Source organism: Aotus nancymaae, unplaced genomic scaffold, assembly GCF_030222135.1.
Source record: "Aotus nancymaae isolate 86718 unplaced genomic scaffold, 86718_ANA_hifiasm-v0.15.2.pri h1tg000139l, whole genome shotgun sequence".
NCBI lineage: Eukaryota > Metazoa > Chordata > Mammalia > Primates > Aotidae > Aotus > Aotus nancymaae.
In genome coordinates this window covers 25,068-137,268 of record NW_026988554.1, presented here as the reverse complement: position 1 = coordinate 137,268, position 112,201 = coordinate 25,068, and the positions used below count along the sequence as shown (strand labels likewise).

General features: G+C 57.7%; 1 protein-coding gene and 1 pseudogene across 5 annotated transcripts; both read right to left on the bottom strand.

Moving 5' to 3' along the window:
* Window positions 1–5,059: 5,059 nt before the first annotated feature.
* On the bottom strand, window positions 5,060–67,330 carry LOC135272860 (zonadhesin-like). Of its 5 annotated transcripts, none has more exons than XM_064371576.1 (7): window positions 67,267–67,330; window positions 51,287–51,370; window positions 50,238–50,358; window positions 6,922–7,098; window positions 5,400–5,502; window positions 5,236–5,288; window positions 5,060–5,152 (listed from the first exon to the last, which is right to left on the bottom strand). In XM_064371576.1, exons 3-7 carry the CDS (start codon window positions 50,302–50,304, stop codon window positions 5,127–5,129), a joined length of 426 nt encoding a protein of 141 aa, XP_064227646.1. In that variant the 5' UTR covers window positions 50,305–50,358; window positions 51,287–51,370; window positions 67,267–67,330; the 3' UTR covers window positions 5,060–5,126. The 5 variants fall into 5 exon arrangements, with proteins under 5 accessions (XP_064227646.1, XP_064227645.1, XP_064227643.1 ...); XM_064371575.1 differs by lacking the exon at window positions 67,267–67,330 and adding an exon at window positions 52,965–53,467; XM_064371573.1 differs by lacking the exon at window positions 67,267–67,330 and adding an exon at window positions 52,974–53,467.
* LOC135272861 (zonadhesin-like) lies at window positions 11,951–23,546 on the bottom strand (annotated as a pseudogene).
* Window positions 67,331–112,201: the final 44,871 nt, after the last annotated feature.

The window sequence follows — 112,201 nt, the reverse complement described above, 5'->3', positions numbered from 1 at the left end:
CCCCTGGAGAGGGAGGAGGTGGCAGGAGCTGGAGCACGGGGTCTGGTTGGATGAAGGAGACAGATGGGGGCCAGATGTTGACAGCTGAGGTAGATTTAGAGGCAATTTGGGGAGTGTGTCTGCATTGGCTGTGGGGGAAGGGAAGAAGGGACCCCCCCCCACTTGTGTACACAGGCACATGCATTCGAGTGCGCGTGCGTGCGCGCGCGCGCGCACACACACACACACACACGGCTGGACCGAGGACAATTCTCCCTTTCAAGATGCTGCCCAGGCAGGTTTTCCCAGCCTCTTGGGAAGGGGAGAGGGAACCTCGTGATTTTCCCCAGCTTCTTCCCAAATAGGAAGAGGACAGGGTCAATTCCCACTCTAAATACCTCGATTTTTCTTTCTCACCATTTTCTGTGTGCTTTCCTCTGGGGATCTTTCTGGCCTCCCCCACCGAGACCTGCAGCGGCAGGTCTTGGCAAGGATCAGGCTGGTTTAGCCTGGTCCGTTTTTCTTTTTTTTTTTAGACAGGGTCTCACTTTTGTCTCTCAGGCTGGAATGCAGTGGAATGACTTGAACTCCTGGGGCAAGGGTTCCTCCCATCTCAGCCTCCCTGGGCACTGGGATTACAGGCCCAATAGGCCTTTTCTATTTCTGCACTTCAGTCGCCCCCTGTTGACATGTATGGGTCAGTGCTGGATCCCAAATCAGCTTGGACCCTTCCCGGCCCAGGGAGGCTTGTCCTCAATTTCCCAACTCTACAACCCTCTTCTGGAGTTCCTCGGGCTCTTGAGTCCTCTGTCCCCACTTCCCTTGGTGACACATCACCCATGTTTTGTACCCTCAAGGAGGTGTGGGAGGGACTTGGGGTCCATCCAGAGGATGCTGCCCAGACGCACCCTCTTCCCTTCCCAACCAGACATCGGGGCTAGATAGCATGATCTAGAGAGCTGATAGCTGGAAGAAGAAAACTTAAGGGGCACTGCAGAGGCACAGCAGTGAGGCCAAGAGTGAAGACCCAGTGCAGGGAGCTGAGGTGAGGGCAGGGGACTGCGGGAACTCCCTGAGATCCAATCCAGCTCCAGGCTGCCCTGAGCCTTCCTGTCACATCCAGCTCTCCAGTGTGAGTGCTCTAACTGCTAGGGCAAGGGAGAGTCTCGTTGGGCAGGACTCTCCCTTCTTGGGGCCCTTTCCTTACCCAGGCTGGGTCTTGCTTCCTTCCATGAAGCTGGGACCCCAAGGGCTGGTCATCCCAGAGGATGATCATAGAGGATAATACATTTCTAAGCTGGGCGTGGTGGCTCACACCTGCAATCCCAGCACTTTAGGAGGCCAAGACAGAGGGAAGCACCTGGTTTGAGACCAGCCTGACCAACATGGTGAAACCCTGTCTCTACTAAAAATGCAAAGGAAAAAAATTAGCTGGGCATGGTGGTGCACACCTGAAATCCCAGCTACTCAGGAGGCTGAGGCAGGAGAATCACTTGAACCCAGGAGGAGGAGGTTGCAGTGAGCTGAGATCGCACCACTGCACTCCAGCCTGGGCGACAGAGCCAGACTCTATATTAAAAAAAAAAAAAAAACCATATTTCTAGAACTCAGAATCCTCCCTGGTTGGTTGGTTGGTTTTTTTAGAGACAGGGTCTCATTCTCTTGCCCAGGCTGGAGTGCACTCACTGCAGCTTAGAACTCCTGGGCTCAAGCAATCCTCCCGCCTCAAGCACCCAAGAATGTTTTATATATTTTTAGAGACAGAAGGGACTCGCTATGTTGCTCAAGCTGGTCTCCAGCTCCTGACCTCAAGTGATTCTCCTCCTCAGCCTCCCAAAGCACTGGGATTACAGGCATAAGCCACCACACCCAGCCTATCCTCCCTGTTTCGACATCCCCAAACCCAAATCCCCTTTGGGGTCCTACATCCCGATCCTCCTCCAGTCCAACTGGCAGCCTTTCTTTCTTTCTTCTTTTTTTTTAAACAGTCTTGCTCTGTTGCCCAGACTGGAGTGCAGTGGTGTGCTCTCGGCTCATTGCAACCCCCGCCTCCCAGGTTCAAGCGATCCCACCTCAGCCTCCTGAGTAGCTGGGACTACAGGCATGCACCACCACGCCTGGCTAGTTTTTGTATTTTTAGTAGAGACGGGGTTTCACCATGCCAGGCTGGTCTCGAACTCGGCCTCAAATGATCTGCCTGCCTTGGCTTCCCAAAGTGCTGGGATGACAGGTGTGAACCACTGGGCCTGGCAAGCCTTCCTTTCCTTTTTGGAGCCCAAGCTGGATGTCCCAGCCCTATCTTCCAAGCAAGGACCTGCCTCATGGGAGGCAGGAGTCCTGAGGGAGAGGGCAGGACATTTGCACCTTGGCCTCAGGCTGGGGTGAGTGGGTCACTCCTACTAAGATAGAGGTAGGAATTCTTCAGCAACCCAGACCACAGATCCCCTCCCCCTGTCCCCCCACCCGGCCCCCCATCCTCAGTTCCCATAGTAACCCCTATCCCCTTTTGGGAAATGGAAGAATGCTGAGGGTGGGGGCCTCCCCAGAGGGTCACAGGCTGATTTGCTTTTTTGGAAAAAGCCACATTTTTTTTTTTGCTTTTGTTTTTTGAGACGGAGTCTCAGTCTGTCACCCAGGCTGGAGTGCAGTGGCGCGACCTCAGCTGACTACAACCTATGCCTCCCGGGTTCAAGTGATTCTCCTGCCTCAGCCTCCCAAGCAGCTGGGATTACAGGTCGCAATCGTGACACTGGCTAATTTTTGTATTTTTATAGAGAAAGGGTTTCACCATGTTGGTCAGGCTGGTCTCAAACTCCTGACCTCAAGTGATCTGCCCGACTCGGCCTCCCAAAGTGCTAGGATTATAGATGTGAGCCACTGAGCCCAGCCAAAGGGTGACATGCACCTGTAGTCCTGGTTACTTGAGAGGCTGAGGCTTGAGGCCAGGAGTTTGAGCTCCTGTCTCAGCCTCCCGAGAACCTGGGAATCCTCCAAGCACATACCACCATATCCACTGATTTTTTATTTTTTGTAGAGACGGGGATCTCATAATGTTCCCCAGGCTGATCTCAAAGTCCTGGCCTCAAACAATCCTCCCACCTCAGCCTCCCAAGGCGCTGGGATTTCAGGCTTGAGCCACCGTGCCCAACCTGCTTTTTCCATTCCTGCACCTCAGACGCCCCCTGTTGTCATGTTTGGGTCAGTGCTGGACCCCAAATCACAGCTTGGGCCCTTCCCAGCCCAGGGAGTCTTGTCCTCAGTTTCTCACCTCCACAGCCCACTTCTGGAGTCCCTCGGGCTCTTGAGTCCTCTGTCCCCTCTTCCATTGGCAATACATCACCCATATATTGTACCCCCGAGGAGGTGTGGGAGGGACTTGGGGGATGAGCTATGATTGCACCACTGCACTCCAGCCTGGGTAACAGAGGAAGCACCTGTCTCTAAAAAAGGAAGGAAGGGAGGGAGGGAAGGAGGGAGGGAGGGGGAAAGAGGGAAAGAGAAAGGAAAGGAAGGAAGGAAAGAAAGAAAAAGAAGGGGGGAGTGAAGGAGGGAAAAGTAGAAGGGAAGAAGGAGTAAGACAGGGAGGGAGGGAGTTAAGGAGGGAGGAAGGCAGGAAGAGAGGGAAAAAGGAAGGAAGGGCCACATTTGGCTGGGTGTGGTGGCTCTCGTGTATTCCCAGTGCTTTGGGAGGTGGAGCCAGGATGATCTCTTTGAGCCCAGTTTAAGACCAGCCTGGGCAACATAGTGAGACCTCCTCTCTTCCAAAAAGATATGAAAATTATCCAGGTGTAGTGGTGCATTCCTGTAGTCCCAGCTAGTCAGGAGGCTGAGGTGGGAGGATCACTGGAGCCCCAGGGGTCAAGGCTGCCATGAGCTATGAGTGTACCACTGCACTCTAGCCTGGGCAACAGAGCAAGACCTTGAAAAGAAGGAAAACAAAGAAAAGAGGGAAGGAGGGAGGGAGGGAAGGAAGGAAGGAAGGAGGGAGGGAGGGAGGGAAGGAGGGAAGGAAGGAAGGAAGGAAGGAAGGAAGGAAGGAAGGAAGGAAGGAAGGAAGGAAGGAAAAAGAAAAGAAAGAGAAAGCCATATTCCCCAGCCTTAACTTGACATGTACAAGTTCTCAGAATCACCTTGGTGGAAGGCCAGAGGCCACGTTCTCTAAGAACTCAGATTCCTGGGGTGAAGTCTTCTCCTAAATCAGAAGCCAAGGGTCTGGGGCTGCTTCCCACCCTCCATTCCTCTGCCTCCCTGCTCCTTCTGTCTCCTCTAGTGATGTCCGCAGGACTGAACGGGCCACCCCCATGTGGCTTTCTCTAAGGGACAACACCTTCACCTCAACCTATGCTCGTCTCCCATCATTTTGCACAGAACCCAGCCCTACCTAGGCCTCCACATGCCTTTCTCCCTCATTTTCCTCCCTCCAAGACCCAACCTCCTCCACCATGATCATGTAGACATTCACATCTCAAAAATAAATAAGTCTGGGCTGGGCATGGTGCCTCATGCCTATAATCCCAGCACTTTGGGAGGCCGAGGCGGGTGGATCACTTGAGGTCAGGAGTTTGAGACCAGCTTGGCCAACGTGGTGAAACCCTGTCTCTACTAAAACTACAAAAATTAGCTGGGTGAGGCGGTACATACCTGTAATCCCATCTCCTCGGGAGGCTGAGGCAGGAGAATTGCTTGAACCCAGGTGGCAGAGATTGCAGCGAGCAGCGATCACGCCACTGTATTCCAGCCTCGGTGGCAGAGCAAGACTCCGTCTCAACAAAAAACCAAAACAAAAATAAGTATTTTTGGCCAGATGCCCTGGCTCATGCTTGTAAACCCTAGTACTCTGGGAGGCCAAGGTGGGAGGATCGCTGGAGGCCAGGAGTTTGAGATCAGCCTGGGCAACATAGTGAGACCTCCCTTTGTCTCTACAAAAACAAAAAAAAATAAAATTTAGCTCTCATGGTGACATGTATCTGTAGTCCCAGCAACCAGGGAGGCTAGGGCAGGAGGTCCAGGAGGTCGAGGCTGCAGTGACCTCTGATCGCACCACTTCACTCCAGCCTGGGCAACAGAGCAAGACCCTGTCTCAAATAAACAAATATACATACATTTATTTAATCTTCTTGTTTGAAGACAACTCACAACTGAGCAATTTAAAAGACACAGTCCAGAGCAATATCTGAGGAGAAAGCAAGACAACCGTGTGTGAGAGGAGAGGAGACCCCAGGCCCCAGCGTTCTAGGCTGTGGGGTCGGTTCTCACCTGTGTCCACCAGCCTGGCCAGTCCGTCTCCCTCCTGGCTCTGCGTTTTCTCTCTAGAAGGAGGAGGGGAACAGACATGGTTCCCCGAGTTGCCCTTTACGGGCCCGGCTGCTCCCCCGTTTGCACACCCTACCCGCCTTTCCTCTCCCCTTCCCAGAACTCACCTCTTTCTCCTTGTTCTGCAAATGCACTCTCTGGTCACTGCTAGTACTACAACCACCACAGGCACCAGCAGTCCCAATAGGATGGTCACCAGGTTAGATGCTTCTGGGTGCAGGGATGTGAGACAGGAAGGGTGGGGACTCAGGGGCACTCCCTTTTGGACATCGCTTGCTATCCAAAGGGACCTCATCTCTCTAAATCGCTAGGTGTGTCCGCTTCTCCCTCCAGGAGGCTCTCACCTCCAGGGACTCCAAGGCCTTAGTGCCACCCCCACCTCTTGCAATGTTTTCTGTTTCCCATAAGCCTTTTTAGACAGGGTCTGGCTCCTTAGGTGATCTGCTCGCCTCAGCCTCCCAAAGTACTGGGATGAACAGGCGTGAGCCACCGCGCCCGGCCGACCATTTTTAAATGTACGCTTCAACAGCGCTAAGCACATTCACATTGCTGGGCAGCCATTACCATCATCCATTCACAACATTTTGTTTTGTTGTTTTTCACTCCTGTTTTTTTTTTTCATTCTTGTCACCCAGGCTGGAGTGCACTGATCTGATCTCGCCTGACTGCAACCTCTGCCTCTTGTTCAAGCAATTTCCCTGCCTCAGTCTCCTGATTAACTGGGATTACAATATAGGAACCTGCCACCATGCCCAGCTAATGTTTTGTATTTTTAGTAGAGATGGGGTTTCACCATGTTAGCCAGGATGATCTCCAACTCCTGACCTCAAGTGATCCGCCCACCTTGACCTCCCAAAGTGCTAGGATTAAAGGCGTGAACCACTACGCCTGGCCAAATTCCTTAATTTTGTTGTAGAGATGAGGATGTTGCTGTGTTTCTCAGACTGGTCTTGAACTCCTTGACTCAAGTGATCCTCCTGCCTCAGCCTCCCAAATTTGCCACAACTTTGAAGGAAAAAAAAGGAGTTCCTGGTTAAGAAAGGAAGGGAACGAGCCCAGCCCAGGTAAAAGCAGGAGGAGACATTAACCAAATAAAGGCAGAACTTTGGGGAAGGTGAGAATGCAATGGAGGGCCCTGGGAGATCCGTAGAAGATGGAGCTGGGCTTGCAGAGAGGCTGGAATGGGGATGGAGGAAGCAAAATGTGTCCACTGAGAGCCAGGCTGTGCAGAGAAGGGCAGAGGCACAGAATTTAGAGGAAGAAGCCAGGCACAGTGGCTCACGCCTATAATCCCAGCACCTTGGGAGGCCAAGGTGGCGGATCACGAAGTCAGGAGTTTGAGACCAGCCTGGCCAACATGGTGAAACCCTGTGTCCTCTAAAAATACAAGAATTAGCCAGGTGTGGTGGGGGATGCCTGTAATCCCAGCTACTCGGGAGGCTGAGGTGGGAGAATTGCTTAAACACAGGAGGTGGAAGTTGCAGTGAGCTAAGATTATGCCACTGTACTCTAGCCTGGGCAACAGAGCGAGACTCCATCTCAAAAAGAAAAAGAATTTAGAGGAAGAAAGGGAGGGCAGGGCTCTGGAGGGCTCCTGCGGGCTGTGGGAAGAGGTGCCAGCTCACTCACGGCAGAAGGTTCTGTTCCGCCAGGCAGGGGCCTGGCCAGCCTGGGCACACAGGGATGCGTAGGCCTGCAGGGAGTGGCACAGGGCCGTGGTGTCACCCTTGGTCCCACACTGGCCTTGCACACAACTGGCGAAGATGGACTGAGGGGGCACCACCTGATGACACTGAGAGAAGGGTCCTGCAGGAAAAGAGAAGGCAGGTGAGCCAGGGGAGGGGCCAGGAAGGAGCAGGGCCATGTGGCTTCCCTGGGGCTGACTGGACATCCACTTCAATCAAAACCCGGATTTTCCCACCAGGCACAGTGGCTCACACCTATAATGCCAGCACTTTGGGAGGCCAAGGTGGGCAGATCACTTGAGGTCAGGAGGTCGAGACTCACCTGACCAACATAAACCCAATCTCTACTAAAACTACAAAAATTAGGGGGGCATGGTGGTGTGTGCCTGCAGTTCAGGCTACTCGGGAGGTTGAGACAGGAGAAGTTCTTCAATCTGGGAGGCAAAGGTGGCAGTGAGCTGAGATGGCGCCACTGCACTCTAGCCTGGGCAACAAAGCGAGACTCCGTCTCAAAACAAACAAACAAAAAAACCCTGGATTTTCCAGCCTGGGCAACATGGTGAAACTCTGTCTCTACAAAAAATACGAAAATTAGCCAAGCATGGTGGCGCACACCTGTAGCCCCCTACTCGGGAGGCTGAGGCAGTAGAATGACCTATGATTGTGTCACTGCACTCCAACCTAGGCGACAGAGTAAGACCCTGTCTGAATAAAAACGAAACAAACAAAACCCAGATTTGTGTGGTGGCTCCTGCCTGTAACCTCAGCACTTTAGGAGGGCAACATGGGAGAATCACTTGAGCCCAGGAGTTCAAGACCAGCCTGGGCAGCATAGCACATCCCCATCTGTACAAAACATTAATAACTTAGTTCATTTCATGCACTTTGAAGAAAAAAAAATTAGGCCAGGCACAGTGGCTCACGTCTGTAATCCCAGCACTTTGGAAGGCCAAGGCAGGCAGATCATTTGAGGTCAGGCGTTCAAGACCAGCCTGGCCAACGTGGTGAAACCCTGTCTCTACTAAAAATACAAAAATTAGCTGGATGTGGTGGCACAGGCCTGTAATCCCAGCTACTCGGGAACCTCAGGTGGAAGAACAGCTTGAACCAAACAGGCAGAGGTTGCAGTGAGCCAAGATCGCGCCATTGCACTCCAGCCTGGGTAACAGAGCTAGACTCTTGTCTCAAAAAGAAAAAAAAAAAAAAAAAAAAAAAAAAACATTAGCTGGGCACGGTGGTGCATGCCTGTGTTCTCAGCTATTCCAAAGGCTGAGGCAGGAGGACTACTTGACCCAGGAGTTCAAACCTGCAGTAAGCTGTGATCATACCATTGCATTCCAACCTGGGCAACAGAGTGAGACCGTGTCTCTAAAAAACAAGAAAAAAGAAAAACAGCCAGGCGTGGTGGCTCATCATGCCTGTCATCCCAACTACCTGGGAGGCTGAGGTGGGAGGATCCCTTGAGGTCCATAGTTCCAGACCAGCCTGGGCTACATAGTGAGACTCCTCCATCTCTATTAAAACATTTTAAATACCAAAAAAAAAAAAAAAAAGGCAGGGTGTGGTGACTCACACCTGTAATCCCAGCACTTTGGGAGGCCAAGGTGGAAGATCATAAAGTCAGGAGTTCGAGACCAGCCTAGCCAATATGCTGAAACCCCATCTCTACTAAAAATATAAAAATTAGCCAGGCATGGTGGTGCACACCTGTAGTCTCAGCTACTCAGGAGGCTGAGGCAGAAGAGTGGCTTGAACCCGGGAGGCCGAGATTGCAGTGAGCCGAGATTGTGCCACTGCACTCCAGCCTGGGTGACAAAGCAAGACTCCATGTTAAAAAAAAAAAAAAAAAAAAAAAATATCCCAGATTTATCTACGGCCTGAGACACAAAGACAGACCAGCCAGTCACAGGTCCCAAGAAGGTGACTGCTGGTTGCCCATGTGTTCCCGTTTGCCTTCCTCGTGCCTTTCTATGTTTCTGGTCTTGTTTCTCCCTCCCTGACCAGACTCCCTCCCCAGCCTCCTGTCCTTCAGGGAGGAAAAAGGGCCAGCAGGGACATGTCTTACCCTGAGGGTTTATTAAGATCACACAGTTCTTGTTCCAGGCATCCGCCATGCTGTTCTCCTGGCAGCTAGAGGGCTTGCCACCCACAGGGAAGCAGCTGAATGAGGAGAGGATACAAACTGAGGGCCACAGGCTCATGCTTGTAATCCCAGCACTTCAGGAGGCCAAGGCAGGAGAATTGCTTGAGACCAGGAGTTCAAGACCAGCCTGAGCAACATCGTGAGATCCCATCTCTACACAAAAATTTTTTTTATTGTACTTTAAGTTCTAGGGTACGTGTGCAGAACATGCAAGTTTGCTACATAGGTATACACGTGCCATGGTGGCTGGCTGCATCCATCACCCGATCATCTACATTAGGTATTTCTCCTAATGCTATCCCTACCCTAGTCCCCCAGCCCCCGATCCCATCTATACACAAACTTTTTAAAAATTAGCCAAACTACAGCTGGGTGTGGTGGCTCACACCTGTAATCCCAGTACTTTGGGAGGCCAAGGTGGGTGAATCACGAGGTCACAAGTTTGAGACCAGCCAGACCAACATGATGAAACCCCCGTCTCTACTAAAAATTCAAAAATTAGCTGTGCATGGTGGCACATGCCTATAATTTCGGCTACCCAGGAGAATGAGGCAGGAGAATTGCTTGAACCCAGGAGGCAGAGGCTGTGGTGAGCCAAGATCTCACCACCGCACGCCAGCCTGGGCAACAGAGCAAGACTCTGTCTCAAAGAAAAAAAAAAATTAGCCGGGCGTGGCGGCATGTGCCTGTAGTCCCAGCTACTTGGGAGGCTGTGGTGGGAGGATGGCTTGAGCCCAGCAGTTGGAGGCTCCAGTGAGCTGTGACTGCACCACTGCCCTCTAGCCTGGGCGACAGAGCAAGACTCTGTCTCAAAGAAAAGACTGAGGGCCTGAGGAACTGTCTCCCAAACAAAAACAAAAGTGGACAGGGGCGGGGCACAGTTGTTCTCACCCGTAATCCCAGCACTTTGGGAGGCCAAGGCGGGCGGATCACCTGAGGTCAGGAGTTTGAGACCAGCCTGGCCAATATGGTGAACCCTCATCTCTACTAAAAATACAAAAATTAGCTGGGTGTGGTGGTGGGCGCCTGCAATCCCAGTTACTCAGGAGGCTGAGGCAGGAGCATCACTTGAATCTGGTCAGCTGAGATCGTATCACTGCACTCCAACCTGGGTGCCAGAGCAAGACTCTGCCTCAAACACAACAGAACAAAACAAAACAAAAAGTGGACAGGAACAGAGAGGGATGCGGGAGAAGAGGACAAAATGCTGCCCTCAAGTAGGAAGGCCAGGAGACGCAGCAGGAAGGAAAAAGGCTAGACCTCACGGTGGACTTCCCAAATGGGCCCTCCAAAGGGATCACTAAACATGAGAGAAATCAGCAGGCGTGGGTGTGGGACGTCAGAACTTCTTACCAACTCATAGCTCAGAGACACTAAACGGGAGAGAATGGCTGGTTTCTGCCAGTAGGGAGGTATAGCACGGAGGGAGAGGGGACACTTTCAAGCTGCCGCCCGAGGCCCTTCCCCAGGCTCAGTTCCTCCTGCCTGGCTCTCCCACCCCCAGCTCACCTAGGTTCAGAGGATTCGGGTAACTTCCAGGCCGCCCCCAGCCGCACAGAATCGCCTGCAAGCTTTCTATCGGGGAGCAGGCTGTCATCCAAGCTGTTGTTATTGTAGTTCCCTGGAGGAGGGAATCGTTAAGACAGGCAACAAAGGGCCCTCCAGCAGGCCAGGCCCCAAGGCCACCATCCTCCTAACCAGAAGAGGCATCCTCACTCTTCACTCTATAACAAGCTCAAGTCTCTTTATTTTTGAGACAGAGTCTCACTGTCACCAAGGCTGGAGTGCAATGGTGTGGTCTCAGCTCACTGCAACCTCTGCCTCCTGGGTTCAAGCGATTCTCCTGTCTCAGCCTCCCAAGTAAGCTGGGACTACAGGCACTTGCCACCACGCCCGGCTAATTTTTTTGGATTTTTCGTAGAGACGGGATTTCACCGTGTTGACCAGGATGGTCTTGATCTCTTGACCTCATGATCCGCCTGCCTCGGCCTCCCAAAGTGCTGGGATTACAGGCATGAGACACCTCGCCCGGCCCGATTTTGTGGGTTTTTTTTTTTTTTGAGACGGAGTCTTGCTCTGTCACCAGGCTGGAGTGCAGTGGCGCAATCTCGGCTCACTGCAACTTCTGCCTCCCGGGTTCAAGTGCTTCATGTGCCTCAGCCTCCCGAGTAGCTGGGACCACAGGCATGTGCCACCATGCCCGGCTAATTTTTTTGTATTTTTCATAGAGACGGGGTTTCACCATGTTGGCCAGGATGGTCTCGATCTCTTGACCTCGTGATCTGCCCGCCTCAGCCTCCCAAAGTGCTGGGATTACAGGCATGAGCCACGGTGCCCAGCCAATCTTGTGTTTTTTATAGAGACAGGGTTTCACTGTGTTGGCTAGGTTGGTCTTGAACTCCTGATCTCAGGTGATCCACCCACTTTGGCCCCCCAAAGTGCTGAGATTACAGGCATGAACCACTGCGCCCAGCATTTGAGACAGAGTCTCCCTCTGTTGCCAGGCTAGAGTGCAGTGGCGTGATGTCAGCTCACTGCAACCTCAGCCTCTGGGTTCAACCGATTCTCAGCCTTAGCCTCCTGAGTAGCTGGATCTACAGACACTCTCCGCCATACCCAGCTAAGTTGTTTTTGCACTTTTGGTACAAACAGGGTTTCACCGTGTTAGCCAGGATGGTCTCAATCTCCTGATCTTGTGATCCACCTACCTCGGCCTCCCAAAGTGCTGGGATTACAAGTGTGAGCCACCACGTCCGGCAAAAAAATTTACATCAATCAATAAATAATTAATTAAAAAACAGTCCTCGTCAAACAGTCAATGAGGGCTGAATCAGGAGGAAACGGGAAGGAGGGTGATGGAGTTCTCAGGGAAGCAGACAGGGAAATGGGGTTTGGGAGTGGTTTGGGGGTGACCGCGGGGCACACTCACGGCAGAAGCTGCTCTTTCTCCGGAGTGGGGGCTTGAGCCCCTGGCTCTGGCAGACGGCCCCGAAGGCTTGCAGAGCTTCGCAGAGGGCGTGGTGACCTCCGAACTCACAGAAGGTGTTCGTACAGCCCACCAGGAAGGGTGTGAGGTCTGTGCGGGAGGCGCACTGCGCCCACACGGGAGCCCGCAGCACTGCCTCACGCTTTTCCCGAGCCCTGCGGAGGTCGGCCGTCCTGCAGTTTCCACTTGGGTTCTCCTGCTGTTCCGCCGGGATCTGCTGCTCATCCACCAGGAGTTTCTGACAACTGAAGGAAAAAGAAAGGAATCAACCTAGGGACAGCTGTCCCCCTGCTACGACACGAATTTTTTTTTTTTTTTTTGAGAGGCAGTCTTGCTGTCACTGAGGCTAACTGGAGTGCAATGGCATGATCTCGGCTCACTGCAACCTCCACCTCCCCTCCCAGGTTCAAGCTATTCTGCCTCAGCCTTCTGAGTAGCTGGGACTACAGGCGCCCACCACCACGCCTGGCCAATGTTTTTGTTTTTGGTTTTTCTTGGAGACAGAAACTCACTCTGTGGCCCAGGCTGGAGTACAGTGGTGCAATCTTGGCTCACTGCAACCTCTACGTCTCAGGTTCAGGTGATTCTCATGCCTTAGCCTCCCGAATAGCTGGGATTATAGGCGCCCACCACCAAGCCAGGCTAATTTTTGTATTTCTAATAGAGATGGGGTTTCACCATGTTGGCCAGGCTGGTCTTGAACTCCTGACCTCAAGTGATTCACCCGCCTCAGCCTCCCAAAGTGCTGAGATTACAGGCCTGAGCTGCCACGCCTGGTCCTATGATAATGATCTGGTGCTCCCAAATGACCCAGAGAGAGCTCTCAGGGACTCCTCACCCTCCTAGTCCCTCTGGTGTTCACAGGGAAGCTGGTCTGAGCTTTGGCCAACTTCCATTGGCCTTGTCTCCTTCCAGGTTCCCTTTTCTTTTTTCCTTCTCGCTCTGTTGCCCAGGCTGGAGTATGGCGGCATGATCGAGGCTCATTGCAGTTTCAATCTCCCAGGCCCAGGGGATCCTCCTGCATCAGCCTCGTGAGTAGCTAGGACTAACCACACCTGATTATTTTTCTTTTCTTTTCTTTTTTTCTGTAGAGATGGGGTCTTGCTATGTTGCCCAGGCTAGTCTCAAACTCCGGGCCTCAAGTGGTCCTCCAGTCTTGGCCTCCCAAAGTGCTGGAATTACAGGCATGAGTCACTGCTCCTGCCCCTCCTCCAAGGTTTCTAAGTAAGGAAAAGAAGACTTTCATATTTCTCTAACCGGGTTCTAGCAGCCTTGAGATGGATTAATAACACACATCACCCCAAAACATCCAGAAGCCATCACCCTCAAATCAGACACACAAAGCAACATTCTGGCCTGTAATCCCAGCACTTTGGAAGGCCACTGCGGGTGGATCACTTGAGGTCAAGGAATTCGAGACCAGCCTGGCTAATATGGTGAAACCCCATCTCTACTAAAAATAAAAAAATTAGTCTGACGTACTGGCTTGTGCCTGTAATCCCAGCTACTCAGGAGCCTGAGGCAGGAGAATCGCTTGAACTCAAGAGGCAGAGGTTGCCGTGAGCTGAGATCATGCCATTGCACTGTAGCCTGGGTGGCAGAGCAAGACTCTGTCTGTCTCAAAACACACAAAAAAAATTGAAGAAGAAGAAAAAGTAAACATTCTGGTCTTCGTGCCCCAGGTGTACCCTATAGTCTAGCTCCCCATGTCACGTTGCTATGAAAGGCTAGAGGGGTGACCAGGTGAGGTGGCTCTAGCCTGTAATCCTAGCACTTTGGGAGGTTGAGGTGGGCACATCACTTGAGCTCAGGAGGTTGAGACCAGCCTGGACATGGTGAAACCCCTTCTCTACCTAAAATACAAAAATTAGCCGAGCCGAGTATGGGGCACAGTGACATGCACCTGTAATCCCAGCTACTCGGGAGGTAGAGGCACAAGAATTGCTTGAACCCAGGAAGTGGAGGTTGCAGTGAGCCAAGACTGTGGCACTGCACTCCAGCCTGGCTTATAGAGCAAGACTCCATCTCAAAAAAAAAAAAAGAAAGAATGAAAAAGAAAAGCTAGATGAGTTGGCTCATGTCTATAACCCCAGCACTTTCGGAGGCCGAGGCGGGCACACTGCCTTAGGTCAGGAGTTTGAGACCAGCCTGGCCAACATTGTGAAACCCCATCTCTACTATGAAATACAAAAATTAGCCAGGCATGGTGGCAGGTGCCTGCAATCCCAGCTACTCAGGAGGCTGAGGTAGGGGAATCGCTTGAACCCGGGAGGTAGAGGTTGCAGTGAGCTAAGATCATGCCACTGCACTCCAGCCTGGGTGACAGAGTGAAACCATCTCAATGAAAGAAGGAAGGGAGAAGGGGGAAGGGAGGGATGGAAAAGAGAAAAGCTGGAGGGTCTCAAGGGACCACTACCTTGGGTCAATGTCCTTATCTTTCCAACTGTTCACGAATTCGCTGTGACTCTGGGCTAGCTCATCGCTGGGCATCAGCAGTTCATCCTCTTCCTCATTGAAGTTCCCACACACGCCGCAGACCTGGGTGGGCAGAGTGGTTTTTCGGTGCTGGGGAAGCACGAGACCTGTTTTTCTTTCTTTCTTTTCCTTTCTTTTTTTTTTTTTGAGATGGAGTTTTGCTCTTGTCGCCCAGGCTGGAGTGCAGTGGCACAATCTTGGCTCACTTCAACGTCCACCTCTGGGGTTCAAGCGATTCTCCTGCCTCAGCCTCCCGAGTAGCTGGGATTGCAAGCGCGCACCACCATGCCTGGCTAATTTTTTAAAATTATTCTTTTTAGTAGAGAGAGCGTTTCACCATGTTGGCCAGGCTGGTCTTGAACTCCTGACCTCAGATGATCCACCTGCCTCAGCCTCCCAAAGTGCTGAGATTACACGCATGAGCCACCATGCCCAGCTGAGAGTGGTTTTTCCTGGGAACATCCTCATCCATCCTACACAGAAAGGCACACTCCTCTGCTGCCCTGCTCCACCCTGAGGAGTGGCCTCTTCGGGCAGGCAGGATGTGAACACTGCCTCCCACCCCTGCCGCCCACCAGTCTTCCTGGTGCTGCCTACCCTGTGAACAGAGCCAGATGTTTTCCTCACCTTTCCATAGTAGGTTGTGGGGATTGCAATCTCTAAGAGACGATTCCCATCAAACTTGACCTGCATGCCAATCCTGAAGTTAACAATCGTGTAGATGCTGCTGGACTTGACGCTGACTGCGGGGATCTGGGAGATCGCACGGAGGGTGACCTGTTTGCTGTTGATCTAAACAGAAGGGCAGTGACAGTCAGTAGGAGGAGGGACTGGAGTCCCCTCCCCAGCACTCCCTCCCAACCCCGGTCACCACACCCTCCTCACCAGCACATGGTGGCCCTTCTTCAGGGTGACCTAGGCACCGTAGATGTCAGTGTAGACCTCGTGAAGGCGGAAAGCCTCAGTCCCACCTTCCTCCTTCTCATGCTTTGCACTGATCTTGAAGAAGGGCAAGTCCACGGCGGGGTGGCACACTTTCACCAGGATGTGAATGCAGGCATCGGGAATAGAATGGTTACTGCCATCAAAGCTCACATAGTGGGACTCATTTGGGAGCTGACCCACTCCCATACCTGGGAGGACAGAGAGACAGCCAGGCTGTGGCCCTCCCTCTGGCAGGTACAGGGTCCCTGGGAAACTAGTCCTGGGTTCCCCTGCCTTCCAGAAAAGTGTCAAGACCCCAGGTCTGGCCATGCCCAGTGGCTCACGCCTGTAATCCCAGCACTTCGGGAGGCCCAGGAGGGCTGGTATGAGACCAGCTTGACCAACATGGTGAAACTCCATCTCTACTTTAAAAATGCAGAAAAACTACGGGTGTGGTGATGTGCACCTGTAATCCCAGCTACTTGGGAGGCTGAGGCAGGACAATCACTTGAACCAGGGAGATGGAGGTTGCAGTGAGCCGAGATTGTGCACTGCATCCAGCCTGAGCACCGGAGACTCTGTCTCAAAAAGAAAATTAAAAAAAAAAAAAAAAAGACCGTGGGGCCAAGGCTGGGAGGCATGAGGTTTATGGGTGGAGGGGAGCATGATTCTTCAGAGGAAGGATTATTTTTTTCTTTTTTGAGACACTGTCTCTCTCTGTCACCCAGGGTGGAATGCAGTGGCATGATCATAGCTCACTGTAGCCTCAAACTCCTGGGCTCAGGCAATCTTCCTACCTCAGCCTCCAGAGTAGCTGGGACTACAGACATGAAGTACCCTGTTCAACTAATTTTTTTAAAAACTTTTTTTTAAGACACAGGGTCTTCTTCTGTTACCCAGGCTGGAGTGTAGTGGCAAGATCATAGTGCACTGCAGACTCTAATTCCTGAGCTCAAGAGATCCTCCTACCTCAGCCTCCCACCTCAGCCTCCCAAGGAGCTGAGACTACAGGTGTGAGGTCTTTAATTTTTATTTTCAATTTTTTAGTTTTTATTTTTTGTAGAGATGGGGTCTTGCTATGTTGCCCAGGTTGGTCTTCAACTCTTGGCCTCAAGTGATCCCACCTCAGCTTCCCAAAGCACTGGGATTAAAGGTGTGAGCACCACGCCCAGCCTCCAGGGAAGGATTTTATTTATTTATTTATTTATTATTTATTTATTTAGAGATGGAGTTTTGTCGCTCAGGCTGGAGTTCAATGGTGCTATCTCCACTCACTACAACCTCCGCCTCCTGGTTTCAAGGATTCTCCTGCCTCAGCCTCTCAAGTAGCTGGGATTACAGGCACCCGCCATGGTGCTTGGCTAATTTTTGTATTTTTAGTAGAGATGGGGTTTAGCCACGTTGGCCATGTTGGCTAGGCTGGTCTCAAACTCCCAGTCTCAACTGATCCACCTGGCTTGTCCTTCCAAAGTGTGCAAAGATTACAAATGTGAGCCACCGTGTCCGGCCCCAGAAAGGATTTATAATACCCCATCTAAGTTGGTGGCCGCTACAGGGGAAGGTTGGGTGAGCCCCAAGGCCCCCTTCTCAGCAGTTGGAGGTCACCTTTCCCACCCGGAGCTCTTCATTAGTTCGTTCTCATTGCTAGATTTTGCCTTTTACAAGTGTCTCCAACCCGCAATAAACTTTCCCCTCTTGAGAAAAAGCAAAAAGGAAAAAAAAAAGCCAAAATCTGAATCCAAGTGCTACAGGCAGCAGGGAGTCTGTTGGGGAGTTGAGACAGCTGGCCTCGGGGCTGTGGGGTCCCCCCATCACCGTGGTCCTCTTACCTGAGGTCCGACAACGGAGCAGCCCATCCAGGGCCCGGCATATCCGGTTGGGTTTGCAGGTGCTTTGGACGCAGGTGATGTTGTTGTGGACGGAGCAGGTGCAGAGCCTGGTGCAGGTGTTCTCTGTGTACCAGCGCTCCCCAACCTGTGGGCCACAGGGATTGGCAGAGCCAACAGAAACTTGGAATCGGGAGATGGGCTGATGCCCCGGCCGAAGCTGGCTGCAGCATCTGGCCTTCCTCCTTGCCCCCAAGTATTGGCCAGCCCTGCCCCTCCCAGGTTCTGAGCCTTCCTCCTGCCTCTCCTGAGCCTGGGCAGGGCCCCTGCTAGCTGGCCTCTCACCGGGTAGTAGGAGCCCGCTGGGTCGGTGCAGCCACACTGGACGAGGCGCACGCATGAGGTTCTGCTCAAGATGTGGCCTTTCTGACATTCACAGTCCTCAGCACAGGGCAGTGCTTTGGGGCAGCCCCTTGGGGTGTTTATGCTGCTGCAGGTGGCTGGGCAGGGGCTGTAGCTGCTGCCAGGTGGGCACCTCATAGCTAAGGAAAATGAAAGCATTAGGAAGAGTGGGGGGGCATCTTCAGCTCCCAAACCTTAGGGTATCAAAAGCTCCTAGCAGCGGCCGGGCACGTGGCTCATGCCTGTAATACCAGCACTTTGGGAGGTCAAGGCAGGCGCATCACCTGAGGTCGGGAGTTTGAGACCAGGCTGGCCAATGTGGTAAAAAAAATCTCTACTAAAAATACAAAACTTAGGTGAGTGTCATACGCATGCCTGTAGTCCCCGCTATTCAGGTAGCTGACGCATGAGAATCGTTTGAACCTGGGAGACAGAAGTTACAGTGAGGCGAGCGAGGTCAGACCACTCCCCTCCAGCCTTGGGGACAGCAAGACTCTCAAAAATAAACAGCCGAGCGCGGTGGCTCACGCCCGTAATCCCAGCACTTTGGGAGGCTGAGGCGAGTGGATCAGGAGGTCAAGAGATAGAGACCATCCTGGTCAACATGGTGAAACCCCGTCTCTACTAAAAATACAAAAAATTAGCTGGGCATGGTGACGCATGCCTGTAATCCCAGCTACTCAGGAGGCTGAGGCAGGAGAATTGCCTGAACCCAGGAGGTGGAGGTTGCGGTGAGCCGAGATCGCCCCATTGCACTCCAGCCTGGGTAACAAGAGTGAAAGTCTGTCTCAAAATGAATAAATAAATAGATAAATAAATAGATAGATAAATAAATAAAAAAGAGGTTTCACCATGTTGGTCAGGCTGGTCTTGAACTCCCGACCTCACGTGATCCGCCTGCCTTGGCCTCCAAAGGGCTTGGATCACAGGCGTGAGACACTACGCCTGGCAATTTTCGTATTTTTATTAGAGACCAGGTTTCACCACGTTGGCCGGCTGGTCTTGAACTTCTGATCTCAGGTGATCCACCAGCCTCTGCCTCACAAACTGCTGAGATTATAGGGAAGAGCCTCCATGCCCAGCCCTGTAAATCATTTAATCTAAAAGCCTTCTGAAAAATTAAGATCATGGCCCAGCGCAGTGGGTCATGCTTGTAATCCCAACACTTTTGGAGGCAGAGACGGGCGGATGACGAGGTCAGCAGTTCAAGGCCAGCCTGACCAACATGGCAAAAGCCTGTCTGTACTAAAATACAAAAATTTGCCAGACACGGTGGTATGCGTCTGTAATCCCAGCTAATCGGGAGGGTGAGGCAGGAGGATCATTTGAACCCGGATGGTGGAGGTTGCAGTGAGCCGAGATCGCGCCACTGCACTCCAGTCTGGGTGACAGAGCAAGAGTCTGTCTCACTAAACAGCTTATATATATATATTTTTTTACATAAATGGTCTTGCTCTGTCCCTCAGGCTGGAGTGCAGTGGTGCAATCGTAGCTTACTGCAGCCTCCCACTTCTAGGTCTTAAGCAATCCTCCCACCTCAGCTTCCTGAGTAGCTAGGACTACAGGTGCACAGCACCACACCCAGCTAAATTTTTGTAGAGATGGGATCTTTTTCTGTCATCCTGGCTGGTTTCAAACTCCTACTCTCAAACGATCTTCCTTTCTCAGTCTCCCAAAATGCTGGGATTACAGGGGTGAGCCACTGTGCCCAGTATAAACTTTACTTAATTCTTTCTTTTTTTCTTTACTTCTGAGACACAGTTTTGTTCTTGTTGCATAGGCTGCAGTACGGCTTCAGGATCTTGGCTCACTGAAAACTCTGCCTCCCCGGTTCAAGCGATCTTCTTCCCTCAGCCTCCTGAGTAGCTGATATTATAGGTCCTCGCCACCATGCTCAACTAATTTTTTGTATTTTTAGAAGAGACCAGGTTTCATCATGTTGGCCAGGCTGCTTTCGAACTGCTCACCTCAGTCTCCCAAAGTCCATGTATTACGGGCCTGAGCCCTCACACCCAGCCTTAACTTTATTTTTTAATTAATTTATTATTATTTTTTAAAAGACGGGGTTTCACCGTGTTGGTCAGGCTGGTGTTGAACCCACAACCTCAGGTGATCCGCCCACCTTGGTCTCCGAAGTGCTTGGATTACAGGCATGAGCCTGCATGCCCGGCCAACTTTATTTTTAGAAATCAGACAGATTGGGCCGGGCGCTACGGCTAACGTCACTAATCATAGCACTTTGGGAGGCCGAAGTGGGTGGATCACCTGAGGTCAACAGTTAAAGATCGGCCTGGCCGTCATGGTGAAACCCCATCTTCTTAAAAAAAAAAAAAAAAAAAAAAAAAAAATCTGCTTGGAGCGGTGGCTCACGTCTGTAATCCCAGCAGTTTGGGAGGCTCAGGCAGGTGGATCACGAGGTCAAGAGATCGAGACCATCCTGGTCAACATGGTGAAAGCCAGTCTCTACTAAAAGTACAAAAAATTAGCTGGGCATGGTGGCGCGTGCCTGTAATCCCAGCTACTCAGAAGGCTGAGGCAGGAGAATTGCCCGAACCCACGAGGCAGAGGTTGCGATGAGCTGAGATCGCGCCATTGCACTCCAGCCAGGGTAACAAGAGCAAAATTCCGTCTCAAAACAAAAAAACTTCTGGGAGCGGTGGCTCACACCTGTAATTCCAGCTACTTGGGAGGCCGAGGCACGTGACCTACCCATGTCGAGTCCCAGGCCCCCAGGCACCTGTCCCTGTCCAGAGACCCAGGCCCCAGGCACCTACCCCCGTTGAGAGACCCAGGCCCCCAGCACCAGCCCCTGTCCAGAGACCCAGGCCCCCGGCACCTACCCCTGTTCAGAGACCCAGGCCCCACGGCACGTGCCCCTGTCGAGAGGCCCTGGACCCCGGCACCTGCCCCTGTCCAGAGGCCCAGGACCCCACACCTACCCTTGTCTAAAGACCCAGGTCCCCCAATACCTACCCCTGTCCAGAGACCAAAGACCCCCGGCACGTACCCGTGTCAAGAGACCCAGGCCCCCTGGCACCTGCCTCTGTCCAGAGACCCAGGTCCCCGGCACCTACCCTGTCCAGAGGATCTGTACTCCGGCACCTACCCCTGTCCGGAGACCCAGGCCCCCCGGTCCCTAACCTCCTTCAGAGACCCAGGCCCCCGGCACCTGCCCCTCCCGGAGACCCCGGTCCCCCGGCACCTACCCCTGTCCAGAGGCCCTGGACCGTGGCACCTACCCAGGCCCAGGCCCCCCAGCACCTATCCCTTTCTGGAGACACAGGCCCCTCGGCCCCTACCTCTGTCCAAACACCCAGGCCCCCCGGCACCTGCCACTGTCCAGAGGCCGTGGACCCCGGCACCTACCCCTGTCCAGAGACACAGGCCCCCGGAACCTACCTTGTCCAGAGATCCAGGAACCCTGGCACCTAACCTTCTCCAGAGACCCAGGCCACCGGCACCTACCCCTGTCCAGAGACCCAGGCCCCCGTCACCTGCCCCTGTCCAGAGATCCAGGCCCCCCGGCATCTGCCCCTGTCCAGAGACCCATGCCCCACGGCACCTACCCCTGTCCAGAGACCCAGGACCCCCGGCACCTACGTCTGTCCAGAGACTCAGGACCCCGGCACCTACACCTGTCCACAGATCCACGCCCCCGGCACCTACCCGGGTCCAGAGACCCAGGCCCCCCGGCACCTACCCCTGTCCAGAGACCCAGCCCCTGGCACCTACCCCTGTCCAGAGACCCAGGTCCCCAGCATCTGTCCGTGTCCAGAGACCCAGTTCCCCCTGCACCTACCCCTGTCCAGAGGCCCTGGACCCTGGCACCTACCAAGGCCCAGGCCCCCCGGCACTTACCCCCATCCAGAGACTCAGGACCCTTGGCACCTAACCCTGTCCAAAGACCCAGGCCCCCGGCACCTACCCTGTCCAGAGGATCTGGACTCCGGCACCTACCACTGTCCGGAGACCGAGGACCCCCGACACCTAACCCTGCCCAGAGACCCAGGCCCCCTGGCACCTACCCTTGTCCAGAGACACAGGCCCCCCGGCACCTTCCCCTGTCCAGAGGCCATGGACCCTGGGACCTATCCCAGTCCAGAGACCCAGGCCCTCCGGCACCTGCCCCTGTCCAGAGGACCTGGACCCCGGCACCTTCCCCTGTCCAGAGACCAAGGCCCCCCGGCACCTGCCCGTGTCCAGAGACCCAGGCCCTCCGGTACCTGCCCCTGTTGAGAGACCCAGGCTCCCCGGAACCTACCCTCTCCAGAGATCCAGGGCTCCCGGAACCTACCCCTGTCCGGAGTCCAAGGCCCCCTGGCACCTGCCCCTGTCCAGAGACCCAGGCCCCCGGCACCTACTCTGTCCAGAGGTCCAGGACCCCTGGCACCTACCACTGTCCAGAGACCCAGGCCCCCCAACACCTAACCCTGTCCAGAGCCCCATGATCCCCAGTATCTGATCCTGTCCAGAGACCCAGGCCCCCCGGCACCTGCCCTTGTCCAGAGGCCCTGGACCCCGGCACCTACCCTTGTCCAGAGACACAGGCCCCAGGCACCTTGCCCTGTCCAGAGGCCGTGGACCCCGGGACCTATCCCTGTCCAGATACCCAGGCCCGCCGGAACCTGCCCCCGTCCAGAGATCCTGGCCCCCTGGCTCCTAGCCCCGTCTACAGACCCAGGACCCCGGCACCTACTGCCGCCCAGAGGCCCTGGACACCGGAACCTACCCCCGTCCAGAGACCCAGGCCCTCTGGCACCTACCCCTGTCCAGAGACCCAGGACCCCGGCACCTGCCCCTGTCCAGAGGCCCCGGACGCCGGCACCTACCCAGGCCCAGGTCCCCTGGCTCCTACCCGTGTCCAGAGACCCAGGCCCCCGGAACCTACCCTGTCCAGAGGCCCTGGACCACGGCACCTACACCTGTCCAGAGACCCAGGCCCCCTGGCACCGACCCCTGTCAAGACACCCAGGCCACCTGGCACCTGACCCTGTCCAGAGGCCCTGGACCCTGGCACCTACCCTCGCCAAGGACCCCGGCACCTACCCCTGTCCAGAGACCCAAGACTTCGGGCAACTACCCCTCTCCAGAGACCCAGGCACCCCGGAAACTAGCCCTGTCCAGAGGCCCTGTGACCCCGGCACCTGTCTCTGTCCACAGACCCAGGTCCCCCGACACCTACCCCTGTCCAGAGACACAGGGCCCCAGCACTTACACCGTCCAGAGACCCAGGACCCCTGGCACCTACCCCTGTCCAGAGACCCAGGCCCCAGGCACCTAGCCCTGTTCAGAGACCCAGGCTTTCGGGCACCTACCCCTCTCCAGAGACCCAGGCCCCCCCGGAAACTAGCCCTGGCCAGAGGCCCTGGACCCCTGCACCTGCCTTTGTCCACAGACCCAGGCCCCCCGGCACCTACCCCTGTCCAGAGACACAGGGCCCCGGCACTTACCCCGTCCAGAGACCCAGGACCCCTGGCACCTACCCCTGTCCAGAGACCCAGGCCCCAGGCACCTAGCCCTGTCCAGAGGCCCCGGATCCCGGCGCCTATTTCTGTCCAAAGACCCAGGCCCCCGGCACCCACCCGCGTTCAGAGATCCAGGCCCCCGGCACCTGCCCCTGTCCAAAGAACCAGGCCCCCCGATGCATACCCCCGTTCAGTGATCCCGCCCAGAACCTGCCCCTCCCAGAGACTCAAGCCCCTCAGCACCTATCCCTATCCGGAGACCCAGGCCACCCGGCACCTACCGCTGTCTGGAGTCCCAGGCGCCCCGGGCCCCTGCCGCTGTCCGGGGTCCCGGGCAAACCGGCCCATGCCTCTGTCCGGAGACCCAGGCCCCCCGGCACCTGCCCCTGTCCGGAGGCCCAGACCCCCTGGCAACTGCCCCTGTTAGGAGGCCCAGGCCCCCGGCACCTACCCTGTCCGGAGACCCAGGACCCTGGCACCTACCCCCGTTCAGAGACCCAGGCCCCCGGCACCTACCCCTGTCCAGAGACCAAGGCCCCCCGGGTCCTGGCCCTATCCAGAGGCCCTGGGTCCCGACACCTACCCAGGCCCAGGTCCCCCGGTACCTACCCCCGTCCAGAGACCCAGGACCCCCGGCACCTACCCCTGTTCAGTGACCCAGGACCCCCAGAACCTACCCACGTTGAGAGACCCAGGCCTCCGGCACCTGCCCCTTCCACGGACCCAGACCCCACGGCACCTACCCCTCTCCTGAGACCCAGGCCCCTGGGAATCTAGCCTTGTCCAGGAGCCCTGGACCCCGGCACCTACCCCTGTCCAGACACCCAGACTCCAGGCACCTACACCTGTCCACAGACCCAGGCCCCCCTGTACCTACCCTTGTCCACAGACCCCGACCACCGGCAACTATCCTTTCCAGAGACCCAGGACCCCTGGCACATACCACTGCCCAGAGGCCCTTGACCCCGGCACCTGCCCTTGCCCAGAGACCCAGCACCGCGGCACCTACCCCTGTCCAGAGACCCAGGAACTCTGGCACCTACCCCTGTCGAGAGACCCAGGAACCCAGGCACCTACCTCGTACAGACGCCCTGGACCCCGGCACCTACCCCTGTCCAGAGACTCAGGCCCCCCGACACCTAACCCTGTCCAGAGACCGAGGCCCCCCGGCACCTGCCCCTGTCCAGAGACCCAGGCCCCCCGGCACCTGCCCCTGTCCAGAGGCCCTTGACCCCGGCACCTACCCCTGTCCAGAGACCCAGGCCCTGTGGCACCTGCCCCTGTCCAGAGACCCAGGCGCCCCGGCACCTGAAACTGTCCAGAGACCCAGGCCCCCCGGCACCTTCTCCTGTCCAGAGACCCAGGCGCCCGGGCACCTGCCCCTGTCCAGAGGCCCTGGACCCCCGGCAACTGCCCCTGTCCAAAGACCCATGCCCCCCGGCACCTGCCCCTGTCCAGAGACCCAAGCCCTCCGGCACCTTCCCCAGTCCAGAGACCCAGGATCCCAGCACCTACCCCTGTCCAGAGACAAAGGCCCCCGGCATCTACCCTGTCCAGAGAACCAGGACCACTGGCACCTACCCCAGTCAAGAGACCCAGATCCCCGGCACCTACCCCCGTCTAGATGCACTGGATGTTGGCACGTACCCCCGTCCAGAGACACAGGACCCCGGCACTTACCCCCGTCCACAGACCCAGGCCCCTGGCACCTACCCCCGTCCAGAGACCCAGGCCCCCGGCACCTATCCCCATCCACAGACACAGCCTGACGGCACCTACGCCCGCCCAGAGGCCCTGGACCCCGCCACCTACCCCTGTCCAGAGACCCAGGCCCCCGGCACCTACCCCTGTCCAAAGACCCAGGCCCCCCGGCACCTACTCCTGTCCAGAGACCTAGGTGCCCCGCCACCTGCCTCTGTCCAGAGGCCCTGGACCCCAGCACCTACCCAGGCACAATCTCCCCGGGACCTACCCCTGTCCAGAGACCCAGGCCGCCCGGCAACTTGCCCTGTCCAGAAACCCTGGACCCCGGTACCTACCCCTGTCCACAGACCCAGGCCCCCCGGCACCGACCCCTGTCCAGAGACACAGGCCCGCCGCATTTACCCCGTCCAGAGACCCAGGACCCCTTGCACCTATCCCTGTCCAGAGACCTAGGTCCTAGGCACCTACCCCTGTCCAGAGGCCCTGGACCCCGGCACGTAACACTGTCCAGAAACCCAGGCCGCCAGGCACCTACCCAAGCCCAGGCCCCCGACACCTATCCTTGTCCGGAGACCCAGGACCCCGACACCTACCTCTTTCCAGAGACACAGGCCCCGAGGCACCTGCCGCTGTCCAGAGGCGCTGGACCCTGGCACCTACCCCTATCCAGAGACCCAGGCCCCCCGCACCTACCCCTGTCCAGAGACCCAGGCCCCTCGGCACCTGTCCCTGTCCAGAGGCCCTGGACCCCAGCACCTACCCAGGCCCAGGCCCCCCAGCACCTACCCCTGTCCAGAGACCCAGGGCCCCCCGCACCTGCCCCTGTCCAGAGACCCAGGTCCCCCGGCACCTGCCCCTGTCGAGCGACCCAGGCCCCCCGGTACCTACCCTGTCCAGAGACCCAGGCCCCCGGCACCTACCCCTGTCCGGAGACCCAGGACCCCGGGCACCTGCCCCTGTCCGGAGGTCCTGGACCCCGGCACCTACCTAGGCTCAGCACCCCGGCACCTATCCCTGTCCAGAGACGCAGGCCCCCGGCACCTACCCCTGTCCGGAGACCCAGGACCCCAGCACCTACACCTGTCCAGAGACCCAGGACCCCGGCACCTGCCCCTGTCCAGAGACCCAGGCTCCCCGGCACCTATCCCTGTCCAGAGACCCAGTTCCTCCGGCACCTCTCCCTGTGAAGAGGCCCTGGACCCCAGCACCTTCCCCTGTCCAGAGACCCAGGCCCCTCGACACCTAACCCTGTCCAGAGACCCAGGTGCCCCAGAACCTGACCCTGTCCATGAGACCCAGGCCCCCCGGTACCTACCCTTGTCCAGAGACACAGGCCCCCCGGCACCTTGCCCTGTCCAGAGGCCCTGGACGCCGGCACCTATCCCTGTCCAGAGACCCAGGCCCTCCGGCACCTATCCTGTCCAGAGACCCAGGCCCCCCGGCACCTACCCCTGTCCGGAGACCCAGTCCCCCCGGCACATGCCCCGGTCCGGAGGCCCTGGACCCCGGCACCTACCCAGGCTCAGCCCCCCGGCACCTATCCCTGTCCAGAGACGGAGGCCCCTAGGCACCTACCCCTGTCCAGAGACCCAGGACCCTGGCTCCTACACCTGTTCAGAGACCCAGGACCCCGGCACCGACGCCTGTCCAGAAACCCAGGCCTCCGGCACCTTGCCCTATCCAGAGGCCCTGGACCCTGGCACCTACCCAGGCCCAGGCCTGGATAAATTGCAAAAATTTTCTCCCATTTTGTAGGCTACCTGTTCAGTTTGATGATAATGTTTTGTGAAAAGTTAGCAAAATAGATAGATCACGAAAAAAACTAATGAAGAAAAAAGAATCAAATAGACACACAGAAATGATAAAAGAGATATCACCACTGATCCCACAGAAATACAACTACCATCAGAGAATACTATAAACACCTCTACACAAATAAACCAGCAAATCTAGAAGAAATGGATAAATTCCTGGACACATACACCCTCCCAAGACTAAACCAGGAAGACATCGAATCCCTAAATACACCAATAAGAACTTCTGAAATTGAGGCAGTAATGAATAGCCCACTAACCAAAAAAAGCCCAGGACCAGATGGATTCACAGCCAAATTCTACCAGAGGTACAAAGAAGAGCTGGTACCATCCCTTCTAAACTATTCCAAACAATAGAAAAAGAGGGACTCCTCCCTAACTCGTTTTATGAGGCCAGCATCATCCTGATTTCAAAACCTGGCAGAGAGACAACAAAAAAAGAAAGTTTCAGGCCGATATTGCTGATGAACATTGATTTGAAAATCCTCAATAAAATACTGGCAAACCGAATCCAGCAGCACATCAAAAAGCTTATCCATTACAATCAAGTGGGCTTCATCCCTGGGATGCAAGGCTGGTTCAACACATGCAAATCAATAAACGTAATCCGTCACATAAACAGAACCAACAACCAAAAAAAAAAAAACACGATTATCTCAATAGATGCAGAAAAGGTCTTTGATAAAATTCAACACCCTTTCATGCTAAAAACTCTCAATAAACTAGGTGTTGACAGAACTGTCTCAAAATAGTAAGAGCTATTAATGACAAACCCATAGCCAGTACCATAATGAATGGGCAAAAGCTGGAATCATTCCCTTTGAAATCCAGCACAAGACAAGGATGCCCTCTTTCACCACTCCTATTCAACATAGTATTGGAAGTTCTGGCCAGAGAAATCAAGCCAAAAAAAAGAAACAAAGTGTATTCAAACAGGAAGAGAGGACATCAAATTGTCTCTGTTTGCAGACAACATGAGTGTGTATTTACAAAACCCCATCATCTCAGGCAAGCAGAGAGCCAAACCTTGAGTGAACTCCCATTCACAATCGTTACAAAGAAAATAAAATACCTAGGAATGCAACTTACAAGGGAAGTGAAAGACCTCTTCAAGGAGAACTACAAACCACTGCTCAAAGACATAAGAGAGGACACAAACAAATGGGAAAACATTCCATGCTCGTGGGTCGAAGGAATCATTATCGTGAAAATGGCCATACTGCCCAAAGTGATTTATAAATTCGGTGCTATTCCCCTCAAGCTACCACTGATTTTCTTCACAAAACCAGAAACAACTACTTCAAATTTCATAGGAAACCAAAAAAGAGCCCGTATAGCCAAGACAATCCTAAGTCAAAAGAACAAAGCTGGAGGGATCACTACCTGACTTCAGACTGTTCTAAAGAGATACACTAACCCAAACAGCATGGTACTGGTACGAACTAAATATGGAGACCAAAGGAACAGAACAGAGACCTCAGAAATAACACCACGCGACCACAACCATCTGATCTTCCACAAACCTGTCAAAAACAAGCAATGGGGAAAGGGTTCCCAATTTAATAAATGGTGCTGGGAAAACTGGCTAGCCATATGCAGAAAACAGAAACTAGACCCATTCCTTACATCTTATACAAAAATTAAGATGGATTAAAGACGCAGACATAAAAACTAAAACTATAAATACCCTAGAAGAAAACCTAAGCAATCTCATCCAGGACATAGGCAAGGGCAAAGACTTCATGACTAAAACAGCAAAAGCCATTGCAACAAAAGTCAAAATTGATAAATGGGATCTAACGAAAGAGCTTCTGCTCAGCCAGTCTCTGCCCCTGTCCAGAGACCCAAACCCCCGGCACCTGCACCTGTCAAGAGGCCCAGGCCCTCCGGCACCTACCCAGTCTCAGGCCCCTTGGCACCTACCCCTGTCCATAGACACAGGCCCTCCGTCACCTACCCCTGTCCAGAGACCGAGGCCCCCCGGCACCTGCCCCTGTCCAGAGACCCAGGCCCCCCGGAAACTACCCTTGTCCACAGACGCAGGATCCCGGCACCTACCCCTGTCCAGAGACACAGCCCCCCCGACCCCGGCACCTACCCCTGTCCAGAGGCCCTGGACCCTGGCACGTACCCCTGTCCAGAGATCCAGGCCCCGACACCTGCCCCTGTCCAGAGGCCCTGAACCCCAGCACCTACCCAGTCCCAGGACCCCCAGAATCTAACCCCATTCAGTGACCCAGGCTCCCGGCACCTGCCCCTTCCAGAGACCCAGGCCCCCCCACACCTACCCCTGTTCAGAGACCCAGGCCCCCAGCACCTACCCCTGTCCAGAGACCCAGGCCCCCCGGCACCTACTCCTGTCCAGAGACCCAGGCGCCCGGCAACTGCCCCTGTCCAGAGACCCAGGACCCCGGCACCTACCTCTGTCCAGAGACCCAGGCCCCCAGCATCTACCCTGTCCAGAGGCCCTGGATCCCGGCACCTATCCACATCCAGAGACCCAGGCCTCCCGGCACCTACCCCCGTTCAGAGTCCCAGGCCCCCGGCACCTGCCCCTGTCCAGAGACCCACTCCCCTCGGCATGTGCCCCGGTCCAGAGGCCCTGGACCCCAGCACCTTCCCAGGCCCAGGTCCCCCGGCATCTACCCCTGTCCAGAGGCCCTGGACCCCTGGCACCTAGGCCTGTCCAGAGACCCTGGACCCCTGGCACCTACGCCTGTCCAGAGACCCAGGCCCCCGACACCTACCCTGTCCAGAGGCCCTGGACCCCGGTACCTACCCCTGTCCAGAGACCCATGCCCCGCGGCACCTACCCCTGTCCAGACACCCAGGCCCCCCGGCACCTACCCCTGTCCAGAGACTCAGGACCCCGGAACCTACCCCTATCCACAGACCCAGGTCCCCGGCATCTGTCCGTGTCCAGAGACCCAGGTCCCCCTGCACCTAGCCCTGTCCAGAGGCCCTGGACCCTGGCACCTACCCAGGCCCAGGCCCCACGGCACTTACCCCCGTCCAGAGACTCAGGACCCCTGGCACCTAACCCTGTCCAGAGACCCAGGCCGCCGGCACCTACCCTGTCCAGAGGATCTGTACTCCGGCACCTACACCTGTCCGGAGACCGAGGCCCCCCGACACCTAACCCTGCCCAGAGACCCAGGCCCCCTGGCACCTACCCTTGTCCAGAGACACAGGCCCCGCGGCACCTTGCCCTGTCCAGAGGCCATCGACCCTGGGACCTATCCCTGTCCAGAGACCCAGGCCCTCCGGCACCTGCCCCTGTCCAGAGGACCTGGACCCCGGCACCTTCCCCTGTCCAGAGACCAAGGACCCCCGGCACCTGCCCGTGTCCAGAGACCCAGGCCCTCCGGTACCTGCCCCTGTTGAGAGACCCAGGCTCCCCGGAACCTACCCTCTCCAGAGACCCAGGGCCCCTGGAACCTACCCCTGTCCGGAGTCCAAGGCCCCCTGGCACCTGCCCCTGTCCAGAGACCCAGGCCCCCGGCACCTACTCTGTCCAGAGGTCCAGGACCCCTGGCACCTACCCCTGTCCAGAGACCCAGGCCCCCCAACACCTAACCCTGTCCAGAGCCCCATGATCCCCAGTATCTGATCCTGTCCAGAGACCCAGGCCCTCCAGCACCTGCCCTTGTCCAGAGGCCCTGGACCCCGGCACCTACCCAGGACCAGGCCCCCCGGCTCCTACCCTTGTCCAGAGACACAGGCCCCCCCGGCACCTTGCCCTGTCCAGAGGCCGTGGACCCCGGGACCTATCCCTGTCCAGATACCCAGGCCCGCCGGAACCTGCCCCGGTCCAGAGATCCTGGCCCCCTGGCTCCTACCCCCGTCTACAGACCCAGGACCCCGGCACCTACTGCCGCCCAGAGGCCCTGAACACCGGAACCTACCCCCGTCCAGAGACCCAGGCCCTCTGGCACCTACCCCTGTTCGGAGACCCAGGCCCCCCGGTCCCTATCCTCCTTCAGAGCCCCAGACCCCCGGCACCTGCCCCTCCCGGAGACCCCGGTCACCCGGCACCTACCCCTGTCCAGAGACCCTGGACCGTGGCACCTACCCAGGCCCAGGCCCCCCGGCACCTGCCCTTGTCCAGAGGCCCTGGACCTCGGCACCTACCCAGGCCCAGGCCCCCCGGCACCTACCCTTGTCCAGAGACACAGGCCCCCCGGCACCTTGCCCTGTCCAGAGGCCGTGGACCCCGGGACCTATCCCTGTCCAGATACCCAGGCCCGCCGGAACCTGCCCCCGTCCAGAGATCCTGGCCCCCTGGCTCCTAGCCCCGTCTACAGACCCAGGACCCCGGCACCTAATGCCGCCCAGAGGCCCTGGACACCGGAACCTACCCCCGTCCAGAGACCCAGGCCCTCTGACACCTACCCCTGTCCAGAGACCCAGGACCCCGGCACCTGCCCCTGTCCAGAGGCCCCGGACGCCGGCACCTACCCAGGCCCAGGTCCCCTGGCTCCTACCCGTGTCCAGAGACCCAGGCCCCCGGAACCTACCCTGTCCAGAGGCCCTGGACCACGGCACCTACACCTGTCCAGAGACCCAGGCCCCCTGGCACCGACCCCTGTCCAGACACCCAGGCCACCTGGCAACTGACCCTGTCCAGAGGCCCTGGACCCTGGCACCTACCCACGCCAAGGCCCCCCGGCACCTACCCCTGTCCAGAGACCCAAGACTTCGGGCAACTACCCCTCTCCAGAGACCCAGGCCCCCCGGAAACTAGCCCTGTCCAGAGGCCCTGGACCCCGGCACCTGTCTCTGTCCACAGACCCAGGCCCCCCGATACCTACCCCTGTCCAGAGACACAGGGCCCCAGCACTTACACTGTCCAGAGACCCAGGATCCATGGCACCTACCCCTGTCCAGAGACCCAGGCCCCAGGCACCTAGCCCTGTCCAGAGACCCAGGCTTTCGGGCACCTACCCCTCTCCAGAGACCCAGTCACCCCGGAAACTACTCCTGGCCAGAGGCCCTGGACTCCTGCACCTGCCTTTGTCCACAGACCCAGGCCCCCCAGCACCTACCCCTGTCCAGAGACACAGGGACCCGGCACTTACCCCGTCCAGAGACCCAGGACCCCTGGCACCTACCCCTGTCCAGAGACCCAGGCCCCAGGCACCTAGCCCTTTCCAGAGGCCCCGGACCCCGGCGCCTACTTCTGTCCAAAGACCCAGGCCCCCAGCACCTACCCGCGTTCAGAGATCCAGGCCCCCGGCACCTGCCCCTGTCCAAAGAACCAGGCCCCCCGACGCATACCCCCGTTCAGTGACCCCGCCCAGAACCTCCCCCTCCCAGAGACTTGAACAAGGAGAACACATGGACACGGGGAGGGGAGCACTATACACGGGGGTCTGCTGCGGGAGAGTGGGGGGGACAGTGCGGGGGGGGAGTTGGGGAGGGATAGCATGGGGAGAAATGCCAGATATGGGTGAGGGGGAGGGAGGCAGCAAATCACACTGCCATGAATGCACCTATGCAACAACTTTGCATGTTTTTCACATGTACCCCAAAACCTAAAATGCAATTAAAAAAAAAAAAAAGTTTTATAGGTAATACATAACAAAACCTATAGGAGAATTGCTATGTCGTTTCCTAGGTGAGAAACTGAAGCTCACACTTCTTTTGTTTTGTTGTTTTTTTGTTTTTGAGGTGGAGTTTCACTTTTATTGCCCAGGCTGGAGTGCAATGGTGCAATCTTGGTTCAGTGCAACCTCTGCCTCCTGGGTTCAAGCAATTCTCCTGCCTCAGCTTCCTAAGTAGCCACGATTACAGGCATGTACCATCATGCTCGGCTAATTTTGCATTTTTAGTAGAGATGGGGTTTCTCCATGTTGGTCAGGCTGGTCTCGAACTCCTGACCTCAGGTGATCTGCCCACCTCGGCCTCCCAAAGTACTGGGATTACAGGTGTGAGCCGCTGCGTCCGGCGAAGCCCTCACTTCTTAATCAACTTGCCCATATCACATAACTAATAGATGACAGAACAAAACTTCAGAGCCTTGAGTATCTTTTGAATTCTGGCTGTGAGTTAAAAATCACTTACGAGCTTAAAAAACAGCTGTTATCAATGACAGCGACAGCAGTAAAGACCTATTGAATCACCTTTGGAGTAGGAACTATCCAGAGACCCAGGCCTCCCGGCACCTACCCCCGTTCAGAGTCCCAGGCCCCCCGGCACCTACCCTGTCCTCAGCACCTATCCCTTTCCGGAGACCCAGGCCACCCGGCACCTACCGCTGTCTGGAGTCCCAGGCCCCCTGGGCCCCTGCCGCTGTCCGGGGTCCCGGGCAAACCGGCCCATGCCTCTGTCCGGAGACCCAGGCCCCCCGGCACCTGCCCCTGTCCGGAGGCCCAGACCCCCTGGCAACTGCCCCTGTTAGGAGGCCCAGGCCCCCGGCACCTACCCTGTCCGGAGACCCAGGACCCTGGCACCTACCCCCGTTCAGAGACCCAGGCCCCCGGCACCTGCCCCTGTCCAGAGACCAAGGCCCCCCGGGTCCTGGCCCTATCCAGAGGCCCTGGACCCCGACACCTAGCCAGGCCCAGGTCCCCCGGTACCTACCCCCGTCCAGAGACCCAGGACCCCCGGCACCTACCCCTGTTCAGTGACCCAGGACCCCCAGAACCTACCCACGTTGAGAGACCCAGGCCTCCGGCACCTGCCCCTTCCACGGACCCAGGCCCCACGGCACCTACCCCTCTCCTGAGACCCAGGCCCCTGGGAACCTAGCCTTGTCCAGGAGTCCTGGACCCCGGCACCTACCCCTGTCCAGAGACCCAGACTCCAGGCACCTACACCTGTCCACAGACCCAGGCCCCCCTGTACCTACCCTTGTCCACAGACCCCGACCACCGGCAACTATCCTTTCCAGAGACCCAGGACCCCTGGCACATACCACTGCCCAGAGGCCCTTGACCCCGGCACCTGCCCTTGCCCAGAGACCCAGGACCGCGGCACCTACCCCTGTCCAGAGACCCAGGAACTCTGGCACCTACCCCTGTCGAGAGACCCAGGAACCCAGGCACCTACCTCGTACAGACGCCCTGGACCCCGGCACCTACCCCTGTCCAGAGACTCAGGCCCCCCGACACCTAACCCTGTCCAGAGACCGAGGCCCCCCGGCACCTGCCCCTGTCCAGAGACCCAGGCCCCCCGGAAACTACCCCTGTCCACAGACGCAGGACCCCGGCACCTACCCCTGTCCAGAGACCCAGGCCCCCCGGCACCTACCACTATCCAGACACCCAGCCCCTCCGACACCTACCACTGTCCAGACACCCAGCCCCCCCGGCACCTTCCCCTGTCCACAGACCCAGGCCCCCAGCACCTGCCCCTGTACAGAGACCTAAACCCCGGCACCTGCCCCTGTTCAGAGGCCCTGGACTCCGGCACCTACCAAGGCCTAGGCCCCTCGGCATCTGCCCCTGTCGAAAGACCCCAACCCCCGGCAGCTGCCTCTGTCCAGAAGCCCAGGACTCCGCACCTACCCTTGTCCAGAGACCAAGGTCCCCCAACACCTACCCCTGTACAGAGGCCGAGGTCCCCCAACACCAACCCCTGTCCAGCACCCCGCACCTACCCATGTCCAGAGACCCAGGCCCCCAGGCACCTACCCCTGTCCAGAGACCCAGGCCCCCGGCACCTACCCTGTCCAGAGACCCAGGGCCCCCGGCACCTAGCCCTGTGCAGAGGCCCTGGACCCCGGCACGTACCCCTGTCCAGAGACCCGGGCCCCCCGGGAACCTACCCCTGTCCCCAGACCCAGGCCAGCCAGCACTTCTCCCTGTCCAGAGACCCAGGCGCCCCTGCATTTGCCCCTGTCAAGAGACCCAGGACCCCCGGAACCTGCCCGTATCCAGAGGCCCTGGATCCCGGGACCTACCCATGTCGAGTCCCAGGCCCCCAGGCACCTGTCCCTGTCCAGAGACCCAGGCCCCAGGCACCTACCCCCGTTGAGAGACCCAGGCCCCCGGCACCAGCCCCTGTCCAGAGACCCAGGCCCCCGGCACCTACCCCTGTTCAGAGACCCAGGCCCCACGGCACGTGACCCTGTCGAGAGGCCCTGGACCCCGGCACCTGCCCCTGTCCAGAGGCCCAGGACCCCACACCTACCCTTGTCTAAAGACCCAGGTCCCCCAATACCTACCCCTGTCCAGAGGCACAGGACCGCAACACCTACCCCTGTTCAGGACCCCGCACCTACCCCTGTTCAGCGACCCAGGACCCCGACACCTAACCCTTTCCAGAGAACCAGGCCCCCAGCCCCTACCCTGTCCGGAGACCCAGGCCCCCGTCACCTACCTCTGTCCAGAGGCCCTGGATCCCGGCACCTATCCCCGTTCAGAGACCCAGGCCCCCGGCACCAGCCCCTGTCCAGAGACCCAGTCCCCCCAGCACCTTTCCCTGTCCAGAGGCCCTGGAACCCGGCACCTACCGAGGCCCAGGCCCCCTGGCACCTGCCCCCGTCCAGAGACCAAGGACCCCTGGCACCTACCCGTCCGGAGACCCAGGCCCCCTGGCACCAACCACCTTTCAGAGACCTAGGCCCCCGGCACCTGCCCCTTCCAGAGACCCAGGCCCCCCAGCACCTACCCCTATAAAGAGACCAAGGCACCTGCCCCTTCCAGAGACCCAGGCCCCGCAGCACCTACCCCTATCCAAAGACCAAGGCCTCCCGGCACCTACACCTGTCCAGAGACCCAGGCCTCCGGCACTTACCCCTGTCCAGAGACTCAGGATCCCGGCACCTATCCCTGTCCTGAGACCCGGACCCCCGGCACCTCCCCTGTCCAGAGACTCAGGACCCCTGGCACCTACACCTGCCCAGAGACACCCGCCCCCATCAGCTTCCCCTGTCCAGAGACTCAGGCACCCCGGCACCTAGCCCTGTCCAGAGGCCCTGGACCCCGGCATCTACCGCTGTCCACAGACACAGGCCCCCCGGCACCTACCCCTGTCCAGAGACCCAGGCTCCGGGCACCTACCCCTGTCCAGAGATTCAGGACCCCCGGCACCTACACCTGTCCAGAGACCCAGGCCCGCCGGCATCTACCCCTGTCCAGAGACCCAGGCCCTCCGGCACCTACCTCTGTCCAGAGACACAGGCGCCCCCGCATCTGCCCGTGTGAAAAGACCCATGCCCGCGGCACCTGAACATGTCCAGATGCCCTGGACCCGGGCCAAGGTAACCCTGTCCAGATACCCAGGCCCCCCGGCCCCTGTACCTGACAAGAGACCCGGGACCCCGGCACCTACCCCTGTGCAGAGACCCAGGCCCCCCGGCACCTACCCCTGTTCAGCGACCCAGGACCCCGACACCTAACCCTTTCCAGAGAACCAGGCCCCCAGCCCCTACCCTGTCCGGAGACTCAGGCCCCCGTCACCTACCCCTGTCCAGAGGTCCAGGCTCCCGGCACCTACGCCTGTCCAGAGACCCAGGCTCCGGGCACCTACCCTTGTCCAGAGATTCAGGACCCCCGGCACCTACACCTGTCCAGAGACCCAGGCCCGCCGGCATCTACCCCTGTCCAGAGACCCAGGCCCTCCGGCACCTACCTCTGTCCAGAGACACAGGCGCCCCCGCATCTGCCCGTGTGAAAAGACCCATGACCGCGGCACCTGAACATGTCCAGATGCCCTGGACCCTGGCCAGGGTACCCCTGTCCAGATACCCAGGCTCCCCGGCCCCTGTACCTGTCCAGAGACCCAGGCCACCGGCACCTACCCTGTACAGAGGACCTGGACCCCAGCACCTACCAAGGCACAGGCCCCCCAGAACCTACCTCCATCCAGAGACCCAGGCCCGCCGGCACCTAGCCCTGTCCAGAGGCCCTAGACCCTGGCACCTACCCCTGACCACAGACCCAGGCCCCCGGCACCTACCCCTGTTCAGAGACCCAGGCCCCCCGGCACCTAGCCCGGTCCAGAGACCCAGGCCCCCCGGCACCTACCCCTGTACAGAGACCCAGACCCCCGGCACCTACCCATGTCCAGAGACTCAGGACCCCTGGCACCTACCCCTGTCCAGAGACCCAGGACCCCGGCAGCTAACCCTGTCCAGAGACCCAGGCCCCCCGGCACCTATCCCTGTCCAGAGACCAAGGCGCCCGCCGCATCTGCCCCTGTCAAGAGACCCAGGCCCCCGAGCACCTGCACCTTTCCGGAGGCCCTGGACCCTGGCACCTGTCCCTGTCCAGAGACCCAGGCCCCCTGGCACCTACCCCTGTCCACAGACCCAGGCCCCCAGCACCTACCCCTCTCCAGAGACACAGCCCCCCGGCACCTACCCCTCTCCAGAGACACAGGCCCCCCGGCACCTACCCTGTCCAGAGACACAGGCCCCCTGACACCTACCCCGTCTAGAGACCCAAGACCCGTGGCACCTACCCCCGTTCAGAGAACCACATCCCGGCACCTGCCCCTTTCAGAGACACAGCCCCCACAGGACCTACCCTTGTCCAGAGACCCAGGCCCCCCGGCACCTACTCCTGTGCAGAGATCTAGGCGCCCCCACATCTGCCCGTCAATAAACCTTGGGCCCCCAGGACCTGCCCCTGTCCAGAGGCCGAAGACCCTGCACCTACCCCTGTCCAGAGACCCAGGTCCTCCAATACCTATCCCTGTCCAGAGGCCCAGGTCCAGCAACTCCTACCCCTGTCCAGAGATCAAGGCACCCCGGCACCTACCCCGTCCAGAGACCCAAGACCCGTGGCACTTACCCCCGTTCAGAGAACCATGCCCCGGCACCTGCCCCTTCCAGAAACCCAGGCCCCCGGGCACCTACCCCTGTCCAGAGACTCAGGCCCGCCGGCACCTAACGCTATCCAGAGACCCAGGCCACACGCCACCTACCACTGTCCAGAGGCCCTGGACCCCGGCACCTACCTAGGCCCAGGCCCCCGGTACCTATCCCTGTCCAGAGACCCAGGCCCCCGTCACCTGCACCTGTCCAGAGACCCAGGTTCCCCATCACCTGCCTCTTCCAGAGACCCAGGCCCCCCGACACCTACACCTGTCCAGAGACCCATGCCCCTCAGCACCAGCCCGTGTCCAGAGACCCTGACTCCGGCACGTACCCAGGCTCGGGCCTCCCGGCACCTTTACCTGTCCAGAGACCCAGGACCACTGGAACCTACAACTGTCCAGACACCCAGGCCCCCAGCACCTACCCCTGTCCAGAGGCCTTGGACATTGGCACCTATAACTGTCCAGAGACCCAGGCCCCCCGGCACCTACCCCTGCCCAGAGACTCAGGCACCCGCACTTACCCCGTCCAGAAGCCCAGGATCCCTGGCACCTACCCCTGTCCAGAGACCCAGGCCCCCCGGCACCTACACCTGTCCAGAGACTCAGGCACCCCGGCACCTAGCCCTGTCCAGAGGCCCTGGACCCCGGCATCTACCCCTGTCCACAGACCCAGGCCCCCCGGCACCTACCCCTATCCAGAGACCCAGGCTCCGGGCACCTACCCCTGTCCAGAGATTCAGGACCCCCGGCACCTACACCTGTCCAGAGACCCAGGCCCGCCGGCATCTACCCCTGTCCAGAGACCCAGGCCCTCCGGCACCTACCTCTGTCCAGAGACACAGACGCCCCCGCATCTACCCGTGTGAAAAGACCCATGCCCACGGCACCTGAACATGTCCAGATGCCCTGGACCCGGGCCAGGGTACCCCTGTCCAGATACCCAGGCCCCCCGGCCCCTGTACCTGTCAAGAGACCCAGGCCCTCCGGCACCTACCCCTGTGCAGAGACCAAGGCCCCCCGGCACCTACCCCTGCCCAGAGACTCAGGCACCCGCACTTACCCCGTCCAGAAGCCCAGGATCCCTGGCACCTACCCCTGTCCAGAGACCCAGGCCCCCCGGCACCTACACCTGTCCAGAGACTCAGGCACCCCGGCACCTAGCCCTGTCCAGAGGCCCTGGACCCCGGCATCTACCCCTGTCCACAGACCCAGGACCCCCGGCACCTACCCCTGTCCAGAGACCCAGGCTCCGGGCACCTACCCCTGTCCAGAGATTCAGGACCCCCGGCACCTACACCTGTCCAGAGACCCAGGCCCGCCGGCATCTACCCCTGTCCAGAGACCCAGGCCCTCCGGCACCTACCTCTGTCCAGAGACACAGGCGCCCCCGCATCTGCCCGTGTGAAAAGACCCATGCCCACGGCACCTGAACATGTCCAGATGCCCTGGACCCGGGCCAGGGTACCCCTGTCCAGATACCCAGGTCCCCCGGCCCCTGTACCTGTCAAGAGACCCAGGCCCTCCGGCACCTACCCCTGTGCAGAGACCAAGGCCCCCCGGCACCTACCCCTGTGCAGAGACCCAGGCCCCCCGGCACCTACCCCTGTCCAGAGACCCAGGCCCCCCGGCACCTACCACTATCCAGACACCCAGCCCCTTCTACACCTACCACTGTCCAGACAGCCAGCACCCCCGGCACCTTCCCCTGTCCACAGACCCAGGCCCCCAGGACCTGCCCCTGTAGAGAGACCTAAACCCCGGCACCTGCCCCTGTTCAGAGGCCCTGGACTCCGGCACCTACCAAGGCCTAGGCCCCTCGGCATCTGGCCCTGTCGAAAGACCCAAACCCCCGGCAGCTGCCTCTGTCCAGAAGCCCAGGACCCCGCACCTACCCCTGTCCAGAGACCAAGGTCCCCCAACACCTACCCCTGTACAGAGGCCGAGGTCCCCCAACACCAACCCCTGTCCAGCACCCCGCACCTACCCATATCCAGAGACCCAGGCCCCCAGGCACCTACCCCTGTCCAGAGACCCAGGCCCCCGGCACCTACCCTGTCCAGAGACACAGCCCCCGGCACCTACCCCTCTCCAGAGACACAGGCCCCCTGGCACCTACCCTGTCCAGAGACACAGGCCCCCTGACACCTACCCCGTCTAGAGACCCAAGACCCGTGGCACCTACCCCCGTTCAGAGAACCACATCCCGGCACCTGCCCCTTTCAGAGACACAGCCCCCACAGGACCTACCCTTGTCCAGAGACCCAGGCCCCCCGGCACCTACTCCTGTGCAGAGATCTAGGCGCCCCCACATCTGCCCGTCAATAAACCTTGGGCCCCCAGGACCTGCCCCTGTCCAGAGGCCGAAGACCCTGCACCTACCCCTGTCCAGAGACCCAGGTCCTCCAATACCTATCCCTGTCCAGAGGCCCAGGTCCAGCAACTCCTACCCCTGTCCAGAGACCAAGGCACCCTGGCACCTACCCCGTCCAGAGACCCAAGACCCGTGGCACTTACCCCCGTTCAGAGAACCATGCCCCGGCACCTGCCCCTTCCAGAAACCCAGGCCCCCGGGCACCTACCCCTGTCCAGAGACTCAGGCCCGCCGGCACCTAACGCTATCCAGAGACCCAGGCCACACGCCACCTACCACTGTCCAGAGGCCCTGGACCCCGGCACCTACCTAGGCCCAGGCCCCCGGTACCTATCCCTGTCCAGAGACCCAGGCCCCCGTCACCTGCACCTGTCCAGAGACCCAGGTTCCCCATCACCTGCCTCTTCCAGAGACCCAGGCCCCCCGACACCTACACCTGTCCAGAGACCCATGCCCCTCAGCACCAGCCCGTGTCCAGAGACCCTGACTCCGGCACGTACCCAGGCTCGGGCCTCCTGGCACCCTTACCTGTCCAGAGACCCAGGACCACTGGCACCTACAACTGTCCAGACACCCAGGCCCCCAGCACCTACCCCTGTCCAGAGGCCTTGGACATTGGCACCTATAACTGTCCAGAGACCCAGGCCCCCCGGCACCTACCCCTGCCCAGAGACTCAGGCACCCGCACTTACCCCGTCCAGAAGCCCAGGATCCCTGGCACCTACCCCTGTCCAGAGACCCAGGCCCCCCGGCACCTACACCTGTCCAGAGACTCAGGCACCCCGGCACCTAGCCCTGTCCAGAGGCCCTGGACCCCGGCATCTACCCCTGTCCACAGACCCAGGCCCCCCGGCACCTACCCCTGTCCAGAGACCCAGGCTCCGGGCACCTACCCCTGTCCAGAGATTCAGGACCCCCGGCACCTACACCTGTCCAGAGACCCAGGCCCGCCGGCATCTACCCCTGTCCAGAGACCCAGGCCCTCCGGCACCTACCTCTGTCCAGAGCCACAGGCGCCCCCGTATCTGCCCGTGTGAAAAGACCCATGCCCGCGGCACCTACCCCTGTCCAGAGACCCAGGACCCCCGGCACCTACGTCTGTCCAGAGACTCAGGACCCCGGCACCTACACCTGTCCACAGATCCACGCCCCCGGCACCTACCCGGGTCCAGAGACCCAGGCCCCCCGGCACCTACCCCTGTCCAGAGACCCAGCCCCTGGCACCTACCCCTGTCCAGAGACCCAGGTCCCCAGCATCTGTCCGTGTCCAGAGACCCAGGTCCCCCTGCACCTACCCCTGTCCAGAGGCCCTGGACCCTGGCACCTACCAAGGCCCAGGCGCCCCGGCACTTACCCCCATCCAGAGACTCAGGATCCCTGGCACCTAACCCTGTCCAAAGACCCAGGCCCCCGGCACCTACCCTGTCCAGAGGATCTGGAATCCGGCACCTACCCTGTCCAGAGGATCTGGACTCCGGCACCTACCCTTGTCCGGAGACCGAGGCCCCCTGACACCTAACCCTGCCCAGAGACCCAGGCCCCCTGGCACCTACCCTTGTCCAGAGACACAGGCCCCCCGGCACCTTGCCCTGTCCAGAGGCCATGGACCCTGGGACCTATCCCTGTCCAGAGACTCAGGCCCTCCGGCACCTGCCCCTGTCCAGAGGACCTGGACCCCGGCACCTTCCCCTGTCCAGAGACCAAGGCCCCCCAGCACCAGCTCGTGTCCAGAGACCCAGGCCCTCCGGTACCTGCCCCTGTTGAGAGACCCAGGCTCCCCGAAACCTACCCTCTCCAGCGACCCAGGGCCCCCGGAACCTACCCCTGTCCGGAGTCCAAGGTCCCCTGGCACCTGCCCCTGTCCAGAGACCCAGGCCTCCGGCACCTACTCTGTCCAGAGGTCCAGGACGCCTGGCAACTACCCCTGTCCAGAGACCCAGGCCCCCCAACACCTAACCCTGTCCAGAGCCCCATGATCCCCAGTATCTGATCCTGTCCAGAGACCCAGGCCCCCCGGCACCTGTCCTTGTCCAGAGGCCCTGGACCCCGGCACCTACCCTTGTCCAGAGACACAGGCACCCCGGCACCTTGCCCTGTCCAAAGGCCGTGGACCCCGGGACCTATCCCTGTCCAGATACCCAGGCCCGCCGGAACCTGCCCCCGTCCAGAGGCCCCGGACGCCGGCACCTACCCAGGCCCAGGTCCCCTGGCTCCTACCCGTGTCCAGAGACCCAGGCCCCCGGAACCTACCCTGTCCAGAGGCCCTGGACCACGGCACCTACACCTGTCCAGAGACCCAGGCCCCCTGGCACCGACCCCTGTCCAGACACCCAGGCCACCTGGCACCTGACCCTGTCCAGAGGCCCTGGACCCTGGCACCTACCCACGCCAAGGCCCCCCGGCACCTACCCCTGTCCAGAGACCCAAGACTTCGGGCAACTACCCCTCTCCAGAGACCCAGGCCCCCCGGAAACTAGCCCTGTCCAGAGGCCCTGGACCCCGGAACCTGTCTCTGTCCACAGACCCAGGCCCCCCGACACCTACCGCTGTCCAGAGACACAGGGCCCCAGCACTTACACCGTCCACAGACCCAGGACCCCTGGCACCTACCCCTGTCCAGAGACCCAGGCCCCAGGCACCTAGCCCTGTCCAGAGACCCAGGCTTTCGGGCACCTACCCCTCTCCAGAGACCCAGGCCCCCCGGAAACTAGCCCTGTCCAGAGGCCCTGGACCCCTGCACCTGCCTTTGTCCACAGACCCAGGCCCCCCGGCACCTACCCCTGTCCAGAGACACAGGGCCCCGGCACTTACCCCGTCCAGAGACCCAGGACCCCTGGCACCTATCCCTGTCCAGAGACCCAGGCCCCAGGCACCTAGCCCTGTCCAGAGGCCCCGGACCCCGGCGCCTATTTCTGTCCAAAGACCCAGGCCCCCGGCACCTACCCGCGTTCAGAGATCCAGGCCCCCGGCACCTGCCCCTGTCCAAAGAACCAGGCCCCCCGACACATACCCCCGTTCAGTGACCCCGCCCAGAACCTGCCCCTCCCAGAGACTCAAGCCCCTCAGCACCTATCCCTATCCGGAGACCCAGGCCACCCGGCACCTACCGCTGTCTGGAGTCCCAGGCCCCCTGGGCCCCTGCCGCTGTCCGGGGTCCCGGGCAAACCGGCCCATGCCTCTGTCCGGAGACCCAGGCCCCCCGGCACCTGCCCCTGTCCGGAGGCCCAGACCCCCTGGCAACTGCCCCTGTTAGGAGGCCCAGGCCCACGGCACCTACCCTGTCCGGAGACCCAGGACCCTGGCACCTACCCCCGTTCAGAGACCCAGGCCCCCGGCACCTACCCCTGTCCAGAGACCAAGGCCCCCCGGGTCCTGGCCCTATCCAGAGGCCCTGGACCCCGACACCTAGCCAGGCCCAGGTCCCCCGGTACCTACCCCCGTCCAGAGACCCAGGAACCCCAGCACCTACCCCTGTTCAGTGACCCAGGACCCCCAGAACCTACCCCCGTTGAGAGACCCAGGCCTCCGGCACCTGCCCCTTCCACGGACCCAGGCCGCACGGCACCTACCCCTCTCCTGAGACCCAGGCCCCTGGGAACCTAGCCTTGTCCAGGAGCCCTGGACCCCGGCACCTACACCTGTCCAGAGACCCAGACTCCAGGCACCTACACCTGTCCACAGACCCAGGCCCCCCTGTACCTACCCTTGTCCAGAGACCCCGACCACCGGCAACTATCCTTTCCAGAGACCCAGGACCCCTGGCACATACCACTGCCCAGAGGCCCTTGACCCCGGCACCTGCCCTTGCCAGAGACCCAGGACCGCGGCACCTACCCGTCCAGAGACCCAGGAACTCTGGCACCTACCCCTGTCGAGAGACCCAGGAACCCAGGCACCTACCTCGTACAGACGCCCTGGACCCCGGCACCTACCACTGTCCAGAGACTCAGGCCCGCCGACACCTAACCCTGTCCAGAGACCGAGGCCCCCCGGCACCTGCCCCTGTCCAGAGACCCAGGCCCCCCGGAAACTACTCCTGTCCACAGACGCAGGACCCCGGCACCTACCTGTGTCCAGAGACACAGCCCCCCCACCCCAGCACCTACCCCTGTCCAGAGGCCCTGGACCCCGGTACGTACCCCTGTCCAGAGATCCAGGCCCCGACACCTGCCCCTGTCCAGAGGCCCTGGACCCCAGCACCTACCCAGTCCCAGGCCCCCTAGAATCTAACCCCGTTCAGTGACCCAGGCCCCCGGCACCTGCCCCTTCCAGAGACCCAGGCCCCCCCACACCTACCCCTGTTCAGAGACCCAGGCCCCCCAGCACCTACCCCTGTCCAGAGACCCAGGCCCCCCGGCACCTACTCCTGTCCAGAGACCCAGGCGCCCGGCAACTGCCCCTGTCCAGAGACCCAGGACCCCGGCACCTACCTCTGTCCAGAGACCCAGGCCCCCGGCATCTACCCTGTCCAGAGGCCCTGGATCCCGGCACCTACCCACATCCAGAGACCCAGGCCTCCCGGCACCTACCCCCGTTCAGAGTCCCAGGCCCCCGGCACCTGCCCCTGTCCAGAGACCCACTCCCCTCGGCATGTGCCCCGGTCCAGAGGCCCTGGACCCCAGCACCTTCCCAGGCCCAGGTCCCCCGGCATCTACCCCTGTCCAGAGGCTCTGGACCCCTGGCACCTACGCCTGTCCAGAGACCCAGGCCCCCGACACCTACCCTGTCCAGAGGCCCTGGACCCCGGTACCTACCCCTGTCCAGAGACCCATGCCCCGCGGCACCTACCCCTGTCCAGACACCCAGGCCCCCCGGCACCTACCCCTGTCCAGAGACTCAGGACCCCGGAACCTACCCCTGTCCACAGACCCAGGTCCCTGGCATCTGTCCGTGTCCAGAGACCCAGGTCCCCCTGCACCTAGCCCTGTCCAGAGGCCCTGGACCCTGGCACCTACCCAGGCCCAGGCCCCCCGGCACTTACCCCCGTCCAGAGACTCAGGACCCCTGGCACCTAACCCTGTCCAGAGACCCAGGCCCCCGGCACCTACCCTGTCCAGAGGATCTGTACTCCGGCACCTACCCCTGTCCGGAGACCCAGGCCCCCCGGTCCCTATCCTCCTTCAGAGACCGAGGCCCCCGGCACCTGCCCCTCCCGGAGACCCCGGTCCCCCAGCACCTACCCCTGTCCAGAGGCCCTGGACTGTGGCACCTACCCAGGCCCAAGCCCCCCAGCACCTATCCCTTTCTGGAGACACAGGCCCCTCGGCCCCTACCTCTGTCCAAACACCTAGGACCCCCGGCACCTGCCACTGTCCAGAGGCCGTGGACTCCGGCACCTACCCCTGTCCAGAGACACAGGCCCCCGGAACCTACCTTGTCCAGAGATCCAGGAACCCTGGCACCTAACCTTCTCCAGAGACCCAGGCCACCTGCACCTAACCCTGCCCAGAGACCCAGGCCCCCTGGCACCTACCCTTGTCCAGAGACACAGGCCCCCCGGCACCTTGCCCTGTCCAGAGGCCATGGACCCTGGGACCTATCCCTGTCCAGAGACCCAGGCCCTCCGGCACCTGCCCCTGTCCAGAGGACCTGGACCCCGGCACCTTCCCCTGTCCAGAGACCAAGGCCCCCCGGCACCTGCCCGTGTCCAGAGACCCAGGCCCTCCGGTACCTACCCCTGTTGAGAGACCCAGGCTCCCCGGAACCTACCCTCTCCAGAGACCCGGGGCCCCCGGAACCTACCCCTGTCCGGAGTCCAAGGCCCCCTAGCACCTGCCCCTGTCCAGAGACCCAGGCCCCCCGGCACCTGCCCTTGTCCAGAGGCCCTGGACCCCGGCACCTACCCAGGCCCAGGCCCCCCGGCACCTACCCTTGTCCAGAGACACAGGCCCCCCGGCACCTTGCCCTGTCCAGAGGCCGTGGACCCCGGGACCTATCCCTGTCCAGATACCCAGGCCCGCCGGAACCTGCCCCCGTCCAGAGATCCTGGCCCCCTGGCTCCTAGCCCCGTCTACAGACCCAGGACCCCGGCACCTAATGCCGCCCAGAGGCCCTGGACACCGGAACCTACCCCCGTCCAGAGACCCAGGCCCTCTGACACCTACCCCTGTCCAGAGACCCAGGACCCCGGCACCTGCCCCTGTCCAGAGGCCCCGGACGCCGGCACCTACCCAGGCCCAGGTCCCCTGGCTCCTACCCGTGTCCAGAGACCCAGGCCCCCGGAACCTACCGTGTCCAGAGGCCCTGGACCACGGCACCTACACCTGTCCAGAGACCCAGGCCCCCTGGCACCGACCCCTGTCCAGACACCCAGGCCACCTGGCACCTGACCCTGTCCAGAGGCCCTGGACCCTGGCACCTACCCACGCCAAGGCCCCCCGGCACCTACCCCTGTCCAGAGACCCAAGACTTCGGGCAACTACCCCTCTCCAGAGACCCAGGCCCCCCGGAAACTAGCCCTGTCCAGAGGCCCTGGACCCCGGCACCTGTCTCTGTCCACAGACCCAGGCCCCCCGACACCTACCCCTGTCCAGAGACACAGGGCCCCAGCACTTACACCGTCCAGAGACCCAGGATCCCTGGCACCTACCCCTGTCCAGAGACCCAGGCCCCAGGCACCTAGCCCTGTCCAGAGGCCCCGGACCCCGGCGCCTATTTCTGTCCAAAGACCCAGGCCCCTGGCACCTACCCGCGTTCAGAGATCCAGGCCCCCGGCACCTGCCCCTGTCCAAAGAACCAGGCCCCCCGACACATACCCCCGTTCAGTGACCCCGCCCAGAACCTGCCCCTCCCAGAGACTCAAGCCCCTCATCACCTATCCCTATCCGGAGACCCAGGCCACCCGGCACCTACCGCTGTCTGGAGTCCCAGGCGCCCCGGGCCCCTGCCGCTGTCCGGGGTCCCGGGCAAACCGGCCCATGCCTCTGTCTGGAGACCCAGGCCCCCCGGCACCTGCCCCTGTCCGGAGGCCCAGACCCCCTGGCAACTGCCCCTGTTAGGAGGCCCAGGCCCCCGGCACCTACCCTGTCCGGAGACCCAGGACCCTTCCACCTACCCCCGTTCAGAGACCCAGGCCCCCGGCACCTACCCCTGTCCAGAGACCAAGGCCCCCCGGGTCCTGGCCCTATCCAGAGGCCCTGGACCCCGACACCTACCCAGTCCCAGGCTCCCCAGAATCTAACCCCATTCAGTGACCCAAGCCCCCGGCACCTGTCCCTTCCAGAGACCCAGGCCCCCCCACACCTACCCCTGTTCAGAGACCCAGGCCCCCCAGCACCTAACCCTGTCCAGAGACCCAGGCCCCCTGGCACCTACCCTTGTCCAGAGACACAGGCCCCCCGGCATCTTGCCCTGTCCAGAGGCCATGGACCCTGGGACCTATCCCTGTCCGGAGACCCAGGCCCTCCGGCACCTGCCCCTGTCCAGAGGACCTGGACCCCGGCACCTTCCCCTGTCCAGAGACCAAGGCCCCCCGGCACCTGCCCGTGTCCAGAGACCCAGGCCCTCCGGTACCTGCCCCTGTTGAGAGACCCGGGCTCCCCGGAACCTACCCTCTCCAGAGACCCAGGGCCCCCGGAACCTACCCCTGTCCGGAGTCCAAGGCCCCCTGGCACCTGCCCCTGTCCAGAGACCCAGGCCCCCGGCACCTACTCTGTCCAGAGGTCCAGGACCCCTGGCACCTACCCCTGTCCAGAGACGCAGGCCCCCCAACACCTAACCCTGTCCAGAGCCCCATGATCCCCAGTATCTGATCCTGTCCAGAGACCCAGGCCCCCCGGCACCTGCCCTTGTCCAGAGGCCCTGGACCCCGGCACCTACCCAGGCCCAGGCCCCTCGGCACCTACCCTTGTCCAGAGACACAGGCCCCCCGGCACCTTGCCCTGTCCAGAGGCCGTGGACCGCGGGAGCTATCCCTGTCCAGATACCCAGGCCCGCCGGAACCTGCCCCCGTCCAGAGATCCTGGCCCCCTGGCTCCTAGCCCCGTCTACAGACCCAGGACCCCGGCACCTACTGCCGCCCAGAGGCCCTGGACACCGGAACATACCCCCGTCCAGAGACCCAGGCCCTCTGGCACCTAACCCTGTCCAGAGGCCCTGGACCCCGGCACCTATCCCTGTCCAGAGACACAGGCCCCTGGTACCTACCCCTGTCCAGAGACGCAGGCGCCCCGGGACCTACCCCTGTCAAGAAACCCAGAACCCCCGGCACCTAACCCTGTCCACAGACACAGGCCCCCGGCACCTATCCCGTCCGGAGACGCAGGACCCCGGCACCTAACCCTGTCCAGACACCCAGGCCCCCGGCACCTACCCATGTCCAGAGACCCAGGACCCTGGCAGTTACCCCTGTCCAGAGACCCAGGACCCCGGCACCTACCCCTGTCTAGAGACACAGGCCCCCCGGCAACTGCCTCTGTCCAGAGGCCCTAGAGCCCAGCACCTACTAAGTCCCAGGCCCCTCGGCACCTACCGCGGGTCAGAGACCCAGGGCCTCCAGCACCTAGCCCTGTCCAGAGGCCCTGGACCTCGGCCCCTGCCCCTGTCCAGAGACCCAGGCTCCTCGGCACCAGCCCGTGTCCAGAGACCCAGGCCCCTGGCACCTACCCCTGTTCAGAGACCCAGACCCCGGCACCTACCAGTTTCTAGAGACTCAGGCCCCCCAGCACCTACCCCTGTCCAGAGGCCCAGACCATCGGCACCTGCCCCTGTCCAGAGGCCCTGGACCCCTGCACCTGCCCCTGTCCATAGGCCGAGGACCCCTAACACCTACCCCCTTCCAGGACCACGCACCTATCCGTGTCCAGAGACCAAGGCCCCCCAGCACCTACCCCTGTCCAGAGAACCAGGCCCCCAGCACCTACCCCGTCCAGGGACCCAGGCCTCCGAGGGCACCCAGCCCTGCCCAGAGGCCCTGGACCCCGGCACATACCCCTGTCCAGAGACCCAGGCCCCCAGGCACCTACCCCTGTGCAGAGGCCCTGGACCCCGGCAGCTACCCGCATTCAGAGACCCTGGCCCCCGACAGCTGCCCCGTCCAGACACCCTGGACCCCAGCAATTACCCAGGCCAAGGCCCCCCGGCACCTACACCTGTCCAGACACCCAGGCCCCCTGCACCTACCCCATCCAGAGGCCATGGAGCCCGGCACCTATCCCTGTCCAGAGACCCAGGCACCCCGGCACCTACCCTCGCCGTTCAGAAACCCAGGCCCCCCGCACCTGCCCCTGTCCGGAGACCCAGGGCCCCCGGCCCCTGCCCCTGTCCAGAGGCCCTGGACCCCGGCACCTACCCAGGCCCAGGCCCCCCGGCACCTACCCCTGTCCAGAGGCCCAGGCCCCCAGGCACTTACCCTTGTCGAGAGACCCAGGCCCCCGGCACCTACCCCGTCCAGAGGACCAAGACCCCTGGCACCTACCCCTGTCCAGAAACCCAGTCCCCCGGGACCTACTCCGTCTAGAGGCCCTGGACTCCGGCAGATACCCCCGTTCAGAGGCCCAGGACCCCGGCACCTGGCCCCGTCCAGAGATCAAGGCCCACCGGCACCTGACCCTGTCCAGACACCCTGGACCCCGGCACCTACCCAGGCCCAGGCCCCCTGGCACCTACTCCCGTACAGAGACCCAGGACTCCTGACACCTACGCCTGTCCAGAGACCCAGGCCCCTGGCACCTACCCTGTCCAGAGACCCTGGACCCCGGCACCAACACCTGTCCAGAGACCCAGGCTCCCCGGCACCTACCCCTGTCCAGAGACCCAGGGCCCCCGGCACCCAGCTCTCTGCAGAGTCCCTGGACCCCGGCACCTACCCCTGTCCTGAGTCCCAGGCCCCGGCACCTACCCCCGTCCAGAGACCCAGGCCCCCGGCACCTACCCCTGTCCACAGACCCAGGCCCCGGCACCTACCCCTGTCCAGAGGCCCAGGACCCCAACACCTACCCCGGTCCAGGACCCCACATCTAGCCCTGTCCAGAGATGCAGGCCCCGCGACACCTACCCCTGTCCAGAGACCCAGGCTCCCCAGGACCTGCCTCTGTCCAGAGCCACTGGACCCCAGTACCTGCCTCTGTCCAGAGGCACTGGACCCCGGCACCTACCCAGTCCCAGGCCCCTCGGCACCGACAACTATCCAGAGATCCAGGCCCCCCGGATCACACCAGGATTACAGGTGTGAGCCACCGAGCCAGGTCAGAATTCCCCGGGGCCTTGAAACAAAGACATCCCGACAATTAACAAGCCTTAACAAAACTGCATTTGAGAGGTGAAAGGAAGTAATTTTTTAATTTTGTCTCTCTCAATATTTCCACTATGTTTATAGACGGACACATGCCAAAAGGGCAGTTACAAAGAGAGTAGTTCTGGGAGGACAGACCAAGAGAGACTCACCTGCCATTTCAGTCTCAAAGAAGCCAATGAGAGACCGCATGAAGGACAGGATCCACTGGTCCGTCATGTTGGGGCTTTTTCTAACTGTGTTCTCATTGGAGAGAAATTCTACTTCTTCTTCCTAGGAATGAACAATCAGTTAAACACTTGCACATTGGGGTAAGTTACTATAAGGAAATCAACTTTTACAATCACTTAAACAAACAAATAACAAAAATCCCAAACACTGCTGGCAGTGTGAATTTCTGATTTTCAGCAATACTTTCAACATAAGCACCAACGTACGACATTAAGTCCTCGATTATGTTTTTGAGTGAACCGAAGTGAGTTTAGGAAAACATTACTTCTTTTCACCAAATAGTAATTAAGAATTGAGAGAGATTCTAAAACCTTGTCAGAAAGTGCAGGGCTTAATTCCTTTAAACCTCAGGAAGGAAGGACAGTAAAACTGTCTAGGACTGAATGATTGTCCACAAACTCAAAATGAGTACTGAGAAGGAACTGCCATGCTAAAGCTGTTCATTTTACCCAGAATGTTCTATCCCACTCTGCAAAATCCTCCTTGATCTTAAGTCCCTGCTCCACACACAGAATTCATGTCCTGCTTTGTTTCTCTGGCAGCACCACAACCAGCCTCTAGCATACACATATTAGCTCCAGCATAGATATATCTCACATGGCTCTGTAGGTACAAAATTAAAATAAATGGTGAAAGAGAATTCGAATACCAACAAGACAGGGAACCTAGAAAGGAAGGAAGGCAGAGGCAATCCACATCTAGCCTGGGGAGGACTTGGACAGCTCGACCAACACCCAACAGAGGTCCTCTTCCCAAAACGGACCTCTAGGTTGAAAAATGCCTTTATCATCTAGAAAACTATTTGGGGAGTTGAAGATCAACAAGCACACCAACATAACACCCAAATCGTAACAGAGATGTGTTGTTAAAAACCTAAGTATAAACGAAACCTAACAATTCTGACCAATAGTATAGGAGACGCTTACATATAAAACAATAAAGACACACAAGGCAAAGCACCGGTCTGTACCTGCGCGCATCAGCACCATACTTCTGGATGATGGAAACTGGATCTGGATAATTCTTTTTCCGTTTGCTCATTTTTTGGCCGTCACTTGTAAAACAAAAGGGAGATGCCAATTAAGTCAGTCAGTATCACAGATGATCTTGATATATAAGGATACAAAGCATTTGCAAATAGGAATACAAAAAAGGAAATGGGAAGGAGTAACTCAGAAGTTAGCGTTAACAGGCCAGGCATAGTGGCTCACGCCTATAATCCCAGCACTTTGGGAGGCCAAGGCAGGCAGACCACCTGAGGTCAGGAGTTCGAGACCAGCCTGGCCAACATGGTGAAACCCCGTCTCTTACTAAAAACACAAAAATTAGCTGTGTGTGGTGGTGCACACCTGGAATCCCCACTACTGGGGACGTTGTTTCGGTAAGTTTACCATCGTTTTGCTTCAATTGCTCTCCACCAATCTTCTCAGCTAAGATCGAGGTGAGCTGCACGGCGGAAGAGGGCTGCGTGTAAGAAGGCAGCTCTGTCTCAGAGGACAAAAGGCCTGGGAGCACTCGGACAGGCAGGCACTGCGTGGAGGTCGCTCCCCTCCCAGTGGCCACTGTGGAGGCATTTCATAGAAATGCTCAAGGACCATTCACATTCAGAATCGGGATCAAACCGAGAACTCATGAGGGATATCGGACAGGAGTCAGAAAATGAGTTTCTCACACAACCGGAGCAAGGAGGGGAGAACCCTGGGCTTCACACTTGCAATCCGCCGCCTTCCCTGCAGTGTGGCCCCGGTTATGTTGTCTCGCAACTCTGCCTGCATGAGTCCAATTGTCTTAGGAAGGGGCAAATGCTTCCTAAGTGCCAACGGGAAGTGTCAGAATACTGGAACATATTAATATTAATATATCAACTTTCACCCAAAAAAACCTGAAAGCATTTGCAGACAGCAAAAACAGCTTCATTATCCTTTCGTTTGTATAATATATCTCTGGAAAGATGAAAAAGAATCAGAACACCCGTTTGTTACAGGAAACAAAATGTTGTGGACAGAAAAAAGTGGGAGGAAGACTGGTCACTGCCTAGTCCACTGTGCACAATTTGAATTTCGAACCATGCAAAAGTATTGCTTGGTTAAATTCAAGTCATTTAAAAGATAAAAAATAAATATTTAATACAAGCACAATATGCTGGGAAACAAAATCAAAGGCTTTCTGGCCACAGAGCCACTCTTTCCCAGACTGAGGCTTTCCAGGAAAGGCTTTCTGCCTGAACCAGGCAGAGGATCCAGATGTGGATCGTCTGACAAACACAGGGCTTCTTAGGAAGTGTCCTAAATTGTGTTTAGGAAGTGCAGCCCCTGTTGAGATTCATCAAGAGAGGGAAAGAGCCCAAATGGGAAGGAGCATGGGTTGAGGGGCACAGAAGTAGGTCTGTTGACAAAGAACAGAAGTAAAGGGGACATCAGGTTGAAGCTTTGTGCTGTGAGTCAGAAGGACAATTTAAAAGTTGCCTAAAGAGGCACACACAGTCCGCGCTGCTGCCCTCCAGCTGGAAGGGAAGCTCAGCTCTTGCCTACTGACTGGAGCCCTGCACAGAATGTCCCCTGCCGCGACCGGTACTTACTGCAGCGCCCCTCCCCCTCTGCAGAATGTCTGGGTCCTATGTTCTAAACTGCCATACTTTCAAATTTTACCTGACCTACCTGAACTCAGGAGAATCTGTTGAGGCAGGTCACTCTCTGGGTCCTGCCCTTGACTTTTCTCACCACAGAAACTGCCAGACAGCGGTGGTCAGCACCCAGCCTGAGGCGATGGCTTCAAATGGAGGTGAGTCTGTAGGGACAAGGGCATTATCCAATTCTCTGCCATGTTTCAAATCCTTGGGAATTCAAATTTCACAGTGCCCCAGGGGACAGCTGATAGGGCTGATGTCCAGGAGGGAGGAAGCACTGGATGTTCCCAAATACATCACACCTGGGGAGGGCCATGGCACCCTGAGTCTGTGGTTAGGGAGGACGGCTCCTTAGAGGTGGACCAAGGTGCCCGGGGGAATACACCATGTAGGGGAAAGGATGGAGTGGATGTATTGATTCTTTCTAGAGGGGGACAGGTCACATCGCCGTGTCTTTGTAGGGAGTGGTGGGATCGTGTTGTGCTGGTGGCCCAGGGAGGATGACAGGCAAGTCTGAGCCCTGTGTTGTGTGTCTTCAGGCACCTGGAAGGTGCCCTTCCATATTGTGCAGAGGGATCTGGACTGGACGTTTCTAGATCTTAGGGAAGAGTGGGGAGAAGTGGGCTCAGCCAGAAAACTGTTGGGTGGGTTGTCTGTGACAGAGCATGCAGTGACAGCCTCTGGGTGGGCGAGGCTGGAGCTACTGTAACTGCCGCAGTCTCTCAGCTCCCTCCCCAGAGGTGGCTTCTCCGTCAGTTCAGGTGGCTGTTGGCTCTCATTTAACAGGGGTGGGGGCAGTTGGGGAAGATCAGGCAACACGGCCTGGGCTTCCCAGCTTGTTCTGAATTGTTCGTCCTTTTGTGGAAGCTCAGGTCTTCAGACCCACTTCCTCTTGTCTGCTAGCTCATGGCCTGTCCTCTGCACTTTGTGTTACTGTGGAGAGGAAGAATTTGTCTCTTTTCCATGTCTACTACCTCATGAACAGGGGTCAGGTGTGGACTCTTGCTGGTTCTCAGTGGAAGGGTCTGGAAAGACTGGTTTCCTATTCAGTAGAGGAAGGAGAGTAGCGTACAAATAGGAAGACGGTCCTCTTATTATTCTCCTTCAAGTCAGGATGTGTGTCCTGACTGATGAGGTGCATGTGCTGTATCCCTAGTCCCCTTGACTGGAGACTGCATGAGGTCCTAGTGAACAGGGATGAGCTCCAGACAACTTTGCCACACCTGGCCTGTGGCCCAAGAACTTCTGGTTCTTGGTTGGTCACTAGATTCAGTTATTGGGAGCTCAAAGGAAAAGGACCAGAGACGGGCTCGTTGTCCCATGACCTATTCTAACATGACCAGCAGCTGTGGAAATTCCTGGACACCTCCCCTGACAGCCCCACTGCTCACTGCTTCCTGGCTGTGCGCTAATCGTGTGCAGCTGTTGCTGGCTGAGCAATCAAAGTATCTCAGGGAACTCCACCACTGCTTCTCAGACCTGCCCCCTGGGAACACACCTTCCTGAGTGGCAGCCAGGACCACCGAGCACTGAGGAAAGGGTGGCCCAAATCTGACCCCTGTTTAGCACTTGCCGTGCATGGTGCCAGGACAATCACTTGCACACTGGCCATAACACATATGGGTTATCTTCAGGGTTCACAGGGTGCTGGCTTGGGACAGATTTCTTTCCAATGATTTCCTTCCTTCCTTCTTTCCTTCTTCCTTCCTTCCTCCCTTTCTCTTTTTCTTTCTTTCTTTTTCTTTCTTTTTTTTTTTTTTAACAGAGTCTTGCTCTGTCACCCAGGTCAGAATGCAGTGGTGCAATCTCGGCTCACTGTAGTCTCTGCCTCCTGGGTTCAAGCAATATTCCTGCCTCAGCCTCCTGAGTAGCTGGGATTACAGGCATGCACTACCACACTCAGCTGAGTTTTGTATTTTAGTAGAGACATGGTTTCACCACATTGACCAAGCTGGTCTTCAACTCCTGACCTCAGGTTATCTGCCCACCTTGGCCTCCCAAAGTGCTGGGATTACAGGCATGAATCACCACACCCACTCTAATCAGTGGTTTTATTTTGTTGTGCTGAGCTAGGACAGAAAGGGGTTTTCAAGAGCTTCAGGAAAAGGAAGACTGAAGAGGAGACACGACCATAATATTAGGAATCTTCTGGCTTCCTATAGGCCTTCTGAGCGCATAGCACCGCCCTGGGGGAGGCCCCTCACCTGCTGCTGAGCATGCTGAGGGCCACCAAGCCGGCAAGAGATTCATCCCTGACCCATGGCTTGGGAGATGCCTGTAAGGCTCACAGGGTCTGCCAGGGAGACCCTCAGAGGCAGCGAAGGCTTGGCTGTTGCTTCTTGGCAGACAGGGGTCAGGGAGTCTAGTGGAGCCAGGGCCAGGCTCTCTAGTGAAGCGACCCTCCCGTGGAGGAACAGAGCATGCGATACACACTCACGGACACTTACAAGCTGCAGTTTCCTTGTCCCACACCCTCAGCTGTTGGGACACCCCTCTGATTCCCAGTGACTAGTGCGGACCTGGAGACCCCAGCTCATTCACCTCTTTCCTTTGTCTCCACAGCATGCCCAGTGCTGGAGCCAAGTGTGACCAAGAACCCTGGCACCTCCATGCCAGTGTTCACGGCTCTGCCCTTCACCACACCTGCTCCCAGCCCAGCACACGGGCCGACCCTCGTGATTACAGTGGTTCCTCCAGGCAGCTCTCTGGTGCTGTCTGCCTTCCCCAGCACCCCTCTGGTGGCAGGACAGGATGGCCAAGGCCTGAATTGGGCTGGGGCTTCCAACGCCCTTCTCCAGATAAAGACAGAAGCGGGGCCTATGAAGGCCCCTCAGGCACAGACCTTGGTCCTAACTCAGGCACCCCTCGTCTGGCAGGCTCCAGGCACCCTCTGCGTGGGTGTCACATGTCCACCTCCCCGACCCCTAGCAGCTGCCCCTGCGGTGCCCGCTAGGGCTGCCCACGCCATTGGGGGCACCCGGGCCCGCGAGGGAGGCTGGTCCCAGAGCCTTCCTCCTCCAGCACCACCACCGGCTCCCCAGCCGGCCCCCATCATGGCCCCAGGGAATGCTTGTCCATGGCCACAAGGGGCTCATGGAGAGGGCAGCCAGGCTCCCTCCCAGGCCAAGGCCCAACCGGACGACTCCTGCAAGAGCGTGTATGACAACTTCCGACTCTGGCAGCACTACAAGACCCTGGCCCGGAGGCACATTCCCCAGAGTCCGGACATGGAAGCACTTTCCTGCTTCTTTATGTGAGTGTCCTCGGGGCACCGGAGCTCATCTCGCAGCTCACCCGTAAAGAGGCTGCTGGATGGACGGGAGGTCATGCCGTTCAGGGAAGCTTGCAGGGTGGTCTTAAAGGTGACGGGTGGAGCTATGGAAGGGCACATTTTCAGCAACATTAATCTGGCTGCCGCTCAGGACAGACTCTCAGGGGCCTCATCTCACCTGCCCCTCACTGTCCTGTGAGTCCTGCCAATCCTTACTTTCAAACATTGTCATGACAACGTTTACAGAAGACCCAGATCAGAGAGGGTTCCCGGTCCAACATGAGCCACGGGTTGGGTTTAGTGCACCCCAGTGCCTCCCCTTGACCTGAGTGGCAAAGGCCAGGGGCACATCACATGGAGCTGGGGGTGGGAGCTGCAGGAAACCGGCACACGCCCACTGTTCTGCTGAGGTCCAGCTGGCACAGTGGTGGTGGAGCCTGCACAAGGGATGGTCTTGGGCCCCGCACTAGGGTCCACGCTGGGCAGGTATTTGCAGCTTCGCCCTCGATCCCTTCTAGAAGAAGGGACAATGATGCTTCATTCAGAGGATGGTGAGGAGGTGACTTGAGCTCACATATGAGGCACATAGCACAGTGCCCGGCACATGCTGGGACACATTACATGATAGCTGTTATGATTACTGTCCCTATTGCTATCGCTATCGGAACTAGGCCATCTAGGACAGTGCTCCCCAAAGCCACGGGCTCCAGTGATGGCTCTCAGTGCACCACGAGTCCACGAGCCCACGAGCCCAGCAGTTCAGGGCTGTGGACTGTGGTGACTGAGGCAGCAACGCCTCCGATCTGAGGGTTTGTCGATTCAGTCCCAGTCCTGCCTCTCTCCATCCTGCAGGGCCTCTGTGACCCTGTGTCCCCCGCTGAAGAGCAAACCCGTACTCCACGGGAGCTTGAGCACAACCACCAGGCAACACACTGGCCACTCCCTAGGCAAGTCCCCTGCCCAGGCTGTAGGTGTAAGGAGGCCCCATCGTTGTTCCCAAAAATCTTGCCGCCCCTGCATCCTGGAACTGGTTGCATTCTCCCTTGGAGTTGAGTCCCGGTGCACTGGGGACCCTGATTCTCAGAGTGGAGTCGCCCCAGGCTCACAGGCTTGGTGTGGAGTGGGCTTCGATGCCGCTCTGCTTTGGTTCTGGTTTCTACTACTCTCCAGGACCCTGAGGCTATGTCCCCAGGGGCTACCTTACTCCAGAGTCCCCAGGAAGCTGCTTAAATGCTCAGTCCTGGGGCCCTGGAACCTGCACGTTAACCCTCGCTCCCCGGTCATTCTGTGTGTGCGCTGTCTCAGTCAGTTCGGGCTCTGTCATAACAAATCCTACAGACTGGGTGCTTCATCAGGACACAGTCACGTCTCCCAGTTCCAGAGGCCGGAAGTCCCAGATCAAGGCGACAGCAGATTGGTGTCCTGGCTGGAGAGGGCTGCCTCTGGCCGTGTCCCCTTGTGGCTGAGAGGGACAGCCCTGCTGTCTCCTCCTGCCCTTATTGGGGCTCGGATGCCATGACAGGAACCCACCCTCATGACCTGCTCTAACCCTGACTGACTCCAAGAACCGACACACTGGGGCTCAGGGCTTCAGCACAGAAATGCTGGGGACACACACGTTCCACCCATAGTACTGAGTTCACTTTTCAACACTGAGGACTCGAGGGGCAGTAGGAGAGGCCACCCAGTGGCTTGTGTTGATGTTTGATCTTGGGGGGGTGTCCTAGAGGCTGAGGAGCCCACGTGGGGGAAAACAGGACGGGGACACATGGCAGGACAGGTGTGGGGAGGACAGGGGCCGGGTGTTGGGACCAGGTGGGCTTGGGATGGAGGGTAGGCTTATGGACTGGGACTGTCTGCACCGCCTTACAGCCCAGTTCTCAGAACCCTGGCCCGGCGAAAGCCCAGCATGACCCTGGAGGAGCAACTGTGGCGGGCCATGCGGGAATGGCAGCACATCAGCAAGTCTGACAGGATCATCTATTACCAGATGGCGGCAAAGTGAGTCTGGGATGCAGGGGCAGAGCCCGCATGGCAGGGTTAAGAGAAGGTGACAGAGGCCCGGTGGCCATGGTGGCTTCTCAGCGTGGAGCATGAGGGTGTGGACAAACACAGGCCCTCCTGGGTCCCTGCCTCCCTCAAGAAACTGCTCCTCCCTCCTAGAGTGCTCTGGGGTCTCTATACTGCCCTGGTGGGAAGCCACGCCCTGCTTGGCCTGGGGCCAAGCCCTGCCTTGACACTGGGGGTCATGGAGGGAGCAGCCAGCATCACAGCCCAAAGGAGATCACCGCCAGCTGTGGGGATGGGGAGAAGCGGGGCTGGCGACTATAGACAGAGCGGGATGCACTCTCCTCACAGCAGTGGCCACGAGTCGGTTTTCACCCATCCCCGGCCTGGCCAGGATTGGAGAAACCTGCGCTGGGTCAGGGGCCACCTGCGTCCAGGACACCATGAGACCCATCTCTGGCCTCCCTGCCTTTGCTCCCGGGAAGTCCCCTCCGTTAAGACAGAAAGACAGCAGCCTTGGGGGAAAGGGGCCCAGCTTTTGCTTCCTCCTGACCAGGGGTCTCCCAGGCCTCGTGCTCCTGGGTTATACTTCAGGGACCCATAGTCCCAACCTCAGGACTCCTGCATCTGGGCAACATTCCTGACACCTTCTGCCATAAACCCCACCCCTGGCCAGCTGAAGCCAGGAGGAGGGGTCCCCCTGGTGCCCTCCTGGGCCTCGTGGCCCTGACTTGAGTCAGGAAGCCCTGTTGATGCCATGGGCTCTGCGGGGGCCGGGTGAGGGAGGGAGAGCCCAGAACTCTGGGAGCAGCTCCCTCTGGGACTGGGGGACAGGCCCCAGGCAGGGTCTGGACAGCCCGTCCACGGCACGCCTTCCCATCCCTGCCATCGGCTGCTGCCTGGTCCTGGGGGCAGGGGGCCTGGACCCTCTCAACACGGCCTGTAACCTTTTTCACCCCAGGTTCCTGGAGTTTGAGGCTGAGGAGGAGACGCGGTTTCAGAACTCACAGCGGATGAAGGGGCCCCAGTGCCTGCCTCCTCCAGCCCTGCCGAGGCTTGAACCTCAGAAACCGTTGGCCCCTGAGGTGGTCAAGCAGCCAGGTACGGCTTCCCACATTCCCACAGGAGCCACGGCAAAGGCCAGAGGGGCCGAGGGAGGCCACTGTCCCCACACCCCATGCCTTCCTTCAAGAGAGGGATGTGCTCCTCCAATAGGACAGCTCCCAAGGGCATATGTTGGGTACTGACCAGGTCACTTCATGGGCGGACCATGGTCACCAAGGAGGGTATTGACCTGGTCAGGTTTCCTAGCTACTCTCCCCTCGCCTGTCCAAAACTCAACATAAAATCCACCCAGGAACAGGGACGAGCGGGTCGAGTACACGGCATATCGGTGGCTCCAAACTTCCTCCCAAACGATGCTGTCTCAGATGTGCCCCTCCTGCGGCGTCTCCTCTGGGGCGCTGTGGTTCAGGTGGTCCTGACCCAGCTGGGTCCCACTTCATGTCCCCAAGCCCTGCCCTCCCTCGTGTGGCGCGGGCAGGAGGAGCAGCCCTCACCACACCCATCCTCCTCCCTCCCTGCCTCAGTGTACCTTCCGAGGAAGGCCGGCCCCAAGGCCCCACCTGCCTGCCTGCCGCCACCCAGGCCCCAGCGGCCAGCAGAGACCAAGACCAACCTACTACCGCCCCGGCGGCCAGTGAACACCAAGGCCCCCGAGGAGATCCCCCCTGAACTGGTACAGGAGTATATGGAGATCATGGAGGAGCTGCTGGAGCCTCCCACTGGGGCCACGGGGGAGCTCGAGGCACAATGGGAAGACCCAGGCCTCCTGAGCTACATTGAAAAGCTGTGCTCACAGGAAGACTTCCTCAGCAAGGTGGGCTGGCCTGAAGTGCTGGGGTCTGCAGGATTCCGGGGTGGGTAAGGGGGTCACTCGCAGGTCCTTGGAATTAAGCTCTGCTGTATGTTTGTGCCTGTCATTTCTTACTGTGTTTCTTTGTGTGTCTGCGTGGGTGTGAGTGTGGAGTGTGGACGTTACTTGTGTCTGTGTCTTTTCCTGTGTCATATGTGGGTCTGTTTGTGTGTCTCTGTCTGCATGTGTGTATGCTACCAGGTCTGTGGTCTGTGTGTGGAGCTGGTGGTCGCCATGCTATGAGACAGCTCCAGAAGGGTGGGGACGGGGCGCTCGCTGCTTTCTGCATCTCCTCCAGGTGTCCTTGGCTCCACGTTACTCCCTGCCCAGGTAGCTCTCACCGTCTTCCTTCTGTTTCCAGGTGGAGGACATCATTCACCCCCGATTCCTGGAAGAACTGCTTTCCCCAGATCCACAGATGGATCTCTTGGCCCTAAGCCAGGAGCTGGAGCAGGAGGAAGGACTCACCCTTGCCCAGGTAGAGCAGGGAGGGAGGGGAACCCAGGTACCCCGGGGGCAGGAGGGACCCGGCACACAAGCCCCACCTGATTGTCTACCCCACCCTGCGGGGCATGCTCGGCTTCTTGGGGAGCCACTCCGAGGTGGGGAGGTGCAGGTTCAGATGGAGCGGGATGGAGAGGAGCCAGGGAGGGGAGTCAGGATGCAAACTGGAGTGAGGCCCAACGGGATGCCCGGCACAGCCACACCCTCTGTCTTTGACAGGAAGCCCAGCTGCCTCAGGCTTCCCTGCCTGCCACCCAAGGCCGCCTCAGCCCAGAAGGACAGGGTCCCCAGGGAGCTCGTCAGTCTCCCTCTGCTCAGAGAGGAGGTCTCAGCCCAGCAGCGGCTCCCACCACCGAGTCCCAGGAGCGAGCTCTCTTCGGAGGCCCATCCTCTGCTCAACAGACGCCCCACCTAGGGCCTGGGCTCAGAGTCTCTGGGGCGCAATCCCTGGCTTGGGGGCTGGCTGGCCCCTCGCAGCCTCAAAAGAGAAAGGGTGACCCCGTGGTCTCCAGGAAGAAGAAGAAGAAGCGGGCTTGCAGCCAGTAGGGGGACACGGCAGGCTCTCTGGTGCCAATCCCCGAGGTGGGGCTCTGACATCTGTTGCCCCAAAGCAGACAAAAGCTTCTCCCCCAGTGCGGATTTGCTGGGCCTTAGCTTGATAGGGAAGGGTGGGGGAGGGAGGGAGGGGAAGGAGAGGGTGGCTGAACCAGAAGGGAGGGCCTGGGGGGAGGGGGAGAGGGTGGGAGCAATGCCTAGGGGGTCTCCTATGTAAATAGGAATAAATATAGTGGTGTTGGGAACGCTCTCTGGGCTGCTGTCTCTGTCCTCAGGGCTGTGCTGCTCAGTGGAGGGGGTCTGGGAGAGCAGAGGGACCGGGAGATGCCAGGCACTGGGGACCCACGGGGGCCAGCCCCACTCGTTCCTCCAGGTGTAGGCTGCCCCTTCAGATGCTCCAGGGACTGACAGATGCTGAGGAAACCCTGATCCCTCCCACCACCCACTCACAAGGCCCCGCCTGCTTTAGTTATCAGCATCCCTGGAAAATCCTGGGATGTTGAGAGCTGGCTGGCTCTTGTTCTGCCCCGTGGGAGCTGAGGAGAAGGCAACTGCCCGCAACATGGACACGGGGAGAGGCGGCCGCTCCTGCTTAACCCTCATCAGGAAGAGCTCAGGCCCTGGGCTGGGAGGAGATGTCAAGGCATCCATCCACACGGGTGTGTTTGGGATACGACGGTGGGTGGGGAGCAGAGAAAGTCCTTCTGCCGGTTTCTGGGCAGGAAAGAATCTTGTCCAACTGGCGGAAGCAGATGCTCCTTGCCGTGGCCACAGGGACTGGCCTCAGGGGCCCTCGGGGTGCTGCATGGAGCCCCCCACAGCTATGATTCCCTTCCCATGTGATAACTCGACTCTTGTGTGGAATTGATGCAGACACAGATTTACACTGGTATCTCAAACAGTTCCCTCCCAATCCACCATCACAAACGGGTACAAGCATGGCCAGTCTGCCAGGCGCAGGGTGGCTGTGTCTGCTGGTCCCAGGGCCAGGGAGAGCTGGGACCCAGGCCAAGAGGGGCCGAGGGGCAGCCGCCCTTCTGCCAGGCACAGACCTCAAGAGCAGAGCAGGGCTTGCCTGGGATGTGGCACTGGCTGTCTGGGAAGTGCCCTGGGATTCGGGGGCCAGGTGTTGGCTGAAGGGAGACTTCTGGAGTCTAAGAGTGAGATGATGACTGCATCAGGAGAGGGACTGAGGCTGGGGAGGATGCTCTGCTCTTTCCCACATTGTCCGGTCCTCCTCATCTCTGCTGAACTCCCCTCACCCCATGTGGCCAACCTCTACCCCCTTACCCCTAACCCACCTCTCAGAATCTCAGATCCCAGCACAGACAGGACCTGGCACCCGCCCCAGTTCCCTTCTGGCCAATACCTTCTTCACTGCCTGACTTCCGATTCCTCCCCAGGGCCCTTGTTGGCTCAGGACCATGGTGACTGCCAGAGCACTGGTCCCGGCACTGCCTGCATGCAGAGCTGTGGTCATGGTGCCAGGGGCTGGCCCAGCAACAGAGGCTGGTGGGGCACAGCTGTCTGGCACACGGTGGTCTGGCCCCTCTGCCGAGTGACAAAGGGAGCCATGTTTGGGGCCTCTCCGGCCCCATCCTCCCCCAGAATACACCAGTCAGCTGGACGGATGCCCCTCCGCCCCATCACTTCTGCTCCATGTGGGCAGTGTCAGAGGCCTGCCCTCTGTGGCCTTTGGGAAGAAGAGTTTATCTTGGCAAGGCATCCCCAGCTCAGCGCACATCAGCCCATCGGGGAAAATGTGGGGAGTGAAGAGTCACTGGTGGGTGATGTGCGCAACTCCCGTGACTCCTCTACCTCCAGGACCATCCTCAGGAGACGAGGTAGCACCTCCCCTTTGCAGCGTTGAGGAATGGTAAGTGAGCCGTGTTTGAAGGGAACGTGGTCTGTACTCTGCTGTGTGTGGGTGCTCAGTCAACTTCCTCACCTAAAGATGAAAGTGACACCTCGGCTTAGTGACACCTCGGGACTCCTGCTGGTTACCCCACTGGCTGTTGTCTGCCCCACGTCCCTGTCCTTGTTTTGGCTCAACCACTCCCAGGAGGCAGAACGTGTGCTTCCTCCACCTCTGTGTCCCGCCTGAGGCCTAAAATCTGCCCCTAAACGGGGACAGTAGGGGCGACTGGGGGGCTCTGACAGACTGAACGTTCGTTCCCCTCTCCCGCCCAATTCCTGTGTTGAAGCCCTAATCCAGGATAGATGATGGTATTTCGAGATGGGGCCTTTGGGAGTTCTTCAGGGTTAGAGGAGATCATGAGAGTGGGGACCTAATGTTGGGATTAGGGCCCTGGTAAGAAGCAGAGACCCCAGAGCTCTCTCTCCCTGACACGAGGACACAGTGAGAAAGCAGCCATCTGCAAGCCAGGAAGAGAGCCCTCACCAGAACCTCACCACACTGGGACCCTAACCTTGGACTTCCAGCCCCCAGACTGTGACTAATGCATTTCTGTTTTTAATATGCTCCCCCAAGTCTATGGTCACTTTGTCCTAGCAGCCCTATGGGACTAGCACAAGTTCCATCATCTCAGGAACTTCTTTCCTAACTGGTATCTGGAAACCGTGCATCAGAGCCATGGGAAAGAATGAAGAAAGGCTCAGTCCTTTACGATGGTCAGCACGCAGCTTAAAATTGTTCTTTTAATACAATCAGTAAACTTCACAATCTGCTGATGCTAAAATAATAGAGGAGATTCAAATTAAGAATGCCAGCACTGAAAGAGAACATAGAACCACAGATCCTGTAGTCACTAAACAGGTAATAAAAGAACATACTAACAACTACATGCACACTCATGTTAAAAACTGACATGGGCAGGGCACAGTGGCTCACACCTGTAATCCCAGCACTTTGGGAGGCCGAGGCGGACGGATAACCTGAGGCCAGGAGTTCAAGACCAGCCTGACCAACATAGAGAAACCCTGTTTCTACTCAAAATACAAAATTAGCCAGGTGTGCTAGTGCGTGCCTGTAATCCCAGCTACTTAGGGGGCTGAGGCAGGAGAATCGCTTGAACCCAAGAGGTGGATGTTGCAGTGAGCCAGGATAGCGCCACTGCACTCCGGGCAACAACAGCAAAACTCCACCTCAAAAATAAAAATAAAAATAAAAATGAATTAGCTGGGCTAATCCCAGCTGCTCCAGAGGCTGAGGCAGGATAATCACTCGAACGCGGGAGGCAGAGGTTGCGGTGAGCCAAGATGGCGCCATCGCACTCCAGCCTGGGCGGCAAGAGCAAAACTCCTACCAAAAAAACAAAAAAAGAAAAAAAGAACTAGCCAGCCATAGTGGCATGCTCCTGTAGTCCCAGCTACTTGGGAGGCTGAGGCAGGAGAATCGCTTGAACCCGGGAGACGCGCACCATCCCACCCAGCTAATTTTTCTGTATTATTGGTAAACATGGGGTTTCACTACGTTGGCCAGGCTGGTCTCACAACTCCTGATCTCAGGCAATCCACCCGCCTCAGCCTCCCAAAGTGCTGGGATTACAGGTGTGAGCCACGACGCTCAATACATCCTTTTCAATAAGCTCTCCTCTCTGACGTGACCCAAAGAGCCAGTAGCTCCTAAGATTCCCATGTGTGTCAGAAGCCTGAAGTCAGTGAGATGAAGCCCAACTTCAAGAATCGGAGGAAACCAACTTGTGGGGCAACAATGTAAAGAAAACACTGGGTAGTCTGGCTACAGTATCATTAAATTTTCTTGTTTTCAGAAGTTTGAACTCCAATAAAAGGACTTTCAATGTGCTATTTTTGCAATTTTCAGTAACAAATGTGTGTATACAGAAACAATAAAACTGACATATTCGAGTAACATTAAAAACATTTTTTTTTCTTTAAAAAAAAAAAGAAAAGAAAAGGCTGCTGATGAATGAGTTACATGGCTTTGGCCCAGTATGGAGTGGAGCTCAATTTCAACCCAGATGCTTCTGACTTGGAAGGCCATTCTTCCAAGCATCTTTTTTCTAGTATGTTAGATATACATTCTGACTCCAGGTCTAACTCCAGAGACTACACTGTTTTCACAATACCACGTCTCCTCAACTGTACAAAGTACTTGCACAAAATGGTTGATTCTCTTCTCCCAGTTTCTTTTCATTCAGGAAAAGGGAAAGAAAAAACATTTAATTAAGCATCCAATAAATATAAACAAATACAATCTTAACATTTATATGCTTTCTCAGCAATATTCTTTTAAATGATAAACCAAAAGAATATATATCTAACACTAGAAAAAAGATGCTAGCAATTGAGGAGTGCAACCATTAACGTTGTAACTACGTACAATCAGTTAAGTCACTGGGAAGAGAAAATCACCTAAATTTCTTCCAGTTAAAACCAAATTAATAACTCTCGTCTTATAAATATGATAGCCAAATGTGAGACACTACCCACAAAATGCAGAGGGGCACAGACAAGCCGCAGCAATATCACGACCCTGCAGTTCACAAGTAAGGGAGACACACCATTATCTGAGATATACTGGAAGGACACCGATACATATGGCATTGCAATGGCTGTTTCAGGAAACATCCATTTACACAGTTTCCTGGATTTCAGGCATAAAAACATGACTGAAGACATATACTGGCCCTATTGCCTTGACAATTCATAACCATTGTAACAGTTACCATTTCGCTACTCAGAAGATTATTAAAAAATCGTATTTTTCATAAGACTCTACGACCTAAGACCTACTACCCGTAACTCTGACATACAAATATTGTACAACCTTAATATATAATTATCAAATCTGATAACCAACGTTCTGTAAATTACCAGATATTACAATATTTTGGTGTTTGCCTGTTAACCAAGCTGGGGCGGGGGGGGGGGGGGGGTTGGAAGAAGCCTCATTTTACCTGCCCTTTCCAAAGTTTCACTTCAAGACAGTTCAAAAACTCAGTATGTCCAGGTATAAATCTCCAAGTTTGTCTAATTTACACTGCTTAACAAAAGCGATGTAGACAGCAATTACTGTATCCTCCATCAATCTTTTCAGATTGCACAGAATTTCTTCCAGAAAACTCCAATAGAAAAAAAGACAGGTGTTTCCGTTTTAGTATGTACGTCGTCTTTCAAACAAGTCAGTGGAGAGTGAAAGCCTTTAAAACGTTTCAACGTTCCTGGTATTGCTTTCCGATCAACATGATAAAATAGACAATCCATATTTGCCAAGATTAAAAACGCTTCCACCACGTACGGAAAATCTCTCCAAAAACACAAAATCTAATTCAAACATTATAAATAACAAGAGAAATGTAAAAACAATTGCATAAACAAACTTCCAAATGCGTATGGAGTTGACAATACTGAAGCCATTACTCAAAAGAAACCTCTGTAAAACCAAGAACGCACAATCGACGCCGGAGAAAGCCAAACCAGAGGGGCTGCGCGGTCCCGCATTGCAAATTTCAACACACTCACTCCTACACGAATACATCCAAGGCCACTCACTAAGGAGAAGAAAAGTGCGTGGCTCTCCAGAGCACGCAAGTTTCGCCGCGCGCATCACGAAGGGAGCTGCGCCGGCGCGAGGACCGGCCGATGGGCGTTCCGGCAACCTACAGCTTGCAAGGACCACGGCCATCCCCCGGGCCTAAGAAGGGTGGCCCGAGGGCAGGCCCGCGTCCGCGGGGTGACCCAACCCGCCCCTCCCCCGTCCCCGCGTCCGCCTGCACAGCGCCGCCACCCCCGAGCCCGCCGGCCTCCCAGTTCTGCTTCAAACAAAGCGCGCGCTAAGAGGCCGGCAACGGCCAGGGAAGTGGAGACAGGGGAGTGGCGGCCATGTTGGCTGGGGGCGGAGGAAATGGGAAGACGGAGGAGTACGGGCCGGCGAAGAAGGAGCGCGCGCCCGCCCCGAGGCCGAGGCCCGCCCCGCCCGGGTCCCCGCCGAGGACCGGCCGGCAGTGGGCGCGGTGCGGGCGCCGCCGGAAGGACAATTCCCCACCGGACCCCGCGCGGGCCGCGCTCGCCTGCACCCTCGGCCAGGCCGCCGCAACCCGCACCCCGTCACGGGCCTGCAAGACCCACCCTCCCCCGCGCGGACCTTACCTGCTGGCCGCTGAGGCCGCCGTCCACATGCCCGCAGTTGCCGCCGTTACTCGTTCGCGCTCCAGCCAGCCCTAGCCCGAGCCAGAAGGCGCCTCCACGCCGCCGCTCCCTCGCGGCGGACGCCAACGGCTCCGCAACAGCCAGACCACCCGCGCACTACTCCCGACGGACTGCAACTGCAACACTGGCGCTCGCTACGCAGACGCAGTAGAGCAAGACGCAGGCGCCGCGTAGCGGGGCGGGGCCGTGGAGCGAGGCGCAGGCGCGGTGGAGCGGGACGGGACGGTGGAGTGGGGCGCAGGCGCGGTGTAGCGAGACGGGGCGGTGGAGCAGCGGCGCAGGCGCAGTGCAGCGCGACGGGGCGGGGCTTTGGAGTCGCTTAGGCGACTAAGGCGGGGCCCCAGCTCTGGACTTCCAGATAGGCACCCGGAATGGGCGGCGGCAGGCCCCCGGAGCCCTGGAGCCTGAGGGAGCGCAGCTTTTCTCCGAGGGCAGGCAGCCGAGATCGAGCCATTGCACTGCAGCCTGGGTAACAAGAGGAAACTCCGTCTCAAAAAAAATAAAAAATAAAAAATAAAAAATAAAAAATCATCTTCCGGGCGCGGTGCCTGACGGCTGTAATCCCAGCAATTTTGGAAGCTAACGCGGGTCGATCACGACGTCAAGAGATCGAGAACATCCTGGTCAACATGGTGAAACCCCGTCTCTACAAAGAATACAAAAAATTAGCTAGGCAGGTGGCGCTTGTCTGTAATCCCATTTACTCAGGAGGCTGAAGCAGGAGAATTGCCTGAACCCAGCAGGCGGAGGTTTCGGTGAGCCGAGATGGTGCCATTGCACTGCAGCCTGGATAACAAGAGCGAAACTCCGTCTCAAAAAAAAAAAAAAAAAATTCATCCGGGCGCGGTGGCTCATGCCTGTATTTCCAGTTACTTGGGAGGCTGAGGCCGCAGAATTGCTTGAACCCAGGAGGCGAAGTCTGCTTTGACGCGAGATCGTGCCATTGCACTCCAGCCTGGGTAACAAGAGCGAAACTGCGTCTCAAAAAAAAAAGAAAAAAAACAAATCTTCCTGGCGCGGTGGTTCACACGTGTAATTCCAGCTACTCGGGGACCGGGGGGGCGGCTGAGGCAGGAGAATTGCTTGAACACAGGAGGCGGAGGTTGCGGTGAGCCAACATCATTCCATTGCACTCCAGCCTGGGTAACAAGAGGGAAATTCCTTCTTAAAGAAAAGAAAAAAAAAAGAAATCTTCCTGGCGCGGTGGTTCATGCCTGTAATTCGAGCTACTCGGGCGGCTAAGGCAGGAGAATTGCTGCAACCCAGGAGGCGGAAGTTGCCATGAGCGGAGATCGCGCCATTGCACTGCAGCCTGGGTAACAAGAGCGAAACTAGATCTCAAAAAAAAAAAAAGAAAAAGAAAAAGAATGATCCGGGCCCGGTGGCTCACGCCTGTAATTCGAGCTACTCCGGAGGCTGAGGCAGGAGAATTGCTTGAACTCAGGAGGTGGAGTTTGCCTTGAGGCGATATCGCGCCACTGCGCTCCAGCCTGGGTAAAAAGAGGGAAACTGGGTCTCAAAAAAGAGAAAAAAAAATCATCACGGCGCGGTGTCTCTCACCTGTAATTCCAGCTACACGGGAGGCTGAGGCAGGAGAATTGCTTGATCACAGGAGGGGGAGGTTGCGGTGAGCCAAGATCGCGCCATTGCACTGCAGCCTGGGTAACAAGAGCGAAACTGGGTCTCAAAAAAACAAAAAAAAGAAAAAAAAATCTTCCTGGCGCGGTGGCTCATGGCTGTAATTCCAGCTACACGGGAGGCTGAGGCAGGAGAACTGCTTGAACCCAGGAGGCGGAGGTTGCGGTGAGGCAAGATCGCTCCATTGCACTCCAGCCTGGGTAACAAGAGCGAAACTCCGTCTCAAAAAAAAAAAATCATCTGGGGCCGGTGGCTCATGCGTGTAATTCCAGCTACTCGGGAGTCTGAGGGAGAAGAATTGCTTGAACTCAGGAGGCGGAGTTTGCCTTAAGGCGATATCGCGCCACTGTGCTCCAGCCTGGGTAACAAGAGGGAATCTCGGTCTCAAAAAAAGAAAAAAAAATCATCCCAGCGAGGTGTCTCTCGCCTCTAATTCCAGCTACTCGGGAGGCTGAGGCAGGAGAATTGCTTGAACCCAGGATGCGGAGTTTGCCTTGAGGCGATATCGCGCCATGGCACTCCAGCCTGGGTAACATGAGCGAAACTGAGTCTCAAAAAAAAAAAAAAAAAATCTTCCTGGCGTGGTGGTTCACTCCTGTAATTCCAGCTACTCTGGGGGTGCTGAGGCAGGAGAATTGCTTGAACCCAGGAGGCGGAGGTTGCGGTGAACCGAGGTCCTGCCATTGCACTGCAGCCTGGGTAACAAGATCGAAACTCGGTCTCAAAAAAAAAAAAAAAAAAAAAAAAAATCATCCCGGCGCGGTATCTCTCGCCTGTAATTCCAGCTACACGGGATGCTGAGGAAGGAGAATTGCTTGAACCCAGGAGGCGGAGTTTGCGTTGAGGCGACATCGTTTCATTGCACTGCAGCCTGGGTAACAAGATCGAAACTAGGTCTCAAAAAAAGAGAAATCATCCAGGTGCGGTGGCTCACGCCTGTAATTCCAGCTACTGGGGAGGCTGAGGCAGTAGCATTGCTTGAACCCAGGAAGCGGAGTTTGCCTTGAGGCGATTTCGCGCCATGGCACTCCAGCCTCGGTAACAAGAGCAAAACTGCGTCTCAAAAAAAAAAGAAAAAAAAAAAATCTTCCGGCCCGCTGGCTCACTCGTGTAATTCCAGCTATTCGGGAGGCTGAGGCAGTAGAATTGCTTGAACCCAGGAGGCGGAGGTTGCGGTGAGCCGAGATCGAGCCATTGCACTGCAGCCTGGGTAACAAGAGGAAACTCCGTCTCAAAAAAAATAAATAAATAAAAAAATAAATCATCTTCCGGACTGGGATAGTTGCCGGGGGGCCTGAGTCTCTGGGAGGGCCAGGTGCCGGGGACCTTGGTCTCTTAATGGGGGAAGGTGTTGGGGGCCTGGGTCTCTGGATGGGGGTAGGTGCCGGGGGTCTGGGTCCCTGGAAGGGGCAGATGCCAGGGTCCTGGGTAACTGTACATGGTAGGTGCGGGGGGCCTGGGTCTCTCGAAAGCGGTAGGTGCCGGGGGGCCTGGGTTTCTGGATGGTGGTAGGTGCCGGGGCCTGGGTCTCTGAACCGGGTTAGGTGCCAGGGGCCTGGGTCTCTGGACAGGGGCAGGTGCCGGGGAGCCTGTGTCTCTGGACAGGGGCAGGTGCTGAGGTCCAGGGCCTCTGGACAGGGCTAGGTGCCGGAGGCCCTGGGTCTCTGACCCGGGGTAGGTGCCGAGGGGCCTGGGACTTAGTAGGTGCTGGGCTCTAGGGCCTCTGGACACAGGCAGGTGCCGGGGGGCCTCGGTCTCTAGACAGGGGTAGGTGTCGGGGGGCCTGGGTCTCTGGACAGGGGTAGTTGCTCTGTGGCCTGGGCCTGGGTAGGTGCTGGGTCCAGGGCCTCTGGACAGGGGCAGGTGCCAGGAGTCCTGAGTCTCTGGATAGGGGTAGGTGGCGGGGTCCTGGGTCTCTGGACAGGGGTAGATGCCGGGGGGCCTGGGTCTCTCGACATGGGTAGGTGCCAGGGGCCTGGGTGTCTGGACAGGGGTAGGTGCCGGGGTCCTGGGTCTCTGGACGGGATAGGTGCCGGGGGCCTGTGTCTGTGGACAGGGTTAGGTGCTGGGGGGCCTGGGTCTCCTGACAGGGGTAGGTGCCGGGGGGCCTGTGTCTCTGGACAGGTGTAGGTGCCGGTGGCCTGTGTCTCTGGATAGGAGTCGGTGCCGAGGGTCCAGGGCCTCTGGACAGAGGCAGGTCCCGGGGAGCCTGGTTCTCTGGACAGGGGTAGGTGTCACGGGGCCTGCATCTCTGGACAGGGCTAGGTGCGGGGTCCTGGACCGGGGTAGGTGTTGGGGTCCTGGGCCTCCGGACAGGGGTAGGTGTTGGGGGACCTGGGTCTCTAGACAGGGGTAGATGAGGGGTCCTGGGCCTCTGGACAGGGACAGGTGCCGGGGTCCAGGGCCTCTTGACAGGTGCAGGTGCCGAGGGCCTGGGTCTCTGGACAGCGGCAGGTGCCGGGGGGCCTGAGTGTCTGTACAGTGGAAGGTGACGGGGGACCTGGGTCTCTGGAGAGTTGTAGGTGCCGGGTTCCAGGGCCTCTGCACAGGGTAGGTTCCAGGGGCCTGGGTCTCTGGACAGGGTTAGGTGCTGGGGGGCCTGAGCCTGTGTAGGTGCCGAGGTCCAGGGCCTATGGACAGGGGCAGGTGCCGGGGGTCTGGGTCTCTGGAGGGGGGTAGGTGCTGGGGGGACTGGGCCTGGGTAGGTGCCGGGGTCGAGGGCCTCTGGACAAGGGCAGGTGAAGGGGGCCTGGGTCTCTGGACGGGGTAGGTGCCGGGACGCCTGGGTCTGTGGACAGGGCTAGTTGCCGGGAGGCCTCGGTCTCTGGACTGGAGTAGGTGCCGGGGGGCCTGTGCCTGGGTAGGTGCTGGGGTCCAGGGCCTCTGGACAGAGGCAGGTGCCTGGGGGCCTGGGTCTCTGGACAGGGGTAGTTGTCGGGGGGCCTGGGTCTCTGGACAGGAGTAGTTGTTGGGGGCCTGGGTCTCTGGACAGGGGTAGTTGTTGGGGGGCCTGGGCCTGGGTAGGTGCCGGGGTCCAGGGACTCTGGACAGGGGCAGGTGCAGGAGGTCCTCGGTCTCTGGACGGGGTAGGTTCCGGGAGGACTGGGCCTGGGTATGTGCCGGGGTCGATGGCCTCTGGACAGGCGCAGGGCCCAGGGGGCCTGGGTCTCTGGACAGGGGTAGGTGCCGGGTGGTCTGGGCCTTGGTAGATGCGGAGGTCCAGGATCTCTGGAGAGGGGCAGGTGCGGGAGGGCCTGGGTCTCTGGACAGGAACAGGTTCTGGGGGCCTGGGTCTCTGAACGGGGGTAGGTGCCACGGTCCATGGTCTCTGGACAGGGTAGGTGCTGGAGTCCTGGGTCTCTGGACAGGGTAGGTGCCGGGGGGCCTGGGTCTCTGGACAGGGGTAGGTGCCAGGGGTCCTGAGTCTCTGGACATGTGTAAGTGCCGGGGGTCTGGGTCTCTGTACAGGGGTAGGTGCCAGGGGCCTCGGTCTGTGTTCAAGGGTAAGTGACGGGGTCCAGGGCCTCTGGACAGGGTAGGTGCTGGAGTCCTGGGTCTCTGGACAGGGTATGTGTCGGGGCCCGGGTCTCTGGACAGGGGTAGGTGCCGAGGGCCTGAGTCTCTGTACAGGGGTAGCTGCCGGGGTCCTGGTTCTCTGGACAGGGGTAGGTGCCAGGGCTCCTGAGTCTCTGGACATGGGTAAGTGCCGGGGGTCTGGGTCTCTGTACAGGGGTAGGTGCCAGGGGCCTCGGTCTGTGGTCAAGGGTAAGTGACGGGGTCCAAGGCCTCTGGACAGGGTAGGTGCTGGAGTCATGGGTCTCTGGACAGGGTATGTGTCGGGGGACCCGGGTCTCTGGACAGGGGTAGGTGCCGAGGGCCTGAGTCTCTGTACAGGGGTAGCTGCCGGGGTCCTGGTTCTCTGGACAGGGGTAGGTGCCAGGGCTCCTGAGTCTCTGGACATGGGTAAGTGCCGGGGGTCTGGGTCTCTGTACAGGGGTAGGTGCCGGGGGGCCTGGGTCTCTGAAAAGGGGTAGGTGCCGGGGGCCTGGGTCTGTGGTCAGGGGTTGGTGCCGGGGCCCAGGGCCTCTGGACAGGGCTAGGTGCCGGGGTCCAGGGCCTCTGGACAGGGCTAGGTGCCGGGGGGCCTGGGTCTCTGGACAGACGTAGGTTCCGGGGGGCCTGTGCCTGGGTACGTGCTGGGGTCCAGGGCCTCTTAACAGGGTAGGTGCCGGTGGCCTGGGTCTCTGGATAGTGGTAGGTGCCACGGGTCTTGGGTCTCTGGACAGGGTAGGTCCTGGGGGGCCTGGGTCTCTGGAAGAGGCAGGTGCCGTGGGTCTGAGTGCCTGGACATGGGTAGGTGCCAGGGTTCCTGGGTCTCTGGACGGGGTAGGTGCCGGGAGCCTGGGTCTCTCGACAGCGGTAGGTGCCAGGGTGCCTCGGTCTCTGGACAGGGATAGGTGCGGGGTTCTGGACAGGGGTAGGAGTTGGAGGACCTGGGCCTCTGGACAGGGATAGGTATTGGGGGACCTGGGTCTCTGGACAGGGTAGGTGCTGGGGGCCTGGGTCTCTGGACACGGTAGGTGCCGGGGGAGCTGTGTCTCTGGACAGGGGTAGGTGCTGGGGGCCTGGGTCTGTGGACAGGGGTTGGTGCCGGGGTCCTGGTTCTCTGGACAGGGGCAGGTTCCAGGGTCCAGGGCCTCTGGAAAGGTGCAGGTGCCCGGGGGCCTGGGTCTCTTGACAGGGGAAGATGCGTGGGCGCCTAGGTCTCTAGACAGGGATAGGTGCCGGGCGGCCTGGGTCTCTGGACAGGGCTCGGTGCCAGGGTCCTGGGTCTCTGAACGGGGGTAGGCTTCGGGGCCCTGGGTCTCTGGACAGGGATAGGTGCCAGGGTTCTTGGGTCTCTGGACGGGGGTAGGTGCCGTTATCCAGGGCCTCTGGAGAGGGGCAGGTCCTGGGGGGCCTGGGTTTATTGCCAGGAGCAGATGCAGGGGCACATGGGTCTCTGGAGAGGAGTAGGTGCCGGGGGCCCGGGTCTCCGGACAGGGGTACGTGCCGGGGGCCTGGGTCTCTGGACAGGGGTAGGTGCCGGGGGGCCTGGGACTCTGGACAGTGGCAGATGCCGGGATCCAGGGCCTCTGGAAAGGTGCAGGTGCCAGGAGGCCTGGGTCTCTTGACAGGGGCAGATGCGGGGGTGCCTTGGTCTCTGGACAGGGATAGGTGCCGGGGGTCCTGGGTCTCTGGACAGGGGAAGTGCCGGGGGGCCTGGGTCTCTGGACGGGGGTTGGTGCCGGGGGTCCTGGTTCTCTGGACAGGGGTAGGTGCCGGGGGTCCTGTGTCTCTGGAGAAGGGTAGGTGCCGGTGGGGGCTGTGTCTCTGGATAGGGGTAGGTGCCGGGGGCCTGGGTCTGTGCACAGGAGTAGGTGCGTGGGGGCCTGGGTCTCTGGACAGGGACAGGTGCCGGGGTCCAGGGCCTCTGGAAAGGTGCAGGTGCGCGGGGGCCTGGGTCTCTTGACAGGGGCAGATGCGGGGGGGGCCTAGGTCTCTGGACAAGGATATGTGACAGGGGGCCTGGGTCTCTTGACAGGGGTAGGTGCCGAGGGCCTGGGTCTCTGTACAGGGGTAGCTGCCTTGGTCCTGGGTCTCTGGACAGGGGTAAGTGCCAGGGGTCCAGAGTCTCTGGACATGGGTAAGTGGCGGGGGTCTGGGTATCTGTACAGGGGAAGGTGCCGGGGGTCCTGGGTCTCTGGACAGGGCTAGGTGCCGGGGGGCCTGGGTCTCTGAAGAGGGGTAGGTGCCGGGCGCCTGGGTCTGTGGTCAAGGGTATGTGCCGGGGTCCAGGGCCTCTGGACAGGGCTAGGTGCCGGGGGGCCTGGGTCTCTGGATAGACGCAGGTTCCGGGGGCCTGTGCCTGGGTAGGTGCTGGGGTCCAGGGCCTCTGGACAGGGTAGGTGCCCCTGGCCTGTGTCTCTGGACAGGGGTAGGTGCCACGGGTCTTGGGTCTCTGGACAGGGTAGGTCCTGGGGGCCTGGGTCTCTGGAAGAGGCAGGTGCCGTGGGTCTGAATGCCTGGACAGGGGTAGGTGCCAGGGTTCCTGGGTCTCTGGACGGGGTAGGTGCCGGGAGCCTGGGTCTCTCGACAGCGGTAGGTGCCAGGGTGCCTCGGTCTCTGGAGAGGGGTAGGTGCGGGGTTCTGGACAGGGGTAGGAGTTGGAGGACCTGGGCCTCTGGACAGGGATAGGTATTGGGGGACCTGGGTCTCTGGACAGGGTAGGTGCCGGGGGGCTGGGTCTCTGGACACGGTAGGTGCCAGGGGAGCTGTGTATCTGGACAGGGGTAGGTGCTGGGGGCCTGAGTCTGTGGACAGGGGTTGGTGCCGGGGGCCTGGGTCTCTGGACAGGGGCAGGTGCCGGGGTCCAGGGCATCTGGACAGCTGCACGTGCCGGGGGGCATGGGTCTCTTGACAAGAGCAGATGTGGGGGGGCCTGGGTCTCTGGACAGGGGCAGGTCTTGGGTGTCCTCGGACTCTGAACAGGGGTAGGTGCAGGATTCTGGGCCTCTGGACAGGGGCAGTTGCCAGGGTTCACGGCCTCTCGACAGGGGCAGGTGCCGGGGGGCCTGGGTCTCCGGCAGCTACCCATGTCCAGAGACCCAGGGCCTCCGGCACCTGCCCCTCTCCAGAGACCCAGGCCCCGGCAGCTACCCCTGTCCAGACACCTAGGGCCTCCGGCACCTAGCACTTTCCAGAGGCCCTGGACCCCAGCACCTGCCCCTGTCCATAGACCCAGGCTCCCCAGCCCCTACCCATGTCCAGAGACCCAGGCCCCCCGGCACCTAACCCTGTGCAGTCACCCAGGCCCCCCGGCACCTACCCCTGTCCAGAGACCCAGACCCCCGGCACCTGCCCCTGTCCAGAGGTCCTGGACCCAGGCACCTACCCCTGTCCAGAGACCCAGGCCCCCTGGCACTTACCCCTGTCCAGAGACCCAGGCTCCCGGCACGTACCCGGTCCAGAGGCCCAGGATCCCTGGTACGCACACCTGTCCAGAGACCCAGGACCCCCGGCACCTACCCCGTCCAGAGACCCAGGACCCCCGACACCTGCCGCTGTCCAGAGGCCCTGGACCCCTGCACCAACCCAGGCCCAGGCCCCCCGGCACCTATACCTGTGCAGAGACCCAGGCCGCCCGGCAACTTGCCCTGTCCAGAGGTCCTGGACCCCGGCACCTACACAGGCTCAGGCCCTCTGGCACCTACGCCCGTTGAGAGACCCAGGACCCCAGGCACCGACCCCCGTCCAGAGACCCAGGACCCCTGCACCTGACCCTGTCCAGAGGCCCTGTACCCCGGCCCCACAACACCTGCCCCTGTCCAGAGGCCCTGGACCTCGGTACCTACCCAGGCCCACGCCCGCGGCACCTACCGCCGTCCAGAGACCCAGGGCCCACGGCACCGACCCCTGTCCAGAGACCCAGGCTCCCGGCACCTACCCCATCCAGAGACCCAGGACCCCTGGCACCTACCCCTGTTCAGAGACCCAGGCCCCTGGCACCTGACTCTTCCAGAGACCCAGGCCCCACGGCACATACCCCCGTCCAGAGACCCAGGTCCACCTGCACCTACACCCGTCCAGAGAACCAGGACCCTGGCACCTACCTCCGTTCAGAGACCCAGGCACCCAGCACCTGCCCCTGTCCAGAGACCCAGGCCCCCCGGGCCCTGCCTCTGTCCAGAGGGCATCGATCCCGGCATCTACCCAGGCCCAGTCCCCCCGGCACCTACCCCCGTCCAGAGACCCAGGCTCCCCGACACCTACTCCTGTCCAGAGACCCAAGCCCCTTGGCACCTGCCTCTGTCCAGAGGCCCTGGACCCCAGCACCTACCCAGACACAGGCCCCCTGGCACCTACTCCAGTCCAGAGACACAGGCCTCCCGGCAACTAGCCCTGTCCAGAGGCCCTGGACACCGGCACCTATCCCTGTCCACAGACCCAGGCGCCCCGGCACCTACCCCGTCCAGAGACCCAGGCCCCCCCGCACCTGCCCCTGTCCAGAGGCCCTCGACCCCGGCACCTACCCCCGTCCAGAGACCCAGACGCCCGGCACCTGCCCCTGTCCAAAGGCCCTGGACCCCGGCACCTACACAGGCTCAGGCCCCCCAGCACCTAACCCTGTCCAGAGACCCAGGCCCCTGGAACCTACCCTGTGCAGAGGCCCTGGAACCCGGCACCTACACCTTTCCAGAGACCCAGGTACCCCGTCATCTACCCCTGTCCAGACACTCAGGCCCCCCGGCACATGCCCCTGTCCAGAGACCCAGGCCCCCCGGCACCTGCACCTGTCGAGAGGCCCTGGACCCCGGCACCTGTCCCTGTCTAGAGGCCCAGGACCCCTCACCTACCCCTGTCTAGAGACCCAGGTCCCCAAACACCTACCCGTATCCGGAGGCCCAGGACCCCAACACCTACCCCGGTCCAGGACCCCGCACCTAGCCCTGTCCAGAGATGCAGGCCCTACCCCTGTCCAGTGAACCAGGCTCCCCGGGACCTGCCTCTGTCCAGAGGCCCTGGACCCCGGCACCTACCCAGTCCCAGGCCCCTCGGCACCGACTCCTATCCAGAGATCCAGGCCCCCCGGCACCTAGCCCTGTCCAGAGACATCAGGTCCCCCGGCACCTAGCCCTGTCCAGTGGCCCTGGACCCCGGCACCTACCCCTGTCCAGAGACACAGGCTCCTGGCACCTACCCCTGTCCAGAGACACAGGCCCCCGGCACCAACCCCTGTCCTGAGACCCAGGCCCCCCGGCAGATTCCCCTGTCCATATGCCCTGGACCCCGACAGCTACCGCTGTCCAGAGACCCAGGACCCCTGGCACTTACCCCTGTCCAGAGACCTAGGCCCCTGACACCTACCCTGTCCAGAGGCCCTGGACCCCGGTACCCACCCCTGTCCAGACTCCCATGCCCTTCGGCACTACCCCCGTTCAGAGACCCAGGCCCCCGGAACCTGCCCATTTCAGAGACCCAGGCCCACCGGCACCTACCCTGTCCAGAGACCCAGGCCCCCGGCACCTACCCCGTCCAGAGACCCAAGACCCGTGGCACCTACCCCCATTCCGTGAACCATGCCCCGGCACCTGCCCCTTCCAGAGACCCAGGCCCTGCAGGACCTACCCTTGTCCAGAGGCCCACGCCCCCCAGCACCTACCGCTATCCAGAGACCAAGGCCACCCACCACATGCCACTGTCCAGAGGACCTTGACCCCGACACCTACCCAGGCCCAGGCCGCCCGGTACCTATCCCTGTCCAGAGACCCAGGCCCCCGTTACCTGCCCCTGTCCAGAGACCTAGGCCCACCGGCACCTACCCTGTCCAGAGACCCAGGACCCCGGCACCTACCCCTGTCCTGAGATGCAGGCGCCCTGGCACTTACCCCTGTCCAGAGAACCAGGCCCCCCGGCACCTGCCTCTGTCCAGAGGCCCAGGATCCCGCACCTACCCCTGTCCAGAGGCCCAGGTCCCCCAACACCTATCTCTGTCCAGAGGCCGAGGTCCCCCTACTCCTACCCCTGTCCAGAACCCCGCACCTAACCCTGTGCAGAGTCCGAGGCCCCCGGGCACCTACCCCTGTCCAGAGACCCAGGTCCCCGGCAACTACCCCGTCCAGAAACCCAGGACCCCTGGCACCTACCCATGTCCAGGCACTCAGACCCACGGCACCTGCCTCTTCCAGAGACCCAGGCCCCCCAGGTCCTACCCCGTCCAGAGACCCAAGACCCGTGGCACCTACCCCTGTCCAGAGATCCAGGCCCCCAGCACCTACCCTGTCCAGAGGCCCTGGACTCCAGCATCTACCCAGGCACAGGCCCCCCAGCACCTACCTCTGTCCAGAGACCCAGGCCCCCCAGCACCTAGCACTGTACAGAGGCCCTGGACCCCGGCACCTACACCTGCCCACAGACCCAGGCCCCCGGCAACTACCCCGTCCAGAAACACAGGACCCCTGGCACCTTCCCATGTCCAGGCACTCAGACCCACGGCACCTGCCTCTTCCAGAGACCCAGGCCGCCGGCACCTACCCCGTCCAGCGACCGAAGACCCGTGGCACCTACCCCCGTTCAGAGAACCATGCCCCGGCACCTGCCCCTTCCAGAGAATTGCTGCAACCCAGGAGGCGGAAGTTGCCGTGAGCGGAGATCGCGCCATTGCACTGCAGGCTGGGTAACAACAGCGAAACTAGATCTCAAAAAAAAAAAAAAAAAAAAAAAAAAAATCTTCCTGGCGCGGTGTCTCTCCCTGTAATTCCAGCTACACGGGAGGCTGAGGCAGAATTGCATGAACCCAGGAGGCGGAGTTTGCGTTGAGGCGACATCCTTCCATTGCACTCCAGCCTGGGTAGCAAGAGCGAAACTCGGTCTCAAAAAAAAAAAAAAAAAATCATCCCAGCGCGGTATCTCTTGCCTGTAATTCCAGCTACACGGGAGGCTGAGGCAGGAGAATTGCTTGATCACACGAGGGGGAGGTTGCGTTGAGCCGAGATCGCGCCATTGCACTCCAGCCTGGGCAACAAGAGAGAAAGTGGGTCTGAAAAAAAAAAAAAAATTCTTCCTAGCCCGGTGGTTCACGCCTGTAATTCCAGCTACTCGGGGGGGCTGAGGCAGGAGAATTGCTTGAATCCAGGAAGCGGAGGTTGCGGTGAGCCGAGATCGCGCCATTGCACTGCAGCCTGGGTAACAAGATCAAAACTGGGTCTTAAAAAAAAAAAAAAATTTTCCCGCCGCGGTGTCTCTCGCCTGTAATTCCAGCTACACGGGAGGCTGAAGCAGGAGAATTGCTTGAACCCAGGAGGCGGAGTTTGCGTTGAGGCGACATCGTTTCATTGCACTCCAGCCTGGGTAACGAGAGCGAAACTCCATCTCTAAAAAAAAAAAAAAAAAAAAAAAATTATACAGGCGCGGTGGCTCAGACCTGTAATTCCAGCTACTGGGGAGGCTGAGGCAGGAGAATTGCTTGAACCCAGGAGGCGGAGTTTACTTGAGGCGATATTGCGCCATGGCACTCCAGCCTCCGTAACAAGAGCGAAACTGCGTCTCAAAAAAAAAAAAAAAAAAAAAAAAAAAAATCTTTCTGGCGCGGTGGTTCACGCCTGTAATTCCAGCTACACGGGACACTGAGACAGGAGAACTGCTTGATCACAGGAGGGGGAGGTTGCGGTGAGCGAAGATCGCTCCATTGCACTCCAGCCTGGGTAACAAGAGCGAAACTCCGTCTCAAAAACAAAGAAAACATCCAGGCCCGGTGGCTCCTGCCTGTAATTCCAGCTACTCCAGAGGCTGAGGGAGAAGAATTGCTTGAACTCAGGAGGCGGAGTTTGCCTTGAGGCGATATCGCGCCACGGCGCTCTAGCCTGGGTAACAAGAGGGAAACTCGGTCTCAAAAAAAAAAAAAAAAAATCATCCCAGCGCGGTGTCTCTCGCCTGTAATTCCAGCTACACCGGAGGCTGAGGCAGGAGAACTGCTTGAACCCAGGAGGCGGAGGTTGCGGTGAGGTGAGATCGCTCCTTTGCACTCCAGCCAGGGTAACAAGAGCGAAACTCCGTCTCAAAAATAAATAAATAAATAAATAAATAAATAAAACAAAAAAAAATCATCCCGGCGCGGTGTCTCTCGCCTGTAATTCCAGCTACACGGGAGGCTGAGGCAGGAGAATTGCTTGAACCCAGGAGGCGGAGTTTGCGTTGAGACGACATCGTTTCATTGCACTGCAGCCTGGGTAACAAGATCGAAACTCCGTCTCAAAAAAAGAGAAATCATCCAGGCGCGGTGGCTCACGCCTGTAATTCCAGCTACTGGGGAGGCTGAGGCAGTAGCATTGCTTGAACCCAGGAAGCGGAGTTTGCCTTCAGGCGATATTGCGCCATGGCACTCCAGCCTCGGTAACATGAGCGAAACTGCGTCTCAAAAAAAAAAAAAAAAAAAAAAAAAAAAAATCTTCCGGCCCGCTGGCTCACGCGTGTAATTCCAGCTATTCGGGAGGCTGAGGCAGGAGAATTGCTTGAACCCAGGAGGCGGAGGTTGCGGTGAGCCGAGATCGAGCCATTGCACTGCAGCCTGGGTAACAAGAGGAAACTCCGTCTCAAAAAAAATAAAAAAATAAATAAAAAATCATCTTCCGGGCGCGGTGCCTGACGGCTGTAATCCCAGCAATTTTGGAAGCTAACGCGGGTCGATCACGACGTCAAGAGATCGAGAACATCCTGGTCAACATGGTGAAACCCCGTCTCTACAAAGAATACAAAAAATTAGTTAGGCAGGTGGCGCTTGTCTGTAATCCCATTTACTCAGGAGGCTGAAGCAGGAGAATTGCCTGAACCCAGCAGGCGGAGGTTTCGGTGAGCCGAGATGGTGCCATTGCACTGCAGCCTGGATAACAAGAGCGAAACTCCGTCTCAAAAAAAAAAAAAAAAAAAAAAAATCATCCGGGCGCGGTGGCTCACGCCTGTGTTTCCAGTTACTTGGGAGGCTGAGGCCGCAGAATTGCTTGAACCCAGGAGGCGAAGTCTGCTTTGACGCGAGATCGTGCCATTGCACTCCAGCCTGGGTAACAAGAGCGAAACTGCGTCTCAAAGAAAAAAGAAAAAAAAACAAATCTTCCTGGCGCGGTGGTTCACACGTGTAAGTCCAGCTACTCGGGGGGGGCTGAGGCAGGAGAATTGCTTGAACACAGGAGGCGGAGGTTGCGGTGAGCCAACATCGTTCCATTGCACTCCAGCCTGGGTAACAAGAGGGAAATACCTTCTCAAAAAAAAAAAAAAGAAAGAAAGAAATCTTCCTGGCGCGGTGGTTCACGCCTGTAATTCCACCTACTCGGGAGGCTGAGGCAGGAGAATTGCTTGAACCCAGGAGGCGTAGTTTGGGTTGAGGCGAGATCGTAGCATTGCACTCCAACCTGTGTATCAAGAATTTAACCGCGTCTCCAAAAAAAAAAAAAAAAAAAAGTCTTCCTGGCGTGGTGGCTCATGCCTGTAATTCGAGCTACTCGGGAGACTGAGGCAGGAGAATTGCTTGAACCCAGGAGGCGGAGGTTGCGGTTAGCCGAGATCGCGCCATTGCACTCCATCCAGGGTAAGAAGAGCGAAACTGCGTCTCAAAAGAAAAAAAAAAAAAAAAACTTTCTGGCGCGGTGGTTGACGCCTGTAATTACAGCTACACGGGAGGCTGAGACAGGAGAACTGCTTGATCACAGGAGGGGGAGGTTGCGGTGAGCCAAGATCGAGCCATTGCACTCCAGCCTGGGTAACAAGAGCGAAACTGGGTCTCAAAAAACAACAAAAAGAAAAAAAAAATCTTCCTGGCGCGGTGGCTCATGGCTATAATTCCAGCTACACGGGAGGCTGAGGCAGGAGAACTGCTTGAACCCAGGAGGCGGAGGTTGCGGTGAGGCGAGATCGCTCCATTGCACTCCAGCCTGGGTAACAAGAGCGAAACTCCGTCTCAAAAAAAAAAAAAATCATCCGGGGCCGGTGGCTCATGCGTGTAATTCCAGCTACTCGGGAGTCTGAGGGAGAAGAATTGCTTGAACTCAGGAGGCGGAGTTTGCCTTAAGGCGATATCGCGCCACTGTGCTCCAGCCTGGGTAACAAGAGGGAATCTCGGTCTCAAAAAAAGAAAAAAAAAAAATCATCCCAGCGCGGTGTCTCTCGCCTCTAATTCCAGCTACACGGGAGGCTGAGGCAGGAGAATTGCTTGAACCCAGGATGCGGAGTTTGCCTTGAGGCGATATCGCGCCATGGCACTCCAGCCTGGGTAACATGAGCGAAACTGGGTCTCAAAAAAAAAAAAAAAAAAATCTTCCTGGCGTGGTGGTTCACTCCTGTAATTCCAGCTACTCTGGGGGTGCTGAGGCAGGAGAATTGCTTGAACCCAGGAAGCGGAGGTTGTGGTCAACCGAGGTCCTGCCATTGCACTGCAGCCTGGGTAACAAGATCGAAACTTGGTCTCAAAAAAAAAAAAAAAAAAAATCATCCCAGCGCGGTGTCTCTCGCCTGTAATTCCAGCTACACGGGAGGCTGAGGCAGGAGAATTGCTTGAACCCAGGAGGCAGAGTTTGCGTTAAGGCGACATCATTTCATTGCACTGCAGCCTGGGTAACAAGATCGAAACTCCGTCTCAAAAAAAGAGAAATCATCCAGGTGCGGTGGCTCACGCCTGTAATTCCAGCTACTGGGGAGGCTGAGGCAGTAGCATTGCTTGAACCCAAGAAGCGGAGTTTGCCTTGAGGCGATTTCGCGCCATGGCACTCCAGCCTCGGTAACAAGAGCGAAACTGCGTCTCAAAAAAAAAAAAAAAATCTTCCGACCCGCTGGCTCACGCGTGTAATTCCAGCTATTCGGGAGGCTGAGGCAGGAGAATTGCTTGAACCCAGGAGGCGGAGGTTGCGGTGAGCCGAGATCGAGCCATTGCACTGCAGCCTGGGTAACAAGAGGAAACTCCGTCTCAAAAAAAATAAAAAAATAAAAAAATAATCATCTTCCGGACTGGGATAGTTGCCGGAGGGCCTGAGTCTGTGGGAGGGCCAGGTGCCGGCGGCCTCGGTCTCTTAACGGGGGAAGGTGTTGGGGGCCTGGGTCTCTGGATGGGGGTAGGTGCCGGGGGTCTGGGTCCCTGGAAGGGGCAGATGCCAGGGTCCTGGGTAACTGTACATGGTAGGTGCGGGGGGCCTGGGTCTCTCGAAAGGGGTAGGTGCCGGGGGGCCTGGGTGTCTGGATGGTGGTAGGTGCCGGGGCCTGGGTCTCTGAACCGGGTTAGGTGCCAGGGGCCTGGGTCTCTGGACAGGGGCAGGTGCCGGGGAGCCTGGGTCTCTGGATAGGGGCAGGTGCTGAGGTCCAGGGCCTCTGGACAGGGCTAGGTGCCAGAGGCCCTGGGTCTCTGGACCGGGGTAGGTGCCGAGGGGCCTGGGACTTAGTAGGTGCTGGGCTCTAGGGCCTCTGGACACAGGCAGGTGCCGAGGGGCCTCGGTCTCTAGACAGGGGTAGGTGTCGGGGGGCCTGGGTCTCTCAACATGGGTAGGTGCCGGGGTCTGGGTGTCTGGACAGGGGTAGGTGCCACGGTCCTGGGTCTCTGGACAGGATAGGTGCCGGGGGCCTGTGTCTGTGGACAGGGTTAGGTGCCGGGGAGCCAGGGCCTCCTGACAGGGGTAGGCCCTGGGGGGCCTGCGTCTCTGGACAGGGGTAGGTGCCGGGGTCCAGGGCCTCTGGACAGGGCTAGGTGCCGGGGGGCCTGGATCTCTGGATAGGAGTCGGTGCCGAGGGTCCTGGGACTGGGTAGGTGCCGGGGTCCAGGGCCTCTGGACAGAGGCAGGTCCCGGGGAGCCTGGTTCTCTGGACAGGGGTAGGTGTCACGGGGCCTGTATCTCTGGACAGGGCTAGGTGCGGGGTCCTGGGCCTCCGGACAGGGGTAGGTGTTGGGGGTCCTGGGTCTCTGGACAGAGGCAGGTGCCGGGGGGCCTGAGTGTCTGGACAGGGGTAGGTGATGGGGGACCTGGGTCTTTGGAAAGGTGTAGGTGCCGAGTTCCAGGGCCTCTTCACAGGGTAGGTTCCAGGGGCCTGGGTCTCTGGACAGGGTTAGATGCTGGGGGGCCTGAGCCTGTGTAGGTGCCGGGGTCCAGGGCCTTTGGACAGGGGCAGGTACCGGGGGTCTGGGTCTCTGGACGGGGGTAGTTGCCGGGGGGACTGGGCCTGGGTAGGTGCGGGGTCGAGGGCCTCTGGACAGGGGCAGGTGAAGGGGGACCTGGGTCTCTGGATGGGGTAGGTGCCAGGGCGCCTGGGTCTGTGGACAGGGGTAGGTGCCGGTGTCCGGGGCCTCTGGACAGGGCTAGTTGCCGGAGGGCCTCGGTCTCTGGACTGTAGTAGGTGCCGGGGGGCCTGTGCCTGGGGAGGTGCTGGGGTCCAGGGCCTCTGGACAGAGGCAGGTGCCAGGGGGCCTGGGTCTCTGGACAGGGGTAGTTGTCAGGGGGCCCGGGTCTCTGGACAGGTGTAGGTGCCGGCGGGCCTGGGCCTGGGTAGGTGCCGGGGGTCCTCGGTCTCTGGACGGGGTAGGTTCCGGCAGGACTGGGCCTGGGTATGTGCCGGGGTCGATCGCCTCTGGACAGGCGGAGGGCCTGGGGGGCCTGGGTCTCTGGACAGGGGTAGGTGCCGGGTGGCTTGGGCCTGGGTAGATGCGGGGGTCCAGGATCTCTGGAGAGGGGCAGGTGCGGGAGGGTCTGGGTCTCTGGACAGGAGCAGTTTCCGGGGGCCTGGGTCTCTGAACGGGGGTACGTGCCAGGGTCCAGGGCCTCTGGACTGGGTAGGTGCCGGGGTCCTGGGTCTCTGGAGATTGATAGGTGCCGGGGTCCTGGGTCTCTGGACAGGGTAGGTGTCGGGGGGCCTGGGTCTCTGGACAGGGGTAGGTGCCGGGGTCCAGGGCCTTCGGACAGTGGCAGGTGCCGGGGTGCCTGGGTCTCTAGACAGGGGCAGGTGCCGGGGTTCAGGGTCTCTGGACAAGGGCAGGTGCCGGGGGCCCTGGGTCTCTGGACAGGGGTAGGTGCAGGGGTTCTCGGTCTCTGGACAGGGGTAGGTGCCGTGGTCCTCAGTCTCTGGACAGGGGTAGGTGCTGTGGTCCTCAGTCGTTGGACAGGGGTAGGTCCCGGTTTCGGGACGGGTTAGATACCGGGGGACTGGGTCTCTGGACAGGGGTAGGTGCCGGTTTGCCTGGGTCTCTGGCCAGGGGTAGGTGCCCGGGGGGCCTGGGTCTCTGGACAGGGGTAGGTGCCAGGGGCCTGGGTATCTGGACAGGGATAGGTGCCGGGGGGCATGGGTCTCTGGACAGGGGTAGCTGCCGGAGACCAGGGTCTCTGCACGGGGTTAGGTGCCAGGGAGCCTGGGTATCTGGACAGGGGTAGTTGCCGGGGGGCCTGGGCCTTGGTAAGTGCCAGGGTCCAGGGTGTCTGGACAGGGGTAGGTGCCAGGGGACCTGGCTCTCTGGACAGGGGTAGGTGCTGAGGGACTGGGGCCTGGGTAGGTGCCGGGGTCCAGGGCCTCTGGTCATCGGCAGGTGCCGGGGGGCCTGTGTCCCTGGACAGGGGTAGGTGCCGGGGGGCCTTGGTCTCTGGACAGGGGTAGGTGCCGGGGGCTTGGGTCTCTGGAGAGGTGTAGGGGCCGGTGTCCAGGGCCTCTGGACAGGGCTACGTGCGCGGGGGCCTGGGTCTCTGGACAGGGGTAGGTGCTGGGGGTCTGGGTCTCTGGAAGGGGCAGATGCCGGGGGCCTGGGTAACTGTACATGGTAGGTGCGGGGGTCCTGGGTCTCTTGAAAGGGGTAGGTGCCAGGGGGCCTTGGTCTCTGGATGGTGGTAGGTGCCGGGACCTGTGTCTCTGAACAGGTGTAGGTGCCAGGGGCCTGGGTCTCTGGACAGGGGTAGGTGTCACGGGGCCTGCATCTCTGGACAGGGCTAGGTGCGGGGTCCTGGACCGGGGTAGGTGTTGGGGTCCTGGGCCTCCGGACAGGGGTAGGTGTTGGGGGACCTGGGTCTCTAGACAGGGGTAGATGAGGGGTCCTGGGCCTCTGGACAGGGACAGGTGCCGGGGTCGAGGGCCTCTTGACAGGTGCAGGTGCCGGGGGCCTGGGTCTCTGGACAGTGGCAGGTGCCGGGGGGCCTGAGTGTCTGTACAGTGGAAGGTGACGGAGGACCTGGGTCTCTGGAGAGTTGTAGGTGCCGGGTTCCAGGGCCTCTGCACAGGGTAGGTTCCAGGGGCCTGGGTCTCTGGACAGGGTTAGGTGCTGGGGGGCCTGAGCCTGTGTAGGTGCCGGGGTCCAGGGCCTTTGGACAGGGGCAGGTGCCGGGGGTCTGGGTCTCTGGAGGGGAGTAGGTGCTGGGGGGACTGGGCCTGGGTAGGTGCCGGGGTCGAGGGCCTCTGGACAGGGGCAGGTGAAGGGGGCCTGGGTCTCTGGACGGGGTAGGTGCTGGGACGCCTGGGTCTGTGGACAGGGCTAGTTGCCGGGAGGCCTTGGTCTCTGGACTGGAGTAGGCGCCGGGGGGCCTGTGCCTGGGTAGGTGCTGGGGTCCAGGGCCTCTGGACAGAGGCAGGTGCCTGGGGGCCTGGGTCTCTGGACAGGGGTAGTTGTCGGGGGGCCTGGGCCTGGGTAGGTGCCGGGGTCCAGGGACTCTGGACAGGGGCAGGTGCAGGGGGTCCTCGGTCTCTGGACGGGGTAGGTTCCGGGAGGACTGGGCCTGGGTATGTGCCGGGGTCGATGGCCTCTGGACAGGCGCAGGGCCCAGGGGGCCTGGGTCTCTGGACAGGGGTAGGTGCCGGGTGGTCTGGGCCTGGGTAAATGCGGGGGTCCAAGATCTCTGGAGAGGGGCAGGTGCGGGAGGGCCTGGGTCTCTGTACAGGAGCAGGTTCCGGGGGCCTGGGTCTCTGAACGGGGGTAGGTGCCACTGTCCAGGGTCTCTGGACAGGGTAGGTGCTGGAGTCCTGGGTCTCTGGACAGGGTAGGTGCCGGGTGGCCTGGGTCTCTGGACAGGGGTAGGTGCCAAGGGTCCTGAGTCTCTGGACATGTGTATGTGCTGGGGGTCTGGGTCTCTGTACAGGGGTAGGTGTCGGGGGCCTGGGTCTGTGGTCAGGGGTAGGTGCCGGGGTCCAGGGACTCTGGACAGGGTAGGTGCTGGAGTCCTGGGTCTCTGGACAGGGTAGGTGCCGGAGGGCCTGGGTCTCTGGACAGGGGTAGGTGCCGAGGGGCTGAGTCTCTGTACAGGGGTAGCTGCCGGGGTCCTGGTTCTCTGGACAGGGGTAGGTGCCAGGGGTCCTGAGTCTCTGGACATGGGTAAGTGCCGGGGGTCTGAGTCTCTGTACAGGGGTAGGTGCCGGGGGTCCTGGGTGTCTGGACAGGGCTAGGTGCCGGGGGGCCGGGGTCTCTGAACAGGGGCAGGTGCCGGGGGCCTGGGTCTGTGGTCAGGGGTTGGTGCCGGGGTCCAGGGCCTCTGGACAGGGCTAGGTGCCGGGTTCCAGGGCCTCTTGACAGGGCTAGGTGCCGGGGGGCCTGGGTCTCTGGACAGACGTAGGTTCCGGGGTTCTGTGCCTGGGTAGGTGCTGGGGTCCAGGGCCTCTGGACAGGGTAGGTGCCGGTGGCCTGGGTCTCTGGACAGGGGTAGGTGCCACGAGTCTTAGGTCTCTGGACAGGGTAGGTCCTGGGGGGCCTGGGTCTCTGGAAGAGGCAGGTGCCGTGGGTCTGAGTGCCTGGACATGGGTAGGTCCCAGGGTTCCTGAGTCTCTGGACGGGGTAGGTGCCGGGAGCCTGGGTCTCTCGAAAGCGGTAGGTGCCAGGGTGCCTCGGTCTCTGGACAGGGGTAGGTGCGGGGTTCTGGACAGGGGTAGGAGTTGGAGGACCTGGGCCTCTGGACAGGGATAGGTATTGGGGTATCTGGGTCTCTGGACAGGGTAGGTGCCGGTGGTCTGGGTCTCTGGACACGGTAGGTGCCGGGGGAGCTGTGTCTCTGGACAGGGGTAGGTGCTGGGGGCCTGGGTCTGTGGACAGGGGTTGGTGCCGGGGGCCTGGGTCTCTGGACAGGGGCAGGCGCCAGGGTCCAGGGCCTCTGGAAAGGTGCAGGTGCCCGGGGGCCTGGGTCTCTTGACAGGGGGAGTTGCGGGGGCGCCTAGGTCTCTAGACAGGGATAGGTGCCGGGTGGCCTGGGTCTCTGGACAGGGCTAGGTGCCGGGATCCTGGGTCTCTGAACGGGGGTAGGCTTCAGGGCCCTGGGTCTCTGGACAGGGATAGGTGCCAGAGTTCTTGGGTCTCTGGACGTGGGTAGGTGCCGTTATCCAGGGCCTCGGGCGAGGGGCAGGTCCTGGGGGGCCTGGGTTTATTGCCAGGAGCAGATGCAGGGGCACATGGGTCTCTGGACATGAGTAGGTGCCGGAGGCCTGGGTCTCTGGACAGTGGCAGATGCCGGGATCCAGGGCCTCTGGAAAGGTGCAGGTGCCAGGAGGCCTGGGTCTCTTGACAGGGGCAGATGCGGGGGTGCCTTGGTCTCTGGACAGGGATAGGTGCCGGTGGTCCTGGGTCTCTGGACAGGGGAAGTGCCGGGGGGCCTGGGTCTCCGGACAGGGGTTGGTGCCGGGGGTCCTGGGTCTCTGGACAGGGGTAGGTGCCGGGGGGCCTGGGACTCTGGACAGTGGCAGATGCCGGGATCCAGGGCCTCTGGAAAGGTGCAGGTGCCAGGAGGCCTGGGTCTCTTGACAGGGGCAGATGCGGGGGTGCCTTGGTCTCTGGACAGGGATAGGTGCCGGGGGGCCTGGGTCTCTGGACAGGGGTAGGTGCCAGGGGTCCTGTGTCTCTGGAGAGGGGTAGGTGCCGGGGGGAGCTGTGTCTCTGGACAGGGGTAGGTGCCGGGGGCCTGGGTCTGTGGACAGGAGTAGGTGCGTGGGGGCCTGGGTCTCTGGACAGGGACAGGTGCCGGGGTCCAGGGCCTCTGGAAAGGTGCAGGTGCTCGGGGGCCTGGGTCTCTTTACAGGGGCAGATGCAGGGGGCGCCTAGGTCTCTGGACAGGGGTAGGTGCCGAGGGCCTGGGTCTCTGTACAGGGGTAGCTGCCGGGGTCCTGGGTCTCTGGACAGGGGTCGGTGCCAGGGGTCCTGAGTCTCTGAACATGGGTAAGTGCCGGCGGTCTGGGTCTCCGGACAGGGGTAGGTGCCGGGGTTCCTGGGTCTCTGGACAGGGCTAGGTGCCGTGGGGCCTGGGTCTCTGAAGAGGGGTAGGTGCTGGGGGCCTGGGTCTGTGGTCAGGGGTAGGTGCCGGGGTCCAGGGCCTCTGGACAGGGCTAGGTGCCGGGGTCCAGGGCCTCTGGACAGGGCTAGGTGCCGGGGGGCCTGGGTCTCTGGACAGACGTAGGTTCCGGGGGGCCTGTGCCTGGGTAGGTGCTGGGGTCCAGGGCCTCTGGACAGGGTAGGTGCCGGTGGCCTGGGTCTCTGGACAGGGGTAGGTGCCACGGGTCTTGGGTCTCTGGACAGGGTAGGTCCTGGGGGGCCTGGGTCTCTGGAAGAGGCAGGTGCCGTGGGTCTGAGTGCCTGGACATGGGTAGGTGCCAGGGTTCCTGAGTCTCTGGACGGGGTAGGTGCCGGGAGCCTGGGTCTCTCGACAACGGTAGGTGCCAGGGTGCCTCGGTCTCTGGAGAGGGGTAGGTGCGGGGTTCTGGACAGGGGTAGGAGTTGGAGGACCTGGGCCTCTGGACAGGGATAGGTATTGGGGACCTGGGTCTCTGGACAGGGTAGGTGCCGGGGGCCTGGGTCTCTGGACATGGTAGGTGCCGGGGGAGCTGTGTCTCTGGACAGGGGTAGATGCTGGGGGCCTGGGTCTGTGGACAGGGGTTGGTGCCGGGGGCCTGGGTCTCTGGACAGGGGCAGGTGCCAGGGTCCAGGGCCTCTGGAAAGGTGCAGGTGCCCGGGGGCCTGGGTCTCTTGACAGGGGAAGATGCGGGGGCGCCTAGGTCTCTAGACAGGGATAGGTGCCGGGCGGCCTGGGTCTCTGGACAGGGCTAGGTGCCGGGGTCCTGGGCCTCTGAACGGGGGTAGGCTTCGGGGGCCTGGGTCTCTGGACAGGGATAGGTGCCAGGGTTCTTGGGTCTCTGGACGGGGGTAGGTGCCGTTATCCAGGGCCTCTGGAGAGGGGCAGGTCCTGGGGCGCCTGGGTTTATTGCCAGGAGCAGATGCAGGGGCACATGGGTCTCTGGACAGGAGTAGGTGACGGGGGCCTGGGTCTCCAGACAGGGGTACGTGCCGTGGGCCTGGGTCTCTGGACAGGGGTAGGTGCCGGGGGGCCTGGGACTCTGGACAGTGGCAGATGCCGGGATCCAGGGCCTCTGGAAAGGTGCAGGTGCCGGGAGGCCTGGGTCTCTTGACAGGGGCCGATGCGGGGGTGCCTTGGTCTCTGGACAGGGATAGGTGCCGGGGGTCCTGGGTCTCTGGACAGGGGAAGTGCCGGGGGTCCTGGGTCTCTGGACAGGGTTAGGTGCCGGGGGACCTGGGTCTCTGGACAGGGTTAGTTGCTGGGGGGCCTGGGCCTGGGTAGGTGCCTCGGTCCAGGGCCTCTGGACAGGGGCAGGTGCCGAAGGTTTAGGTCTCTGGACAGGGGCAGGTGCCGGGGGCCTGGGTATCTGGACAGTGGCAGGAGCCGGCGGGCCTTGTTTTCTGGTCGTGAGTAGGTGTCGCGGGCCTGGTTCTCTGCACAGGGTTAGGTGCCTGGGGCCTGGGTCTCTGGACAGGGGAAGGTCCCGAAGGGGCTGAATCTCTGTACAGCGGTATGAGCCAGGGCGCCTGGGTCTCTGCACAGGTGAAGGGGCCAGGGGGCCTGAGTCTCTGGACAGGGGCAGGTGCCGGGGTCCAGGGCATCTGGACAGCTGCAGGTGCCGGGGGGCATGGGTCTCTTGACAGGAGCAGATGTGGGGGGGCCTGGGTCTCTGGACAGGGGCAGGTCTTGGGTGTCCTCGGACTCTGAACAGGGGTAGGTGCAGGATCCTGGGCCTCTGGACATGGGCAGGTGCCAGGGTTCACGGCCTCTCGACAGGGGCAGGTGCCGGGTGGCCTGGGTCTCCGGCAGCTACCCATGTCCAGAGACCCAGGGCCTCCGGCACCTGCCCCTGTCCAGAGACCCAGGCCCCGGCAGCTACCCCTGTCCAGATACCCAGGGCCTCCGGCACCTAGCACTTTCCAGAGGCCCTGGACCCCAGCACCAGCCCCTGTCCAGAGACCCAGGCTCCCCGGCCCCTACCCCTGTCCAGAGACCCAGGCCCCCCGGCACCTACCCCTGTGCAGTCACCCAGGCCCCCTGGCACCTACCCCCGTTCAGAGACCCAGTTCCCCGGCATTTGCCACTGTCCAGAGACCCAGACCCCCGGCACCTGCCCCTGTCCAGAGGTCCTGGACCCAGGCACCTACCCCTGTCCAGAGACCCAGACACCCGGCACATACCCCTGTCCAGAAAACCAGGCCCCCGGGCACCTAGCCCTGTCCAGAGGCCCTGGACACCAGCCCCTACACCTCTCCAGAGACCCAGGCCCCCCGGCACCTAACCCTGTCCAGAGACCCAGGCCCCCGGCACCTTCCACTGACCAGAGGCCCTGGACCCCGGCACCTACCCAGGCCACGGCCCCCCAGCACCTACTCCTGTCCAGAGACCCAGGTCCCCCGGCACCTACCCCTGTCCAGAAGCCCTGGACCCCGGCACTTACCAAGGCCCAGGGCCACCGGCAACTACCACTGTCCAGATACCCAGGCCCCCGGCACCTACCCCTATCCAGAGACCCAGGTTTCCCGGCACCTACACCTGTCCAGATACACAGGCCACCCAGCACCTACCCCTGTCCAGAGGCCCAGGCCTCCATCACCTCCTCGTCCAGAGACTCAGGCCCCCGGCACCTACCACATCCAGAGACCCAGGCCCCCAGAACCTAACCTGTCCAGAGTCCCTGGACCCCCAGCACCTATACCTGTCCGGAGACCGAGGCCCCCCGGCACCTACCCATGTCCAGATACCCAGGCCCCCGCCACCTACCCCTGTCCAGATGCCCTGGATGCTGTCACCTACCCCGTTCAGAGACCCAGGTCCCCTTCACTTGCCCCTGTGCAGAGACCCAGGGCTCCCGACACCTAACCCTGTCCAGAGACCCAGGCCCCCCGGCACGTGACCCTGTCCAGAGGCCCTGGACTCCGGTACATACCCAGGTCCCAGCCCCGGCACCTACCCCTATCCAGAGACCCAGGCCCCCCGGCACCTGCACCTGTCGAGAGGCCCTGGACCCCGGCACCTGTCCCTGTCTAGGGGCCCAGGACCCCTCACCTACCCCTGTCTAGAGACCCAGGTCCCCCAACACCTACCCCTATCCGGAGGCCCAGGACCCCAACACCTACCCCGGTGCAGGACCCCGCACCTAGCCCTGTCCAGAGATGCAGGCCCTAATCCTGTCCAGTGAACTAGGCTCCCCGGGACCTGCCTCTGTCCAGAGGCCCTGGACCCCAGCACCTACCCAGTCCCAGGCCCCTCGGCACCGACTCCTATCCAGAGATCCAGGCCCCCCGGCACCTAGCCCTGTCCAGAGACATCAGGTCCCCCGGCACCTAGCCCTGTCCAGAGGCCCTGGACCCCGGCACCTACCACTGTCCAGAGACACAGGCTCCTGGCACCTACCCCTGTCCAAAGCTGATCTGCGCTACCTGCGCGGGGTGGTCACCCACCAGCAAACGCTCGGGGTTTTGGAAAATAGCTGCATTTTGTTGGTTTCGTTTCAATGGTTATTTTCGGTCTACATATAAATAGGATGATTCTAACCGGAGTTCAACCCCTGGAATTCAAATTAGAATGTCTGTGCCTATCTTAAATACGAATCTATTTAATGAGGAGGAGGAGAACCAGGATAAAAAGGGAGGATATTCTCCATTTTTGCCTTCATAGCACTCCGCTCCTAACAGTATCTTTTCCTCTGCAAATTGGGGGCAAACGAGTGCTCACAACTAAGCCCATTGCTTATCAAAATAAAAGGCAGGAGCTCTTCTGCTCCGACTTTGGGGAGAAGGGAGACCCCCAAGACCCACAGAGGACGCCTCTCCTATAGCAGCGAGGGCCTCCTACTCAGAAATCAATCTCCTGCAAGATCTAGGAAGAGGCGAGGCTGAGGGAGGGACAGAAGGGACTAAGGGGCGGGGACTGGGAGCGCGGGCTCTTTTGCTCTCCTAACAGGGTTCTTCTCTAGGAACCCCGGGCTCCTACTGCGGTTCCAACTGCTTCCCAGGCGGGGCCGCCCTAGAGAAAGGGCGTCCTATCCCCTCCCCCAGCCGCTCCACGCCCTTCCAAGCACTCACGCCGCGGAGTCCTAGATCACCCTGGGATTCTCCAAAACTGGTCGTCCTGTCTGGGGCTCCCTCGCCTGTCCCGAGCCGAGGACCACGCTCACGTGCGCATGGAGACATCCCCGGGAACTCAAGGCCGCAGTCTTGGAAACGCAGGCTTCCGCAACTGGCGCGTTAGAAAACGTTTCTACTTCTTGTGGTGATTGTTTAGCTTATTATCGCGCCGTCTTCGACTATAATTTGCTGTTTAATCATGATGGCATCTCCATATGTTCGTTGATGTTATCGTTTTTAAGCAGCAAAGCGGCTAGCCTTGTTGGCAGTTCGGGGAGGTGACATTAATTAACCAGGGCGAGCATGCCTCATTGATGAAGCGGTGGGAGTATTGGGAGTGGGACGGAGTGGGCTTCAGGCACGGAGGACATCGTCATACCTACCTCCTCCCCACGTCGAAGCAGCCTTTCCGTGTCTTCACATCGCCCGTGGCTCTCCAAGTGGCCCACTCAGGCTGGCTTCGAGCATTTGAGGAGCTGTTGGGATTAGAGAAGGACCTCTTCATCACATCCCCTGATCGAGTAGGTTCAAGGCAGGGTAGTTCACTTGAGTGTAATGCCTGACCGTCCTTATTGTGAACATGTCAGGCCAGTCCCAGAGCCCACCCTGGGCCCAAGGAACTCCAGGGCCAGTGGGAAGGGAAATCGGAGGGAGGGAGGAAACTGGCAAGAGAAAAAGGACTCTAGCGTGGAAAATGGGGGACACGGGGAGAAACGACAGGGAAAAAAGATTCCGAAGTAGGGTTACAAGGGAAGAGAGGTGGGCGATCATCTGAAACACAGAAGGAGAAGACGGAGAAAGTTGGAGATGGAGATAGAGCCCTGGGCGAGAGCTAAGGGACAAAGATGATTTGGGGACTTATTTTCTTTCAGGCCCTCAGAGAAGCAAATGAGCACAAGAACCTCAACACAGATTCTCCTTCTGCGGATCCAGAGATCTTTCCACTGTAATCAGAACCCCAGAGGGCCAGGACCACAGGGGACCAAGCCCGAGCGCTGGCAGTAGCGCCAGCCCCCAGCCCTCTCGGAGCCCACCCCAGGAAATCTGACAAGCCAGGCAAAGATGGAGCCAGAGATTTCCCCCTTGCCGAATTCTCCCTTAAATACCAGGAAAGCATTCAACCATTCTCTCCCCGCCACCCCTACTTTTCCCTCCAATACACGAGCTCAAGCTCTGAAGCGCCGGCGGCCGGTCCTCTGGCACTGTCACCGCCCCGACCCAGGAAGGGGCACACGAGGGAAGGATTCCTGGCCTCTCAGAACACCTACCAAGGGAAATCCAACCGTTGATCTCCTCCCCATCGAGCACCCCCCACCCACGACCCCCATCCCCGCTCCAGACGTAAAAACCAGGTGGTGGGAAGGAATGGGAGGGGTGGGGGCGGGAATGGAAAGGAGCGGCTGAGGACGCCAGCTGCGGGGCTCCGGAAGGCACCCCTCCCACGCCCCCAAACCCCTAAGTCACTCACTGTACCTCCCTGGGCCAGGGAGTCTGGGAACTTTGTAATTCTGTAGCTTGTGGTTCCCCCCCGCCAACCCCTCCATCGCCCGAGAGAACAGTAGAGAAAACCCCCACAGGGACCCTTTTGAGGTTAAGGCCTGGGCAGCCTCTGCTCCCAAACCCGGATGCTGGAGGGAGGAAAGTGAACCCAGCCCTGCCCAACCCCGGGAGAGAGGAACCTCAGCTCGGCGCCCGCCGAACTCTGGCAATCCCAGCAGGGGCACGGAGAAGGCGCTTTCACCTCGCTCCAGCCCTACGGGGTGAGGGGAGGAGAGTGTAATACTTCTGTCCAGATTTGTAATATTTCCGTCCAGATTTGCGCCCTGGAAGGACACAGCCTTTAGTGTGGCTTCCAAGAGCCAGGACTTCAGAGCCGGAAGACTCCTGTTCCCACCTGCATGACCATGGGCAGGTTACTGAACCCCGCTATTCCTCAGTTTCCTCCTCTGTAAAATGGGGATAATCATACCTACCTCATAGGAGTGTACCTTGTATCAGTGAGACGGTACGGGTAAAGCTCTTTCGGACAACAATGCCAGTTGCCTCCTGCTGAGTGTTATTAATTTAATTTCCTCAGGTGAATCTCACCGAATTCTTCAAAATAACCTTGAGAACCTCACTCCACTAATACTTTGGGGGCAGTTATTCTTTATGGTAAAATGTTTTAAATTCCTCTTGCTACAGGCTACTACCCAGCGCTCCACCATCCTCTCTGGCCTTCTCAAAGGATGCTCTAGTTAAGCTCATTGAGTTAAAATAGCCAGGTGGCTCAACAATGACCGTGCCACCCCCAGACGCTGCTCCACCCCACCCCGCTTCAGAGCCCAGACCAGACCCCTTGGCTTTTGCTTTCTGCAAACCCCCAACTGGAGTCTTCAGGTCCTCCCTGCAAGTGATTCCTCCTATCTTCCTTGACAGTGTCTCTTCCTCACCACCGCCCAACCATTTATCTTAAATTTCTCTCCCAACACTAAAAAAAGATAATAAAGTTATTGTAAATAATGAAGCAATTCAAGGGAGAAAAAAAATTCTTCCCTCCACTAATAAATGGTAGCAGGTTGATGTATGTTCTTCCGTGCTTTTTCCCATGCTGCTATAGACGATGTACACACAGACACACACGGAGGGTGGCTTCGGGCTTTTGCTTTATTTCATTTTTGCAAAATTGTAATATGTGCTTCTCTGTAACAAATTCCTCAAGAGGAATTGTTAAATACTTCCTTTTAAATGGTTATATAATTCCTTCTATTGATGGCTATTTAAGTTTTTTAAGGTTTTTTGTACTGTACAAGTATTGTGTTCATAAATATTTCTTTTCAAAGAATATTTTGTACTAGTATTTTAATTTCTTCAATATGATAGGTTTGCTAAAGTTGGATTGCTGGGCAGAAAGGTATGTATGTGTGCTTTTAATCTGAGAAATGTTGGTTTACTTTCTCAAAGGATGCAGAGTGTCCCTGCATCCTCATCAACACTGTATGCTAACACTTTTTTGCTTTTTTTGTCAACCCAGTAAGTAAACCTTGCTGCCCTGGAAGGTCAGGCTTTCCCGCCATCTGCATTAGGTTCCTTGGGTCCCTCTCAGCCCCTGATCACCACCAGAGTTCCTCCTGCACTGGCGTGGAAGGGCCAGCTGGACTTTGGGCCCCCTCCACAGGATCAGTGACAAGGGTTGCACAGGGAGTGATTTTTGTGCAAAGTCAGGCATAATTAGTCCTGGAAAACCCTGGCTTCTGCTGGCTAATCTAATCAAAATGCCCTGGGGAGTTTATGGCTTGGACCACACTGGGCTGGCTCAGTGAGGGATTGTGAACCAGCAGAAGTGGGACTCAGCTACGTGTCTCCCCACTGCTCCTGCAGCTTCCGTCAGGATACTCAGCCTGAGCCAGCTATACCCCAAGGCTGCGATCCCCTGGCCTGTCTGCAGTGGAGGGCCAGCGGTGGAAGGAGGCAGCAACCACAGAAGAGGGTGTGAAGATGACGGCTGAACTTTTCTTTTCTTCTCCCACCCAGAGTGACTGGGAGGTTTCTACCGGCAGGATTCAATGCAGGGAGAGCAACAAGGAAGGCTGAACCATCTGGGGGGATTCAGTGCACAGAGATCCAGATAGTACCGTCTCTTCCTCTCACCACTCACACCCCACCCCATTCCCTCTAACTTTTTAAAAACTTTAACTTTCGTTGAGCACTTACTGCATGCTAGGTGTTATGGTAAAGCTTTGCAAACATCATCCCATCTCCTTTGCAATTTCTGTAAGAGGACTGTATTATCCCCATTTTACAGATGAGGAGCTGAGGTTTAGAGAGAGGTTAGTAACTTGCCCAAGACCAGCAAGTAGCAAGAGAGAGAGAGAGCTGACATTTGAATGCTAATCTGTTTTGGGAACCTGTTTTAAGAGATCACTTCGCTTTGCTTGTTCTATTACTGTTTTGAGGCAAAAGAGAGCGTAACACAAAGAAAAACTCAACAACAAAGAAATTTAAGTCCTGTGGTAAGGAGAAAAAGAGCCTTGCAAAAATGTCCGTGACTCAGTCTCTGGAACGTGTTAATAAGTTAGTTAATGTGGTAAAAGAGAATTAAGGTTGCAGGTGGAATTACACTGCTAAATCAGCTGACATTAAAATACGGAGATTATCCTGGCTTGTCCCTAGTGGCCAATGTAATCACAAAGGTCTTTAAAAGTGAAAGAAGAAGAAACAAGAGGTCAGAGTCCTGTGATGGGAAGACTCAAGCCACCCCTGCTGGCTTTGAAGACAGAAGGAAGAGGCCGGAAACCAAGGAATTTGGTCAGCCTCTAGAAACCGACAAAAGCAGAAAAACTGATTCCTCCCTAGTGTCTTCAGAAGGAAATGTGATTTTAGCCCGGTGACACCCATGTCAGACTTCTGACCTTCAGAAATAACTGCAAGATAATAAAATCATATTATTTAAGCCAGAAAATCTGTGGTAATTTGTTAAAACTGCAAATAGAAAACTAATACAAGTCATTATATGCACTGTACCAATTTAGTTCAGGGAATACATCACATCCAGAGAGGCCTGGGAGTTCAGGATGCACATGTACTGGGGATTTCTCAGGGCCCTTCTTTATCCATGAGTGTATTCAGGGGAGGTGGCAGCTTCATTTCAGCCTGGGGCGATGGTGTTTGTCAGAAAAAGAGGACACGGCAGAATAAATTTCTAAGGACAAAAACAAACAGACAAAACACACACACAGACCTTGTGTTGATCTTTCATGATGTCTCAGCATAGAATTATTTTGTTATTTTTTTCACATTTGTTGTGCCTCTTTTAGCTGCAAGAGCTTCCTATTTGCATTCTTTCCCTCCAGTAATGTAATAGACATGCAGTTCTATTAAAGGAGTTCTTGGTTTCTGTAACCATCACAGGCCTGCCCAGATAGGAAAAGTTCATTGTCACAGTGATAGATGACTTGAGATACATTCATGAAAAATCTATCACCAGGTAGTTATTCTCTTGATAAGTCACAGCGACTAATATTAGCTACACACCTCATCACCTGGACAAATTGCATGTTCGATTGCTTTTAATGGGGGTGGCATTTCCAACCTTGTACATTTCCCAGGGCACAGAAGGAATGGGTCTAGCCTCTATGGAATGCCTGGAATGAATCCCTTGCTGTGGATGTGGTAAGAAGGGAGAAACACAGAAAGACACCAAGCCAGATAAACCTGAGGCAGCCACTGCCTTTCACACGGAGAGACACTCCTTAAAATAGTCCAAGTCCCTGGTAAAGAGGAGAAGGGAGAAAAGGACAGATTTGTCCATCCTTGATTTATTAATCAAGTCACAAATTGCTTTGTTTACATTAAGACACCACCATGGGAGTCTCTTCTTGATTAAGAAAGAAGTAACACCAAGCAAGCAAGCTCGAGGGGATGCCAGACTGGATAATTAAAGTCAGCGCACCTTCCTGGCCCAAGTGATGCTTGAGGATTTCCTGACCCTCAGTCTGGGTCGAGAATTCACTGGCCCTGGAGCTGGTTTGAAGTGGTGGCTTGAGGATTCCCTGACCCTGGGTCTGGGTTGAAGTGGTGGGTTGAGGCTGCACTCCAGCCTGGGTGACGGAGCAAGACTCTTGTCTCAAAAAAAAAAAAAAATTCCAAAGGCATGAGGCAGTGCCGTGATGTGCCTGGGTGTGGCCGCAGACCCTGTCCTCTGGATGTGTAGTCTGCAGTTTCTGTCTGATAAGTGTCCCTTTGTGTTCATACCAGTAACCCCAAAAATGGGGCAATGAGGGAGAGAGCTTTGTTTATGTCTGAAATATAAATTGTGATGTGATACTCTAATAATCATTTTTAAATGAGAGTTCTGATTTTCTTTGAGTTAAAATCAGCTTTCTTACATAAAGCAGCTTCTGTTAAGCAAATAAGAATACTTGACCAATGACTAATGTGAAATTGTTACTAATGTGAATTTCAGATGTCAATTGACATGGAAAATGTCACTAACGTGAAAAAACTGTGTATATTTTCAAGATCTTTAGCCCATATGGTAATGGTTCAAACACTCCTCTCCTCCCCTCTTGCTGGAGTGACCTTGTGTCTGTCGCTGAGCCTAGAGGCGGGGCTGGGGTCCTGAGCACCGAACGTTGCTTTCCCTGCTTTGCAGGCCCACTACGCGATCCAGGCAAGAAGATCCTGGAGCGTCACTAGGAAAAGAAAGTGGGAAGATTCTGCTCCCCCCTCCTCTGTGGCCCGGGGTCGGAGTCGGAGTTGCTCTCGAACTCCACATGATGTTTCTGGTCTTTGGGATGTCAAGGTCAGTTTCTGTGTCATGTAATGGAATAAAATAACAGTCTGTGCTGTTTATTGAACAGGGTTCAGGGCAAACATCAGAAGTTGTCATTTGTAGGAGCTATGGCAGGGGTTGTGTGCACTGCGTGCTGTTTACTGCACAGGGTTCAGGGCAGACACCAGCAGCTGTCATTTGCAGGGGCTACGGCAGGGGTTGTGTGCCCTGTGTGCCCTCATTTTGTGGCATCCTTTAGAGGAGAGCTCGGGCCAGGGTGCAGGCAGACGCCCCTGGACAGTTGCCCTGGATGGACCAGTCCCTGGCGTTTTCCTTCCTCGGAGTTGGGGCAGAGCATGGTCGACAGGACCTGCAGTCTGGGATCAGGCCCTGCTGTCTGAAGAGGGCCAGCAAGTGGCCACTGCTAAGCACCAGGAGGCCTCCAGTCCCAGCAAGCCCATGGGAGGAATAGCCGGAGGGAGCTGCTGGGTCGACGGGTGGCTCATGCTCATCCTTAGGTTGCAGGGTTGTTTCCCCCCAAATGGAGAGCTTGAGTCACATTTAGCTCATTTGTAGTGTCTTTTGAAAAAGACACTTTAGATGTACAGTCTCTCTTGCTGAAATGTCCTTTTATTAAACACAAAAACTTGTAGTTTCAGCATTGTGGACCTGTAGGTGCCAGAGAAAGTCTCTATAAACTGCCGAGGTCTTCATGGAAGCCTGAGTTTCACTCCCCTGTGCCATTTCCATCGTGAAACCTGGCTTGTGTAACAGGGAGTTAGACAGATGTGTTCTAAACTTCTAGGTCTAAACTGTATCTAGTCCTGGCTCTAAAACCTGTCCTAGGTATGATTTTCATCCAGTCTTTATACAAAAATATTCACCGAGTTCCTGCAGATACTGTGCTGGGCCTGAGAGAAAAGAGATGTAACAGGGTCTCTTCACGGAGCAGGCCTGAGCCATTGAAACATTGTCACCAATAGTTGAAATTCAGAATGGAACATTGGTTTTAAATAATGAACGTAAGTTTTTCTCGTCTTTTTAGATGGTGAAGAAAGCCAAGACTATGATGAAGAATGCTCAGAAGAAGATGAATCGGTTGGGGAAGAAAGGGGAGGCAGACAGACATGTGTTTGATATGAAGCCCAAGCACTTACTCTCTGGAAAGAGGAAAGCTGGCAAAAAGGACAGGAGATAGGGTCCCTGCTGTTGGCGTGGCTTGGCGAGGCTGCGGCTGTTTTATTTGCTGGTTTGGTACAGTATGGTTTCATGAAATTGGAGTTATCTATAAACTAAAAAAGACAATCGGTAAAGCACTTGTTGCTTTGCTGAAAACTATGGTTAACCCTGTATAGATGTGGGAAACGTTTGTCACTGCGTAATATTACAAATATTTTGATTAGACAGTGTTTCTGCATTTAATGTAGTATCAGTTTCTTCTGATTTTCAGAACTAGGAAGATGTACTGGTGTAACTGGGTTATTTTTGATGGAGAAAAACCTTATTCTCTGTAGTAAGAGCTTGGGAGCAAACACGTTTATGAGTGTATCAGAATCTCATGCTTAAAATACCCGCTTAAATTATTTTCTAGTCTTTTTGTACAATGTCTTATTGTAATCTATCAACTATTTTATCCAAAATAAACCTCCAGAAGAAAGTAGTTTTGATTTATTTAGCTCATTTTTGGTTTATAGTCACTGTTGATTTGGCCAAATGAAAAAGGAAAAAACATATGACATTTCTACGTTGTTTTAAAGCAAAAATACTTCTTGGGGAGGCATTAGGCAATTAAATGTGGATATTCTCCTAGTTCCGTGGCCCGACCCTGAAGTTGTACATTCAGTAAAACATAGAAACACTTCACATACCACCTCAAAAGCACCTCCATGATCTAAGAGATGTCCAAATGAAACAATTTCTAAATAAAAGTATGCTTGAGGGAAGAACTGCCCCTCCCTCAAGGTGGATTAAGTAAAGCTAAGGCATCCCAGCCTCCTTACTCAGAACAGTAGGCTTTCCTGGAATTGATGTTAGGTAGGCCAAACAGTGCAGGAAGAGGAAGTGCATATTGTTGAAAACCAGTCAGGTAAGGCAAAGGTCAATTATGTATTTACTTTTTATGGGGGCGTGGACAGAGTCTGACTCTGTCGCCCAGGCTGGAGTACAGTGGTGCAATCTTGGCTCACTGGAACCTCTACCTTCTGGGTTCAAGTGATTCTCCTGCCTCAGCATCCTGAGAAGCTGGGATTACAGGCACCCACCACCAGGTCCGGCTTAATTAGTTTTTGAATTTTTAGTAGACGCAGGGTTTCACCATGTTGGCCAGGCTGGTCTGAACTCCAAACCTCAAGTAATCTGCTCACCTCAGCCTCCCAAAGTGCTGGTCTTACAGATGTGAGCCACCAAGCCTGGCCTAATTACATATTTAAATTAAAACTGAGGCCGGGCACGGTGGCTCACGCCTGTAATACAAGCACTTTGGAGGCCAAGGCAGGTGGATCACCTGAGGTTGGTGTAAGGTTGGCTGTGCCGTGGAGAGTTTGGACATGCCCCCTCCCCTTGCCGGGAGCTCAGACACGCCTCCTTCCATCCGGGTCCCACTCCCCTCCATTTTGTCCCACCCACCTTGGCCACAGCCAATCGGATGCCTCCACTCCCTATAAAACCCCGTGCCTGAGAGGAGTCCGCGCGACTTCTCCGGCCCTTCCTGTCCGGACCGCAGAACCTCATCCGGGAGCCTGAATAAATTCCCTTGCATTGGATTATTTTCGTGCTGGCCTCAGTTTCTCCGTTTCGTCTTCGGTGAAAACAGACCTTACAGATGGCGAGCCAGCCAGGAGGGAGTTGTAAGACCCCTCCCCGGGGAAACTGACTCCTCCACGCAGAGCCGGACCGGGAAGCTGCTGTTTGTTTCACCACAAGGTAAGACTTCTGGTACCCACTACCTCACCTGCTGCTTTCAGGGAGTCCCTGTCAGGAAACCACTGCGCAGCGTCAGGGATTCGCACCGCCGCGGGGTCCGTGACCCCCGGCTTCCCTGCTGCGGGGTCCGTGACCCCCAGCTTCCCTCCCCACGGGTCCGTGACCCCGGCAGGCCTCCCGCCGCGAGTCCATGGCTCCGGCTTCCCTCCCTTCCTTCCCCACGGGTCCGTGACCCCAGGAGGCCTCCTGCCGTGAGTCCGTGAGGACTCCGGCTTCCTTCCCCACGAGTCCGTGACTCCAGTTTAGGACCTGAGTGTAAGAGGAGACGTCCCTACACTCTTGTTCTCTCTCTCCCCGTGAGGGGTATATTTAGGGTCAGGAATTTGAGGGAGACGTCCCCACTTTCCTGAACCCTCACCAGCAACCGAGGTGTGGGTACTCAGAAGCCCTGTTTAAGCAGCCCTGCCTCATGGCAGAGCCAAACCCCTGGCTCATACCAAATTTGTTGTTGTAAATTAGCCCATTTGGCATAAAAGGCTCCCATTTTCTAAAAAACTGTATTTTCGGTCTTTTTTTTCTTTTTCTGTCTCTCTCTTAGCTTTCTCTCTTTCTCCCTTTCAAAATGGTGGCTGTACCACGCCCTTAAGATGGTGGCCGCTTAACACTTTTAGTCCTATCCTGTGCCTCGCCCTTAAGGTGGTGGTCCCCTTATACTTTTAGCCTTATCCTGTGCCACGCCCTTAGGTGGTGGCCGCCTAACACTTTTAGTCCTATCCTGTGCCTTGCCCTTAAGGTGGTGGCCGCCTTATACTTTTAGTCTTATCCTGTGCCTAGCCCTTAAGGTGGTGGCCGCCTAACACTTTTAGTCCTATCCTGTGCCTCGCCCTTAAGGTGGTGGCCGCCTAACACTTTTAGTCCTATCCTGTGCCACGCCCTTAGGTGGTGGCCCCTAACACTTTTAGTCCTATCCTGTGCCTCGCCCTTAAGGTGGTGGCTGCCTTATACTTTTAGTCTTATCCTGTGCCACGCCCTTAAGATGGTGGCCGCTTTACACTTTTAATTCTATCCTGTGCCTCGCCCTTAAGGTGGTGGCCGCCTTACACTTTTAGTCCTATCCTGTGACTCGCCCTTAAGACACTTTCAATCCTATCCTTCTTTCTTTCTGCCTAATTCCAATGCAAGTGAGTGAGTGAGTTTATGTGTAGTCCCACAGCGTAACAGCTGCGGGGCTTGTGTGGGCCTCAACCCGGGGTTCCACAGGGACGTGACCAGGAAAGCATCAGCCTGGCCTCCCATCTGGGGGGCACCCACCCTTTGTTTGTCAGTCTTGCATGTAGTACTGTGTTTATTGTAGCCATGTGGCACATAGCCCTGGCCATGTCTTTTCTTGGTTTTTGCCTAATTATGATTATTATAAATGTGCAGGCTTTCTGGTATCTTCGTTCCCAACCCAACCTCTGTTCCTCTTGCACCACCACCAAGGTACTTCTAGCCAAAGAAACCTCCTCTCTGCCCTTAGCCCCTCCACCTTCCTCTTCTTTTTCTGGCCCTAATGCGCCTGAGGAGCTCTCCTTTCCACTGGCCCGACCCAATGATCCTCCACCTTATGATAAACCTCAAACCCCTTCAGCTCCTCCACCTCCTGATTACAACCTGGCCTCACCTGTTAGTGCTCACACCCGCTCACGCGGTGCTCCCAACGACAAAGCCTCCCTCCTTTGCCCCCTCCGTGAGGTGGCCGGAGCAGAGGGCATTGTCCGAGTGTATGTTCCTGTTGTTGGCCGTGAGATCGGCACTTCTGCCAAGGATCTCTTGACCAGCAAGAGGGTCCTAATACCTGGAAGAGAGAGTGCGCGGAAGAGAAGAGAGAGAGAGATAGATGGGTCTGGAGGACTGAAATGAGATATGCTCAGATCAGCGATTTATTCTTTGTGCACATGTTCTTATATATGATTTTACATACAGTGACTGACGTCAGTTTTCTTACAGAATCATTATCAGGGGAAAAAACAGAAAGTTACAAGGTAACCAAAGGAGGTTCAAAGTAACCAAGGGAGGGGGCAACATACAAGTTTACCTAAAGTTCACAAAAGATTCTTATCCTTTTATCCATTGTTACAGAAAATAACGTTAAGACAGGTGGGCAAGCAATAAATCAGGAGGGGAACAATTTTGTAGTGATTCAGTGAATGATCTCAATGTTTCTATGGCTACGGGTAAATAGAGTCATAGAACTAGCCCAGAACATTGACTTCAGGAGAAACACAATAATCTGGCATTACTTCAGTCATGCCTTAGAAGCAGTGAACTGAGAGTGACTCTCTGCAAGCTTAACATTTCCCACGTCTTCCTGTAGCCACCTCACTCGACTGCACCCAGTGGAGAGAGACGTGTCTGGGCTCAAACCCCGTCATGGCGGAGACACGGAGGGGCCTCTACGCTGGTGGGGGATCCCCACATCTCCTCCATTTTTATTTTTTTAAATTGAGTTCAAATAGTTTGAACTGCAATTTCTGGATGGAGGAAAACACAAGGCGGTTGATGAACAACAAGAATAGTGGGTGTAGGAAAAACTGAGGAATCCAAACAATTGGTAAGAGTACAGGAGGAACAAGAAATAAAGTATTGTCCAGAGGTAAAAGTAATATTGATAGAACCATAAAGAAGAGCATAAGGAGCAGCAACACAAGCTTTAACATAATGACGGTGATAAGGAGAAGATGAAGGGACATATGTAGGGCTACGAGAGCCAACCTTGTAATAAGCAGGCACCAAAGCAGGAAAGAGTCGCCAAAGAGAAGGGAATAGTCGACCAGAGGGAGTGGAGACAAGGGGAGTGCTCCAACCACCGGGGACATGGTAATGAGGAGCAAAGTTATTACGAGGAAAGGGAACAGACCAATCATATAAAGTAAAACCAGAAGACAAGGTATACCGTACAGCTTGATGGACTGTGTAACAGGTTCTCCATGGAGGAAAGGAATCAAAAGAGTGATTAGTAGGGTAGCAACGAGGTCTATCCTTACCAGGGAAATGAGGAGAAGTAAGATTCCAGGATTCCTTAATGGCATAATAAAACAAAAACCAATTCCGAGAGAAATCGTTTTCACCAGGGAGTAAATCAGAAGGACCTTCGTAGGTAGTAAGTTGTTTGAAATCCAAATGAAAGCAGTAAGGAGAGGTTTTGAAAGGGGTAACAGGTAAGGGAGAGAATCTAGGAAGGTCTGGAAAAGTAGTGTCTGAATAAGCAGGGGCATGAAAACACATGGGAGGACTGGCAGCTTGAGCTACATAAGAGTAGGGAGCAGATTGAGGAATAATATGAGTAGAAGAGGGAAGTCCAAAAACAGAGGTATCATTGAGGTAAACAGAGAAAGAAGGATCATTCCAAGTGACCGGGCGAAGAACTGGGGGATCGGGAACATAGGCCCAAAGAACCTGAGAATCAGGCAACGGTTGAGCCTGAGCTTGAACTGGAGTAATGGTTTGACATGACAGAATAGCCAACATAGCCAAAAAAAAATTAGAAGGAGTACGAGACTGTCCTTGTTCACGAATGAGGCAGGAGGCTTCAGCGCTGAGACGGCGTATTTGATTCCAAGTGGGAAGGGACACTGCACGACGAGGCATTGGAGAGTCGGGGCGACGTCTACAGCGTTGTCTGCGAAGGTGACTGGAGTTATTCTGAGGCGTCGTCACATGAAGACGGCGAAAGCGGGGGATGAGGCTTCGTGGAGAGTTGCGAGGGGGCATGCTTGACAAGACGTTCAGGAACCCAGACAGGCGATTCAGCGGACCTGGGGAAAACACAAACATGTCCTCGTCCCCATATGAGGACGGGATCAGGCCCATGCCATTGGTTAGAGAGAGAGTCTTTCCACAAAACCTCAGGAGTAGGTTTGTTTTGGGGATGCCAAAAGCGATCAGCTGATGAACGGCCTTCAGCATCTAAAGTTAAAAAGTTGAGAACATACAGGGCATGGTTTAATCTGTTGTGAGGAGACTTAAGCAAAAGGGCAGAAGAAGGGTCATGTTGTAATTTCTGTAAAAGAGTTTTTAAAACAGAGTGGAAACGTTCCACGATTCCTTGACCCTGAGGATTGTAAGGAATGCCCGTTCGGTGAGAGATCTGAAATTGAGAACAAAAGGAAGCAAAAGCTTTGCTAACATAAGCTGGTCCATTATCTGTCTTTAAGATTTTTGGAACACCTAGAATAGAAAAAACTCATAGGCAATGAGCAACAACATCTCTAACAGCTTCACCTGTATGTGCAGAAGCAACAGCAAAATGAGAATAAGTGTCAATGGTAACATGAACATATTGCAATTTACCAAAGGGAGAAAAATGAGTAACATCCATTTGAAAAATATGAGCAGGCAGGAGACCTCGAGGGTTAATTCCTAAATGATGAGTAACAGGCAAGTGTGGAGCACAAGCCGCACAAGATTTAACTATGTGTCGAGCTTGTTCTCTGGTAATCTTGAACTGTAACCTGAGACTGCGAGCATTTTGATGATGGAGTGCATGAGAGGCCTGTGCTTGCTGAACCGATGTTAAAACAGGAAAAACTTGTTGAGTGAGTTGGTCGGCAAAGGCGTTTCCTTCAGCCAGAGGTCCTGGAAGGAAAGAATGAGCTCTGATATGTCCAATAAAAAATGGGGAAAGACGGCGACGGATAACTTGCTGTAAAGGAAGAAGAAGATGAATTATGGAAGAGGAGTCTGAAAGAGAAAGGGGAGCAGTTTCAAGATGTTGAACCAAATTAACTACATATTGACTGTCAGAATATAAATTTAAAGGTACATCACAATTAGTAAGGACATGCTAAACAGCAAGCAATTCCACACGCTGGGCAGAGGTTTCTTTGGTCTGAAAAGAAAAAGGCTGTTGGTTAATGGTGCCAGCAGCGAGACCTGTGGATAAGCCATCGGTGAAAGCCAATGCTGCAGAAGGCAAAGGAGTTTTTACACAATTTTGAGGGAAAATGAGAGAGCATTGTGAATAAAAATGTAAAATCTTGTCAGCTGGATAATGACAGGAGATCTGACCAGGATAACCTGCAAATGCTAATTGCCAAGAGTCACAAAATTGCCAAAGCCACTGCTGCTGTGCAGTGGAATAGGGAACAATAATAATAGGTGGTTCAAATCCAAACAGAGTAAGAGCACGCTGTCTGCCTTTGGTGATTAAAATAGCCACAAGATCATAATAAGGGGAAATAACTTTAGATCGGGTGGCAGGAAGATGCATCCATTCCAAAACTCCTTGTTGCCAGAAAACACCAGTAGGAGTATAGGCAGTGCGTAGCACACAATAAGACCATGCAGCATCATTTTTAATTCTAGACAGCTTTTGTTGTGATAGAGCGTGATGAACCAACTGTAAAGCTTCTGAGGCTTCAGGAGACAAAGACCTGGGAGAGGTTGGATTAGAAGAGCCTTTCAGGATATTAAATAAAGGCTTCAACTGACCAGTAGTTAATTTTAAACTAGGACGAATCCAATTGATATCACCCAAAAATTTTTGGAAATCATTCAAGGTTTTAAGATTAGCCGTGGACAAAATGGGAGTTTTAAAAGACACATGGTTGTGTTCAATTAAGCGGCCAAGATAATGGTAGGGAGTAACAGTTTGAATTTTATCAGGGGCAATGACAAGATGAGCTTTGTCAAGGCATTGCTGTAAGGAGAAAAATGCTTTAGACAACAGAATCTCTGTGGGAGCTGCCAATAATAAATCATCCATGTAATGTAAAAGGAGCACGTCAGGGAAATCCTGGCGAACAGGAAAAATAGCTTTAGCAACATAAGACTGGCATAATGTAGGGCTGTTTGCCATGCCTTGTGGAAGAACGACCCACTCATATCGATCATAAGGGCGTTCAAAATTAGTTGATGGAATACTAAAAGCAAAGCGTTTGCAATCAGCAGGTGACAATGGAATAGTAAAAAAGCAGTCCTTTAAATCAATGACTATCAAATGCCAGTGTTGTGAAACAACAACAGGAGAAGGCAAACCAGGTTGTAAAGGTCCCATAATTTCCATAGTTTCATTAACTTTTCTAAGGTCTTGTAATAAACGCCATTTACCAGATTTTTTCTTTATGACAAAAACAGGAGAGTTCCAAGGACTGTTAGTAGGACGAATGTGTCCGGCAGCAAGTTGTTCCCGAACCAACTCACGGGCTGCAGAAATCTTTTCAGAGGACAGGGGCCACTGTTCTACCCACACTGGGACATCAGATTTCCATGTGATGGCATCAGCATGAGCATCGGGAATTACAGTGGTCCCTTGGAAAAATAACCTAGTCCAGAACGATCGGTTTTTTGTGACAAGGAAAGCGGCTCAGGCATTCCCTGCAAATATTTTCCTAGTCCTTTAGAAGGCTGATAACCTTGCTGTAACATCATATTTAAAGCTTTACCACCAGTAACCAAATGAGTCCCCATAGCCTCCAGGACATCACGGCCCCAGAGGTTAAGAGGAATGCCAGTGACAATGTATGGGCGAAAGGAGCCAGAATGGCCCTCATGATCTGTCCAGGAAAGCAGATCAGCAGATTGCAAGGGATGATTACTCATTCCTATACCTTGTAGGGCTGTCATGGTAGGGGTGGCTGGCCAAGAAGAAGGCCAGAATTTAGAAGAGATAACAGAGACATCAGCTCCAGTATCCAAAAGACCTTTGAAAGATTTTCCATTAATTGTAAGACACAATTCAGGCCTAGTGGCAGAAATTGATTGTATCCAATAAGCATAAGAGGAAGATCCAAAACCACGATCTCCTCCAGAGTCATTCACAAGTGGCGAGCCAATTTGCAAATTAACAGGTATGAGCAACAACTGAGCAAAGGGTTGATCAGGGGCAAGTGCATACACACCTGTGGGAGACCAGATCATGACTTTGATTTCACCTGTATAGTCAGAATCAATAACACCAGGGAGAACTTGAAGACCTTTTAAGGAGCAACTGCTGCGTCCTAAGACAAGACCAACATGATTAGGAGGTAAAGGGCCAAAAACACCAGTGGGGATAGCCTGTGGTCCCATATCAGGAGTTAATATTTGAGTGGCGGAGGGACAGAGGTCAAGTCCGGCACTGTTTGGGGTTGCTCGGAAGAGCTGAGAAATGGATTTTGGGGAATGTGGGATTGCCCGAGTTGTTGAGGGGGCCGGGGCAGCCCCCTCTGGGAGTTTCCCGAACGTGGTTGCAGTGGGTTACCCTGAGCATCACGTTTAGAGTGACACTCATTAGCCCAATGATTACCACGGTGGCAACGTGGGCATTCCCCTGGTTGCCGGGGAGATGGCTTTGCAGGCGTGGGAGGAGCCGGCAATGACAAAAGCGGTGGAGAGGGCTGGACAGGTGCTTTACATGACTTAGCAAAATGTCCGAGACCACCACAGCAGAAACAGTTCAGATTAGGTTTGGCCTGATTAGTTTTTTGTTTAAGAAAAGCAGCAACAGTCATACCGGCCTGAGCTGCAGCCATGGCCAGACCCTGTTGGTAAGCGGGTCCAATATCAGCACACAGGCGAATGTAACCTTGGAGATCCACCTTGTGGCGCCAAGGTCTAATAGCAGCCTGACAGGCGGCGTTTGCATTTTCAAAAGCCAACTGCTTAACAAGCATAGAGGCAGTGTCCTCGTCAGAAATTTGGCGATTAACAGATTGCATAAGTCGGGAGACAAAATCCTGATAAGGTTCATCTGGGCCCTGACGAATGCGAGAAACCTGTTCAGTCTTAGCAGTAGAAGAAGGCAGAAGTCGCCAAGCACGTAGTGCAAGATGATTAATTTGAGAATAAGAGTCATTAGGCATATTAAGTTGATCAAGAATATCCTCATGATCGCCGCGACCCAAAAGCATGTCAAGAGTGACTGGGGAGTCCTGACGACGATTACGGCGTGCCTGATCAGAGGCAGCCTCCTCATAATAAGCCTTCCATAAGAGGAAGTCTCCACCAGAAAGGCAGGCTCTAGCCAGTCGCTGCCAATCGAGGGGAGGCAATTGAAAAAAGGATAAATTGTCAAGCAAAGTTAAAGTATAAGGAGCTGTAGGACCATACTGGGAAGTGGCCTCTTTAATTTCTCTCAAGGTTTTAGGAGCAATGGGCTCAAAACTGCGGGTGACATTACCTTGATCATCACGAGATTCCATAACAGGGTACAAAACTGGAAAAAGGTTATCAGATTCAGGGAAATTTCGTTCCAAAGACACAAGGGCATGAGATAAAGGAGAAGCATGAGAAAGTGACGAGTGTGACACAGGGACCAAAGATCCAGGGGAAGCTGGTACAGGAGCTCGAGAGGAAACTGGAAAACAAGAGGGAGGGTGTTGTGTTGCAAGAGCTGTAGAACAGAGGGACAGAACATCATGAAGTTGTTTGGCAAGATCTGGTGGCATAGTAAAGGTTATGGGGCCAGGGGACCATTGAGGCAGTGGCTGCTGTTGTGTGGTGTCAATTAGAACTTCCGAAAGAGTTTCAACATCAGGAAGTGGTGGGATATCAGGATCGGGGAGAGTATGAGGCTCAGGTGGAGGGGGAACAGAAAAAGATGTAGAAACATCAGGCATGGAAGTATACGAAGGAGCAGTAGCAGCAGGAGGTTTGCAAGGACAAACACAATCACGCAATTTTGGCCAAACAGAAAGTAAAACAGCTGACTGAGGCAAAGACTCATTGTGGGCACAAAATTGATCAATCTTTTCACCTATAGCAAGCCAAGCAGATTCATCAAGAAAACCACCTTCAGGAGCCCAAGGGCAAATTTCACGAACAATGTGCACAAATTCCTCCACAGTTTTCTGCTTAACATTATGACCATGAGACTTAATCATAGAATGCAACAACTGAATAAACATATTATGTTCCTTAGACTCAATGTTTCCCATAGTTTTACTCCAGATTGATAATAAAATCAACAGCTTATATTTACAAGATTAAAAGTAACCAAAAACTCACTTACTGAACTGCCGGCCCTTCACTGTTAATTGAATTGAGCGTCACTGTAGTCTCTCGTGTCCAGGCCCCACGGCGTTGGGCACCAGATGTTGTTGGCCGTGAGATCGGCACTTCTGCCAAGGATCTCTTGACCAGCAAGAGGGTCCTAATACCTGGAAGAGAGAGTGCGCGGAAGA

Coding starts and splice junctions, on each gene's coding strand:
- LOC135272860 (XM_064371572.1), bottom strand. CDS start 7,183: ATGTCCAGTCAGCCCCAGGGAAGCCACATGGCCCTGCTCCTTCCTGGC. Junction 5,289..5,399: donor TGCAGAACAAGGAGAAAGAG/GTGAGTTCTGGG, acceptor TCCTCCTTCTAG/AGAGAAAACGCAGAGCCAGG. Junction 5,153..5,235: donor GGCCAGGCTGGTGGACACAG/GTGAGAACCGAC, acceptor CTTTCTCCTCAG/ATATTGCTCTGGACTGTGTC.